We start from the raw sequence: 144,179 nt of genomic DNA, 5'->3' as shown, positions 1-144,179 counted from the left end.
TCCTTTTGAGGAGGTGACAAACCTAGTCAGTCGCACCGAAGGCACCATCAGCGACATCATACCATTTGTTTTCTTCCTGGAGCGTGCATTGCGAAGAGTGCTGAATCGGGCCGTAGATGAGCGTGAAGAAGAAGAGGAAGAGTTGTGGTCACCATCACCAACAGAAACAGCCTTATCAGCATCGCTTGCTGTACCTGCGGCAACGCTGGAAAAGGATTGTGAGGAAGAGGAGTCAGAGGAGGAATGTGGCTTTGAGGAGGAGGAGGAAGACCAACCACAAAAGGCATCCCAGGGTGCTCGTTGTCACCTATCTGGTACCCATGGTGTTGTACGTGGCTGGGGGGAAGAACATACCTTCAGTGAGATCACTGAGGACGAGGAACGGGACATGAGTAGCTCGGCATCCAACCTTGTGCAAATGGGGTCTTTCATGCTGTCATGCCTGTTGAGGGACCCTCGTATAAAAAGGCTGAAGGAGAACGACCTGTACGGGGTGTCCACGCTACTAGACCCCCGGTATAAGCAGAAAGTGCCTGAAATGTTACCGAATTGCCGCAAGTCGGAAAGGATGCAGCAGTTCCAAAATAAATTAAAAAGTATGCTTTACACAGCGTATAAGGGTGACGTCACAGCACAACGGGAATCTAAGAGGGGAAGAGGTGAAAGTAATCCTCCTCCTCCCACGACCATGCCGGCAAGGACAGGACGCTTTACAGACGTGTTGTTGATGGAGGACATGCGGAGCTTTTTAAGTTCTACGCATCGCCACAGCCCTTCGGGGTCCACCCTCAGAGAACGACTCGACCGACAGGTAGCAGACTACCTCGCCTTAACTGCAGATTTCGACACTCTGAGGAGCGATGAACCCCTTGACTACTGGGTATGCAGGCTTGACCTGTGGCCTGAGCTATCCCAATTTGCGATAGTACTTCTGGCCTGCCCTGCTTCAAGTGTCCTGTCAGAAAGGACCTTCAGTGCAGCAGGAGGTATTGTCACTGAGAAGAGAAGTCGCCTAGGTCAAAAAAGTCTAGATTACCTCACCTTTATTAAGATGAATGAGGGATGGATCCCGAAGGGACTGACAGTGGGCGATACATTCGACTAAAAAAGGCCTGATGAGATGAGCTGCCTTGGGCTAAAAATGGTGACCCTATGTAGGAGGAACAGTCCCTATTCTGCTCTGTGTCAGTGTGTATCAGGGTCCCTGAGGACAGGTGTCAATCCATATCTGCCAAGTGACCCTATGTAGGGTGAACAGTCCCTATTCTGCTCTGTGTCAGTGTGTATCATGGTCTCTGAGGACAGGTGTCAATCCATATCTGTCAAATGACCCTATGTAGGAGGAACAGTCCCTATTCTGCTCTGTGTCAGTGTGAATCAGGGTCTCTGAGGACAGGTGTCAATCCATATCTGCCAAGTGACCCTATGTAGGGGGAACAGTCCCTATTCTGCTCTGTGTCAGTGTGTATCAGGGTCCCTGAGGACAGGTGTCAATCCATATCTGCCAAGTGACCCTATGTAGGGGGAACATCCCCTATTCTGCTCTGTGTCAGTGTGTATCAGTGTCTCTGAGGACAGGTGTCAATCCATATCTGCCAAGTGACCTTATGTAGGGGGAACAGTGCCTATTCTGCTCTGTGTCAGTGTGTATCAGGGTCTCTGAGGACAGGTGTCAATCCATATCTGCCAAGTGACCCTATGTAGGGGGAACAGTCCCTATTCTGATCTGTGTCAGTGTGTATCAGGGTCCCTGAGGACAGGTGTCAATCCATATCTACCAAGTGACCCTATGTAGAGGGAACAGTCCATATTCTACTCTGTGTCAGTGTGTATCAGGGTCTCTGAGGACAGGTGTCAAGGTGTCAATATGTCATATGTCAGGCGTCAATCCATATTCATTGTGATTTAGGAAAGTTAGGTGATTTATGCCCTTTATGGATTAAAACCAGACTCTGCATCAACTGTGTAATTTTCCATGGGAGTTTTTCCATGGATCCCCCTCTGACATGCCACAGTCCAGGTGTTAGTCCCCTTGAAACAACTTTTCCATCACTATTGTGGTCAGAAAGAGTCCCTGTGGGTTTTAAAATTCGCCTGACCATTGAAGTCTATGGTGGTTCGCCCGGTTTGCAGGTTATTATTATTTTTATTATTATTATATTATTTATAGAGCGCCGTCAAATTCCGCAGCGCTTTACAATGGGTGGACGAACAGACATGTAGTTGTGTAGTTGTAACCAGACAAGTTGGACACACAGGAACAGAGGGGTTGAGGGCCCTGCTCAATGAGCTTACATGCAGATTTCGACACTCTGAGGAGCGATGAACCCCTTGACTACTGGGTATGCAGGCTTGAACTGTGGCCTGAGCTATCCCAATTTGCGATAGAACTTCTGGCCTGCCCTGCTTCAAGTGTCCTGTCAGAAAGGACCTTCAGTGCAGCAGGAGGTATTGTCACTGAGAAGAGAAGTCGCCTAGGTCAAAAAAGTCTAGATTACCTCACCTTTATTAAGATGAATGAGGGATGGATCCCGAAGGGACTGACAGTGGGCGATACATTCGACTAAAAAAGGCCTGATGAGATGAGCTGCCTTGGGCTAAAAATGGTGACCCTATGTAGGAGGAACAGTCCCTATTCTGCTCTGTGTCAGTGTGTATCAGGGTCCCTGAGGACAGGTGTCAATCCATATCAGCCAAGTGACCCTATGTAGGAGGAACAGTCCCTATTCTGCTCTGTGTCAGTGTGTATCAGGGTCCCTGAGGACAGGTGTCAATCCATATCAGCCAAGTGACCCTATGTAGGAGGAACAGTCCCTATTCTGCTCTGTGTCAGTGTGTATCATGGTCTCTGAGGACAGGTGTCAATCCATATCTGTCAAATGACCCTATGTAGGAGGAACAGTCCCTATTCTGCTTTGTGTTAGTGTGTATCAGGGTCTCTGAGGACAGGTGTCAATCCATATCTGCCAAGTGACCTTATGTAGGGGGAACAGTGCCTATTCTGCTCTGTGTCAGTGTGTTTCAGGGTCTCTGAGGACAGGTGTCAATCCATATCTACCAAGTGACCCTATGTAGAGGGAACAGTCCATATTCTACTCTGTGTCAGTGTGTATCAGGGTCTCTGAGGACAGGTGTCAAGGTGTCAATATGTCATATGTCAGGTGTCAATCCATATTCATTGTTATTTAGGAATGTTAGGTGATTTATGCCCTTTATGGATTAAAACCAGACTCTGCATCAACTGTGTAATTTTCCATGGGAGTTTTTCCATGGATCCCCCTCTGACATGCCACAGTCCAGGTGTTAGTCCCCTTGAAACAACTTTTCCATCACTATTGTGGTCAGAAAGAGTCCCTGTGGGTTTTAAAATTCGCCTGACCATTGAAGTCTATGGTGGTTCGCCCGGTTTGCAGGTTATTATTATTATTATTATTATTATTATTATTATATTATTTATAGAGCACCGTCAAATTCCGCAGCGCTTTACAATGGGTGGACGAACAGACATGTAGTTGTGTAGTTGTAACCAGACAAGTTGGACACACAGGAACAGAGGGGTTGAGGGCCCTGCTCAATGAGCTTACATGCTAGAGGGAGTGGGGTAAAATGACACAAAAGGTAAGGATAGTATTAGACTAGTGACAGTTGCAGAAGAGGAATCAGTTGGGAGCTATTAAGAGTTTAATTGATACACTTTTATGAAGAAGTGGGTTTTTAATGATTTTTTGAAGGAGTGGAGACTGGGTGAGCATCTAACGGAGGAGGGAAGCGAGTTCCACAGGACCGGTGCAGCCCTCGAGAAGTCTTGAAGGCGAGCATCAGAGCTGGGAGTACGGACAGAAGATAGACGTAAGTCTTCAGCAGATCGTAAGGGCCTAGATGGGACATACTTGTGTATAAGGGAGGATAGATAGGTGGGAGCAGCATTATGTAGCCATTTGAAAGCAAGAACCAGAATTTTAAATTGAGCTCTATATTTTATAGGAAGCCAATGTAGGGACTGACAGAAGGGTGAGGCATTGGAGGTGCGGGCGGACAGGAAGGTGAGCCTCGCCGCCGCATTCATTATGGACTGTAACGGCGCAAGTTGGGAGCACGTAAGACCACTGAGAAGCGGATTACAGTAGTCAAGGCGAGAAAGTACAGTGGAATGGACCAACACCTTAGTCGCTTCTGGCGTTAAGTAGGGTCGGATGCGCCCAATGTTTTTGAGATGGAAATGACAGGATTTGGCAATAGAGTGAACATGAGGCTTGAAGGAGAGGTCGGAATCAAAGAGAACACCTGGGCAGCGAGCCTGCATGGTGAAGCTGATGGTAGCACCATTGACTTGGAGGGAGACAGACACAGGAGTAACAACACTTGAGGGAGGAAAGACCAGAATTTCAGTTTTGGTCAAGTTTAGTTTAAGGAAGTGGGCAGCCATCCAGTTAGAAACAGCAGAGAGGCAATCAGAGACACTAGTCAAGAGGGACGGGGAGAGATCAGGAGAGGACAGGTAGATTTGTGTGTCATCTGCATAGAAATGATATTGGAAGCCAAAGGAGCTAATGAGTTTACCAAGGGAGGCAGTATAGATGGAGAACAGTAGGGGACCAAGGACTGAACCTTGAGGGACACCAACAGAGAGGAGTTGGGGAGAAGAAGCAGAGCCAGAGAAAGAAACACTGAAAGAGCGCTGGGAGAGGTAGGAGGAGCACCAGGAGAGAGCAATATCTTGTAGACCGATATTGCTAAGGATGAGAAGAAGCTGTTGATGATCAACAGTGTCAAAAGCCGCAGAAAGGTCAAGGAGAATTAGGATAGAGTAGTGACCATGAGATTTTGCAGCGAGTAGATCATTGGATACTTTGGTCAGTGCCGTTTCCACAGAGTGCTTAGCGCGGAAACCAGACTGAAGTGGGTCTAGCAGAGAGTTTGATTCGAGGAAGTCTGTCAATCTCGCATACACAATTATTTCAAGGATCTTGGATGCAAAAGGCAGTAGCGAGATAGGACGATAGTTGGATGGGGAGTTAGGGTCAAGATTGGGCTTCTTTAGAATTGGGGTTACAGTTGCATGTTTGAAGGGCGATGGAAATATACCAGAGGAGAGAGAGAGATTGAGAATTTAAGTGAGAGGTGGAGAAAGAGAAGAAGACAGAGTACGGATGAGATGCGAGGGAATTGGCTAGGGAGCAGGTGGTGGGGCGGGAGGACTGGAGCAGAGCAGAAACCTCTTCCAGTGTAGCGGGTGCGAATGAACATAGTACAGCAGAGGGAGTGAAGTTAGGGGAAGTATTGCAAGGGGGAGGAGAAAGATGAGAGATCTGATTGTAGAGATCTTGTCAGTGAAGTGTTTGCGGAAGTTCGCGTTCGCCGTTCGTGAACCGAAAATTTTATGTTCGCGACATCACTACTGCCTAACTTAGGTGCTTTATGAAAAACTTAGAGCTTAAAAAGCTAATTCTTGCCCAGAAATTGGTCTATTCTGATGCCTATTAATCAATTTAATATAATTATCGTATTTGAATATTTGATTATGTTTTGCTCTTGGGTTTAATCCCCCTTCTCCATTTCGAGTTGGAGCAATAAAAAAATGTTCTTCAGATGGGATATTTATTTGTTTCCATCGTCTAGCAATAAGAACTTTGACTGCCATGAAACAATGTATCGCTAAAGAAACATCCAATTTATGGAATTGATGCCAATTGAGAAGTAAAAGTGCCACTTCTGATTTTCTATCCAAAATTATACCTGTCACTTAAATTAAATCAAAAGCATACTTCCAGAAATCTACAATCCTGGGGCAACTCCAACAAACATGTTCCATGTTGCCTTCTGATTCAATACATCTCCAACATAAGATGGTATTAGTCTGGGAAATCTTAACTAATTTAGTCGGCACTAAATACCATCTATATAAGATTTTAATCTGTGTTTCTAAGATATTTAAGCAATTAACTGATTTCTTTAATTTCATAAAAGCAGATGCCCAATCTATAAACTGAGCATTTATACGACAATCATGTTTCCATTTTTTAAAAGGAGTTGGGGGTTCTTCATAACTGTCTCGTTTTAACTAGCTGTTTTGCTTTCGCATAGATCCCTTTAATTACGTTTCCCTTAAATATATTTCTAAGTATATTACCTATTTCATTCTCCATATTTAATATATAATCATTCAAAAAACTATGTATTCACATATAATTAAACAGTTCCTTATTTGGTAAAGCTAACTTTATTTTCAGCTCTTCAAAGGGGAGTAAACAGGATCCCTGATACAAATCTTTTACTACTAAGGAATTCTGTCTGTCTCAGTTCCTTAAATTAATATCAGGAATAACTAATTTGAGGTTTCTAATATTAGCACCTTCATAAATTTTGTTCGAAACCTTTAAAGTTTTTATTTTATACCATTCGATCATAGTTTGTTGTATGACCAAAGAATTATTCTCGGATGATACATATTTTGATTTACCTATATCACACCATATAAAAGATGCTACATTTTTTTATTATCTCTGCTCTTTTAGATTGTATAACATACCATAGCTGATTCTATATTTATATGTGCAATCATATTCGCTTGATATGTCACTTTTATTAAGGGGTAACCAATCCCCACATGATATCCCTCCTTCCAGAGCCTTTCTATTCATCTTTTTTCCCTCTCCATATAAAGTTTGTAAAAGTTGACTGAACAAAACCCAGCCAATTATTCAACACTGCAAGCAGGACCATCCTAAATAAATATGTCCATTTTGGAAGAATATAAGCTTTGATTGTAATTGTGATATCCACTTTAAGATGTATTGTTCATTTATTATATATTTACATTTTTTGCACATCATTTACTTAGTATTTATCATTTTGACCAATTTATTCACTTCAACTGGTTTATATACCTTTAACTTATTTTAATATATGTAAGAAATTGAATGTGTCAGGATAAATGTTGGCTTTTCTATCTCATTGGTTCTTTTCTCCTCTTTACTTAGTATTTTATATAAGAGGATCTCATTTAGCTCTAAATAAAGATGCTATTATGGCTTTTATCCTTGAGTGCCTAGATAAATATAAATTGTCTTTATTTTTCTATATTTCAAAGTAAGACCTTGACGTCCTCAGGTCCGGAGCACACTGGAAGCCTGAAGAGTGCGGTATCCATTATCTTTCCTATACCAATGTATGACATAGATACTATTTTGTGAAGTTACAGTGCTGTAAAAGAGAAGTGACAAATTCAGATTTTTGACATTTCATAGATGGTTTTGATGGGTCCGTGTTCCATAATGGAGCATTGTGACAAGACCAATCTCGCCACATTGCATTGGAGAAGCCTGGTTGCCCCTGCAAAAACATGAAAGCCGGGTCCTTCAGGACTTGCCCTATTTGAATAGTGATACCCTAGATAGCTATGCCATGGAGCCCATTCGTATAATGAAAGACTATGTGAAAGACTTTGGCTCCATGGCAATTGAACTGTATGTATGAGATCTGAGCGCCATTCAGTAATAATGTACGCTCAGATCTAAGTTATCTGGGGATATGTTGAATGTACCTGATTTATGCAATGGCTGCAGTTATATATTTTTTATGTATTTTATTGTCTTTTGCTGCCATGTGTTCAATGGAGTTTTGCCTCTGTCCTTGGAGATAATTGGATTACTTCCCAATTATCTCCAGGATAGAAGACTCTGTGGAACTGGTTTTGGGCAGAAAAGCCATGCTTCATTTGGTCACAAAGGACTACAATCTATCTTTTGAACCACTGGACCAATTTGTATGATTTTGACGTATGTTTATATTTGGAGTATGCTGATTCTGAAAATGTAATGTGATGCATACTTTTAAAGTTATGAATAATGTGGAAAAACTGTATTTCTCTGCTTGTGATAATTACATTACCCATTGTGTAAGGTAATTGTATCACAGACAGAGGGGAGGATTTTGTGTGGGAGTGTCTGAGTGTATTGTACGTGTTTATTGGTTGTTTTCCAAAACCCTGTGGGTGGTACTAATGTGTATACAAGAACAATAAACCCACAGCTCTGCCTGTTCACTGCTTGACCCACGACACGGAGCTTTGTCTCATTCTTGGGGGGATTTACTGTATGCTGTATGCTGTTCCAGTTTGACTGCTAGGAGTGTTAACCTATTTGTGTGTTTTTTCCTATTCGGCTGTTTACAGCATTCGTATGGTTCCGGTTCAGCAGTTTACGGCATTCTTATGCTTCTCCAGTTCAGTGGATTGGTGTCTACAGTAGCTGTGCCTGTGTCTCTGGAAGGGAAGATCTACTAAACAACTGTTAACCTCTTTTATGCCTAGGGGTGCCGTTACAAGCATTATAGCAGGTTGCTTATTCCAACAACCCCACAAAGGCATACCAAAGAAGACACCCCTAGGTATTTCAAAAGGCATATGTTGAACCTTAACATGGAATAATGGTTCTGCTAACTTGTACAAAGTGTAGTAGTAATAAGCATTTCTTCTGCCTTTTTGACACACAGTGAGCATGTATTTTAAATTTTGCAAACCTTGTGTCCTACAGCTGTATAATACTTCATATGTTTCTCAGCTATGACACATGAGTACAGCATTACCCACGTATGTACCTTTGCCAGGTATACCGTATTTATTCGTGTATAACGCGCACCCCTAATTTTCGATTAAAAATCGGTATAAAATTTTGTACCGATTTTTAATTGAAAATTAGGGGTGCTCATTATACTCAAATAAATATTAGCCCAGCAGAAGAGGGAGGGAGTGGGTGCTCCGATGGCAGTGTGTGGCTTGAAACCACCTCTGATGTTACAGCACCCATGAAAATGCCTGAATTCTTACACAGCACACACTGACTCACTTCAAGTAACTTTCTCATCCAACAAATTCACTTATTGTGGAGTTCTGAGCACTCTCCTGCAGAATGTCAAGTAACCTGTTATAATTCATAGGTGGATCTACAGCAAATAAAAAGCCATGGGGCTTATTAACTAACCAGTGACTTTTTTTAAGTGAATCAAACTAACTAGCGGTCCTGGGGGGGGCGGGCGGGCAGCAAGCGTTTACTCACCTCCCAGCAGCTCCTCCAGCTCCCCAGTGTAAATCTCGTGAGACCCGCAGCCGTCAGAGCTGGCCGCGGGTCTCGCGAGATTTACACTGGGGAGCTGGAGGAGCTGCAGGGAGGTGAGTAAACGCTTGCTGCCCGCCCCCCCAGGACCGCCGGGCTTGTAATGAGCCCGGCGGTCCTGGGAGGTATAATCGGAGCACCCTCTCCCTCCCTCTTCTGCTATTTATTCGAGTATAACGCGCACCCCTAATTTTCTATTAAAAATCGGTACAAAATTTTGCGCATTATACTCGAATAAATACGGTATGTGGACTTTGAAGGGGCACATTTGAGACAGTCATGACAGTTTTTTTTCAAAACTTTGAGTTTTTACGCTGGGTCCATGTCCCATTTTGGAGTATTTTAGCAAGTTGCTTATTCCAACGTATTCCAAGGCATATTTTAAACCTTAAAATGGTTAACTCCTAATTTGGCTAACAGCATGTCCTCCAATTTCCCCACTAATTTCTACCCACTGTAGTAAAATAAATAAATCATTTAAAAATATTTAAGTCACTAATTAAATAAATTTAACCCCTCAGTTTAAAATAAAGTTAATTGGGTAGACAGAGAGGGAGAGTAGCCCCAACAAGGGGGAGACTCAATGCTTATATGTATACATAAATAGAATAGAAAAATACTAAATAGCTAAATAGCTTCCTTCCGGGATAATTCTGATGTATTGGAGGTCTAATGTCCCACAGCTCAAATACTGCCACATGTATCAAAAGACTAATAACTTTATTACATTCATTTCCAATAAGGTACAATTTGGTCTATCGCTGGGTAGCAAAAAAATAATAAAATAAAAAGCCACTTCACACTCTATCTCTGTCAAGTGGTCTAAAGTAGCAGTAGAAAGTATGTGGTTGGTGTTCAACCTATTAATTGCTGCTGAGACCAAATACTAGGGAGAAATATATATATATAGAGTAGGGAAAAAAATCACTAAACCGTGAAAAATATGTCCTCCTATGCAGTGGTGTATCCTGGTTTTGTGCTGCCCTAGGCAGGACAAAACTCAGGCGCCCCCCTCTCCCCCCGCGCCACCCCCACCCAACCTTTCCCCCGCCCCGCATTCTAAATACACACACACACTCGCTAACAGAAACACACACACACTAACAGACACACTCACACTCACTAACAGACAAACACACTCACTAACAAACACACACACTCACTCACTAGCAGACACAAACTAGCAGACACACACACTCACTGACATACACACACACTCACAGGCAAACAGACACACACAGTCACACACTAACAGACACACACACACTAACAGACACAGACACACACACTAACAGACACAGACACACACACACTAACAGACACACACTAACAGACACACACTAACAGACACACACTAACAGACACACACTAACAGACACACACTAACAGACACACACACACACACACACTAACAGACACACACACTAACAGACACACACACACACACTAACAGACACAAACACTAACAGACACACACTGACACACACACACACTAACAGACATACACACACACACACTAACAGACACAAACACTGACACACACACTGACACACACACACTAACAGACACAGACACACACTAACAGACACAGACACACACTAACAGACACACACTAACAGACACACACACTAACAGACACAGACACACACACTAACAGACAGACACACACTCACCCACCCACATTAACACATTTTTTTAAAATTTATTTTTAACACATTTTTTTTAAATTTTTTTAACACATTTTTTTAAATTTATTTTTAACAAATTTTTTTTATTTTTTTTTAACACTTTTTTTAAATTTATTTGTAACACATTTTTTTTAAATTTATTTTTAACACATTTTTTTTTTTTTATTTAACACCTCCCCCCCAGCCTCCTTACCTTTGGGAATGCTGGGGGGGGGGTCTCTTCCTCCCTGGTGGTCCAGTGGCTGCCGGGCGATCGGGCGGGCAGGCGGGCGGCCGGCCGGTGAGGGAGCACTTCCCCTGAGCTGTCTGCTCAGCTCCCTCGCGCGCCTCAGAGTGAGGCTGGGAGCCGGAATATGACGTCATATTCCGGCTCCGCCTCCCAGCCTCACTCTGCGGCTGGCGAGGGAGCTGAGCAGACAGCTCAGGGGAAGTGCTCCCTCGCCGGCCGCCCGCCAGGCAGTGCCGCCCGATCGCCCAGCAGCCCGCCGGCATGTCTGTTAGCCGCAAGGCTAACAAGACATTTGCCTTGGGCATTTGGGGGCGGCTTTTTTTGCCGCCCCCTGGAAAATGCCGCCCAAGGCAAATGCCTTGTTTGCCTCGCGGCTAATACGCCCCTGCTCCTATGGCTGGATACAACAAGAGAGTAGCATAAAAGTAGAGATAATGAATAATAATAAATCTGTATTGTTATGGTAATCACTCCTATCCCTCTAGGCAAAAACAGCAATAGTTCACACCTTTAGGTTGAATTTCAGCAAACGCACTCCCTCTTAAGTCTAAAGTTGCAAACAGTGAAGGAGAAAGGAAAAGAGGGGCAAGCTTGCATTCATACAATTCAATTGAATACTGACTACTACTGCTAATCCCTAAGTCTCCTACAAAACACTTTCATGGGTGTTCTATGCTGATGCTCAATCTAGTGTCTGCGTACTCTCAGTATGCATAGCCATCCCATATAGGAACTCTCAGGAAGGAAAAGAAAAAAAAAAGTAATAATACTAATAAGGGGTAGTAAATACCCAGAAAGTGCATAGTGTATAGTGCTCCATAAAGTGAATATTAAAAACAAGGTAGATAACCCGATGCACATTTTGTGTAATGACCTACACCTTCGCCAGGGGCTGACCTTACCTCCAGCTGGACCCGGGTTTGATGTGCATGTGGACCAATCTGCTCTGATCGTCATGCATCATGTGGTACGTTCATTAATTGCCATTCACATTAGGTATGGGGAGGGGGTGGAGCAGTGGGGTATGACGTCGTCTGATCGACAGATTGATCCCTCCTGTGCTCCATGTAGCTTTAAAGCTTCCCCTTCTCCTATCCTGGCTTCTATGGGCGTGCCTAACCTCATCATAACTCCTCCCACTCTCATGAATCCATCCTAATACATCACAAAGTGATCAGATTTTGTTGAGAGAGAGTGGGTCCCTATGGAGACTATTAAAGGTGATAATCTATAAATATCAGCTGCCTATTTGACCTGCCAATCCAATGTTATTAAATGATACAACATTTATCATTTAGGTCCCTCTCACAGATCCGTATCAATACTACTAAGTTAAGCAGATCTAGACCATTTATGGGAGATATATTGTTTCATTATATGGATGAGGCTATGCTCTTTTAGAAGGCATTTGCATTGTCTGTCATTTAGGCAGTGTCTATGAGGCTACATTAATGGCGGCATTAATTTCATAAATGTGAATCCTCTATCCAGCATTCTTGGAAATTTTGGAGGTAGTTAAAGAATAGTTGATAAAAAATAAATACAAAATTGAAAAGAATTATAATAAATCTATACAGTGTTGTCTTTCATAGGCTATAAACTGTTGTAGTATTTGCATTCTCTATATAAATTATCTGAGATCATTAACCCCTTAGTGACCAGGCCATTTTTCAATTGTATTACCGTTAAGGACCAGGGCTCTTTTTACATTTCTGCAGTGGTTGTGTTTAGATGTAATTTGCCTCTTACACATTTACTGTACCCATACATATTATATACCATTTTTCTGGCTATTAAATGTTCATTCTAAAGATACCATCATTTTCATCATATCATATAATGTACTAGAATAAAAAAAGTAAAATATGATAAAAAAACAAACAAAAAAAAACACAGCTGGCCATCATGCACCCATGTCCCAGTTGGAACATGTCTGAAGCCGACCAATGTAATTCACCTCAGTCAAACTGTATGTTTTTGAAAAGTACACACCCTAGGGCATTTCACATGGTGGCATTTGAACACTTTACATGCACTAATTCTACCACCAGTCTCTGTCAAACGTTTTTGTGGTGTTATTTTTCACTCACACATTCTACTTTGTGCATAGATTCTAAGCTCCTGTTAGGTGTTACTGCCAAAGGACACCACAATATGTACTTGGCATCATCTCCCGAGTACAGCGATAACACTCATGCATACGTTTGTCGGGTTCACTGGGGGGTGCAAAGCAAAATGTCTGATATGCGTTTTTCAAATTGTATATATCTTGTTTGCCTATCTTGTTTTGAGGGCCTTATCAGATATCCCAATGTATTTTCTTGCCATGAGCGTGCATATATTTGAAAAGTTTACACCCCACAGTAGTTGAAGAACGTGTGTGGAGGTAACTGTTCAATCCTCAATTTTACACACGCACACCGCTATGTGACTGTGATTTAGGAGAGCCCGCTGTTGGTTATTGCAAGAACACACCCTGGGTTGTTTTCTGCGAGGCCTCCTAAGGACACCCATGCCCCCCCCCCCCCCCCATGCATAGGTCTGCCAGGATTTGGGGAAGGTACGGTAACAATTGAATGACTTGCCATTTGAGTTGAAATTGAGAGTATGTCTTCTGATAGGCCTATCTTTAGCTTGGGGCTTATCACATACCCCAGTTTTATATATCGCCACAAAAGGGTACATACTTGAAACGTAGACACCCGAGGTATTGCATGTATGTGGAGTGCTTTGATGCAACTTTTTTTTAGCCAGAAAAAAGATAAAACAAGTTGAAGAACGTGTGTGGAGGTAACTGTTCAATCCTCAATTTTACACACGCACACCGCTATGTGACTGTGATTTAGGAGAGCCCGCTGTTGGTTATTGCAAGAACACACCCCGGGTTGTTTTCTGCGAGGCCTCCTAAGGACACCCATGCCCCCCCCCCCCCATGCATAGGTCTGCCAGGATTTGGGGAAGGTACGGTAACAATTGAATGACTTGCCATTTGAGTTGAAATTGAGAGTATGTCTTCTGATAGGCCTATCTTTAGCTTGGGGCTTAACACATACCCCAGTTTTATATATCGCCACAAAAGGGTACATACTTGAAACGTAGACACCCCGAGGTATTGCATGTATGTGGAGTGCTTTGATGCAACTTTTTTTTAGCCAGAAAAAAGATAAAACAAGTTGAAGAACGTGTGTGGAGGTAACTGTTCAATCCTCAATTTTACACACGCACACCGCTATGTGACTGTGATTTAGGAGAGCCCGCTGTTGGTTATTGCAAGAACACACCCCGGGTTGTTTTCTGCGAGGCCTCCTAAGGACACCCATGCCCCTCCCCCCCCCATGCATAGGTCTGCCAGGATTTGGGGAAGGTACGGTAACAATTGAATGACTTGCCATTTGAGTTGAAATTGAGAGTATGTCTTCTGATAGGCCTATCTTTAGCTTGGGGCTTAACACATACCCCAGTTTTATATATCGCCACAAAAGGGTACATACTTGAAACGTAGACACCCCGAGGTATTGCATGTATGTGGAGTGCTTTGATGCAACTTTTTTTTAGCCAGAAAAAAGATAAAACAAGTTGAAGAACGTGTGTGGAGGTAACTGTTCAATCCTCAATTTTACACACGCACACCGCTATGTGACTGTGATTTAGGAGAGCCCGCTGTTGGTTATTGCAAGAACACACCCCGGGTTGTTTTCTGCGAGGCCTCCTAAGGACACCCATGCCCCCCCCCCCCCCCATGCATAGGTCTGCCAGGATTTGGGGAAGGTACGGTAACAATTGAATGACTTGCCATTTGAGTTGAAATTGAGAGTATGTCTTCTGATAGGCCTATCTTTAGCTTGGGGCTTAACACATACCCCAGTTTTATATATCGCCACAAAAGGGTACATACTTGAAACGTAGACACCCCGAGGTATTGCATGTATGTGGAGTGCTTTGATGCAACTTTTTTTTAGCCAGAAAAAAGATAAAACAAGTTGAAGAACGTGTGTGGAGGTAACTGTTCAATCCTCAATTTTACACACGCACACCGCTATGTGACTGTGATTTAGGAGAGCCCGCTGTTGGTTATTGCAAGAACACACCCCGGGTTGTTTTCTGCGAGGCCTCCTAAGGACACCCATGCCCCCCCCCCCCATGCATAGGTCTGCCAGGATTTGGGGAAGGTACGGTAACAATTGAATGACTTGCCATTTGAGTTGAAATTGAGAGTATGTCTTCTGATAGGCCTATCTTTAGCTTGGGGCTTAACACATACCCCAGTTTTATATATCGCCACAAAAGGGTACATACTTGAAACGTAGACACGCACACCGCTTTTTGACTGTGGAACACACCCCGGGTTTATCACGATTCCGGGAACCCAACACGCTAACAGACACACACACACACACACACACACACACACACACAGAAAAGGTGCCGTACCGGACCTTAGAGTGGCCGGGCTAAGCACACACAGAATAGTCAGGAGACAAGCCGAGTCAGGGGAACCAGAAAACAGAATAACGAGAAACAAGCCGAGGTCAAAGGGTAGGAGAAAGTCACAAAGTCAGCTTAACAAGCCAGAGAGTACGTAACCACAAATCACAAGTTCAGAATCAATACTATACAGCAAAGACCACAACAGGGCAGGGAGGAACAGGAAAGGTGAGTATAAATACCCTAGGTTAAATTCTGATTGGATAACTTCCAATCAGAATTAACAATCACATGTGGGAGATATCTAAGCCTCCCACTGTGATTGTGGTACTGTTGCTTTAACGCCGGGTCACTCACGTGACCCCGGCGTTTGCATAAATCAACGACCTTTCAGCGTGCAGCGTTATACATGCTGCCGCTGGGAGGCGTGACGGATGCGAGCGGCGGAGAGGAGACGCCGCTCGCCGACAGGTAGGAGGAGGGGAGACCGCGGGCGGCGATGGACTGAGGGTGAGTGCTGCGAGTTGCGAGCAGCCTCCCCTACTAGCCGCCCGCGGACCCCTTACAGGGTTGTTTTCTGCGAGGCCTCCTAAGGACACCCATGCCCCCCATGCACGGGGTAAATGTAACAACCCCCCCAAAGAAAAAGACACCAAAAAAAAATAACTGAACGGCAAAAAATAAATTAAAAATGGGCCAGCGTGTGGTATCGTTTGAAACAGTCTCCAATGCAGAGTCCAGGCTGCCCAGGGCAATCAGGACAGTAATATACACTGTCTTTTCTCTGCCCCCTCTTAGAACAGACCCTGCATCTTTTTTGGGGACTCTGTTTTGCCGCAGTAGGGGGGATTTTAAAAATAAAATGTGTAGCCCCAACTCTGCTCTCTCCCATCACCGCCCGGGGAGCAGGTGCATCACGGTACAAAATCCCCGAAATGATCTGGAGCTGAAACTGTAAAAATCTCAGTTGCGTCCCGGGGTTTGCTTTTTTGAACAACAAGAAAGCGTTGTGGGTTGCAATCTGCATTAGGTAGATTGCAACCTTTTTGTACCAGGCCCTTGTCTTTCGTATAACTAGATAGGGCTGCAGCAGCTGATCTGCCAGATCAACCCCACCCATATGACGGTTATAGGCCTTGATGCACACTGGCTTCCTCGTTCTCTCAGCTCTGCCACGTACAGGGACCTCCACAGTCCCCTCAGTGTGGATGGTGGTAAGAAGGTACACATCCTTCTTGTCTCTGTACTTAACTGCCAACAGCTCCTCTTGGCGCAGAGCTGAGGTCTCCCCCCTCCGTAGCCGGGTGCGTGCAAGTTGCCCTGGGAAACCTGTGCTGTTCTTTTTAATTGTGCCGCAAGCTACTGTATCAAAACAGTACAGTAGCTTGAACAAAGGGACACTTGTATAAAAATTGTCAGTATACAAGTGGTACCCTTTGTTCATCAGGGGGAATATCAGGTCCCAGACAATCTTGCCACTGGTTCCCATATGTTCTGGGCAACCTGGAGGGTCAAGGTGGCTATCCTTTCCCTCGTACACCCGGAAGGCCTGAGTATACCCAGTCTCGCTATCACAGAGCTTATACATCTTTACACCATACCTAGAGCGCTTGGAAGGAACATACTGCTTGAATCCCAGCCTTCCCTTATACTTCATCAGGGATTCATCCACGCATATATTCCTTCCAGGTGTATAAGCCTCTGCAAACCTGGCAGCAAAGTGGGTAATCAGGGGGCGGATTTTATACAGCCTGTCAAACTGGGGATGCTCCCTAGGGGGACACAGGCTGTTGTCGCTGAAGTGCATGAAATGCAGAATCATTTCATACCTCTTCCTCGACATACATTGGGAGTAAATGGGGGTAGAGCAGATGGGGCTACTGCTCCAGTAGGAGCGGATGGAGGGCTTCTTTATGATGCCCATCAGCATAGTCAATGCCCAGAATCTTTTAAATTCTGGCACATCGATGGGGGCCCATTGCTGCTTTGCCAAAAAAGAGTCCGTTTTTTTAGCTCGGAATTGATGGGCATATAAATTAGTTTGGGCGACAATGTTCCCCAATACATCATCGCCCAGAAACACCTCCATAAACTGCTGAGGGCTAAATCCTGTGACATCCAAATTAATGCCAGGATTTGCAGTAAAGGATGGGATGTCTGGCCTCTGGTTATGAGGCACTACCCACTCCTCAGCAGTTCTGCCAGCTGGAGCAGCACGTCTCCTTCTGGCAGGGGGACTAGCAGGCACAGATACAACATCACCAGATACATCACTAGCAGTAGACACTGTATCGAGTGATGATGTATCTGAGCACCTGGCAGGGTCAAAATCAGGGTCAGAGTCTGACATAGACGCGTCAGACTCTAGCGCAAGGGTGGCATATGACTGCTCAGCGCGGGTTGTCTTCCGTGACCCGTGTGCCATGATCACAATTGCTTTACTTAGTGACCTGTCACAAAAAAAATAAATAAATAACCCCTGAAAAAATGAACAGACAGCAAAATAAGTGATGCTGTGCAAGAGCCTGTGATCTGTATAGTGATCACTGGCAGGGCAGGGGTTAATCGTTCTGAAAAGAGCTTTTGGGTCTCAAAAAAGATCACAAAAAAATGAACCCCTAAAAAAAGGCACAAACAGCAGAAAAGATCTGCTGTGCAAGAGCCAGTGATTATAGTGATCACTGGCAAGACAGGGGTTAATGGCTCTGAAAAGAGCCTTTGGGTCTCAAGATTTTACAAATCCCTACCTATAAATACCTAAATCTCTCTAGCTAAACCACAGATCTCTCTCTCTCTCACACACTAAAACACAAGTGAAGAGAGGGAGGCAGATCCACACTAATCAGAGAAATGGGGAACACACTTGGGATGAAATTGCTAATGGGGCAAGCTGTGATTGTATGACTCCAGCCTGCCCCTTATGATGCGGCATGCTAGGGACGCCCCCAGAAGCCCCATGATTCACTGCCTTTCGAAAAAAAAAGGGGGGGGGGAGTTAATATTGATCATTTTCTTTATTTTATATTTATTTTTTTATATATATTATTTTATATGCACGGAGTGCCAGGACCCCTCAAGGCACTCATCACATGCAGTACATCACTGCTATACTATCAGAGCTTCCAGAGCTCAAAATAGGTGCAGACGTACCAGGTACGTCCAAGGTCATTATGGACTGTTTTCTGCCAGACGTACCTGATACGTCCGCAGTCGGGAAGGGGTTAATGAAAGGGGAATATGAAAATTCCTCATTTAACCCATGTGGAGATAGAGTTTTTAGACAGTAAATCCAGTAGCATTCTCCTTTTCTCAGATGTTGGTCCAAGTTGCCCTTCCTCTGATCCAGCTTATCTAGCTCGATGCCTTGGAATTTTAATACTGGGGGGGGGGGGCATGATGGACAATCTTTACGTGTCTAGAGACTGGGGTCTCAATGTTTCTCACAGTTTTCACAGAATTAATGTGTTCTAAGATACGTCTCTTAAAGGGACGAAACGTCTTACCAACATATAGCATATGGCTTTGGCATGTGATAAGGTATGTAGGAAAAAGTGTGTATAGTGGAGCGCTAATTGAATAGAAATAAATGAGAGTAGGGTAAATAGATAGGAAACCTAACAACCTATATAATAAAAGGCAAGTGCATAAATAAAATAAACCCTTCTCTCCTAATAGATCATGGAATTGACCTTACTCATACACTCAAATTGAGTAAAAATTAATTTATTCATAAAATGCAGACAAATATAAAAATATAAAAAAGAAACAGTAACTCTTGCATATAATACTATGTCTATAACGAAAAACTAGAAAACAGCCATATAAAAAATAGAGTCCAGACCTTATTTGAATGCTCGGCGTCCCGAGTCAGCAAAGATGCATAATGCTGAAAAAATGTATGTCAAATAACAGTCCTCTTTGTAATCCGGGTGATGGCTGATATTAGTGGGAGTCAGACCTCTCCAGACGCATTTCTCCGCTTCTGCGGCTTTTTCAATGGATGAGGTCTGTGTCTTTGTGTTCGCTTATATAGCAGTTTGCCGGCATTCATTTGAACACGGCAAATCCATAACACAAATGAGTGTTGCAAAACTAGCTTCTATGTAACCAGATAGTTTCTTTGTATCGATGCTTCACAGCTAAAAAAGTTATTACTTATTTTGATCGATATGTTACATTACTCTTCTTTATTTACTTTTGTTGCCATAGTAACACCCGCCTAGGCAGGTTTAAATGTAACTGCCGTTTTTCATATTGTTATACAGAAAGCGAGAAATATAAAAGAAAATAGAATAGCAAAGGATTTTATAATTAAAACAGAAAATAGGTGTTGTATATGTAACTCCTCCATAGTCAAATGGTTGAAATGTATCAAAACTTGATAACTCGAGAATTTGTGCTATTAGTTTTAATCGGCACATTAAATTACTCTACTTTATTTACTTTCGTTATCATAGTAACGCTTGCCTGAGTAAATTTGAGTATAACTGCCGTTATCATCTTGCAAAGGGTTTTTAAATTAAAACAGAAAATGGATGTAGTTAATCCTACATAATCAATTGCTTAAAAAGTATCAAGACTTGATAACTCGAAAATTGTACTATTGATTTTAATCGGCATATTAAATTACTCTACTTTATTTACTTTCGTTACCATAGTAACAATTGCCTGAGTAAGTTTAAGTATATCTGCCGTTATCAACTTATTTGACAGAGAATGACAAATAGAAAAGAGATAAATTATAAAAGATGTTCCTATTAGAATATGGATCTCTCCTTATATCTACTCCTTTGTTCATTTAAATAAAAGTAATTGCTATATTGCAACTTGGACCGATGTTTAGAATTTATCAAAACAATCTCAAAAACCTGATGATGACACTTATACTAACCCTGCTTGATATAAATTCATTTGAGATTCTAGATCTCAAATAGCATTAGCCATATATAGAAAGGGATCCTAATGCATTATTCTTTAAGGACCTTTCCTAAGTGTTAAAAAAAAAAAAAAAAAAAAAAAGGGGGAAAAAAAGGGGGAAAAAAACCTTAAAGGGGAAATTCATCCCAAAAAATGGCATAGCTCAAATTTGGCATTTAATCCCTTAGGCTGCATCGTATCTAGTTGATATATCCATTTCATCTCAGTGATGCCCAGTTGTTTAATATGGTCTCCTCCTCTCCAGTTTTTCAAAACAAGTAATAACTTTTTTAGCTGTGAAGTATCGATACAAAGAAACTATCTGGTTACATAGAAGCTAGTTTTGCAACACTCATTTGTGTTATGGATTTGCCGTGTTCAAATGAATGCCGGCAAACTGCTATATAAGCGAACACAAAGACACAGACCTCATCCATTGAAAAAGCCGCAGAAGCGGAGAAACGCGTCTGGAGAGGTCTGACTCCCACTAATATCAGCCATCACCCGGATTACAAAGAGGACTGTTATTTGACATACATTTTTTCAGCATTATGCATCTTTGCTGACTCGGGACGCCGAGCATTCAAATAAGGTCTGGACTCTATTTTTTATATAGCTGTTTTCTAGTTTTTCGTTATAGACATAGTATTATATGCAAGAGTTACTGTTTCTTTTTTATATTTTTATATTTGTCTGCATTTTATGAATAAATTAATTTTTACTCAATTTGAGTGTATGAGTAAGGTCAGTTCCATGATCTATTAGGAGAGAAGGGTTTATTTTATTTATGCACATGTGATAAGGTATACCACCCCTTTAGAGTTGCAGTTAAAAAAGGAATGGGATTGGAACTTTTCGGTAAGTGAACTGTTATTAAAACTTTTTGAGTTCTTGCAGATTTAATTGCATGCCTTGCAAAGGCCACATTTGTAGGTTCCTGTCAATTTGTTTGTTAAAAGTGACTAATGTACTAATGAGTCTTTGAGGTTTTTACCCCTTCTTGCCACTAGGCATGCATTTGATGGAATAACATCCTTTAGTTAAATCATATTACTATTGCCAGATACTATGGGTCTCCTGTTAGTGTAGCATGTTGTTTATGTATTTTTGGTAAGCTATAAAAAGTGGAGATGCATGGATTAGTATTCAGCATGAATTCATATTCATTCTTATTGATTAATTTATCAGCTAGTCCTGTTTATAAGATATTTTTACATTTTTCCAAAATGCCTTTGTAGGGTCTGATTTTAGGATCTTATATGTGGTGTTATCAGTCAGATTTTTTTTAGTCGTCTCCACATATTGCGTGGTGTCCAGAATTACAATATTCCCCCTTTATCCGAGGGTTTGATTGTTATCTTTTTCTTTTCTTTTAGATCCTCTAGGGCCTTATATTCCTTTATTGTTAGGTTGGAATTTGGTTTGAGATTTAAATCAGGCATAGAGATCTTGTCTATTTCATTACATACTAATTCAACCTCTGTCTCCAATCCAACAAGTTTGGATATAGAGACAAAATATCCTTTTGTTTTTTTATAAAAATAAAGTTAACCCTCAGGGTTTAAAAAAAAAAATCAGATCACAGTGAAATGCTGTAAACTGTATTTTGATCACACCAGGCAATGATCAAAGGGCAATGATCAGGTTATATTTAATTTGGAAAGGGGTGAGTGAGGGATTTTCCAACTTTTTTTTTTTTTACAGGGAGATGCAGATCAGCACTGTAACGGCTACCCAGATAGAGAGAGGGTTTCTGCCGTTGGGGACGTCCTTTTTCCCTGCAAGCTGCTGTGGAGAAGTAGGCTGATGTAATCCCATCCGCGATATCCAGAGCGAAAATCAGGTTCAGCTGCAACAGGAACAGAATAACCTTCCCAAACAATCCCCTTTCAAGAACGAGACGAGGCTACGTTATGAAGGGTCAAGATGAACTGAGGACTGGGACACCCAGCCTGCTTTTTATTAGAAAAGGGTACACACAGGACACTCCCAGGGGGAGGATGAAAACAACCAATTATGCACAGGGTAACACCCCCACGTCTCCTCCCCTCAGATAACCACATAATACAATTAGAACATACAATATTTTGCCCCAGTTCTGGATGTACCCCAAAAACAGGGGGTACACCTTTAAATCCGGCACCGCTTGAGAGATCTTCGTTAGGGGAACACTCTGTCCAAAAATCAGCCCGATTGGATGAACGGTTCGGGAGTTACAGAGTTTCAAAGTTTTGACCGACCGCACAGACCAACTAGCCGAAAATAGTTCCATGAGTTTTGGCCTTGCGGTCGGTCTCTGTTCGCACGGTAAAACGGTATGAAAATCTTGTCATCCATCCGAATCGCGGGGTTCGCTGAAATCCCCATAGGTGACTGAGTGTAACTACCGAATGGTGGGGTGTTCGGTAGTTTCTGTGCGAACTTATGGAGGTCTGGAGGACTCAGCGGTGTTCGCCTGTTTGCGTATCCGTTTTTAGTTCCATGCGGTTACAGGCAAACACCGCTGTTCGCACACAAGATGGCCGCGAACACGTGTAAAGTCCTGAAATGGCGGCCACCTATATTTCACATACGGACTTCGCACGAAATCAGGCGAACAGAGGCATGAACCGAACAAAAGAAAAGACTAAGTTGGAAGGATCTGTTACACTGCTCCCCTTTTGTGGAACACTCCGGCAGACCCGGATTGATCCTTTTCGGGTCAACTTGGGGCTGTCCGGTCCCTTGTTAGGGTAATAGTTCTGTTTGTCTGGACAGACCATCGGCATTCCCGTTAAACCTGCCCGGGCGGTATTGAATGGAAAAGTTGTAGGGTTGCAGTGCTAGGCTCCATCTCAACAAGCGTCCATTATCTCCAGCTACTCTGTTTAACCACACCAGGGGGTTATGGTCGGTGATTAGTGTAAATTCCTGTCCGTACAAATATGGGGTGAGTTTCTTTAATGCCCAGACCAGGGCTAAGCATTCCTTTTCCACTGCCGCGTAGCTCACTTCTCTAGGTAACAGTTTCCTACTGAGATACGCGACAGGGTGCTCGCCTCCATCTTCTCCGACCTGGCTTAGAACTGCCCCCAGTCCATACATGGATGCATCTGTATGAACGACAAATCTTTTGTTAGGGACGGGGGCAGACAGGACAGGTGCATGAATCAGAGCATTCTTTAGGGCCTGAAAGGCTGTTTCACAGGCGGGAGACCACAGGACTATCCTAGGCAAGTTCTTTTTGGTTAGGTCTGTTAATGGTTTTGCGATGGTACTATAGTCAGGGACAAACCTCCTATAATATCCTGCGGTCCCCAAAAATGCTAATACTTGAGTTTTGGTGTGGGGTGTGGGCCAGTTAGCTACAGCTTCAATTTTAGCGGGTTCTGGGCGCTGCTTCCCACATCCCACTCGATGTCCCAGGTACTGGACTTCTGCCATGCCGAAGTTACACTTTTCTGGTTTCAGAGTCAACCCTGCGGCCCGAATCTGATCCAGTACGGCCTCTACATGCCTTAAGTGCTCTCCCCAGGTTTCGCTATAAATCGCAATGTCATCCAGGTACGCGCAGGCGAAATCCTGGAAGCCATCAAGGAGGCGGTCCACTAAGCGCTGAAATGTAGCCGGGGCGTTTTTCATCCCAAATGGCATGACCTTAAATTGGTACAAGCCAAATGGGGTGACAAAGGCCGACTTAGGGATAGCCTCCTTGGCCAGGGGAATCTGCCAATACCCTTTACACAAATCGATGGTGGTCAGATAACGTCCCCTGGCAATACGATCTAATAGCTCGTCTACTCGGGGCATGGGATATGCGTCTGTCAGGGTTTTGTCATTGAGACGTCGATAATCGACACAGAACCGGGTAGTCCCATCCTTTTTGGGGACTAGGACCACCGGTGAGGCCCACGGGCTGTCAGATGGCTCTATCACTCCTAGTCTTAGCATCTCCTGGATTTCCTTCCTCATCTCATCTTTTACTGCCTCAGGGATCCTATAGGGAGTTTGCCGGAGAGGGGGTTGACCTGGGGTCTCTACATAGTGAGTTGCTAAGGGGGTGTATCCGGGCTCTTGGGAAAATGTCAACCTCTTTTCAGTCAGCAGTTGTCGGATCTGTCCCTTTTCAGCGGGGGTTAGTCGCTCCCCTAGCTGTATGGTATTGAGCAGGGTCTTAGGTTCCGAGTTAGCTAAAAGGTCGGGTATGGGTAAGCTGTCAGGGTCTTCAGTGGCTGGTATACATATGGCTGCTATATCCTCGGGCCTTTCTTGATATTCTTTTAATAAATTTACGTGAAAGGACTTCTGGATCCTTTCATCTTTGCTGCTGGCAATTACATAGGTGGTGTCACATACCTGTGCTACCACTTTGTAAGGGCCCTGCCAGGAGGTCTGGAGCTTATTCCCTTTGACAGGTCTAAGCACCAGCACCTTCTGGCCTACTTGGAACGTTCGCTGGCGGGCGCCCTGATCGTACCAACGTTTCTGCCGGCCCTGGGCCGCATGGAGATGGTCCCGTGCCATCCGGGCTAACTGTTCCATGCGGTCCCGCATTTCTAGTACATATGGCACGATGGGGACACCCTCATGTTCTGTCTCTCCCTCCCAGTGCTCTCGGATGAGGTCGAGAGGGCCTCGTACTCTCCGGCCATAGAGCAGTTCAAAGGGAGAGAACCCTGTGGATTCCTGTGGCACCTCCCGATAAGCGAACAGGAGGTGCGGCAAGAATCGTTCCCAATCTTTGTATTCCGCTGTAAAGGTCCGTAGCAATTGCTTTAGGGTACCGTTAAAACGTTCACAGAGACCGTTAGTCTGAGGGTGGTACGGGGAACTAAGTAGGGGTTTAATACTACAAACCTTCCATAGCTGCTGGGTTAGGTCTGCGGTAAACTGGGTCCCTCTATCGGACAAGATTTCCTGAGGAAATCCCACTCGGGTGAATATCCCGACTAGAGCACTGGCGACAGTGTCAGCCTGGATATTCGTCAGAGCGACAGCTTCCGGGTAGCGAGTAGCATAGTCCACTACGGTAAGGATGTATTTCTTACCAGAGGGACTGGGGTTAGGTAGGGGTCCCACTAGGTCGACTGCCACCCTGCTAAATGGTTCCTCGATCACAGGCATAGGTAACAGTCGAGCTTTAGGGTGATCTCCTCTCTTCCCTACCCGTTGGCATACGTCACAAGTGCTGCAGTAACGTCGTACATCTTTTGAGATCCCCGGCCAAAAGAAGGTCTGGGTGATCCGGAAGGTGGTACGGTTACCCCCTAGATGCCCTGCCAACGGAATGTCGTGGCCGATTCGGAGAAGCTCCAACCGGTACTTTCTGGGTACCACTAGTTGGCGCTTCTGCGAAGGGGGACAGCCTCTCTTTTTCCCTTCCGTCAGTCTGTACAACCTGTCCCCATCCCATAGGAAACGTTCCTGTTTGCCCTCCCTACTGTCTGCTAATTCTCGATACTTTTGGAGGGTGGGGTCCTCTCTAGTTTCCCTCCCAAACTCCTCTGGGGTGTCCCAAGCTATGGGCCTGCTTGTTGTAGTGGGGTTACATGTGGGTGCTTGGCTTACCTGGGTCTCCCGGCCTGTATTAGGGTCATCTGTGACACGGGCCTGTGAGCGGGTGGTTACGGGACAAGCGGCAGCAGGTGTGGGCAAATATGCTGAGGTCAAGGGGCCAATGTCATTTCCCAAGACGACCTCGGCAGGCAAGTTGTCCATGATGCCAACTGTGGTTTTCCCCGATCCGACTCCCCAGTCTAAGTGTACTCGGGCAGTGGGCAAGCGAAAAACAGCGCCCCCTGCGACCCGAACAGCAACAGTGCGGGTAGACACATTCTCTGGCTTTACTAGGTGTTTTTGGATCAACGTGATGGTAGCCCCGGTGTCTCTTAGGCCTTGTGCTGTTTGTCCATTCACCCGAACTTCCTGCCGATGATGCTGTCGGTTATCTGGCGAAGCAGCTTGTATGGGATCTGCTTCATACAAAATCCCCAGGCATTCCTCAGGGCCCATTTCAGCTTCCACACAGTGAGCTGCAGAGGGTCGTGATGCAGGGGCCTCTGCGTTGGGAGTTGTGCGTCTCCAATTGTTACTAGTGGATCTTAGGGGACAATATCGAGCAATATGTCCGAGGTTGCCGCAGTGATGGCACGTCACTTTCGACAAATCTCGGGGGTAGTTGGTAGGTCCCTGAGGACGGGGTGGTCCTGGTGGGACTGGAGCTCGAAACTCTGGGCGTGAGACAGCGGCTGGGGTACGTGGCTCTATCTTATGAGCTGGTCGTGGAGTACCCTGGCTTACTCTCCTTGTCTCGGCGTATTCATCGGCCAGCCGAGCCGCCTCATTTAAATTAGCGGGGCGCCGGTCTCGTACCCAGTCTTGTAGGTCCGCAGCCAAATTTTGAAAGAAATGTTCCATTAAGAACAATTGTAATATCTCCTCTCCGGTGTTGGCCTTACACCCTTGGACCCAATGTGATGCCACTCTTTGCAGTCGGTTGGCCCATTCCATGTGGGAGTCCACAGCTTTCCTTTTTGGACTCCCGGAAGCGGCGACGGTAGGCTTCTGGGGTTACCGCATACCTGGTGAGCAGTGCCTCTTTTACTGTTTGGTACTGCGTGATCTCCTCTGTAGTGAGCGCTCGAAAAGCCTCACTAGCTTTTCCTGATAGTTTTCCCGCCAGGATAGTGACCCATTGCCCTGGCGGTATTTGATGTAGCGAGCACTGTCTTTCAAAGTCCGCCAAATACCCATCAATTTCCTCTTCATTTTCTGCAAAGGTTTTAAATGCATTGAAGGGAATTTTCTTTACTGTAGTAGTGGGTAGCGGGGTAGGAACTGTCTGTGTAGCGAGCTGTCTGGCTCTTACCAGTTCCATTTCTTGATCCCTCTTGGTTTGGATCTCTTCCCTTGTTTCCCGGAGTAGTTGGGTTATTAGCTCTGTAGATGTGACTGGATACAACGCTAATCTCCGCTGCACAATTGCCGTAATCACATCGTCCTCACTGATGGGTGCCCTGGGTTCCGTTACCTCCATGGACCTATCCATCTCGTCCAGCTCCAGCAGGTCAGCTATCAGCTCCCTCCGTGGTCTGTTGCTGGCACTCCTACCACGATTCTCCAATAAATCCTTTAGTGTGGGTCTTTTCAGCTTGGCATACTGAGACTCCATTCAGCACTTGCTCCTTGGATAAAAGGACCATCCCACCGCTTGCCACCAATGTAACGGCTACCCAGATAGAGAGAGGGTTTCTGCCGTTGGGGACGTCCTTTTTCCCTGCAAGCTGCTGTGGAGAAGTAGGCTGATGTAATCCCATCCGCGATATCCAGAGCGAAAATCAGGTTCAGCTGCAACAGGAACAGAATAACCTTCCCAAACAATCCCCTTTCAAGAACGAGACGAGGCTACGTTATGAAGGGTCAAGATGAACTGAGGACTGGGACACCCAGCCTGCTTTTTATTAGAAAAGGGTACACACAGGACACTCCCAGGGGGAGGATGAAAACAACCAATTATGCACAGGGTAACACCCCCACGTCTCCTCCCCTCAGATAACCACATAATACAATTAGAACATACAATATTTTGCCCCAGTTCTGGATGTACCCCAAAAACAGGGGGTACACCTTTAAATCCGGCACCGCTTGAGAGATCTTCGTTAGGGGAACACTCTGTCCAAAAATCAGCCCGATTGGATGAACGGTTCGGGAGTTACAGAGTTTCAAAGTTTTGACCGACCGCACAGACCAACTAGCCGAAAATAGTTCCATGAGTTTTGGCCTTGCGGTCGGTCTCTGTTCGCACGGTAAAACGGTATGAAAATCTTGTCATCCATCCGAATCGCGGGGTTCGCTGAAATCCCCATAGGTGACTGAGTGTAACTACCGAATGGTGGGGTGTTCGGTAGTTTCTGTGCGAACTTATGGAGGTCTGGAGGACTCAGCGGTGTTCGCCTGTTTGCGTATCCGTTTTTAGTTCCATGCGGTTACAGGCAAACACCGCTGTTCGCACACAAGATGGCCGCGAACACGTGTAAAGTCCTGAAATGGCGGCCACCTATATTTCACATACGGACTTCGCACGAAATCAGGCGAACAGAGGCATGAACCGAACAAAAGAAAAGACTAAGTTGGAAGGATCTGTTACAAGCACTAAACTATCTCCCTGCACTTTACAGATTACAAAGAGGTGCAGGAAGGCATATCAAATTTCACTGCAGTCCATGTGATTGCTCTGACTTCCTGTCAGAGCTATCACATGGGCTGGGAGAGTGAGACTACCTGCTGACTACCTTGGACACCAAAGCAGACTGCAGCAGCATTAACCCCACGATTGCAGTGATTGTGGCAATATGGGGTTAATTTTGGTAGAGAACGGAAATATTCCGTCCTGTGTCCTTAAGGGAAGGACTGCAATGATGCAAAATTTCTGTCTTGCATCACAAAGCGGTTAATAAATATAGATTATTTCTTCATAAATGCTGGAATAAACCTCCATTTCCCTTCACCTCTTGCTTTTTACATATAGTCCCCCATCTAGATTAATGTTGGATATCTGCTACCTCTACAAGTCATACTGTAATGTTTAATCCTAATAATCACTAGGGTGTTGATAATGGAAACATTTTCACAAAAAGGGCAGAATTGTTGACATGTCCTGTATAGAGTTGAGCGAACCCGAACTGTAAAGTTCGGGTTCGTACCGAACATTACGATTTATTGTCCCCAAACCCGAACTCATACATTTCAGTAACAGTTCGGGTTCAAATTCGTTGTTCGGCAATTTAATGGCGCGTTTTGAAAAGCTGCAGGGCAGCCAATCAACAAGCATTTGACTCATGTGCAGACCTGTCGCGACAAGGCAAGCAAACCAAGCAATTGCTTGGGGTCCCGAGCTGGCCTTGGGCCCCAAGACAACAACTGGTTAAGAATAAAAGGCAATGACAAACTGTGTGAGTGCCTCTTTGATAGTCAATGCAGTAAAGTGCAAATAGCTTTCCTCCCTGTTCCCACGGTACCTCCTGTCAGTATTGCCGAACGTCCTGTCACTTAGACAGAACGCCGGCAAAACTGCCAAATTGCATCCTAACAGAATGAGAACAGTTTCTCCATTCATGTTAGAACGCAATTCGGGACTTTGTTCATATCACAATTTCATTCGAATGAATGAAACTCCGATCCTATTCATTAACTCCCTAATTCCCACGGTACTAGGGAGCTATCTACCAAAAGGCTGAAAGACCTAAACTGGTCTTTCAGCCACATTTACTAATACTAATTAAAGATGACTTAGTATTAGTAAATTCAGCCCCTACTTGCTATACTGCGAGTAGGGGCATGTCTAGTTAACAGTGAGCAGCCATTTAAAAAAAAAATGAAAACCTATTAGCCCCCACCCCTGAGCGGTGGGTGGGGGCCCTAAATAACAATGAGAGGGGACCTACTGTACTCCCCCCGGCCCCCACCCCTGAGCAGTGGGTGGGGGCCCTAAATAAGAATGATGGGGGGACCTACTGTCCTCCCCCTAGCCCCTACCCCTGCGCGGCTGGTGGGGGCCCTACATAACAATGAGGGGGGGACCTACTGTCCTCCAACCCCGGCCCCCACCGCTGAGCGCTGGGGCCCTAAATAAGAATGAGGGGGTACAAAAAATATATAAAATTGGTGAGAGCACTCAAAATAAAACAACTTTACCCAAACTTTGTCAGTCAATCTAAAATGTTAAAACAAAAAAAGAAAGACATAGGGTAATATTGTTAACATTAAATTATAATGCAGTAAGTAATGGTCTCACTCACATATCCAGAGCCACTTAAAAGTTGGCTCAAACTTCAGGCTTGTAAGCAGTGGAAATCAGGACTTAGCATAGGAACCTCCGAGAATTATGTAGCTGGTACCCTAAATTTAATTTAGAACGCCAGAATTAAAGTGGTAACAAAAACAAATTTATTTATATAAATAAAATAGAACAGAAAAAACTCGGTAAATAAATTCGCATAAAAGTAAAAAGTCCTGTCTCTCAACGCGTTTCGGCTTTCGCCTTCATCCGGAGTATATCCACTGTTGTAAGTCCTTCGTTTATATACAAGAATGATTGGCGCTCTTTTTCAAACTTCAAATGACGCTCTTCCGCTTTGTCGTTACGTCCCGAGCGTCATGACGTCAACCGGCATCCTCACGTCACGACGTCATCTACTTCCGGATTATTTCGTCTTTCTCCGGAAAAAAGACGTTGTTTGGTTTAGGTTGACGTCAGAAGAAATAGAAACTTTGATACTTTAAAGTGACGGATATTTCACTTACTCAATATACATATATTCCACTAAAATAATATAAACGAGCATAACTCTAAAAAGTCTTGGTCAGGGATAGTATATATATATAGCAAACTTGAGAGGAATTTTTTACAGATTAGTAAAGGTTTTTATAATTGTGGCAACTGTAGGGGCTGTAGTTTTAGGTCAAATAACAAAAAGAAAATTGAAAAATTCACCAGTTTCGCTACAAAAAAAGAATACCCTATACGCCCGTTTATTACATGCCAAATGAAAGACAAGAATAAGGGAACACATTTATAATATTCAGAGGAAATTTATAAATCATAGCGTATCGAAACATTTTTTAGAAGTTCACAATGGGGATCCTCAGGGAATTGAATTTATGGGGATTGACAAAATTAATATCCACTGGAGAGGTGGAGACAAGGATCGCCTATTAAGTAGAACTGAAATTAAGTGGATTTTTGAGTTGGACACATTAGCCCCAAAGGGACTAAATGCTGATTTCGAAATTAATTCATTTATTTAATAATGTTTCTCTTTTCCTTTCTTTGTCTCTTTTAGAAATCTTAAAAGAAAGCTGTATTTTATATTTATCCAATCTCTTTTTCCCCTTTTTCCCCCTTTCCCCCCCCCTTTATTTTATTAGATTTATTGAGTTTAATATGAATTGATAGCCCGTATTTGTTAGACTGTATTTTAACCATCAAGGGTTAAATGATATTCTATATTATATTTATATATTTTTATCTCTAAATATCCACATAAGAATTGTTAATTCTCTGTTTATACATTGTTTAAATTATATTTTTACTGATGTCTTTTTAATTGATGTTAAAATGTCAAGGATAATAATTAGATATACTATCCCTGACCAAGACTTTTTAGAGTTATGCTCGTTTATTTTATTTTAGTGGACTATATGTATATTGAGTAAGTGAAATATCCATAATTTTAAAGTATCAAAGCTTCTATTTCTTCTGACGTCAACCTAAACCGAACGACATCTTTTTTCCGGAGAAAGACGAAATAATCCGGAAGTAGATGACTTCGTGACGTAAGGACGCCGGTTGACATCATGACGCTCGGGACATAACGACAAAGCAGAAGAGCGTCATTTGAAGTTTGAAAAAGAGCGCCAATCATTCCTGTATATAAACGAAGGACTTGCAACAGTGGATATACTCCGGATGAAGGTGAAAGCCGAAACGCGTTGAGAGACAGGACTTTTTACTTTTATGGGACTTTATTTACCGAGTTTTTTCTGTTCTATTTTATTTATATAAATAAATTTGTTTTTGTTACCACTTTCATTCTGGCGTTCTAAATGAAATTGAGGGTACCAGCTACATAATTAACGGAGGTTCCTATGCTAAGTCCTGATTTCCACTGCTTACAAGCCTGAAGTTTGAGCCAACTTTTAAGTGGCTCTGGATATGTGAGTGAGACCATTACTTACTGCATTATAATTTAATGTTAACAATATTACTCTATGTCTTTCTTTTTTTTGTTTTAACATTTTAGATTGACTGACAAAGTTTGGGTAAAGTTGTTTAATTTTGAGTGCTCTCACCAATTTTATATATATTTTTGTATCACTTGTTGTTTTTGTGGCGGTGTGGCCCACAGAGGTGATTGTAGCACCATTCTATTTTAGGGATTTTTTACTCATCTTTTATTGTTTAAGAATTAGGTGGTACCTACTGTTCTCCAACCCAGCCCCCACCCCTGCACGGTGGGTGGGGCCCTACATAACAATGAAGGGGACCTACTGTCCTCCCCCCCAGCCCCCACCTCTGAGCGGTGGGTGGGGGCCCTAAATGAAAATCCCCCCGCTTCCAAGGTTACTAGGGGTCCCCAAGCCCCTAGTCACCCCACCACCCAAATAAAAGTGATACCCTACCTACCCCCTTCACCGTAAAAATAGTGAGGGGGGAATAAAATAACTAACCTGTAAATTAAAATAAAACTTACCATTTTATGTCTTCTTTCTTCTAAAATCTTCATTTTTAGCCCCAAAAAAGGCCAAATAAAAAACCATAATACCTGTCGAATTTAAAATAAAAAAAAAATCAGAGCACAAAAAAAAACCCCGTAAAAAAAGGAAAAAACCGGACGCTAAAAAAATAATCCATCTTCACCCATGGAGGGCTCCGCACAGACTGAGCTCTGCAGAGCGGGGGAAAGGCTTATAAAGCCTTGCCCCGCCCTGCAATTAGACTTTAAGGTTTAAGCCAATCAGAGTGCTCTTTGTCATTTTACGAAGGTGGGAAAGTTCTTTGGAATTTTCCCACGCTGTGCAATTTGACTCATAACACTCTGATCAGTGTGCTTGAAATCCATCCAACCAGAGTGCTCTGTGTCATTTTACACAGCATGGGAAAGTTTCAAAGAACAGTCTGCACGGAGCCCTCCATGGGTGAAGAGGGATTATTTTTTTTAGCAACAAGTTTTTTCCTTTTTCTGCAGATTTTTTATTTTATTTTAAGTTCGACGGGTATTATGGTTTTTTATTTGGCCTTTTTTGGGGCTGAAAATTAAGATTTTAGAAGAAAGAAGACATCAAATGGTAAGTTTCTTTATTTTATTTACAGGTTAGTTATTTTATTCCCCCCTCACTATTTTAAAGGTTAAGAGGGGGGTAGGTAGGGGATAACTTTTATTTGGATGGGGGGGGGTGACTAGGGGCTTGGGGACCCCTAGTCATCTTGGAAGGGGGGGATTTTCATTTAGGGCCCCCACCTGCCACTCATGGGTGGGGGCCGTGGGAGGACAGTAGGTCCCCCCACTCATTGTTATGTAGGGCCCCACCCACCGCTCAGGGGTGGGGGCCGGGGAGGAGGACAGTAGACCCCCCTCATTCTTATTTACGGCCCCCACCCACCACTCAGGGATGGGGGATGGGGAGGAGGACAGTAGGTCCCCCCTCATTGTTATGTAGGGCCCCCACCCACCACACAGGGTTGGGGGCCGGGGGGAGGACAGTAGGTCCCACCCCTCATTTTTATTTACTGCCCCTACCTACCGCGCAGGGGTGGGGGACCTCCATGTCCATTTTACTTGGGGCCCCAAATTCCTTCAAACGGCCCTGCTCGTGTGCCCTTAGAAGCCATCTCAGCCATGCCTACTAATGTTATACTCAAGTGCACTTATTCTTTTTTTTTCTTTTTTTATATGTCCCAATATTTTGGAGCTACCCCAATAAAAAAAAAAAACAGTGTTGGTTACCTCCTCCTCCTCCACCGCCGCTTCCACCTACACCGCCACGGTCACCGCCTCCTCAACCTCCTACTCCACATCCACCTCCTCCTAGTTCAAGATTATTATTTTTAATTTGTATGTATTTTATGTTATTTTAAGTTATTTCCCTATCCACATTTGTTTGCAGGGCACTTGTCCTACTCTTACCCCCATTTTACTTCCTTTTGCAGCCCTTTAGCCCTTTCCAGGACTTTTTTAGAGCCATTTTAGTGCCCAAAAGTTCGGGTCCCCATTGACTTCAATGGGGTTCGGGTTCGGGGTCAAGTTCAGGTCCCGAACTCAAACTTTTTGCCGAAGTTCGGCCGAACTTGGCGAACCAGAACATACAGGTGTCCACTCAACTCTAGTCCTGTATGTTTCTACTGTTACACTATATCTAATAATGATGATTATGATTTTGCATACTTGGAAAAAAATAATATTCAATATTGTCATTTTTCAACTGTAGGATAATAGCTCCTTGATCCAAGGACACATTTGACTGCCACCCTGGGGTTAAGAAGGGATTTCTTTGCAAAATTGGTGCTTAAATCTGTTTATTTTTTATTTTTCTGCCTTATTTTGGATCAACAGCAAAAAAACAGATGTATGGAAAGCTGAACATGGACATAGACACATGTCTCTTTTCAGATTATGTAACTAACTATGTAACTATGATATGTCTTTACCTGATAATGTTGTTATCTCTGCACTACAAAAATAAAGATTGTAAAAAAATAATTAAACATATTATATATTTTATCTAGATAATAATTAATCCATTATCTTAAAGGTGCATTAACACAAAATGCCATTTAGACATTAGTGTATTTGATTATTTGAAGCGGCCTATATTATCCTCTCCTCTTTTCATTTTATCTCCCTTTACAATCTACATAAACCATTAATGGAATTTAAACAGGTTTCTAAAAAAAAAAAAAAATCAACCAGTGTAAGTCTCAAGTTTTAAGAATTAATTGAATGCATGTTGGTAGATTCAACTTGGATTAAGCTTTAAATTTAATTGGAAAGACTTATTAATCATCCCGGCATTTATATTAACAAGTCTGGAATCCTATAAAGGCAGAAGCAGGATCTTAAAGTGCAGATATCAAAGGGTAGACGAGCAGCAAATAAACTGATAACTGGCTTGCACCAATTGGGTGTTGACAAACAGGGTGTTACCAACATATTGAGTGAAAACTCAATTGAAAAGGTTAAAAATATTAGCTTTATTTCATATGTTAGACTAGACAGAGAAAATCCATGAAAAAACGTGCAAACAAACTGTGCTAGTGATTTAAAAAAGAGAGGAAAAAATATAAATACAATCTATGATAGCCTCAAGTATATATCTATTAGTAGAGAGTAGCTTTTATAAACTGACACACTGTATGAGGTGTCAGTATTAAAAAAAAGTAGCTACTAATGTTTTATTTTTGGTTTTGTTGCAAAAGAGTTAAACACCCAGACTTGCAGACTCAATTAGAACAGCTTAAAAATTAAAATGGATAGGAGTAAATATTAATATAGTGTTTGGAATTGCCACAGGTAACTCTTTATAATTATTGGAGTGTAGGATGCATTGAGAGGGTTAACTATTATGTAAGGGAGAAAAAATATATATTTTTCTGTAACATTAGTAGCCCTGGTCATCCGCTTCACAGAGATGTACTTATATAGTGGATTGGTAATATTTATATATATATATATATATATATATATATATATATATATATATATATATATATATGTATATACTCTAAAATCCATCAAAAAAGTACAAACAAACTGTGCTAGTGATTTTAAAAAGAAAGGTAACTCTTTATAATTAATGGAGTGTAGGATGCATTGAAAAGGGTGAAAAAACTACCCTTTAAGTTAGCCTTCAATATTGTTGTAATATGAGTATATAATTCAAGATAGAGGAGAGGGGACAAAAAATCCCTTGTTGTAAATTCAGAATTTAAACTAAAGGTATAGATGGTAAAAGTCATTTGAGGTCATCCTCTAATAAGTAGAAACTCATATAAAAACAGTATCTAGGGTGTTTAGCAGCATATTACTAAGGTGGATACTTCCCATCAAGGTCAGGGCATGCTAAATCCCAGTTAAGATAAATAACTGGGATTTAAAATAAATAATAATAATAATAATAATAAAGTTATATCTAGGTCATATACTCTAGTTTGAATACTAAGTAAAGTTATGTCTAGATAGTGCACTCTATATAAAAAAGTTTAACCCCTTAAGGACCAAACTTCTGGAATAAAAGGGAATCATGACATGTCACACATGTCATGTGTCCTTAAGGGGTTAAATAGATACAACGGTCTGCCCCATTTCCCAGATCCCCCTGGGTATCTAGTATCTCAACTCTCTATAATCCAAATAGCTAGTTGCTTAGAGTATGCAATCACATAGGTTGAAATATGGCTATCATAGTTGCCCTTTCCAAGGTTAAAAAAGAATAGGCCGATGACAGCGTCTACTCGACGCGCGTTTCGGCGCTAAGATGCGTCTTTCTCAAGAGTGTGAATTGTTATGGAGCCCGCCGGTTATTTTAAAGGGGGAAGGACCGCCCCTCTGATTACGTCAGATGGCCAATCGCGTGCCACAACATCATAGTGGGCAGGGATAATGAGTTACTTGTGTTCTCGAAACACATGTGGAAGTGTCGGCGAGTATATCATATGCCTGACAGGCAAATATATGGCCACGTTAACCCATTAGGGTAGAGAGTATATTCAATGAAGCCATCTGATTTTCAGGCTTCAGTTAACCCCTGTGGGTTTGGAAATGTTCTGTCCTTATCCATAGATATAAATGGAGCTCCCATAACACAATAGATGCCGTGGATTCTATGAAATAGTTCAATGCTATCTAATTTTTATGTGGTAAAAGTATATTCATTGTTTAATAGAGTAAATAGATATACATTACATCCAGACAATATTGTGACTAATATTGCGAAATGTTTTGAAAGATATAATCTCTCTACAGTATGCATTAGTCTATAGAAAGCCCCATATTGTGGGTATCTATTCAGGCAAGCAAAATTGAGAAATTGCCAAGTTGGAAAATTGAACAAAACCTTAGATGGAGATATTAAAATGCGGGGTACCCTAATGATCTTTATTAAAATAGAGATACCTCAGTAGGTTAGTTCAATTAATATGTACTATTTACCCTAGATTGCATTGGAAAAATCCTATATTAAAAATATATGGAATTATCTTTATGTTGAGTTGTATATAAAAAAAATAAAAAAATATATATATATGTATTAAGGCCGTTTGGCCTGTATTTGTGGGAGGGGCTTAAATTAATTCACTCCCCTATATAAGGGACACTCCTTACCTGACTCATATCGCTTGAGGTCAGCATCAGAATGATTTCCACTTCCGGGTCATCCAGACGCCATTTTACCTGATTACTCCATGAGGTTTTCTAAGCAGAGCTGTGTCAGGAATCCAGCCACAGGCTTTTCCGGCCTACCACCTTCTTTCTTCAATCCATCGCCGTGGATGGTGCCCAAGTGACTCACAAACCATAAGTCGACCTACCCGTTACGCCAGGCATCAGTCCCACGGCACCATTCACGGGTCAGGTCCTCACTTTATGGCTGAATTTTGTCTAAGTCTGTTCTAAAACTATTGCATGTTCATGCATATCATTTGTTTAAACCCCCTACCAGTCTTTGGGTGTACTACAGGCTTCTTAGACATAATCACATTTCATGTACAAACCAACGAACCACTGCATTTTCGCCTACACACTGACCCCTACCGGTCATTCAGTGTACTACAGGCTTCTTAGACATTATCGCATTTCATGTACAAACCAACGAACTACTGGATTTTCGCCTACACACTGACCCCTACCAGCCATTCGGTGTACTACAGGCTTCTCAGACATTATTGCATTTCATGTACAAACCATCAAACCACTGCATTTTCGTCTGCACACTGACCCCTACCGGTCATTCAGTGTACTACAGGCTTCTCAGACATTATTGCATTTCATGTAAAAAACAACCAACCACCGCATTTTTCACCTACACACTGCCCCCTATCGGTCATTCAGTGTACTACAGGCTTCTTAGACATTATCGCATTTCATGTACAAACCAACGAACCACTGCATTTTCGTCTGCACACTGACCCCTACCGGTCATTCAGTGTACTACAGGCTTCTCAGACATTATTGCATTTCATGTAAAAACCAACCAACCACCGCATTTTTCACCTACACACTGACCCCTATCGGTCATTCGATGTACTACAGGCGTCTTAGACGTTTTTTGCATTTTCATATACAAACCAATAAACCACTGCATTTTCACCTACACACTGACCCCTACCGGTTTTTGGTGTACTACAGGCTTCTTAGATATTATCGCATTTCATGTACAAATCAACAAACTCTTTTTTCGCCTACACACTGACCCCTACTGGTCTTTTGGTGTACTACAGGCTTCTCAGACATTATTGCATTTCATGTACAAACCAACAAAACACTGCATTTTCACCTACACACTGACCCCTATCAGTCATTCGGTGTACTACAGGCTTCTTAGACGTTTTTGCTTTTCATGTACAAAACAATAAACCACTGCATTTTCACCTACACACTGACCCCTACCAGTCATTCAGTGTACTACAGGCTTCTCAGACATTATTGCATTTCATGTACGAACCACTGCATTTGCGCCTACACACTGACCCCTACCAGTCATTCAGTGTACTACAGGCTTCTCAGACATTATTGCACTTCATGTACAAACCAACTAACCACAGCATTTTCGCCTACATGCTGACCCCTACCGGTTAATCGGTATACTATAGGCTTCTCAGACTTTATTTCACTTCATAAGCAAACAAACTAACTACAGCATTTTCGCTTTTATACTGACTCCTATCTGTCAAACGGTAGGATTAACCCCTTAAGGACACATGATATGTGTGACATGTAATGATCCCCTTGTATTCCAGAAGTTTGGTCCTTAAGGGGTTAAAGGGTATTTTAACATACAATCAGCATTTCTGACCCCTACTGGTCAACGGCAAAACAGTCTTCACATGTCATATACAATTTACCAGACAATATAAATTACACATAAGATTGTTTTAAACATAACCATAAACCATAAATTAAACTCCAGCACGGGCTCAACTTCAGGTTTAATTCACAATAATTTACATTTCACACCAAGACCAACAGTGGTTCTATCAACACTGCCACCTACAGGTCTGTCAAGTACATTGACAATTTTCATGGGGTTTTACAAACACCAAAACACTGACACCTATAGGTCAACAGACAAACAACATTTCACATACCAATCAGTATCCAACTACACTTCCACCTATAGGGCACTCGGCAGATCTCCAGTGCACTTGCATTTTGCAACACCATGTTCACTGACCCCTACCATTCAATAAGACATCCAACAATTCACATAGCAAGCACTATATCAACATCTGGTATAAATACATATATTATTACACAATAGCAGACGCATCTGTATATACGTAACTGGTAATATAGTTCACATACATTTTTCACAGCATGCTGCTCACGCAACAGACTTTCCCCTAGCAAGGGAACATACAACATACAAGGTGGAGACAGACCACATTTTCACTTGTACATACGGCACTTAATGGGTTAAGATTGATACATATTTAACCAGTATGGCTACGATGTTTAATATTTACACATCACAGCACTTTACTTTTCACATATACTGTACGTATTAAGATAAGCTTGGTCTATGCCATATTTCCTTATGCCATACAGTTTTATCCATTCAGGTTACAGTTACTACTAAAAAACCTATAGGGATTGTCAGGTTCAATACCATACTACCAAGTACATACACCTGCTCACGTAGTTATTCATCTCTAACCTTCCCTGGAATAGTAATAGTATACTGGCAATTAGGGTTCTAGGGCCCAATAGGTATTACCCCCTTTTTTCTCTGCATTATGCTTTGGTTAGTGGTCCCGCGAGGCCAACACCCCGCCTCACACTCGGAGGCATACACCCCTCGGGCCACTCGTGAGCTAGCCGCCTCGCATTGTATCATAGAAAGGGCCTCACCTGTCACTCCCCTTCCTATTTTCTGGTTACTGTCACCGAGAGGCCAACATCCTGCCACAACGTTCGGTGGCCACTCAAAATCCCCTCGCGCCAAGCATAGATAGAGCCTCTCAAGCCACTTGGCAACTAGCAGGGCCTCACCAGTCACCAAAAAACACCAAGCCTAATCGTTTCGCCTTACGGCTTAGCTAGCAAGCCAGTGCAAGAACCTTGGGTACAAATAATAATTGCAGTCTTTATTGTTATTTAAGTATTTCTCACAAAGATGGTGAAGAATCAACTCTTCCTAGCACCCCGGCTAGAATTGATACACCTTCAAGCAGAGGAGATGTTGCTAGTCCAGCAGCAATCAGATCCTGGACGATCCCACACATTACCACCGACCTAAGGAGGTGACAAATCCCCTACCCTGCTACAGCAAGGAAAGCAGAGTTATTCAAACTCCTCCATACATCAACGGACAACACGGAGGCAGGGGAAGGCCCAGCTACATCAACTCAGGTGACACCCAGGCTATACTAGCCTCACTCATAAACTCATGAGCCAAAAAATTTATGACAGACTGGCAATCTCGAGTTGGTCACCACAGCCCTCACAAGGCTGGGCATCACGCTACTGTACAACCAGCACCAACCAAAACTTGGTTACCTGGTACAATCAATTCTTATGACACATAAGACGTTAACCCTGCACGTATGATGTCAGCACATTGGGGAAGCAAGGCATATATATATATGTATGATGATGTATCTGTGGTGGTCAGATCCAGGGATTCCAGGTAAATCGGGAACTGACCATCCCTTGGTTGGGTTGGCAATTGGAATATGTAGAGATGTTTATTTTTGCAGGTACCCATACAGAAGGGATTTTGTCCCAAACAAATGGACGAGCGCTCTCAGGCTCCAGGTACCAGCACCTCTGAACTACCAGAGACCATTGATATGAGTAGTTGCATTGCATATAGACTGTTGCATATATGTTCAAATGGTTCAGGGCACATGACAAACCATGTGTCCCAATACAACTTACAAATAACGTACTCACCATCTGTACACACCAATGCATTTTCAACACTACTGACTCATCACCCTTACAGACTTGTAGTAGATTTACTAAAGCTCTGGAGCTTCAAAGGGCTCCCATACAGGTATCATAAACACACCTTCAAGGAATATAGCATGCCCTCACTTACAGTCAGCACAACAAAACCATTGGCTGTAAACACACTCATAGCCAAGATTTGCAGAGGGGTCTTCCAATCTCCACCATTTACAGCAGGGCACCAAACACAAACACATTGGTATTGTCACAAGGAATCTTCCCTTAAACAAAGACTAACCATAGACCTATTTGCACCACACACCTCCGCTACCCCAAGTCTCAACTCCCTCATACCCTCCGAGGAGTTTTCTTACTATACAACACCATTGATCTACCTTTACAGCTATCACTCAAGCATGGGTTGAAGCTTGGTTAAGTAAGACCAATATCATCAACGCAGTAAACGGCTACCATCTACCCTACACACTGGCACTTACATGGCATAAATTGGGCAATCCTTTCCCTGCTCAACTTTCGAGCTACAGATTAGCCTACTATCGATATTCGCAGATACTCTGTGCTGGTTATGATAACATATCCAGAGGTCTTAGTCATACACTATCTAGAAGACTTCTTGTTGATCAAAGATAACATATTTTTCACTAGAAGCCTCATGGCAGCTTAGTCTGGTTGACCACTTGGGCGTCCCAGTACCCCATAAGAAACAGAAGGCCCAGACACTATCATCACATTACTGGGCATATGACTTGAGTCGGCATCCATACACGCAAGTTACCACAAGACAAATAGGGAACATTCTCATCTACATCAATCACTACCTCCTGCTTAGTACTTACAACTGCAAATAACTACAATCCCTACCAGGTTCCTTAATTTTGCCATGCCAATCATACCACAAGACCATGCTTTCACATCCAGAGTACTTTCCCCTTTTTTCCACACTTCCAACATGATGATCAGAGGATGTCCCTAGACACCTCAGCAACAGCATACCTGCACATGGGGGGGAATTTCTTAACCACTTGGCATGGTAAAAGCATGTTGCTTCCAGGATTGTCTGACACTTCTCCAACCAGATGGTCAGACGCGGCGTCTACCACGGGTTTGGCAGCGATCTACCGGGAACGATTGCTTTGGAGCTGTTGGCCATGGCATCCAGGTTTGGAAATTTTTCCACCACCTCAGCCCCTTTGGAAGATCTACCCCATTGTAGCAGCTGCTGTGGCATAGGGTAAATCATGGTCAGGGTCATCAATCCGTTGTTACTCTGACAACTAGGCACATGTCATATCATCAACAATCGCCACTACTCATCCATAAGGTCATGATATTTTTGGGGAACTCACTATATATATGTATACATCCCTGCCGATAATTGTCTCATTTATATTCCAGGCATGTTCATCATACGCTTCCTACAGCCGCCCATACAGTCATGGCCACGCTTTCGTTCCAGAGACAAAATCATGGATTAGACATACTCATTCAGCATAGCATGCACTATCCCACCTAGCACTTTCGTCCCATACTTGTAGAACACATAACACAGCTTTTCACCTGGCTTAAAGAATCTCATTGGAACACGACATAGCTCAACCTGTGTCATAACATTTCTCCTAGGGTTTGCTTCTTTTTGCCACCTTAAACTTAAACTATCTCACACACCATTAATTATATAGTTTACAGAACTACCATAACTTCATGCTATCATACCAGACAAGAATATACTCAGAGGTTTTCAGGAATCCATTCTCCCACGTTCCTCTCAGAGATTACCAATAGCCATCCAACTTTTCATCCTTATCGGACCTATTAGATCTACAACCATTCAATTATACTACCAAGTCGGCCATTGCCAGCCATGCACATTGCCTTTTATGCCTTTCTCAGGCCAGAGAATTCACTACCATCACCACCACTCAGACAGATCATTGTCTTCAACGATCCCACGTACGTAAACACATATTTCATTACCTATTGGCTCTACCACATTCCGAAACGAGTCAACACGGACCAACAGTAGAGATAACATAATATCCTACCCACAACAAATGGTGTTCACTTTCGGTCCTAGATTCCTACCTTCAAAATTCTTCCAGGAATTAAATACTGTAATGCATTTAAGGAAATGTCTGGTTAATTTGTATACATTTGTTGACTGTATTAAATCTTTGATTATTCATTTTTGCCCTCTTTATTTACAGGCCTACCGTATCGTCGGTCTCGGCACACCACAACCGACTTGCTCACTTTATACTATCCTACGCTTATGCTGGATCCTTACTCCATATACGGCTATTGCCCCTTACACAAGTATTAAGGCCGTTTGGCCTGTATTTGTGGGAGGGGCTTAAATTAATTCACTCCCCTATATAAGGGACACTCCTTACCTGACTCATATCGCTTGAGGTCAGCATCAGAATGACCCTCCCACCCACTCCTCATTTCAACACTTTCTCTTTTCTTTCCATTTACTTTAATTTCTTACTCCTTGGTGGGCCCTCTTTATTTACAGGCCTACCGTATCGTCGGTCTTGGCACACCACAACCGACTTGCTCACTTTATACTATCCTACGCTTATGCTGGATCCTTACTCCATATACGGCTATTGCCCCTTACACAAATATATATATATATATATATATATATATATATATATATATATATATATATATATATATATATATATAATGTGTTTTTTTTTTATTACCAATCCACTATATAAGTACATCTCTATGAAGCAGATGATCAGGGCTACTAATGTTACACAAAATATATATATTTTTTCTCCCTTACATAATAGTTAACCCTCTCAATGCATCCTACACTCCAATAATTATAAAGAGTTACCTGTGGCAATTCCAAACACTATATTAATGTCTACTCCTATATCTAGTCTAACATATGAAATAAAGCTAATATTTTTAACCTTTTCAAATGAGTTTTCACTCAATATGTTGGTAACACCATGTTTGTCTGTTTGATATGGTATCCGTGTGATTGAACACCCGGTACACTTGTGTATACACTCAGGGTATTCTCATTTTCCTCTAAATTATCTTTATTATGCCCATATTACCCGCTTAGTCCTCGCCTGACCTCAGGGCCAGATATTCTGCTCTTTGGGTCTTCCTTTCTTTTTTTGCTTCATATTCAACTTAGGATTGTGTGCCTACAGGCACCTAACGTTTAAAGCCAGTCCTGGCTGGCTATACCATTATTTCATGCCTGCATGATATTTTTTCAGCATTATATTTTGCATTGGTTTGCATTGAATAACCAGCACTTTTTATGTAAAAGCCACATAGTTGCATATTTGTTTAGTTACATAGTAATCTAACTTGAAAAAAACTCAAATCTATGAAGATCAACTGTTAAACTCATTTTTTATGCTGTTATTCCAAAAGAATATCATTCTTGTCTGTATAATAACAATGTGTGTGGATCAACAATCTGTTCTCATACATATTAACCCCTTAAGACCGCAGGACGTACTATGCCGTCCTTATTTTGGTGGCTCTAAAATCCGCAGGGCGGCATAGTACGTCCTGCGATCTTATGTACTTACCCGGTCGCCGGCGATCCCACGCCGGCGATCGCGGTATGGGGGACTTACCTGGGAGCCCAGGGAGTCCCCCTGCGTCCTCTTCAGCCGCCCAGGGCCATGTGATCGCGAGGTCCTTGCGAGGACCCCGCGATCACATGGACGGCATAGCCGTCCAAGGCATTGCCAGCAGGGGGAGTGCCTGTAATGACAGGTACTCCCCCTGCTGTCTGAAATTCAAATAAAATCAGTTAACAGTTGAGGATTTCTTCTCACGCAGCTGTTTTTAACTAAATTAGGTAATTTTTCAACTCCTTAAAATTTACTTTTTCAACTCCTCAGAAATTACTGGCAGATTACAGGCAGATTCTGGTCATATATTTGGTATTTATTTATTAAAAAAGAAGTAGCAAATTCATTGTGGAATGAGCTAAACTGAACAGTCACCTAATTTTAAATTATTTTTCATCATGCTTACATAGATTTGTTGTTTAAATAAGAGATCTAATGTATGCACTGTTTTCCTTTCTTTCTTATTTGTGTAAGAAGAGAAAACTGAAAAGGATTGCAGTCTGCGAGGATAGTTAAACAAGCCATATTTTTGTAATGCTGCAATCTTTAGATTCATGTACATAATTTACTTTGTCAGAACGGGACAGTTACATTACACCCAAATGACTCATTTTCGAATTGATGTGCTTCTTGCTGGTCGGCTAATCCTTATTTGTTGTCCTCTTCTATTCAAAATGTGCTTGGCTGCTGCCAGTTAATTTGTTTTATTTAGTTTTGCAATGGAACTCATTTACATTACTCGTGATTGTGCTATGTAGGTATCAATTTGCCAACAGGTCTTTAGCATTTTTAAATAAAAGACAGCAGGTTTGATAACAATCGAAAACATTCATACCGTGGTAAGTTGTGAGAAATATGAAAAATATTTACACTAATATAAAATAAAACAAATTTCTACAGCACACATCAGTATTGCATGCAATGTTTTAAAGGGGCTTCACAGTCACAGAAGCTACAGCTTAATGTGGTTGTTCTGGTGTCTACTGCCTGTCCGTGCAGGCTTTTTAATGTAAACACTGTCTTTTCAGAGACAAGGTATTGTTTACATTGCCTTGTCTAGTGACTGTCACTTAGACTCTCTGCATTCAATGCATCTATATGAGGAGATACTGATTGGCGCAGCGCCGCGTTTTGCCATGCATTGACAATAACCCAATCCAATGCGTTTTCATAAATCTATGAAAAAGCACTGGATTGGCCAAACAAGGTGGAGGCAGGCTTAGCTGTGGTGAGACCCACGCACGGCTGTAAATAAAGTGATAAAATTAATCTTTTTCTCATTTAACAGGAGGCCAGAAGAACTAAAGATCACATCAAACTCTTCAACTTAAAAGGTTATTCACTAAACACCAGATTGTATCTGAATGGACAAACTTCTGTGAAACCTGACGAAATCTGAATGGTCTGTCAATTCTCTGATTTACTAAAGCCAACTCTAGTTAGAAATTGATCAACCTGACCAAAACTGCACTAATTGGCTGGATGCATTTTATGTCTGGTTTAATATCCATGTTTGTTGCATCCAAAAAGCACAGATATTAAACCAGATATTGAATGCATACAAAATATAGGATCTGGAATATTTATCATGCACCAACTTTAAACTAAATTAGGACTGGATTCATCCAACAGAATGCATGTTCACAGACTATCATTAATTTGCCTTTTGGAAGCAAACAATAATTTACAGTACATAGCAAGGGTTAACAAAAAATTAAAAAGCCCATGGAGTTCATCTGAACCTCTAATTTGGTATGAGAGAAGTTTAAAGTCCAATAATTGGAAGTATATCATTTCATAATTGGATATCATACTTACCCTCAGACGTCATCTTTCTTCTAAAAGGAACCCTCTACTGCCCAAATTAAAAGGATATGATATAACCTGGACCCATCATCAGTACAAGGCGCACATGTAAGCTGTGCAGGAAGAACATAGAGATCCCTGGAATGATCTACTGCTCACCAGGGAGAGGATCCACTCCAGCCCTCCCAGTCAGGGAGTACCTCTAAAAAATAAATAAAAATCATAATCATGTGTATGTATGCGATTCTATGTGTGTGTCTGTGATTGGGTGTGTATCTATATATGTAAATATGTATGTCTGTAACTATGTGTTTGTATGTCTGTGATTATATGTGGATGTGATTATATGTATGTGTATGTGAAAACAAAAGTTTTTGAACTTTCAGCTGTTTAGTAGATAACTCCCTAAATCAGTACTCTTATGTGGGATTGCTGTATTTATGGATAGAAAATTGGGTAAGAGAGATGGAAAAGAGACATGGGGATGAGGGAATGGAAAAGAAACACATTTAAGGATGAGGAGACATAAAAATAGACATTAAAGGGACACTCCAGGCACCCAGACCACTTCTGCCCATTGGAGTGGTCTGGGTGCCAAATCCCACCACCCTTAACCCTGCAAGCGTAATTATTGCAGTTTTTATAAAATGCAATAATTACCTTGCAGGGTTAAGTCCTCCTCTAGTGGCTGTCTAGAGGGACTTCCGTGTTCTTGGAACACGAAAAGTGTTTTAAGTGACGCTAGACATCCTCACATTATGTGAGGACCTCCATTGTTGTCAAAATCCCCATAGGAGAGTTTTGAATAATGATTTCCTATGGGGAGGTTTAATGCGCGTGTGCGGCCATTGCCGCAAATGCGCATTAGGTCTCCCCAGCCGGCTGACGTCGGCGGGGGAGGAAAGTAGGCAGAGCCTGCCCCAGTTTCAGTAACTTGGGATGGGGGATGGGAGAGACAGGGGCACAGCAGGGTCCTGCATTGCAAGGAAAACCAATGTGTTCCTGGCACTGGAGAGCCCCTTTAATAGGAGTGAGGAGATGGACATAAATGAGGATGAAATGGTAAATAAGAGACAAATACAGTAAGAAGGGAGTTAAATAAATGAATGGATTCTTCTGATTGTCTCAGTACTAAAGTTAATTAAAAGTATTTTTAAAGTGAATTTAAAAGTGGATTGGTTTAATATGTATTACAGTTATCAGATTTATATGTTTAATTCTATATTTTGGGGGATAAAATTACCTAAATTGATAGGCCACAGGGATTTGCATAATATGTGTAAATGTAGCTTTTCTACAGGGTGTCTCTTGTAGCTGTGCCCTTCCCCCCCCCCCCAAAAAAAAAAAAACAAACAAAAAAAAACTGTGTTAGATGATTAGTTTTGCACATATGGGGGGTGGTATATCAAAGCAACACATGTTGACAAGCATTTGTATTTTTTTTTACCATGGTGATTACTCATTATTTAGAACTTTGCCTTAGAATAAACACCTGCTTTGCCTTGATAAATCTCCCCTGTAATATTTTGTTGCAGCAATCACATGTCTAGAAATACTGTATATGAGTGTTATGATATATGGTAAGCAATAACACAACATGTATGAAGTCCAGTAGAGTTGCTTTAGCAAAAACTATAAAATATATCCAGTGATGGGAATTGCACTGTCTATGACCTACACAGCAGAGCTCTTTGTAGCTCTATAAGAAGTGAGTTTGTTTTTTCTATAGCACTCTACTTCACTGTGTTAAAGACATACTGCACTAATATTGTCTATTTTTTTCCTTTTTCTTTGAGATACCATGCACTGTATAACAGTCAAAGACTTCATAGACTTTTAACAAAAGTATGTACATATGATTTATATTTGACTTCACTTTTGTGCATTACAGTGTTCTAAGGCGCGGTTATCTATTTTTTGTATTTGTCTACAATTCCATTTTATTCCTGGCAAGTCACTGGTCTTTAGACAACTTGGAATACAGACATGAATTTATTATAAAATAATATTCTATTTACACTCCATTCTTATCAGGTGGAATATTTGCCCACAGAGACAATTCTGTATTAAAGATAATGGATTTGGTACTGTAGATAAATTGATAAATATATATGGTATAATGCTTTTGACATGACATTCCGATATAATCAAGAATGATGATAGAGATGATATCATTTTAATCTGCTAGTGAACTCTAAATAACCCAATAGCAATTGAATAACTGTCACGAAACAAATCACTATGTATGTATTCACTAATTATTAATAAATCATTAAGTAGTTCTTGAATGGTCTTAAACTCATTCTAGCATGAAATTGGTAATGCATAATCTGCAAAAGTTTAGTAGATTGTCATAGAATCACATTATCATGATTCATTCTATACTTCATATATGCTTATTTTAAAATGTCATATAATGAGATAATGGATGGATAGATAGATAATCCTAAAACCATGAGTTGTGGGAAAAATAACACTATATATATCTGTCTTTGGTAAACTAATTCGGTTTTAGAAAAAGTGAGTGCCCTTAAAAAACAACTTGTATTAATAATAGTAAAATTAGGGTCTAAATGTCCTAAATAGAAATAATATTAATAAATAAAAGAAGAAAAGAGTGCAGAGATATTTACAATCTATTAAAAATATATTATAAACCAATGTATTGGTAATCTCTTATAGATGACCTATTTATGAAGAAATGAGTAGATATTGGACCACTATAAAAGTAATGGTCAAATTCCCAGGTTAAAAATAGGTCATAGTAGAAATCTAAATAAATAAATAAACTGAAGTATATACAAAAATGTAGGAAGTGAACATAATTACTGAGCGTGTATAATCGTAATGAGGTTCTGTTCAAAACTCCCCTCTGATGAGTTGTGGGCGAAACGCGTGCGTCAGGGGAACTCGGTGGCCTTGAGGCTTCACCCTTATCTAATACTCCATGAATATCGGACACCATTCCTGCTTCATGACCCCGAGTTGGTTTAACCACTTATGCTTCAGGCAACATTATAATACTGCATCTATGGAGGATCAGATTCTCTGTCCTCTTTTCTGACTGTTTAGGATACCAATTATTTCCTTAGAATTACGGCCTGAGCGGTTTAATATTTATTCACATGTGCTAGTTACTTAGTTTAAAACCATTTCAGTAGCGATCGAATATTTAGTACACTAACTATCGTAGTATCCGTGCAGCGCCCCATATCGCTTGGCACATACGATTATAGTTTACTACAATTATAGTTTAGTTAGTATATCCCTTCACCTTGCATGCTGCAGCGAGGATATCTTGCATTTAGACAAACATACCGGCTACAATACAGAGTTAATACCATATATAGTCCATGCAAAGTGATAACTTCACATGGCACAAGGCTTGTTACTTGCCTAGCTCTATTTTGAGAATTGTTACAAGATTTTTACCTTGTTATGCTGCAGCTATGTTACTTTGTATCTAGACAACAAACTTGCTACAATGCAGTGATTTCAATATACATAGCTCATGTATAGTGATGTCCCGAATGGTTCGCTGGCGAATAGCATCGGTCCGCCCCCTATTTTTTTTTTTTGTGACCAAATGTACTAATACTAAGTAAAAATTACTTAGTATTAGTAAATTGTGCCCCTACTCTCAATACCGCGAGTAGGGGCATGTCTATGGGGCATGTCTATTAAATAGGGGCATGTCTATTAAACAGTGAGCAGCCTGTGGCTGCTCACTGTTAAAAAAAAAAAAAAAAAAAAAGGGTCCACCCTCCCTGAGCGGGTGGGGGCCCTAAAGTAAAAAAAGGGGGAGGACCTATTTTTATTGTTTTACCTATTTAAAGTGTATCGAATAAAAGCAAGTTTTTACTTTCCATCCTGGTGACCGGTGACTCTTTGCATCTTAGGGAGTGTAGTCCCTTACTACACACTACAAGACTGCAGAGCCATAGGGGCTCTAGGTTTGTAAGTATAATTCTTACATACCTCTCCACCATACTTTGGATACATACTGTGCTACCCTATTGCGGTCTCCTTTTTGTCTCCATTTCCTTAGGACCACACCAAACATTTCAATATAGGTGTGGGTCGCCTAAACGGACCCGAAGCCATCCACACCAGAGCTAGGTTTATAGCTCTATGTTTGTGAGTGTTCCTATGTTTACTTTTATATCAATTTTATATTAGTACGATTTTACACTATGTGGATATCTTTTACATTGTTACAGAACCCGATTCCATTTGACTCATTACACGCATAAGTCTGTATTTTGGGTGTAGACTACCATCTACCTTTTAGGTAACTACTACTTTTATTGTATATATATATAGAAATGCTACACTATCTGTTTTTTTGAAAAAAAATATATCCTAACGCTAAAAATATAATCCATCTTTACCTATGGAGGGCACGGCACAGAATGAGCTCTGCAGGGCAAATAAAGGTTTATAAAGCCCACCCACGCCCTGCAATTAGGCTCAGAGCACTCAGATTGGTTGGTTTAAGTCAACCAATCAACGGGCTCTGACCGGTAAATGAAGAGACTGACAGGTAAGTCTCTACATTTACCTGTCACAGCACTCTGGTTGGCTTGAAATCCAACCAATCAGAGTGCTTTGTGTCATTTTACACAGCGTGGGAAAGTTTTCTGGGATTTTACCATGCTGTATAATTTGACTCATCACCCTCTGATTGGTTGCTTTCAAAATCATATTCATACGAAAACAAATGCACACGTCTACTGTTACGTACCACATGCTTCTGAAGATAGTTACTATTTATAATCTGGAGAGATTTTGTTTAAAATGTAATCTTTGGATGCATATAACATGTGGGTTATACAGCCATTAGAGTGTCAAGTTCAATCTTAGTAAATGCTCTCCAGGTGCGGCATAACACACCTGAACTCTGGGGTTCTTCAATGTAAGAATTAACAAAAGAAATGAAGAATTTTTCATGAATTTTATAAAAGATAAATAAATAAAAAATATCTATCTATTTATTGTATCAATAATCTTAACAGTGTAAGCAACATAAGAAGTATAGGCAAATGTTTATACACACACGCACACACACACACACACACACACACACATATATATACACATATATATACACACACACACACACATATATATATATATATAGCTATATCTTTAGAAACAGAAACTTGGAGAAAAAAAATATTACTTTTCAAGTTCTGAAGCACTGTAATAACATTGCTAATCAGAGCATGACATGTAACACATTGAGGTTAGAGCTGTGTAAGTGGGAGGAATCAGAAAGAGTAATAGAATTGCAATTATTGTTTTAATGGTTGCAGTCTGTCATTGTTCCCATTAGAGTCCTAACGCTAACGGAATTACAGTACCTGAAGCAAAATGCAAGCATAAGATAGTGTTACTCAATTGTTCTACTCTGTGTAACACATATCCCAAAAATAATTTGCTACAAAAGCATTTGGACTAATATGTTTTCAGGCAAACATATTAGTAGTATATTTCATTCACATTTTATTTTAATGTAACAAATAGATAGCTTCAATCATATTTTTAAGAATAGTTTTCTAGTCCAAGACACTGGCTTTTCATTTTAAATAAACATGCCTATACTTGAAAGTGCATTATATTACTCAGCAACATCCTTGTGTTTATTTCATGGATTAAACAGTTAAAACAACTCTTACTGCATTAACTCTAGCATATGATTGACTAGTAAATAATATTTACGCTAGGCTATAACTTTATTAGAAAGTTTTACTGGTATTGCTTTACCTGGTCACATATAGAACCTGCTTCATTCCTACATTCACAATAGAATACTAAAAGAGATAACTTAATGGAGCACTATAGTAACAGGAATACAAACATGTATTCCTGTCACTATAGCTATAATATAACTATGTAGCCCCTCTGCCCCCCTGCCTCTAATTTAAAAGGTTAGTTTGCGCACCTTTATTCCAGTGCCGCACGGGTCTGCCGGTGCTGACTCTTCCCCGGATCTGCCTCCTTGGCTGAGATCATCAGAATTGATCATCTCAGCCAATACAATGCTTTCCTATGGGAAATCATTAGATTGGCTGAGATCGTCAATTCTGATGACATCTCAGCAAAGTAGGCAGGGCGGAGCCAGATGCCACTCTAGCCATTCAGCATCTCCTCACAGAGATGCATTGATTTAATGAATGTCAGGTCCCCACTCCTCTGCTTACTTGCCTCATGCTGCGTCTCTCTCTCTCTCTACAATGAGATGTCATGCTGGAGCACTACCTTCTGTGCAGTGCAGCCAGCCAATCCATCGATGCTAGCCGCTTGCAGTCCTCCAGGGACAGGCGATTTCGCTTCCCAGACGCAGCTATGCAGAAGGGGAACAGTCTTCTCCATTCTCTTATGTCAGAGTGGCAGAGCTTCTGGATAATCTTATGGAGCGTGCACCGAAGCAAGGCCTCTTAAAGAGAAACAGGGTACAAATCAGAAAAGGGGGCTACATAAAGGCAGAGCTGCAGTAAGTGGACATGCCTCCTCTCCCCATTTAAACTCCACTTGGCTCTTTGCTCCGTTATACTGTTCTCCTGTTGTGTTCAGCCTGTTCTATTTGCTTCCTGGTATTTGATTCCTGCATGACTCCTGATTATAATCCTGTACCACATCTTCTGACCTTTGGCTTTCCTGACCATTTGTACTGCATTCCTGTGCTTATGGCCTTTTATGAATCTTGGGCTTTATCTATTAAACACAGGGCCGGCGCTACCTGTAAGGCGACCTAGGCAGCCGCCTATGGCGCAACTTAGCAGGGGGCGCCGGATCCCTGTGCCCGGTGTCGCTCCTCATGCTGCACTGCCTGAGCGCTTTTACAAGCCTCAGGCGGCGCAGCACTGCTGCATGGAGGGCGGCCGGGTTTGAGTGACCGGCAGGAGGGAAGCACAGAGCGCTCCCTCCTACCGGTCTCTTTATGTAGCGTGGCCGGGCGGCGCGGAACGCGGGACAGGAACCTCTGTTTCCTGTACCCGGCCGCCGGTGGAATGACAGGAAGTGCTCACTCAGTGCAGAGCATATGGGCAGGGCATTGTGATGTCACATGGTGGGCAGGACATATGGGGGGGCGGCAACATTTTTTTTGCCTAGGGCGGCAAAAATCCTTGCACCGGCCCTGATTAAACAGCATCCTAACAATGCATCTTATAGGGAAATTTCAGTGTATTCATACAGAGCATGGAGACGCCAAGCGTCCCCAGGAAGCACCACTAGTGCCTGTCTGAATGAGTGCCACTACAGGTGTCCCCAGGCAGCAAGGTAAACACTGCCTTTTCTCTGGAAAAAAAAAGCCTTCAGGGACATGCTATACTCACCACAACAGCTATATTAAGATGCTCTTGTTCTGGTGATTACAGTGTCCCTTTAAGTATGCTACAATTTTAAATTTGAATGCTACATTCCTAAAGCATAAACATGTCTGACATGATTCGGTCAAAACTTTGAACTTCTTGATGAAGGGGACAAATTATAATAAGTGTGGAAGTATCACTTTTTCCCTTTGGGCAACTCCTAAATCTGGAGAACTCCTTACACCCTCTCCCTGGCTATAGTCAAACATAAAACCAATGAGCCTCTGGTGTGCTAATTCATAATTTCCTTAAGTTATTGTTTAACCACCTACCTGCACATCCCACCCCCACTCTTCCCCATATGTCTGAAAATTCCCTGTATACACCACCCACAGGGCCAGATTTACATATCAAGAGTTTTTAGACACAAAATTCTAAGGCGCCCCCTCCAGGGGCGTATTAGCCGCGAGGCAAACAAGGCATTTGCCTTGGGCGGCATTTTCCAGGGGGCGGCAAAAAAAGCCGCCCCCCAAATGCCCAAGGCAAATGTCTTGTTAGCCTTGCGGCTAACAGACATGCTGGGCGGTCGGGCGGCGCTGCTGGGTGGGCGGCGAGGGAGCACTCCCCCTGAGCTGTCTGCTCAGCTCCCTCGCGTGCCAAAGAGTGAGGCTGGGAGCCGGAATATGACGTCATATTCCGGCTCCGCCTCCCAGCCTCACTGTGCGGCGCGCGAGGGAGCTGAGCAGACAGCTCAGGGGGAGTGCTCCCTCGCCGCCCGCCCAGCAGCGCCGCCCGACCGCCCGACCGCCCAGCAGCCACTGGACCACCAGGGAGAAAGATGACCCCCCCCCCCAGCATTCCCAAAGGTAAGGAGACTGGGGGGGTTAAAGTAAAAAAAAAAAAAAGAAAAGTGTTAATGTGAGTGAGTGTGTGTGTGTGTCTGTTAGTGAGTGTGTGTGTCTGTTAGTGAGTGTGTGTGTGTGTGTGTCTGTTAGTGAGTGTGTGTGTGTGTGTGTCTGTTAGTGAGTGTGTGTGTGTCTGTTAGTGAGTGTGTGTCTGTTAGTGTGTGTGTCTGTTAGTGAGTGTGTGTCTTAGTGAGTGTGTGTCTTAGTGAGTGTGTGTCTTAGTGAGTGTGTGTCTTAGTGAGTGTGTGTCTTAGTGAGTGTGTGTCTTAGTGAGTGTGTGGGTCTTAGTGAGTGTGTGTGTGTCTTAGTGAGTGTGTGTGTCTTAGTGAGTGTGTGTGTCTTAGTGTGTGTGTGTGTCTTAGACTGTGTGTGTCTTAGTGTGTGTGTGTCTGTTAGTGTGTGTGTGTGTGTGTGTCTGTTAGTGTGTGTGTGTGTGGGTGTCTGTGAGTGTGTGTGTGTCTGCTAGTTTGTGTCTGCTAGTGTGTCTGTTAGTGTGTGTGTCTGTTAGTGTGTGTGTCTGTTAGTGTGTGTGTCTGTTAGTGTGTGTGTCTGTTAGTGTGTGTGTCTGTTAGTGTGTGTGTCTGTTAGCGAGTGTTTCTGTTAGCGAGTGTGTGTTTTTGTTAGTTAGTGTATGCGTATGTGTCAGTGAATGTGTGTGTGTGTGTGTGTGTGTGTATTTAGAATGCGGGGCGGGGTAAAGGTTGGGTGGGGGTGGCGCGCTGGGGGGGGGGGGGGCGCCTGAGTTTTGTGCTGGGGCAGCACAAAACCAGGATACACCACTGGCCCCCTCCTATCCAACCACAAAGTAAGGCAGATAAAGCAAGCATAATTAATTTATTAACTGGACATTGCAGGACTAAAACATATTAAAGCATATTTGACAACTGCATATGTACAATTGTATTCTTGTGCATATTTCTGTTTGTAATTATTTATTGGATTTGGATCTATGAGTATAGTAAGTGTATGTAGTTGTGTAAATGCTTGCAGTGTTAAATATAATGTTAGAAGTGGTTAGGTTTCAGGGAGGTTCATTTACATAGTTAGATTACATAGTGTTTAAAAGATTGAAAAAAACTGCTTGAGAGTGCTTGCAGTTGTAGTATAAAGGCTTTATAGGATTATTGGGTTTATAGTTAGAGTATGGTTAAATATATAGTGTTGGGGTGCATCAGATAGTTTTTAAAACGAGTTAAACATGAGTAAATGGTTTATTTTCATGTTCAGACTTTCAGTGCTGGCGTTTGAATGTTTATTTACAAAGTTCTCACTTCTATGCAGACATCTCAAGTCTCCCGGTAGGTCAGGGAGACTTTCGCTTATTTAGTGCAGCTCCCTGACACCCACACGCCATGTATAATATCGCGGAAATCACACATAATCAGACATACAATCAGACATACAGTGTGATTTCCAGGATATTACACATGGTAAAATGCCCTACTGATTACTCATATGCTGGGTGTTATTTCTGGGGTTTTCTGCCAGCTGGGAGGAAAGTAATTTCCTCTCAGCTAAAATTACAGCTACGGGGGAGGGAGGTGGAGGCTGGAGGCAGCAACACCAGGCAGCATTGAGAGGCTGGAGTGAGCAGCTAAAGTGAGGAAAAAAATATTTGATCCCTTGCTGATTTTGAACATTTGCTCACTGACAAAGAAATGATCAGTCTATGACAGTGATGGCGAACCTATGGCACGCGTGCCACAGGTGGCACGCCGTGCCCTCTCTGTGGGCACGCGGCCACAGGTCCGCCATCACTGCAGAGTAGGCACCTGCCTGCCCGAAACGGCAGGCGCCTACTCTGCTTCCATGTCGGGAGGCAGGGGGAGGGATCTGTGAAGCAGCTCCCCTGTCCGCCCGCGCGATGCTGTGTGGAGCGTTGCCGAGTGTTACCATGGCAACGCTCCACACAGCATCGCGCGGGAGGACAGGGGAGCTGCTTCACAGATCCCTCCCCCTGCCTCCCAACACGGAAGCACTGCCTGCCACCACCGGACCACCAGGGATGGCTGTGCCCCCCCCCACTTCATTAAAGGTAAGAAGGAGGGGGGGGAGGGATACTGACACACAGCACCCCTACCCCCCCCAGAAGTACCCTTACCCGCCCAGAACCACCCCTACCCCCCCCAGCACCACCCCTACCCCCCCAGCACCACCCCACCCCCCCAGCAGCACCCTACCCCCCCCCAGCAGCACCCTACCCCCCCAGAAGTACCCCTACCACCCCAGCAGTACCCCTACTCCCCCACAACAGTACCCCTACCCCCCCAGCAGTACCCCTACCCCCCCAAGCAGTACCCCTACCACCCCAGCAGTACTCCTACTCCCCCACAACAGTACCCCTACTCCCCCACAACAGTACCCCTACTCCCCCCCAGCACCCTTACCCCCCAGCACCCGTACCCCCAGCACACCTACCATCCCCCCAGCAGTACCCCTACCATCCCCCAGCAGTACCCCTACCCCCCAGCAGTACCCTACCCCCCCAGCAGTACCCCTACCACCCCAGCAGTACCCCTACTCCCCCCCAGCAGTACCCCTACTCCCCCACAACAGTACCCCTACTCCCCCACAACAGTACCCCTAAGCACCCTTACCCACCAGTACCCCTACCCCCCAGCAGTACCCCTACCACCCCCAGAAGTACCCCTACCACCCCCAGAAGTACCCCTACCACCCCCAGCAGTACCCCTACCCCCCCACACAGCACCCCTACCCCCCCACAGCACCCCTACCCCCCACACACAGTATCCCTACCCCCCACAGCAGTACCCATACCCCGCCAGCAGTATCCCTACCCCCCACACAGTACCCCTACCCCCCAGCAGTACCCCTACCCCCCCAGCAGTACCCCTACCCCTCCCACAGCACCCCTCTCACACACACATACAGAACCCCTACCCCACGCACAGCACCCGTCTCACACACATACAACCCCCACACACACACACACACCCCCCCCCACACACACACGCAATTGCCGCGTTGGCACTTTAAGGAAAAAAAAGTTGGCATGTATTGCGGTTTGGGCACTCGGGCTCAAAAAGGTTCGCCATCACTGGTCTATGAATTTAAATGGTAGATGTAGTTTAACAGTGAGAGACAGAATAACCAAAAAAAATAAAAAAATCCAGAAAAACGCATGTCAAAGTTATTAAGAAAAACGTATCCATACTTACCGTAATTTTCTTTTCCTGGCTATTATTCATGGCAGCTTTTAACCTATGGGTTAGCTCCTCCCTCTAGCCGATAGGACAGGAAAAACTTCAAATAAACAATCAAGCTAGACTGATTTTCCTCTCTAGTTGGTCCTCTCACACCTCACCCCTCTGCCAGTCCTTACATTGGCTCCCTGTATCCTATAGGAGTCAATTCAAAGTGTTAACCCATACATTTAAAGCACTGAACAATTCTAGCCCCTCTTATATCTCTTCACTGATCCATAGGTAAGCCCCTCCTCGTTCCCTCCGCTCTGCCCGTGGCCACCTCCTGACTGCTGCTCGCACCCATACAGCCAACTCGCGCTTGCAGGACCTCTCGCGGGTGGCTCCTTTCCTATGGAATAGCCTGCCTACTGTCATCAGACTCTCCCCTAGTCTTCAATCATTTAAGAAGGGCCTTAAAACCCATCTATTCAGCAAGCTTATGGCCTCCCAGAGTAACCTCTACCTTACATACCTGTCTCTTGCTCTCTCCTATCGGGCAGTGCTTTACTCTCTCCTCCAGCTCTGCTTCACTCCCACCCTATTTGATTGATATTTCCTGTCCTAATGTGTTTTATACCCCACCTTCTATAGACTGTAAGCTCATTTGAGCAGGGTCCTCTTCAACCTATTGTTCCTGTAAATTTTCTTGTTATTGTCCTATTTATAGTTACATCCCCCCTCTCATAATATTGTAAAGCACTACAGAATATGTTGGCACTATATAAATGGCAATAATAATAATAATAAAAAGAGGACAGGTATATCAGGATCTCTGTCAGCCCAGTTCCTAAGTCCAGTAACAAGCATGTTCTCCACAGTGGGAGGGACCGTTAAATGCTGCCATGAATAATAGCCAGGAAAAGAAAATTACGGTAAGTATTGATACATTTTCCTTATTCCTGGCTAATCATGGCAGCATTTAACCTATAGGAATACCCAAGCAGTAAAAACTCTGATGAAGATGATTCTTGTACCTCCTCTGGAATCTCCAATGTTCTCCTGACCAAGGAGATTAGATTATCCACGGCTCTTGAGTCCAAGGGGCATTGACTGTTGGAGGCTTCCTCTTCACTGGAGGAAATCTGTTCTTCCTCTGATGATTCTGACCCCATCTGGGAAGGATCTTGTCTAGGCCTTTTGCCTCTAGTAGATTTGGCCATTCCTTCTGCCTCTGCCTGTTTTATCCAAGTGGCAGTATCTTGTGCAGAGATTTAGGCCTGGGGTGCCTGATGTTGTTCAGATTCACCCGCAAGTAGGGCTAAGCACTTTCAGAAAAGCCTGCAATTCTCCAAGGGCTTTGCACCACATCCTGGGCAGGCCGCCAGCTTCTCCCTTCTCTGTGATGGAGATCTAGGGCCCGACCGGTCTTGAAGGCTGTTAAGACAAAAGTCATTTTTCCAATAAATAAAACAATAAAAAAAATTAGTATTGCTCACCTATCACCTATTGCAGATGACTTGGCAGAGATAGAAGAATGGCCCATATTGATCTATGGGCTAAGGATGAAAGGTTGCTTTAAATCCATAATGTATGCAATATAAATTATTTCTTTATGGGAAACAAATTCCCTCTCTTACCTACAGCAGGCTAAGAATTTGGAATTGAGAGCAAAAAAACTGCATTCAAATCCGATCTTGCTGTGCAGAGAAAGGCTGCAAACTTTAAAAGCTTTTGAAAACCTAATTTTTTAATTTTGCGCTCCGCGCCTTTAAATCTATACGTATGCGCACCCATGATACACATGAATGGTTTGAGCCTGCGAGATTAAAATACTACCGGAAACCGGAAAAACAACATTTTCCAGACTTCTGTATTTTGCCAAACGCATATCCGGCCAAGCCTAGAAGAATGGTTGCAGCTGAGGCAGATCCAAGATGCACTGCAGAGGGACTAATCTCTGCAGTCTCCAGGGGTTTCCATCTACACAGAGGTGGGCTACATGTTAATCTGGAGATTCCTGGGCAGGGGGGCTAACCTGTTCAGGGTGAAGACTACATAAATAGTCAGGTGAGCAATTTTTTTTTTTTTTTTAATAGTTTAAACTGTCTATCCCTGGCTAAGAGGACAGGAAAAAAAGACTGAGGAATTGGGCTGACATACCTGTCCTCTTGATTGTTGTAAAGAAACGAAGTGTATTTAAACCTCCTTCGGTAGTTTCCTCCCGAACCGCCAGAGCCTAGTGTACCTAGCTCTCCGTTCGGTAGTTGAAATAGAAAATTTTTAATTAAATTAGATTACATTAATTAAATGAAACCAGTATATTTACTAGTTAAAGAGATGTTCTCATCGGATGTTCTCAGGTAGCTAAGTGTCAAGGAATGTTTCATGGGTCTCTTTCTCTGCTCTTCTTTCTTAGCCTGCTTCCGACTGCCTTGCCCCCGACTGCTCACTCTCTTGCTTTCTCTGCATTCCTTCTCTGCATACTTTCTCTTCCCTTTGTCTTAACTTTTAAAGGAAAAGTTCACTAGGTGATAGACCAATAGAAACACTAGAGGTGTGATTACCTTCCAGGTAGCAATTTAAGTATTTGGTCTATAGAGGGCATTCTCGTCCCACTAAACATTCCTATCCAGGAAAGAGTTAACTTTTCCTGGTGGCTATTTTGACGTCGTTTACCTTATCTTTATGGTTGTCTATAATTTACGTTTACTGTCAGATCAAATTTACGTTTACTGTCAGATTTCTTTGGGCTTTCTTCAGACTATGTGTCTGGCAAATTCGGCTATAATTTCTAATATGACAGTTATAATACTAAATATGACCCTTAAATTACAATGGGATTCTTATACACTATCGAAAGTAAAATTAAATGATTTCATCTTCTCTGTCACAAATGTCTGGGTTTTAGAATTAATTATATTCCATTGGCATTTAGCTAACAGTCTGTCCATCCCCCGTTCTCATTTCTTATCACTCGATTTGTATATACAAGCATTCCTTAGCTCTGGCAAAGTGGTTAGTTACAGAAAGGATAGAAATTTTGTGTCTCTTTGTTAGCTTGAAAATAACAAAATGGAGTCTGTTCTGTTCAGAGTGACTCAGAATATACACTTTTAATTTCTATCATAGCACAAAATGTCTGCCGATATAAATACCCTGACAACACACCGGCTTTTATGCAAGTCACCATGCAAGGGGACATCCCACAAGGAGGGACAAAATATAACCAATCACATACAGTAAAAGCATAAAACACACCCAGCACAAACATACAATTCCCTCCCCTAGCCCTGGAGATAATCAAGTCTGATAAAGTAATAACTTGATTATCTCCAGGCAGAAAAATCACTATTTTCCCCAATATCTGGAACACCCCTTTATACATGAGGTATCCCCACAAATAATATGTCCCCTGATAGCCCAATCTGGCTGACCAACATATTCAAATTTCACCCAGATCGGTTCAGGGGTTCTCAAAAACTATGGAAGTCCTCTGTGACCGGTTCACCGTGGGTGGGCTGCCCAAAATAGTTCCACAAGTTTTGGTGGTTTTGCCGGTCAATTCAGTAAAGGGAGAAAAATTAATAAAAGTACTGAATGGATTCCCCTGGCTCCTAGCAGCGTTTGTTCCCCTCATTCGTATGCACAACCTTACCGAATAGCGCTCTTCTAGCTAATCGGTACATATAGATCCAGCGTTTATGTGTTTGTGTGTTCGGGAAGTCGAGTGTCCGATTTTAGTTCCAAACACTCGCGGACCAAGTCCCGCTGCCTTTGTTCGTCTGAAAAAAGATGGCCGCGGTTTTCTCAGCCACGTGGTGTTCGGTAATACGAACGCTGGCCGCACACGTAGAGGGTTTAATTGACGCAGGCTTTGAATTTAAATGAGCCAGGGGGTGGTCTATGTAAGGTAGTTCCATCTACCGAAGGGAAAATGCAGAAATAACAAATAAAAAGGGTAATTTCTTCACAATTGTTTAATTGAGAGCCTGATATACCTGTCCTCTTGATTGTTTAATTGAAGTTTTTCCTGTCCTATTGGCTGTTTTTCCTGTCCTATTGGCTAGAGGGAGGAGCAAACCCATAGGTTAAATGCTGCTATGATTGGCCAGGAAAAATTGATTTGCATGTCAATGAGTGAAATAAGTATTTGACCCCTTCGACTTAGTACTTGTTGGCAAAACCCTTGTTGGCAACCACAAAGTTCAGATGTTTCTTGTAGTTGGCCAGCTGGTTTGCACACATCTCAGGAGGGATTTTGTTCCACTCCTCTTGCAGATCCTCTCCAAGTCATTAAGGTTTCGAGGCTGATGTTTTGCAACTCAAACCTTCAGCTCCCTCCACAGATTTTCTATGTGATTAAGGTCTGGAGACTGGCTAGGCCACTCCAGGACCTTAATGTGCTTCTTATTGAGCCACTTCTTTGTTGCCTTGGCTGGTATGTTTTAGGTCATTATCATGCTGGAATACCCATCCATGACACATTTTAAATGCCCTGACTCGGGGAAGTAGCTTCTCACCCACGATTTAACGGTACATGGCCCCGTCCATTGCCCCTTTGATGCAGTGCAGTTGTCCTGTCCCATTAGCCCCCACAGCATAATGTTTCCACCTCCATGTTTGAAGGTGGGAATGGTGTTCTTGGGGTCATAGGCAGCATTTCTCCTCCTCCAAACACGATGAGTTAAGTTGATGCCAGAAAGCTTGATTTTGGTGTCATCTGACCACACCACTTTCCCCCAGTTCTCCTCTAAATCATTCAGATGCTCATTGACAAACTTCAGATTGGCCTGTACATGTGCTTTCTTGAGCAGGGGGACTTTGCAGGCGCTGCAGGATTTCAGTCCTTCACTGCGTAGTGTGTTACCAATTGTTTTCTTGGTGACTATGGTCCCAACTGCTTTGAGATCCTCCTGCGTAGTTCTAGGCTGATTCCTCACTGTTCTCATGGTCATTAAAATCCCATGATCTTGCCTGGAGCACCAGACCGAGGGAGACTGACAGTTATTTTCTGTTTCTTTTTTTTATTGTGTTTCTACTTGCACCAACTTTTGTCACCTTCTCACCAAGCTGCTTGGTGATGGTCTTGTAGCCCATTCCAGCCTTGTGTAGGTCTACAATCTTGTCCCTGACAATCTTGGACAGCTCTTTGGTCTTGGCCATGGTAGAGAGTTTGGAATCTGATTGATTGCTTCTGTGAACCTTTAAGAGAGTGCATCTAATCTCAGCTTGTTACCTGTATAAAAGACACCTGGGATCCAGAAATCACCCTGATTGATCAAATACTTATTTCTCATTGAATAAATACTCATTGACATGCAAATCAATTTAGAATTTTGTAGACATGCGTTTTTCTGGATATTTATTTTTTTTTTTTGCTTTTCAGTCTCACTGTTGAAATAGACCTACCATAAAAATTATAGACTGACATTTCTTTGTAAGTGGGCAAATGTTTAGAATCAGCAGAGGATCAAATACTTTTTCCCTCACTGTATGTGCCAATGTGGGCATATGTGTGTATGTGCCAGTGTTTTTATCTGTGTGTATATGCTGGTGTGTGTAGCTGCGTGTATGTGCCAGTGTGTGTATGAGTGTGTGTATTTGTGTTTATGTGCCAGTGTTGGTATCTGTGTGTGTGTATGGATTAACAAATCCTTGGTGTCTGGATACTTACCCAAACTTTGGAAGACTGCAAGAGTAGTGCCTATCAATAAAAGTGGTGACACTACTTTGGTTTCCAACTATCGCCCTATATTATTGCTCCCGGTATTGTCAAAAATCTTAGAAAAATGTGTCCATACGCAACTATGTGAGTATTACCAACAATCAAACTATCTGACCCCTGATCAATCGGGCTTTCGCCAGAATCACTCCACTACAACTGCCCTCTTAATAGTTTGCAATGACATCCAAACTGGCATGGAACAAGGAGACCTAACTGGAGCTATTTTCCTTGATTTTGCTAAGGCCTTTGACACAGTAGACCACGACATTCTACTGCACAAACTCAAAAACTCAGGTATTGGTGATCATTCGCTAAACTGGTTTCGATCGTATGTATCGGATCGCTCGCAATATGTGTCCATTTCTGACAGCGACTCCCTCCCTCTCCCAGTCACGTGTGGTGTTCCCCAAGGTTCCATTCTTGGCCCCCTACTATTTTCATTATTTATAAATGATCTGCCTAATGTCTGCTAATCCTCAAATGTACACATGTACGCAGATGACACGGTAATCTATGCGAGCAATTCCTATCTACCGCAGCTTGAGGCTGTGCTCCAAGACCAGTTTACAGAGGTAGAAAAGTGGATCGCAAAAAACAAACTGTTCCTGAACACTGACAAAACTGTCACAATGATCTTTGGAACAGTACCTAAATTACACAAATTACACAATTCCCACCTATCCATCAAAACAATTTCAAATGGCACACTGACTGCAGTCCACTCTTTCAAATACTTGGGTATGATGTTAGACCCCAATCTATCTTTTGGCCTGCACATAGAAAAGCTTGCATCTAAACTTTATCCAAAACTAGGTGCCCTGTACAGAAACAAATCCTGGCTAAGCCCTTCAGTAAAGGAAACGATTGTACAGCAAATGCTGATGCCAATCATTGATTATGGGGATGTAGTATATGCATCTGCATAGCAATCCCACATTAATAAACTCAACACATTGTATAACTCGTTCTGACGATTTGTGCTACAATGTAATTACAGGACCCACCATTGTGACATGCTAAAAGAACTAAACTGGCTGTCACTGGAATCCAGACGCACCCTTCATCTTTTCAGCCTTGTGTTTAAGAGCTTTTCTGGGAAACTCCCACCCTACCTGAACGCAATGCTTTCCCCGGCTGTTCCCATTTCCTATAACCTCCGATCCAGTACCAACACTTTACTTAGTCTACCTCAACAAAAAGAAAGCAGCCCGATCCTCCTTCTCCTACAGAGCACCGCATTTGTGGAGCGACCTCCCGCACAAATTAAAATCTTCCCTAAGCTTAAAGTCCTTTAAGAGATCCCTCTCTACATACCTCAAAACAGAATGCACCTGTCATGGTTGATTATATATTTCCTACCTGTTCTATGTTAAATTTTGTATATATTGTATATTAATATTGTTTTTGTATTTTATTGTACACTAACTGTAACAATGCAATGATTTGTGGACCCAGGACATACTTGAAAACGAGAGAAATCTCAATGTATCTTTCCTGGTAAAACAGTTTATAAATAAATAAATAAATGTGCCAGTGTGTGTATCTGTGTGTAAGGGTGTTTCTGTGTGTTACTAGTGTATGTAAATAGTCATAATATGTTGTGTGTGACTATATGTAGGAACATGGGGGGGGGTGGTTGCACTCACCTGAACATGCTTAAATGGGGTGCTGCTGGGGGCCATATTATACAATAAACAATACACAAGATCCAGCGCACTCTCCTATCGACTAAACCGCAACTTCAATGTTGACAGATTTTATTAGTTTTTAAAAGGTTTTATTTAAAAACACCTTATCTAGGCAAAAAATAATGGGGATTTAGTTACATTATATGATCATACATTGCATAAGCCTGCCACAACGTCAATGTACCCCATCTTTGGCAGGTCCTACTCTCACAGTCTAATGTCTGCTCTTATGAGATTAACCCACTTACTTGGGGAAAAAAATTCCATCTGAGGCTCTCTGCAGTACAAGGCTAAATAGGGACCTGAGATGAGGCACCTGTGACAGGGAGGGGTGCAAAACCAAGGAGTTGGCTAGACTCCCAAATATATATGGAACATGGGGGGGGTGGTTGCACTCACCTGAACATGCTTAAATGGGGTGCTGCTGGGGGCCATATTATACAATAAACAATACACAAGATCCAGCGCACTCTCCTATCGACTAAACAGCAACTTCAATGTTGACAGATTTTATTAGTTTTTAAAAGGTTTTATTTAAAAACACCTTATCTAGGCAAAAAATAATGGGGATTTAGTTACATTATATGATCATACATTGCATAAGCCTGCCACAACGTCAATGTACCCCATCTTTGGCAGGTCCTACTCTCACAGTCTAATGTCTGCTCTTATGAGATTAACCCACTTACTTGGGGAAAAAAATTCCATCTGAGGCTCTCTGCAGTACAAGGCTAAATAGGGACCTGAGATGAGGCACCTGTGACAGGGAGGGGTGCAAAACCAAGGAGTTGGCTAGACTCCCAAATATATATATATGGAACATGGGGGGGGTGGTTGCACTCACCTGAACATGCTTAAATGGGGTGCTGCTGGGGGCCATATTATACAATAAACAATACACAAGATCCAGCGCACTCTCCTATCGACTAAACAGCAACTTCAATGTTGACAGATTTTATTAGTTTTTAAAAGGTTTTATTTAAAAACACCTTATCTAGGCAAAAAATAATGGGGATTTAGTTACATTATATGATCATACATTGCATAAGCCTGCCACAACGTCAATGTACCCCATCTTTGGCAGGTCCTACTCTCACAGTCTAATGTCTGCTCTTATGAGATTAACCCACTTACTTGGGGAAAAAAATTCCATCTGAGGCTCTCTGCAGTACAAGGCTAAATAGGGACCTGAGATGAGGCACCTGTGACAGGGAGGGGTGCAAAACCAAGGAGTTGGCTAGACTCCCAAATATATATATATGGAACATGGGGGGGGGTGGTTGCACTCACCTGAACATGCTTAAATGGGGTGCTGCTGGGGGCCATATTATACAATAAACAATACACAAGATCCAGCGCACTCTCCTATCGACTAAACAGCAACTTCAATGTTGACAGATTTTATTAGTTTTTAAAAGGTTTTATTTAAAAACACCTTATCTAGGCAAAAAATAATGGGGATTTAGTTACATTATATGATCATACATTGCATAAGCCTGCCACAACGTCAATGTACCCCATCTTTGGCAGGTCCTACTCTCACAGTCTAATGTCTGCTCTTATGAGATTAACCCACTTACTTGGGGAAAAAAATTCCATCTGAGGCTCTCTGCAGTACAAGGCTAAATAGGGACCTGAGATGAGGCACCTGTGACAGGGAGGGGTGCAAAACCAAGGAGTTGGCTAGACTCCCAAATATATATATATGGAACATGGGGGGGTGGTTGCACTCACCTGAACATGCTTAAATGGGGTGCTGCTGGGGGCCATATTATACAATAAACAATACACAAGATCCAGCGCACTCTCCTATCGACTAAACAGCAACTTCAATGTTGACAGATTTTATTAGTTTTTAAAAGGTTTTATTTAAAAACACCTTATCTAGGCAAAAAATAATGGGGATTTAGTTACATTATATGATCATACATTGCATAAGCCTGCCACAACGTCAATGTACCCCATCTTTGGCAGGTCCTACTCTCACAGTCTAATGTCTGCTCTTATGAGATTAACCCACTTACTTGGGGAAAAAAATTCCATCTGAGGCTCTCTGCAGTACAAGGCTAAATAGGGACCTGAGATGAGGCACCTGTGACAGGGAGGGGTGCAAAACCAAGGAGTTGGCTAGACTCCCAAATATATATATATGGAACATGGGGGGGGTGGTTGCACTCACCTGAACATGCTTAAATGGGGTGCTGCTGGGGGCCATATTATACAATAAACAATACACAAGATCCAGCGCACTCTCCTATCGACTAAACAGCAACTTCAATGTTGACAGATTTTATTAGTTTTTAAAAGGTTTTATTTAAAAACACCTTATCTAGGCAAAAAATAATGGGGATTTAGTTACATTATATGATCATACATTGCATAAGCCTGCCACAACGTCAATGTACCCCATCTTTGGCAGGTCCTACTCTCACAGTCTAATGTCTGCTCTTATGAGATTAACCCACTTACTTGGGGAAAAAAATTCCATCTGAGGCTCTCTGCAGTACAAGGCTAAATAGGGACCTGAGATGAGGCACCTGTGACAGGGAGGGGTGCAAAACCAAGGAGTTGGCTAGACTCCCAAATATATATATATGGAACATGGGGGGGGTGGTTGCACTCACCTGAACATGCTTAAATGGGGTGCTGCTGGGGGCCATATTATACAATAAACAATACACAAGATCCAGCGCACTCTCCTATCGACTAAACAGCAACTTCAATGTTGACAGATTTTATTAGTTTTTAAAAGGTTTTATTTAAAAACACCTTATCTAGGCAAAAAATAATGGGGATTTAGTTACATTATATGATCATACATTGCATAAGCCTGCCACAACGTCAATGTACCCCATCTTTGGCAGGTCCTACTCTCACAGTCTAATGTCTGCTCTTATGAGATTAACCCACTTACTTGGGGAAAAAAATTCCATCTGAGGCTCTCTGCAGTACAAGGCTAAATAGGGACCTGGGATGAGGCACCTGTGACAGGGAGGGGTGCAAAACCAAGGAGTTGGCTAGACTCCCAAATATATATATATGGAACATGGGGGGGTGGCTATATGTAGGAACCCGCATGGAGGGTGGGCATGTGGGGGAATGCATGAGGGGGGGGAGGTGTCAGCCACCTACCTGAAATGAGTTTCTGCATGTTGGGATGTCTGCAGACCAGTCAGTTTGATGATGTTAGAGCTGAAGGAGCGATTATACAGTGAGTATCACTAAAAGCTTCCTGTGGTTCTCACGGCAAGCAATTCCTGTGTGAGATGTTAGTGGGTAGATGGGAAGTGATAACTTCATCTTCCTGTCCAGCATCACACACAAACACTGGAAACGTTGGGACACCATTGCGTATTACTGTTCCTGCAACTCTGCTATAAAGGCTGATTGGATTACAGAAGACACTGGATAAGGTATTTGTCTCTCTCTCTGGGAGCCTATTTAAGTTCAAAAAGGCACATTGTAAGTGCTAAAACAGGTGCCCCATGTGGCCAGGTGCCTCTAGGCAGGTACTTGCTCTGCCTAATGGAAAATCAGGCCTTGCCCACCCATCCCCGAAAGGGTGGTATTTAATGTACCAGATTAATGAGCTAAACTTCACACATTGGTAATGACTGTATGTAACAGGGTGCATGTATGGGTAAATAACAGTGTATATGACTGATATATGGGTTAATACAATTGTGAATGTATGTGTAAATTACAGTATATGTGACTGTGTGCATGTATTGGGTTAATAGCAGTGTATGTGGTAGTGTGAAGAGTGAAGGCATGGGTAAACAACAGTGTATATGACTGTGTGTATGTATGGGCAAACAGTGTGAACAAATGGGTAAATGACAGTATATGTGACAGAATGGGCAGAGATTAATGTCAGTGTATATGACTGCATGTATGGGCAAATCCCAATGTGTGAACACATTTGGTTAATGACAGTGTATGTAGCATTGTGCATGTGTGGTTTGATGACAGTGTATGTGACAATGTACATGCATAGATAAATGACAGTGTACACACAGTGAGTGTGTATGAGCAAATAACAGTGAGGATGTAAGGGTAGATGACACTATATGTGATTGTGTGTGCACATAAGTAAATTACAATGCTTATATGACCGTGTATGTGAGGGAAAATCACAGGGTGAACATATAGGTTAATATATATGTAAATGACTATATGACTGTGCTCACATGCGTTAATTAAAATGAAACTAAAAAGTGTGCATGTATAGATCAATGGCCATGTGTATGAATGTGTCTATTTATGAGTAAATGAAAGTGTATGTGAAAGGTTTACTACTAAATTTGGAATCCTTAAATAGGGCAATCACACATAATGGTACCAAATTATTAAGTAATCTACTATAGAGCTGAATTATTTCCTAATTTGGTACACTTTATTATGGCAATCCCATTTAAGGATAGGGTATTAATTAGGGATCTAACTACTTTACAGCTGATAGATCAAAATTAAGAAAAAAAGCTATTTTTCTTAAAAATATTGATACCGGAGAAACTGACGGAAGCCAAGCACAGAGAGATGGACACAGGTTTCTTCAGGAAGGAAGAGATTCTTTATTGGATCACCGATCGGGACTCAGAGGGACTAATGTCACCAAAATACAGCAAGTTCTGAGCCCCGGACAATAGTGCAGGCTCCTTATATAGGCACATAACTCCTCCCATATTAAGCTCCACCCGCACATTCTCTTGACCAATCAATACAAATAAGAATTAACTTCCTGCTTGACCGCATGGCTTGTCCAGCACAATGGAGGAGGGGAATACTATATTCTGTATTCTTGCACATGCTCCGTACACTACTGATCGTATCTTGCCTCGTGCAACCAACTGATCGATACGTCAGCATATGCACGTACACATACCACGTGGTAATCTCGGCCTACTAAATTTATTTTTACCGAGATTCCACCACATTCCCCCCTTTGATGCCTCTTGATATTTCACAATTACTTGAGGCATCACTTAACCTTAGTTTGCATACACCGCAAGTTACCTTGAACCAGACCAGACTTATCTTATGATGTGAACCTTCAACACTCATCTTCCTGCATTGGTTCTCCCTGATCTAGAGCCTTATATTTATAAATTGCCATTATCTGTGCAGCAGCCTTCCTCTCTGCTATATTTTCTATCAGGCTTTGCACAGACCTAACTACTAAGGGTATAAGACACGGCAGGAGTAGACACAACATTAAAATCAGTAGGACTCCACCTACCACTGCCTTAAGCCCTCCAAACCACTCATACCAGCTACCAAACCAACTACTTGGATTATACCCTTTCCATACCTGAGTAGGCACATGCGCTAGTTTAACCATATGGCTAGTAAGCTCAGCTATTGCTTGCCCTTCGTCATCTATTTGAAGACAGCAATTGCTCAGGTTAAACTTCCCACATACACCTCCCTCTACTGCCAAAAGGTAATCCAAGGCTAATCTATTTTGGTATACTGCTGTCCTCATCCTGGTATTATGCTTCGCTAGAAGATTGAGCGCTTGTGATGTCTCGTTAGTAATAATCTCAACCACCGCCTGTAATCGTATAATACGGTTGAGCATATAAATAGGGGTTCTATAACCAAAGGTACCATCCTCTGCCCACCTGGCCCATAGTAATCTATAATACGCTGAGGAGGCCATTCATTATCTTCCCAGGCGCCTATCTCTATGGGTCCCCTTTTCTTCCTATGATTCACATCATACACTTTAACACCTAAAGTCTCACCTGTTTCAATAGGTAACAAGAAGAAGGATGGTTTGAGCATACCCAACACACATGCCCCTTCCCAGTCCTGTGGCAACTCCGAATAGGCTTTCTTACCACAGATCCAGTACAAATTTGCTGGGGCTCTCCAGGTAGATGTGATGGATAGGTCAAACCACACATCCTTTAAATTGGCGTATCTAGCAAACGGGTTAGATGGTTCTGAGACATTTGAAGCCGACCACCAAGTTGTATTCTTTGTATCATCATCATAAGCTTTTTGCCCTAGACAAGTTAATTCTCCTACAGAAGTATTATACATCATTCCTTTCCTTGCTATGCAAACATAACCTATGATGGAGGTCTTTAATCTCCACTCAGATTTACCTCTAACACTCATATGATAATCGGCTTGTGTAGATATTAATTGGTCAACTGCCTCAGAACCGGACATTACCTCCTTTGCTTCCCAAGGCCATTGGTCTCCCATGTTAGTACCTCCACACACATAGCAGTTGGTAACATTAAGACTACCGGCAATACTCTCGGCTAAATCAATAAACAGGTTTTTAGCATTATGGGGGATCTTATTATCTATGCTCATCTCTTCATAAAAGGAATGGTATACTTGATGAGTTTGGGAGGATACCGTATCAGTCTCTATTCCTATAAACAATACTGTCCCAGGATCTAAACCCGTACCATATATTTGAAACCCAAATAAATTACCATATTTATCTAAGAACTTGTCGGGGTTATTTATAAGTATATGGACTGGATTGCATTCCATAGACTTACAATATGGGCTGGTAGGCAACTTAGTCACAATCATGTCCTTGTCTACTGTCTGTCCCCAAGTTTGGGTTTGGGAAATATGGTTACCTGTTCTTGTAGTCTTAATGCATACCTCACAGCTAGGAGTGTCGGTACCTCTACCTTCCTGAATATAAAAATACACATAAATAAACATTATCAAGAACACATCTTTCGTCGTCATCCTCAGTCTTCGTCCGTGCGAAGGCACCTCAGCTTCCAGGATGTAAGGGCTGCAGGGAATGGAGTTCTGCTCGTCTTCACAGGGGTCCCTTCGAGACTTTTCCTGGCTTATATACTATACGTCGGTGAGCGGACAGGCTTTATTATGGCCCTCTCACTCACTTACCAAATCTCTGAAACAATAAAATTTGTAATCCACAAGGTTCCTCGTCACTCCGACTGAGTCGTGCGCTTTAACCGGATCTTGCAGGGATTCTCTGGATCTGCTGTAACTTGCCAAGAATCGACTGCTGCTGGTTTAACCCTGGAGTGATGTATCCACAGAGTCACTTCGGCTACTTTTATCGCTGTAGGGGTAGACAAAAGAACAACATAAGGACCTCTCCACTTGGGCCCTAACGGTACATTATTCCACTCTTTAATCCACACTTGGTCTCCTGGGTGGTAACTATGAACTGGGGGATAAATATTCACAGGTAATCTATCTTGTACCCATTTCTGTACCTCCTCCATAGTCTTACCCAACTCTACAACCTGCTGCCGGGTAATTCCTTCTCCCAACTGACTCAAATCCCCCCTTAAGTTACCAAGTACGGGAGGTGGTCGCCCATACATGATTTCAAAAGGAGAGAGGCCCATCCTTCTGGTAGGTGTACTGCGGATTCGCAATAGAGCTATGGGTAAGAGAACGTTCCACTTAAGTTGGGTTTCCTGACACATTTTAGCCAACTGATTCTTAATAGTTCTATTCATTCTCTCTACCTTACCAGAACTCTGGGGTCTATATGCCGTATGAAGCCTCCACTTTATACCAAGCATATGAGTCAGTTGTTGTAGGCACTGATGAACAAAAGCTGGACCATTGTCCGATCCTATAGAGCAGGGTAGTCCATATCGGGGTATTATTTCTCGTAACAGGAATCTCACAACTTCTCCTGCTTTCTCTGTACGAGTAGGACATGCTTCTACCCAGCCTGAATAGGTACACACAATTACCAGCAGGTAACGATGTCCACCCGATTTAGGCATCACTGTATAGTCAATTTGTAAATCGGACATGGGGAGTCCCCCCATAAACTGGACTCCTGGTGACTTTACTGGTCCTTGCCTTGTATTATTCTTAGCACACGTTACACATCTTCGTACAATGGCCTGAGTCAAGTTGGACAATCTTGGTATGTAGAAATGTTTTCTGAGAGATTCTTCTGTGCTGTCTCTCCCAGAATGTGTCCCGTTGTGATAGTTTTGGACAATTTCTACCGCTAGTGATGCTGGAATGACTATTCTTCCATCTTCTAGCTGATACCATTTGTTCTCCAAATACTTTCCAGGTTCAGTCTTTAACCACTCCTCTTCTTGAGCTGTATAAACTGGAGTCCATTGAGACAGTGGAGTTGGTATAAGAGCAGCTATATGCCCCACATACTCCTGTCTTCCTGATTCAGCGGCACGCTTAGCTGCACTATCTGCCATCCGATTTCCTTTGGTTACATCACCATCTCCTCTCAGATGCACTCGACAATGTATAATACCGACTTCTCTCGGCTCCCACACTGCTTCCAATAGTTGTAGGATTTCAGCTGCATACTTGATTTCTTTGCCTTCTGAATTCAATAGTCCTCTTTCTTTATACAAAGCTCCGTGGGCATGAGTGGTTAAAAACGCATACTTGGAGTCCGTGTAGATGTTCACTCTTAAACCTTCAGCCAATTGTAACGCTCGTGTCAGTGCTATCAATTCTGCCTTTTGTGCTGATGTTCCTTTTGCCAGTGACCGAGCTTCTATCACCTTGTCTATTGTTGTTACTGCATATCCTGCATAGCGGATCCCTTCTTTCACATAACTACTGCCGTCGGTGTAATATTGAACATCGGGGTTCTGGATGGGAAAATCACGAAGATCTGGTCTACTTGAAAATACTTCATCCATTACTTCCAAACAATCATGTTGACTTTCAGTAGGTTGTGGCAAAAGGGTAGCTGGATTTAAGGTGTTTACAGTCTCTAAATGCACTCTTGGGTTTTCACACAACATTGCTTGATACTTGGTCATACGGCTATTACTAAACCAATGATTTCCTTTGTAATCCAACAACGTCTGTACTGCATGTGGGACTCGTACATAAAGTTCTTGACCCAGAGTGAGTTTATCGGCTTCAGCTACTAGCAGGGCGGCTGCAGCTACGGCTCTTAGACAAGGTGGAAGTCCGCTGACCACTGCATCCAGTTGCTTAGACATGTAGGCAACAGGTCTTTGCCATGATCCCAAGTACTGTGTCAATACTCCCACAGCCATTCTTCTTTGCTCATGTACATACAGGTAGAATGGCCGTGTGTGATCAGGTAGACCTAATGCTGGGGCACTCATCAAAGCCTTCTTCACATCTTCAAATGCCGTTTGCTGTTCTTGAGTCCATAAGAAGGGGTCGTGCTCTGTACCTTTGATAGCTGCATACAGAGGTTTTGCCAGTATCGCGTAGCTGGGAATCCATATCCTACAGAAGCCTGCTGCCCCCAAGAATTCTCGCACTTGTCTTCTATTCTTGGGTATCGTTATTTGGCACACAGCTTCTTTTCTCTCTGGCCCCATAATTCTTTGACCTTCAGAGATATGGAATCCCAGATATTTGACAGTTGGCAAACACAACTGAGCCTTCTTTCTAGACACCTTGTATCCTGCCTTCCAGAGAATGTGTAGTAGATCGTGCGTTGCTTGCTGACAGATTTCCTTTGTAACTGCTGCTATCAACAAGTCATCTACATATTGTAACAATACACACTCTCCTGGGATGGACTCGAAATCCAATAAATCTTGACTTAGAGCTGAACCAAATAGGGTAGGTGAATTTTTAAACCCTTGGGGCAGTCTTGTCCAGGTCATTTGGCGTTTTGAGCCCGTTACAGCGTTTTCCCATTGGAAAGCGAAGATACATTGACTTTCTGCGGCAATTCGGAGGCAAAAGAAGGCATCTTTGAGGTCTAGGACTGTAAAGTAAGTAGCCCCGCCCGGAATTAAAGCAAGCAGGTTATATGGATTGGGCACAACTGGATGTATACTAACAACCGCATCATTGACTGCTCTCAAGTCCTGCACAGGTCGATACTCATCTGTACCGGGCTTTTGAACAGGCAGCAATGGGGTGTTCCAGGGGGAAGTACAGAATTTTAGGATACCATACCGTATGAACTTATCCAGATAAGATTGGATGTTCTTCTTAGCCTTCTGCGGGATGTGGTATTGTCTTAGGCTCACTGGATAAACCCCAAGTTTTAGTTCGATTTTAATAGGTGGAATATTGCGGGCCAGTCCTGGTGGGTTGTTCTCTGCCTGGTATGTTGAATAAGGACTCATCACTCCTAGGGTTTTGGCTAGTCAACGCTGTATAAAGTCGCCACTCTTCTTCCTTTGGTACGGATAATGTCATAATACCTGAAGGTCCATTAAACTTTAAGGATGTTGTTCCATTTGGTAGGAACGTAATCTGCGCTTGTAACTTAGATAGCATATCACGTCCCAGCAATTGGACTGGACATTCAGGCATATAAAGGAATTGATGTTTTACTACGTGGCCTCCCAATATACAGAGTCGACTTTTAAGAACCGGTTTTGCAGCACTTCTTCCAGTTGCTCCTATTACAGTAATAGTTCTTCCAGATGGAGGAGCAACTAGGTCAGTCACCACCGAATGTTCAGCACCAGTGTCGATCATGAACGCACTCCTTTTTCCCCCTATTGATACATCGACCATAGGCTCCGCTCGACCAAGGGGGATGGAGCCCGGTCGGTATCAATAGTCCTCCATGACCGTGTCAGCCAATCCTACAAAGTCCCTACCTTCTCTATCGCGGGACCTTTGCGCTGCTGGGTAGTACCTATCTTCCCTAACACTTCCTCTGTTCCCATTGCTCCCTCTATTACCATTGCTCCCTCCGGGGCCTCCTCTACCTCTCGCTCTGCCTCTAAAGTTTCCATAACCTGTCCTAGGTCTGTCTCTCTCATACTGTTGTCTTCGCGGACACTCATTTCTCCAATGCCCTTCTTCCCTACAGTATGCGCACTGATTTCTACTCAGAGGTTCCTCATTCCACTTACTATCGCCTCTATCTGGGCCCCGTCTATCTACGCCTGCGATCGCTACCGCTAGCATATCTGCCTTTCTACGCATCTTGCGCTCTTCCTCTTTCTTAGTCTCAGTTTCCCTGTTCATATACACTTTATTCGCTACCTCCATTAGTTGGGTGATAGACATACCTGCAAACCCTTCTAACTTCTGTAGCTTGCGCTTAATATCTCCGTAAGCTTGGCTGACAAAGGCGGAGTTCACCATTCGGGAATTATCTGCGTCTTCCGGATTAAAGGGGGTATACAAGCGGTATGCCTCCAATAATCGGTCATAAAAGACACTGGGCGCTTCATCACTTTTCTGAATCACCTCAACTGTCTTCGACATGTTAATGGCTTTCTTCCCTCCGGCTTTCATGCCAGCAATTATAGCGTCTCTATAGGCTCTGAGTTGAACCATATCTGCGCCATTTACATTCCAATCAGGATCGGTGTTAGGATAATGTGTTGCGGCCCATGCTGCTGGATTGGCTTGATTGAAAGCACGGGCTCTATCCTCTAGCGCTTTAATGGCCGCTTGATTAATCCTTGTCCTTTCCTCATTATTAAACAAAGTCATTAATAACTGCTGGCAATCAGCCCATGTCGGATTATGTGTCTGAACTATCGAGGTGAACAGATCGGTCATAGCTTGTGGTTTCTCAGTGTACGAGGAATTGTGGGTCTTCCAATTCAAGAGATCGGTAGTCGTGAACGGGACATATACGAAGACTGGGTCAGCATGTGCCATTTGACCTGCGGCATCGATATAGGCTGACCCGGGATTCAGACGAAGAGGCATCTGATAATGTTTTAATTGTTGGGAACCGGTCAGTTGTCGGGTTAGTATGGGGCTACGTGGAGGGGCGTCAGTTATGGGTTCCAGTCGGGGGGGAAATAGGGCATGAGGATGTAGGAGCTTGATTTTGGGAAAAGTTAGTAAATAGAATACTCCCAGCCGAGCTAGAAGAAGCTTGACCGGAAGTTTGAAGTGGCGCCAAATCAGGATATTTAGATCTAACGGGGGTTGGTTCTGGTTCCGGAAGGGGAGGTTTAATACGAGGGGGGGTGGATTCTGTACTAGAGGAGGAAGCGGAAGTGGATGAGGGCAATGAGGGGAGGGGTATAGAACTTCCTGCATTCGCGTTACCTCTTCCTGTAGGGAAGTAAGGGGGCGGCAAAGGGATCTCGGACTCAGGGGGCGTGTCCAAAATGGGCCTAACCACCGTCCTAGTGGACAAACAAGTCCTGGCCACCATGAGGCGACATTGCTCCTCGTGGCATATCTGAATCCATTTTGGCGAGTCGTTTACGGCCTGTCTCCAACAATCAATATATGGAAACTGCCCGTAAAGTTCAGGCCTACCCGACACAGCCACGTGTACACGCTGTATCAGGGTTGGATCCAAACTACCACGTGGCGGCCATGCCGCAACCAAAGTAGGCCACTCCCTAGTGCACAAAGTAACCAAACGTACAGGAGACATTTTAACCCCCAAATCACATGTTTTGAATCCCTTTTTAAAATTCTTTACCATACAACCTAAGGGATCCAGAATCGTTGACTCCGATGCGCCCATACTTATCAATGGAACGTCGTTGACAACGAATACTATGCACACGTACTTTTCAACAGTCACACCCGTTTCCTCTGGCAACAGCACCACGTGGTACGGTTACCAAGTGAAACGTACACAATAACACAATAAACACTCAGGGAATTCCCGTACACACACAGCTGTTACACCAGTCACTAGATAATCAATATTATGCCCTTTGGCGAAAATATACAGTCACCCACGCTATAATTCTCTATATATGAATTACCCGTCTATAACACACCCCAGTAACATCGTCTTTTACAAATAGCGGTTACAGTACGGTTAGCATAGGTCAAAGCACAATTTAAGGTCACAATACAATTATTAGTGGTTATGGTGTTAAACATGCAATAGACGACAATGATTAGTACTTATATACAGTGTCAGTAAATATACAGGGTTATGGTACCGTGCACTATGATACAGCAACACACTATTAACACTCTCGCTAGACGGCTGAGCTCGCGCTATCTAACAAGATATACACTTTACTAAACAATCTTTAACACATTTACAATTCCCAACTAAACTATTGGCCAGTACCTTGAATGGACTACCTAAAACTATCTACATCCGTTTTGGTTAGCCATACTGCCCAAGCACCACATATTGCGAGCTAGAGGACCGAATTTACACAGACGCCTCTTAGTCGATTACTATCAAAAATCTAGTGGGTTCCAAATTTACACGCCTTCCCACTTAGCCAAGATAGGTTGAGAGCTAGCGAACCGAATTTACACAGACGCCGCTTAGTCTCCCGGTCCCTCCGACCTAGCGAACAAAATATGCACCCTAGAACGCTAGTCTAGACAAGACACCGGTGTCCGGCTAGGGCTATTTACACCAGAACCCCGCCTGACTAACCAAATCAAACGGTCTGACTAAAGAGCGTTCGATTGAGCGGTGCGCCTTCGCTCCTTCCCTCCGACAGAGGGGGCAGATTCCATACACAATTCAAACCCCTTATGGGCCTACCGCACAATCGGTATACCCCTAGTGGGTCTGCCGTCTAAAACAGCAGTTGTCTTACCTCCTCGTTCCTGAACCTGAGTTCACACTCATCGACGGGGACACCCCAGCACTTCTTACGTAGAGGCCGATGATCTCCTGGACAACAGACCAGTGGCGTCGAGACGAAGGGAGGTCCACGCAGAAGTTCAGGGGTGCAGCCGTAGAGAACGTGGGCAAAGATAGACCGTCTCACGCCTCTGCCTCTCAGCTACCGTTGAACGATGAGCTTCCCGGCCAATGCACCAAATGATACCGGAGAAACTGACGGAAGCCAAGCACAGAGAGATGGACACAGGTTTCTTCAGGAAGGAAGAGATTCTTTATTGGATCACCGATCGGGACTCAGAGGGACTAATGTCACCAAAATACAGCAAGTTCTGAGCCCCGGACAATAGTGCAGGCTCCTTATATAGGCACATAACTCCTCCCATATTAAGCTCCACCCGCACATTCTCTTGACCAATCAATACAAATAAGAATTAACTTCCTGCTTGACCGCATGGCTTGTCCAGCACAATGGAGGAGGGGAATACTATATCCTGTATTCTTGCACATGCTCCGTACACTACTGATCGTATCTTGCCTCGTGCAACCAACTGATCGATACGTCAGCATATGCACGTACACATGCCACGTGGTAATCTCGGCCTACTAAATTTATTTTTACCAAGATTCCACCACAATATTACTGTTTCTGTGGCTTAATAGATAATTTGATTCAATTATTTCCAAAGCTGTTCACTTTAAACATATGTATTAAGTGGTGATTGAATACTAACCACTGTCAATTCACAGATGTAACCTGCTTTCAGAGTTATTCCATACAATGAAAGTTTACTTTAAAAGCACTCTAAGCAAGAATTTCACTACAGATTAGTTTAGTTATAAAGTCGAGGCCCAGAAGTGGCCTCACCTTTTTCTCCACTCTATGAGCTTCAGGATGGAAAGGTAATAAAAAAGTAATAACTAATAAATAGGATGGTCAGTAGATGCCTAGATACCTGTCCCCCCAATAGGTTTGTCTTAAAAGAGTCTTAATCCCTTTGTTAACCATTTTGGGGCAGGAGTTAAGAGAGACAATCTCAAGATCCTAAAATCCAAAATGGAGCTGGGAGATGCCCAATTTTATGTGTGCTAATATGCCAGGTAAATCCACCAGCAAAATTGAGGCCCGTTTACTGCCAATAAAATGCTGACTCACCCAGGCTATGCTAACTTGCATTACTCCAAGGGGTTAACCCCTTCATAAATCATGAGGGGGCAAGGGATTCTCAGTCTTCAGGCCTCATAAATACTGGTGAAGTCGATTGTTGCCTTGTCTCCTGGCTCCAAATGGTCTCAAGGGTATCCCTGTATTAACCTAATGAAGCAGTTTTGGTGTATAGAACATGCCCCTGCAGCCTCACTGCTCAATCCTCTGCCATTTAGGAGTTAAATCTCTTTGTTTATGAACCCTAGTCACACCTCACTGCATGTGACTTGCACAGCCTTCCATAAACACTTCCTGTAAAGAGAGCCCTATTTAGGCTTTCTTTATTGCAAGTTCTGTTTAATTAAGATTTCCTTACCCCCTGCTATGTTAATAGCTTGCTAGACCCTGCAAGAGCCTCCTGTATGTGATTAAAGTTCAATTTAGAGATTGAGGTATAATTATTTAAGGTTAATTACATCTGTTTGAAAGTGAAACCAGTTTTTTTTTTTTTTTTCATGCAGTCTCTGTCAATCATAGCCAGGGGAGGTGTGGCTAGGGCTGCATAAACACAAAGTGATTTAACTCCTAAATGACAGTGAATTGAGCAGTGAAATTGCAGGGGAATGATCTATACACTAAAACTGCTTTATTTAGCTAAAGTAATTTAGGTGACTATAGTGTTCCTTTAAAGAGTGCATGGAGATGCTCATTCTCCTGATCCCAATAGGGTTACCCAATCAGGGGTTAAACCATAAAATGTCAATACCCCAGGTTGTAGAGACCCAATAAATTAAACCTCTTCCAACAACTAATTCCTAAAAAAGTTAGATTTTTTTTCCTGCTACTTGCATTTAAAACCTAAACCATCTTTAACAGAGGCTATAAGTTAAACAAAAAAAAACAAAAAAACCTTTAAGTCTCCAAGTGTCACAGCATACAGGAATACAGTGAATTAATTAATGTTATATAATGAGTAAAGTTTTAAATTAAGGCTACACGCTACAGAGCAGAGTAGGAACATAATAAATTAGACACAGTGTTGCATGTGTTGAAAACAAGGCTTAGTTAGATTAAAATGCATTTGTTCATTTATCTCTGTATGCAGAACACTACATGTAATTAACATTAGAGTCACAGTTAACAACACAAAATGGATTAAAAAGGTCAGTAACCAACATGGTTACAATAATTGCATAAATTATTCAATTTCTTAAATGTGATTTAATGAACAATGTTGCTCTATAGCAGGGCTATTTTACAGTAAAGTATTCATGCAATTAATTTCTTTCCCTGCATTTCTTTACTAATCGTTTCACTCAATATTGCTCTGTTAAAAAAAGAAGAAAAAAAAAAACTTAACAAAAACATTTACAGCAGACGGCATCCCATTGTGGTGGTACTTAAGATACCAGGTGGCATTAGGTTTTGCCACATGCAGTGCTTTAAGTTACTTAACCCCTTAACGCCGTTACGGCGTTCTATGCCGTCCCGCTTTAAGTGGGCTTTAAAGCCGTTGCGGCGGCATAGAACGCCGTAACGGCTTTGAGCCTTGGAGCGCCCGGTATATTTACCCTACCGGCGCTCTGCTTCGGGAGGACTGCCTCACAGCCCAGGCAGCCCCCCCACGGCAAATCAGGCCCCCGGGGGCCATGTGATCGCTCTCAAAGATGGCCCCCTATAGCTGGCTGTGGATCTGCCAGCAGGGAGGCTGTCTAAAATATCAGACAGTCCCCCTGCTGGTGGGATCTGTAAAAAAAAAAATATTAAACATGTTTAAAAATAAAATAAATATATTTATATATATATATAATATATATATATATATATATATATTATATATATAATATATATGTATATTATATATATTTAACGTCATACATAGTGTATTTTAATACTAATATAAGTACATATATTAGTATTAAAATACACTTAGAATGACGTTACATATATATAATATACATATATTATATATATAATAGATATATACACATATATTATATATATATATATATATATATATATATATATATATATATATATATATAATAATTACAATAATAAATAAATAAAATAATAAAATTAATAAATAAAATATTGAAACAAAATTTAATATAAATTATATATACATATGTAATTTCATTCTAACTGTATTTTGTTATTAATATATATATATATATATTGGTAACAAAATACACTTAGAATGACATTCTATATATATATATCTATCTATATATAAAATGCAAATAACCGCAAATATATATATATATAGATAAATACATATAATTACATAAAAGATTACATTAGTATACACGTAGAATTTAAATACGTATACATGCATATATCTTAAAATTCTACGTGTATATTTAAGTAATCTTTTAACATAATTAGGTGATTTGATTAATTAACATTTGATTGACATACCTGACAACACAGGGAGAAAGTGCAGAGAATTTAATTTGCAAGCACTATATTTGACTCTGTAATTCTCCAAGACAACATAAAACCTGCACATGGGGGGGTACTGTTTTACTCGGGAGACTTCGCTGAACTCAAATATTAGTGTTTCAAATTGGTAAATTGTATTACAACAATGATATGTTAAATAAAAGTGAAGTTTTTGCATTTTTTACAAACAAACGGCACTTTTATGGACTATATTATTGTTGTAATATGTTTTACTGTTTTAAAACACTAATATTTGTGTTTAGTGAAGTCTCCCAAGAATAACAGTACCCCCCATGTACAGGTTTCATGGTGTTTTGGAAAGTTAGAGAGTCACATATAAGGCTTGCATTTCATTTTTTTGACATTGAAATTTGCCAGATTGGTTATGTTGCCTTTGAGAGCGTATGGTAGCCCAGGAATGAGAATTACCCCCATGATGGCATACCATTTGCAAAAGTAGACAACCCAAGGTATTGCAAGTGGGGTATGTCCAGTCTTTCTTAGTAGCCACTTAGTCACAAACACTGGCCAAATATTTGTTTTTTGCTTTTTTAACACAAAAACAAATATGAACGCTAACTTTGGCCAGTGTTTGTGACTAAGTGGCTACTAAAAAAGACGAAACATACCCTACTTTCAATACCGTTGGATGTCTACTTTTTCAAATGGTATGCCATTATGGGGGTAATTCTCATTGCTGGGCTACCACACATTGTCAAAATGTATAGACTTGAATGAACAAATCAAACAAAAGCAATCGAAATAGCTCGACGCGATGAATGTTTCAAGCGGTTTCCCCAAATTTAACAGAAAATTCACCTTATACTTCTCCATTCTCAAAATTATTCAACTCTTTGAATAGATTCCCTCACAACAGCACAAATATGCAAAACAGGTGTTAGAAATATAGAAACATAGAATGTGACGGCAGATAAGAACCATTCGGCCCATCTAGTCTGCCCAATTTTCTAAATACTTTCATTAGTCCCTGGCCTTATCTTATAGTTAGGATGGCCTTATGCCTATCCCAGGCATGCTTAAAGGGACACTCCAGGCACCCAGACCATTTCTGCCCATTGGAGTTGTATGGGTGCCAACTCACACTACTCTTAACCCTGCAAGTGTAATTATTGCAGTTTTTTATAAACTGCAATAATTACCTTGCAGGGTTAACTGCACCTCTAGTGGCTGTCTACTAGACTCATAGATTATCTGTGCTAGAGCATCGCTGGACGTCCTCACGCTGTGTGAGGACCTCCAGCGTCCCTCATTTCCTCATAGGAAAGCATTGAAAATCTTTTTTAATGCTTTCCTATGGGGAGACCTACTGCGCATGTGCATTAGGTCTCCACGGCCGGTGGGTGGGATCAGTCTCGCCCACCGGCCGACGGAGTCAGTAGGAGAAGTGGCGCGGAGGAGGCAGCGACGAGGGACATCGTCGCTGCCTCAGGTAAGTGACTGAAGTGGTTTTCCCCCCTTCAGCAACTGGGGATTGGGGGGTGGGAGGGAGAGGGAACCTGCACGGATTGTTTTCCTGGCACTGGAGTTTTCCTTTAAACTCCTCTACTGTGTTAACCTCTACTACTTCAGCTGGAAGGCTATTGCATGCATCCACTACCCTCTCAGTAAAGTAATACTTCCTGATATTTTTTTTAAACCTTTGCCCCTCTAATTTAAGTCTATGTCCTCTTGTTATGGTAGTTTTTCTTCTTTTAAATTTAGTCTCCTCCTTTACTGTGTTGATTCCCTTTATGTATTTAAATTCGTCTGTCCTCTAAGCTATACATGTTAAGTTCCTTTAACCTTTCCTTGTAAGTTTTTTTATCCTGCAATCCATGAACCAGTTTAGTAGCCCTTCTCTGAACTCTCTCTAAAGTATCAATATCCTTCTGAAGATACGGTCTCCAGTACTGCGTACAATACTCCAAGTGAGGTCTCACCAGTGTTCTGTACAATGGCAGGAACACTTCCCTCTTTCTACTGTTAATACTCTCCCTATACAATCAAGCATTCTGCTAGCATTTCCTGCTGCTCTACTACATTGTCTGCCTACCTTTAAGTCATCAGCAATAATCACCCCTAAATCCCTTTCCTCAGATGTTGAGGTTAGGACTCTATCAAATATTCTGTACTCTGCCCTTGGGTTTTTACATCCAAGATGCATTATCTTGCACTTATCCACATTAAATGTCAGTTGCCACAACTCATTTTTCTAGTTTAAATCATTTGCCATTTGGCTTATCCCTCCTGGAACATCAACCCTGTTACATATCTTAGTATCATCAGCAAAAAGACATACCTTACCATCAAGACCTTCTGCAATATCACTAATACAATATTAAAGATAATGGGTCCAAGTACAGATCCCTGAGGTACCCCACTGGTGACAAGCCCAAGCTTCGTATATACTCCATTGACTTCAACCCTCTGTTGCCTGCCACTCAGCCACAATATTGGAATCCAAACTTAAAGATTTCAATTTATTGATAAGCCTTCTATGTGCAACAGTGTCAAAAGCCTTACTGAAATCTAGGTATACAATGCCTACTGCACCACCCTGATCTATTATTTTAGTTACCCAATAAAAAAATCAATAAGATTAATTTGGCATGATCTCCCTGAAGTAAACCTTGTTGTCTCTGATCTTGAATTCCTCTTCTGCAATGTCTGTTTGTCCACCCATTGTAAAGCGCTGCGGAATTTGACGTCGCTCTATTGCTAGTGTTAGTGCTAGTGTTAGTGCTAGTGCTAGTACACCACTAAGCTCTTTTAATAACTTTGGGTGTATATATATATATATATATATATATATATATATAAATATATATATATATATATATATGCTCGATCCTAGCCGCACGTTATGCTTTGTTTCCATAGCTAACCCATTGGATGCCCCGTTGCCACGGCAACACGGGTCGTCATCACGTCATGTGGGGGTGGGGCTTACTCCACGCATGCGCACAGATCACTGGGGAACGCTGGTGCACCACTTCCATCACTGGTGGTTAGTTAATTTTCTCTTATTTCTACCCTTATAAAATGTACTGTTTTACTGCTTAATTCATGCCTGATCCTGATGAAAGTACCAGTGGAAATGTCGATCGTATTTTAATGGACATTGAATAAACCTCCAACTTTTATTTTAACAGACCGTGAGTGGTGATCACTTCATGAGAATAATAATTAAGTAATTTTATTCATTACGGTTTGAGGGACCTGCCTGACAACCCAAGCAGGATGTCCACAAAATTTGGTTTGAAGGACGTGTATTTAACCCTGAAACATTCCAAGACACCATAAAACCTATACATGGGGAGTACTGTTTTACTCAGAAACTTCAATGAACACAAATAATAGTGTTTTGAAAACAGTAAAACGTATCACAATGATGATGTTGTCAGGAAAAGTGCCATTTTTTGCATTTTTCACACACAAACTGCACTTTTACTGATGATATTGTTGTGATATGTTTTACTGTTTTGAAACACTAATATTTGTGTTCAGCGAAGTCTCCCGAGTATAACAGTATCCTCCGTGTACAGGTTTTATGGTATTTTTTAAAAGTTACAGAGTCAAATATAAGGCTTGCATTTTAGTTTTTTCACATTGAAGTTTACCAGATTGATTTTGTTGCCTTTGCCCAGGAATGAGAAATACCCCCATGATGGCATACCATTCACAAAATTAGGCAACCCAAGGTATTGCAAATGGGGTGTGTCCAGTCTTTTTTAGTAGTCACTTAGTCACCAACACTGGCCAAAATTAGCGTTAGAATTAGATTTTTACATTTTTCACACAAACAAATATGAACACTGTGACGGAACCAATCTCGCCACATTGTTTTGGAGGAGCCTGGTTGCCCGCCTGCTGCCTTTGGACTATGGCCCTGGGAGATTGGGCCCTTTAAAAACAGTATTCGGCCATACCAGAGTGTATGTCACTCATTCTGGCCCTTTAAATACAGTGGGGTCATTTGGTACTTGCCCTGTGTGAGCTGTGGTAACCCAGATAGCTATGCCATGGAGCCTATTCGTGTGATTAAAGACTTTGGCTCTATGGCGATTAAACTGTATTCGGTTGGTCTGAGTGCCATTCACCTAATAATGTGCACTCAGACCTGAGCTATCTGGGGATATGTGAAATGTCTGTGTGTTATGTGTAAAATGTGACTTCATGTATTTTAAAGTGTTTTATGTCGTTTTGCAACCATGTGGTTAATGGAGTCTGCCTCTAGTCCTGGATAATTGGATTACTTCTCCAATTATCTCCAGGGCAGAAGGGAGGAAACTGGGATGCATTGTGGGGATGTTTTTCTGCCAGCCAGGGGGAACAAAAGATACTTTTACTAACTTTTGAACCCCTGGTCTGATTCATGCCATTTTTTAATATGTTGTTCCCCTGAATGGATTGATTGAGGATATGTATTTTTATGTGAATGTGATGTATGGTTTTAAAGTTACGAAAGTTGGGTAAAAGTATATTTTGAACTGTATGCATAATGGGATTATGTGTCACACTAAGGCGAGGGGATGTGTGGGATGTAACATCTATGTCATTGGTTATTTTATGCCTCCCCCTGGGTGTGGCCTGTATGTGTACTCATGTAATAAAAACCAGGCTGGGTGCCCCAGCACCTCAGACCACTGCTTGACCTTCAACACGGAGCCTTGTCTCGTTCTTGGGGGGATTCACTGTATGCTGTTGGAGATTGACTGCTAGGAGTGTAAGCTGATGTCTGCTTTTCCTATTCATCTGCTAGCAGCTATTCGTGAGGTTCCAGCTTGGAGTGCTATCTTATTCCCTGGTATGCAGTTCGGGAGTTTGATGCATTCACCTATATCCAATTTGTGAGTTTTTGATGTTCTGCAGTAGCTGTGCCTTTCTGAGAAAAGGGGATTATCGCCTAAACGGATTTTAACCCCTCATATGCTGAAACGGTCCGTTACAATTGGTGGCAAGCGGCGGGATCGTTCCTACAGCCAGAAGGACAGCTACAGAACACCATTTCTTTGGATTTACAATTTGAGGGCAATGCATGTCTGAGTACAGCGACCCTGACAGCACCAGGATGGAACCAGCAGTGGAGTACAATGAGGGTGACATGGATGACCGGGATGCATTAAGGAAAGGCATCTGGTACCAGGCCCTGGATAACGTACAGTACCAGCGGGGCAAGAGTCTCCCCAGTGAAGAGCAGCGATGGCAGACACGACTGGCACTGCGGATACCCTTCCTGGGAGAACAGCCCCTGAAGGGATGGGTGAAGGAACTAGAGCACCGGGTATGGCAGGAGCTATGGCTGGAGGATGCCTACCAGGCGCTCTGGTGGTATATGGCACAGTATATACCCTGGACAGCCGAACATGACAAGCCAGAGGGAGAGGAGTTTGATGGTCCTGGCTTGTTATGGGAGTCCTTTGCAGAGCCTGGCTTCAAGAGCCCTGCGCAAACCAGATTGCAGGACATTTTCTATGAGAGGGAGGCTAGGCATGAGTGGGATGACCCCCATGAGGTAGAGCAAGACCTGGCTCACCTAGCAACCCTGGAGTGGGAACTGGAGCAAAACTACCGAGATCTCTTCCACTTCATTGGGAAGGCTCAGCAGGACAGTAAGGTGACAGGCCCAGATCCAGACCCCTTCCGCTGGGAAGATATTGTAGAGATTTACTGGGAAGAACCCCAGGTGGCCGGTAGAGATGGGACCGAGGTCTCTCTACCGGTCCTGCAGGAAATTGGGAGCCCAGTCTCCATTCCCCAGCGGCAGGCTGAGTTACAGGGGGCAGAGGTAGTTGGTCCTACCCCCCAGCAGCAGAGTGATATGCCAGGAAGGCAGTGTGAAGTGCAGGGAGAGGAGAGCAGTGTCCTCCCTCCCCAGCAGCAGGCTGAGTTACAGGGGGCAGAGGTAGTTGGTCCTACCCCCCAGCACAGCGTGATTTATTGGGAATTGGGAGCCCAGTCTCCATTCCCCAGTGGCAGGCTGAGTTACAGGGGGCAGAGGTAGTTGGTCCTACCCCCCAGCAGCAGCGTGATTTTGCCCCAGCGGCAGAGTGTCCAGCAGGGAATAGAGAGCCCAGTCTCCTTTCCCCAGCAGCAGGACACTGTATTGGGAGGAGAGACAGTCGGTCTCCCTCCACAGATGATGGACGTATGTATGGGAGAGGAGCTTGCTACCACCTCTCCCCAGCGGCGGATCATTGATGTGCAGGGAATAGAGAGCCCAGTCTCCTTTCCCCAGCGGCAGGACACTGTATTGGGAGGAGAGACAGTCGGTCTCCCTCCACAAAGGCGGAAAGTATGTATGGGAGAGGAGCTTGCTACCACCTCTCCCCAGCGGCGTATCCGTAATGTGCAGGGAATAGAGAGCCCAGTCTCCTTTCCCCAGCGGCAGAGTGTCCAGCAGGGAATAGAGAGCCCAGTCTCCTTTCCCCAACAGCAGGACACTGTATTGGGAGAAGAGACAGTCGGTCTCCCTCCACAGATGATGGAAGTATGTATGGGAGAGGAGCTTGCTACCACCTCTCCCCAGCGGCGGATCATTGATGTGCAGGGAATAGAGAGCCCAGTCTCCTTTCCCCAGCGGCAGAGTGTCCAGCAGGGAATAGAGAGCCCAGTCTCCTTTCCCCAGCGGCAGAGTGTTTTATTGGGAGAGGAGCCTGTTACCCCCTCTCCCCAGCGACAGCTTAATGTACCAGGGGGAGACGGTAAGCCCCACAGCTGTACAGATGGGACTGTGGTCTCTGCACTTACCACACAGGGGCTAGGGATGGTCGATCCTACCCCCCCACGACAGAGCTGTGTATCCAAGGGGGAGACAGTCCGTCTCCAGCAACCAGGCTCCAACCAGACTACTCCGGTGGTAGTGCTGGCACCAGGACAGAGTACCGCTGGTCTCTGCCCACTCAGCAACCCACCAAGGCAGCCTACCAGTCCCCTACACAGCCGTGGTGAGGCACCTGGACATGGACCAACTTCTCCTCTACCCAGGTGTAGTAACCATTTATTGTGGGTGGGCTGTACTGTTTTTTCTGCTTTGTGGGTGGGTTGCTGGACTAACCAGGGCACTGACCGGCAGGAGGTCAGGTACCCTGTTAGTCTTTTTGGAAAGGGGGAGAGATGTGACGGAACCAATCTCGCCACATTGTTTTGGAGGAGCCTGGTTGCCCGCCTGCTGCCTTTGGACTATGGCCCTGGGAGATTGGGCCCTTTAAAAACAAACGTTACAAACACTAACTTTGACCAGTGTCTTTGGTCTCAAAGGCAAGATAACCAGTCTGGCAAATCTCAATGTGTATAAACTGAAAAATGTAACATGCTATTTTTGACCGTATAACTTTCCAAAACACCATAAAACCTATACATGGTGGGTACTATTTTACTCGTGAGACAATGCTGAATACAAATATGTGTAATTTATTGCAGTAACATGCAAAACTAAAAAAAATAACAACATTTCTTAATTTATTTTAAATTTTATTCAGATTAAATTACGTTTCATTCAGAACTATTTGATATGAAATGAAAGCCCTGTTTCTCCTTAAAAAAAATGTATATAATAAGTGTGGGTGCATTTAATATAAAAGAGTTGAATTCTGGTTGAACAGACATATAGCGCAAATTCAAAGTTTTGTTTACGTTTTGTTTTGATCACAACTTGTACAACTGTCTCAGTCCTTAAGGAGTTAAATAAAATCTGTGTACTTTGTATTTTTAAATAAAATATGTGTACTATGGTGTGTCTTAAAGTAAAGTATTATAACAACAACTAAAGTGCCATTGCAGCTCTGTGGAATTAAATCACAACTTTCAAAATGATATACAGTACTATGAAAATGAACATTAACTGTGATCAATTGTATAAGGTTATGCACAGTTGTATTTATTGTTCTCCGGAGACAGAGCAGAATAGTGTGTTGCTTACATAGGCATCTGTGCAAAAACACTGTAAACTAGGAATAAACATATCCATTTTTTACCATATACTAATCTGGATACATAGTTTTTTTTAACATATTTTCTAAACTCATCATTTAATCTGGATACATATCCCAATTACTTCAAGACCTATGCAATAAAACTGCCAAAAACTCTTATATATAAAGATACATTTTATGACAAACACACACTTAGGCATGCATTTTACTTTAGTATTGCTGTATTTGTTAGCCAGTTAATTGATTTACCTGTTACCTAATAACATGTCTATTAACATCTGTGACAAACTGAACCTCATCACGGGTGCATGGAGGGGCCTGCTGGCCAGCCTCTTACCAAAAGACTATGGGCCCTTTAAAAAACCTATGTGAACAGACTTGGTTCGTGGGAGTTTATATTTGGTTCGGGAACCGAACAGCCGCACGAACCGGAGACCACCCTGGAGCTTGTTAAGCTTAATTGCTACTTTGTAGCAATTGCCACTGCAGTGTGCTAAGTGTTCGTCTGGGTGGCCGTATTTCCTATGGATGACCACGAGGTGGCAGCCACCTTGTTCTCATGAAAACAGGCAGCGGTGTTTGGTTGTCGAGTTCATGGAACTGATTTCGGACACTGAAACTCCCGAACACCGCTGGACTTTCATGATCGCCTGTGTTCAGTTTTATAGCACTTAGGAAGACACTGTTCAGTGGAAACATTGCCAGGAACAAGCTCCAGGGTAAGACTATTGACTAGGTTCGGTAGTTTGTTCATTTTTAAACTACCGAACTAGACCGACCGCAAGCCCTTATTCTCTGGAACTGTTTTGGGCATGGGACCATGTGTGCGGTCGGTCAAACAAATTACTTCCAGGAAATTCCTGAACCCCTGAACTGATCTGGGTGATTTATGGTCACCCAGATCAGCACTATCAGGGGATGTAACTTTTGTGGGGTTTCTATGTATTTTTAGGGTACTTTTGGGGTGTTTGGAAAAAAGTATGTTTTTTTTCTGTGCTTGGAGATTAGTACAGTTCCTGACCCAATTATCTCGCAGGCACAGAGGAGGGATTATCTGATTATGTATGGGAGTGTCCTGGATCTGAGAGCCAATGTAATTGTGTATTTGTATTTTAGTCAAAACTAATTTTATTTCAAACCACTTCCAGACATAGGAATATTAAAACGGAGAGGGAGGGGAAATCGGAGGCAGATACATATTAGTACTCACAATCCAGAATTTCCCAAAGCTAGGAATAAACCCAAAGATAAGTAACTAATAAAACATAACCTTTAATAAATATAATATAAATAGATTGTTGGAGTATACAACTCGTAATTGATCATAAAATGCTAGCCAACACCAGGCTAAAAAAAAACATCCAGTAATGTGAAAAGAAAACTGGAAGATAAATAGAAACCAAATAAGTCAAATTAAATAGAAATAAATAAAATAAAATAAAGGACCAAGCAAGCCGAAGCCGAAAATAACAGTATACTGCTCCAATAGGCAAATTGAAATAAACAAAAAAGAGGCAATAACAACTAGTGGAAACAAATGTAACAGAAATAAAAATAAATAAGTATCTATAAGAGTAAACTCCTAAGAAATAGAGCACATCGAGGAAAGAAAGGTAAATTGTGATTAAGGGAAGGGATAACCTGTAGCTCCAAGTAGTTCCCTAATGTACCTTCGTGGGCACCCCCTAAAAAAATCTAAACCCTACCCATTCCCCCCACAACCACATAGTAGTCTAATAGTAAAATAAAATGAAAGTAAATTATATAAAGGTGTGATAAAACAATAGAGTGGTAGCTTATCTATAAAGTCATAATAAGCTGCAGCATCATCCCTAATCTATCCGCCAACCACTACACTAAACAGTCCCGACATGCGATTCGCCTGGAAGAGCTATTATATGGCGAAACGCGCATCATATATGTTTAATCGTCATATATAGCATAACCTGAGTGATGTAATCCATCAACATAAAATCTTGTTCCTCCACATACAAAGAAGAAATCCCTTGTATTGCTTGTTTCTCAAAAGGAGATCTGGATTCTGTTTCCAGTTCCTTTTTTTTTTTTTTTTTTATTATTCTTTATTTTTGAAAGTGCAAATATAAATACAAGTTTCAGTATTGCAAGATAGAGTGCACTTTGTTTTTGTTGATTAGAGATTTGAAAGGTAAACATGTATTTGCATAACAAGACATAAGGAACAATCAGGTTTCATGCATGAACTGTAACAATGGTGCTTGAGGTCTTAGCATTATATTTAAACATGTGTTGCTAACTGTCTACATAGTTACAAAAGCTAGGGTCTTTGTGGGTTAACTCTGAGGGAGCCGTAAATGGCTGAAATCAAACAGTGGGTCCAGGGTAAACTTATGGATCTGTATACTGTGTATGTGTTTTGTGCCTCGGCTTCTGCGTGTTAGACTCTCCGCATGTAGAGGAGGCAATGCAAGGAGCCGAACGGGTCAAGCCCATTTGGTATGCAGACAAGAGCTGAGGTGTATCCTGCAGCGAATGCAGGCGGTCACATCGAGTGGGCGCTGTTTCTCATGGGCTGTTGGTTACCCGGGCAACGTCACACTATCATGGGACTTTCAAAAATGAGTCGGTGTGTTAGGATTGTCAGGTATTGTCGTTGTCGTGTGATTGCCTCTGGGTCCCCTCCCCATCGACCAAGGGAGGGCTCTTAGTGTGCCCATAGATAGGGTCATTTAATAAGGCGTGGTCAGCGCCTGTTAAGTGGTTTGTTACGTGCAGCTAGTTGTCTGCAGTTTTAAGTGGGGGGTAAGTACTGTTCTCAACTGGTATAGTGAGTCCGTCTGGGCTACGATGTGATTGCCGGCTTAAGCCCGGCTATGGGCAGCGGGCTTGATAACTTGTGCCTTGGTATGCTATTTGGGGGGTATGGGGGTTTCCTGATGTTGTGTTGCTGTATGTCCTTTCCCTCCCTGTGCATCTGCATGACTAACAGCGTAAATATTACCATATATACATAAATGAGATTAAAACAGAGGAATGAAAGATGAAACTAGTCACCACTGACAAGAGCATTCGACAAGTGAGGAACAATATGTTAAAATGGTAGAACGGTAGAGGGGCAGCGATGAGTTGCTTTTATAGCTAGTCTGTCTCTGTGCAAAGTTTACGTTAACAGATGAGTCATCAAGGGTAAGGGTAGCGGACAAATAAAGTCAGGTCCCAGTGGGCCACAAGGTAGGCACTGGAGGTCTCATGCTGTCCGTGCAGTACCTTGGCGGGATGCGGGGCTACCCACTTATTCACGGGGGTTGTTCTCCTTCTGTCGGACCATTCTGTGGAGTGTTGCGGGCTCTGACTCGGGTCACCCCTCTTGGTGTCGGGGTCAAGTCGTTAGCAGTTTCAGCTGCTCCTTGTGTTGGCAGCGCCATGGGAGGTAGCTGCAGCATGCTGAGGAGCTTCGCAGGGTCCTCTCCTGCAGACAGGATCAGCACTGATTCTCCGTGGGGCACCACCAAGGTTCCAGACGCTCCCCACCTGTATCTGACATTATGGTCTCGCAGTGTTCTGGTGACCGGTTGGAACCTGCGTCGTTCTGCCAATACTGCAAAAGGTAAGTCTTCAAATATTTTTATCTGGCAGTTGTCTACGGTCACTGACGCTTGGCTTCTGGATCGGGTAAGGATGGCCGTCTTGACCGCGATGTCTCTTGTCACCACTATTGTGTCTCGTGGTGCGTCAGCTGGAGTGGTAGGAGCCCTCCGGACCCTGAATGCCGTTATCAGAGGAGGTGCCCTGTCATTCCCCCGTATGCCGAGAGCCTTGGCAACCTTATTAGTGAAGTCCATTAGGTCCTCTGGGTTCACAGTCTCCGGTATCCCTCGCATCCGCACATTTCTCTTGCGGTGCCTTGTCTCGAGAGCGGTGACTGCTCTGGTCAGGTTCCGAACCTGTTGGGCCATAGTTTCCAGCTGTGCTTGGGCCCCAAGTTGCCGGTTGTCTCTCTCTCCTTCTCTGGTTTCTACGTCGTCTATACGGCGACCCAGTGCGCCGACCTCTGCCTGCACTCCGGTTAGGTCTGTTTTCCACGCTGCTCGGAGGTCCAGGAGCAGCCTCTTAATGTCCCCTTTAGTGGCTGGGGATGTGTCGGCGTCCGAGTCTGCCCTGTGGTGCACTCCGCTAGTCGCCTGTGAGGCCACGGATCCGTCTTGCCCCTCGGAGTCCTCCGAAATACTGGAGTATCGTGGTCTGCTGGGGGCCATCTTGGATTGGGCCTGAGGCCTCGGCCCGTCGAAGGATCTTCGGATGTCAGGTTGGTAAAGGCTTTCTGAGTAGGCAGATTTGCGATTTTTGCGCCCCATCTCGATTGTGGAGGTATTAGGCACAGTTCGGTTCCTGTTTTTGGCTGTTTTCGTGGCTTTTTATCTGTAATTAAAGTCTATGGAGCCGGAGCTCTGCATAAGCGCATCTGGTCGGTTGCTCCGCTGGCCACGCCCCCTTTCCAGTTCCTTTTGACAATCGTGTGGTGTTACCTGTATTTCCATCAAATCAGGAATAACAGATCTTTTACTGGTTTCTCCCCTGAGTGGTTTATCTTGTAACTTGAATATCCAATGAGCTACCCTCTGGCTATGTACTCCTAAATATGAACAATTTTGTAACAGTTTTAAAAGGTATGTATTTTTTATATAAATTATCTGTCCAAATCCTACAATGTATTGTGCTGCTTCTAAAGCCCAACATACAGCCATTAACTGTTTTACACAGGAAAACATTCCCCTTTCCCTGGCGAGATCATTTTAGAAAAATATCACAATATTCGTAAAAAGTGCCAGGTTACCTTTGCATCAATACTGCTATTACTGAAGAAACACATGTGTAACATTGAACAAGCAGCTAGTACAGGTGCTTGTGTGAGAGCATCTTTTAACAGATTTCAACTCTATTCAACTCCTCTGTCCATATGAACGTATTTTTTTTACCTTTTAGCATTTTGCATAAGGGTTTTGTTATCCAAGCCATATTATATATGAATTATCTTTTAGGATCTTATATATATCTGTGGGATAAGATACTTTACAAGCTCATTATTTTGTTGTATAAAAGATGACACTTTACTCTGTTTTACAGCCATAATATGACTATTCCATCTTAAATCATTAGGTTTAACGACTCAACCTGTTTCTCTCTCACCTAGAGCTTGCCATAAAACCAAATTTAATACATCCACATATAACCTTTTTTCCATTGATAACATTTATTCTCATAATAGTGTAAGAAGGGGTGCATCCATAAATCACAATAGATTTTTTTTCTCCTTCAAACTCAATGTCATTATCAGTGGATAGAGTTGCATGTGCATGTGTTCCCCAACCTTCTTGAAAAAGACTTAAACTACTAAAAATAAAGAATTTACAAAAAAAAATAAAAAATACTTAAGAGGGTTTTGTTGGTGCATCAATTTTTTAATGAACGTGTGTGTTATTAAGAGACATTGCTGCTCCTGTCTAATACAATTCTGGTGTATTTCCTCTAGTCTTCCATAAAACTATGGTTGCCTATCTTCACTCAGTTATATATGCAAGCTAGACAGGATAATAACTAGGGGTTACACATCCCTATTTATTGGTGGGGTAGGTAGATTTCACTTGTGGAATTGTGACTGCTTCCACCTTCCTTTCAATGACATGTGACATCCGTATACACTCTTTATATGGGTTTGATATGTAAGGGGGGTTGAAGGTGTATCCTCGTTTCTACAGCTGCCACTCTCTGTAGATTCTTATGGTCTGAGAAAATGTAATTTTCTTTCCCTTTCACTGGGTAAGGGTTATCTTCATATTTAGGACAATATCTCCTAACATGACCTTCTTGGTTGCAATTATAGCATACAATAGGATTACTCTGATTAACCCTGTAATATCTATCTTGGGAGGGGGCCGAATAGTTTTTAGTACCCTGGTAATTTTGTTAATTTTGTGGTCTATCCATAGACCTCCCTCTAAAATTACCATTTCTATTATTAACCTCATATCTCCCTCTACCTTCTTTACTAGACACATAGTTAATAGGGGCCAGTCCTGCTGATGTATCCCTAGAGAAAAGTGTGTCTGCAAAATGTTAGTTGTTACTGTGTTTTTCCTTTTCAATCATTGCAAAGACTTCATAATTTCCATTGCAGCAAAAATCTACTCTTGGTGCATCAAAAGCTCTTAATTTATCTCATTTGGTAAACCTGATTATCTAGAGACAAATTTACTAACACTCTGCTTATGTTATTCTTTAGACATAGCAGACGGTTCTGTGCCAGGAATCAAATTCCATGCCTCATTCCATAAATTTGCACAAACACGTGTATCATAGAAACATAGAAACCTAGAATGTGACTGCAGATAAGAACCATTTGGCTCATCTAGTCTGCCCAATATTTCAAAACACTTTTAATTAGTCCCTGGCCTTATCTTAAGTCTAGGATAGCCTTATGCCTATCCCACGCATCCTTAAACTCCCTCACTGTGTTAACCTCTACCAGTGGCGTACACACAACACATTGGGCCCCGGTGCGAAAACTGATCCATGCTTCCCCCCCCACGCGCGCTTACTCTGCGTGGGCCGGGCACCTGGTCGCATACACTTAACCCCTGAAGGACACAGCTTCAGAAGCTTGTCTTACGCTTAATGACACAAGCAATTTTTGCATTTTCTTGCTGATTGCGTTCAACTGCAATTTGCATCTCTCTGGTTTATTGCACCGACACATATTATATACTGTTTTTTAAAGGACAGAAAGGGCTTTAATTTGATGTAACATATATATATATATATATATATATATATATATATATATATATATATATATATATATATATAAATGCTTATTTATTATCAAACAAATACAGAAAAATGCAAAAAAAAACAATAGTTTTTTTACAGTTTTTGCAATAATAATGTGTGCATAATTAGTGCAGGTTAAAGAAAGCAATTAAAATAAATTAATTTAGTTGTTCTGATTTACAGAATATATAATGTGTCTGGGATTTTAAGTTTTTTTTGGTAGTTACAGGTCACAAAGCACAAGGAGTAAAATAAACTTTTAATGTGGAGCAATTTTAGAATTTGGTATGTTTGTCTTGTAAGCTTAATAGCCATAAAAGAAAACAAAATTGCCACACAAAAGTATATATTTATATAAAGTAGACATCACAGGCTATTTACCTAAGGCTGTTTTGACACTTTCTACGTAGTCATTTCACCGCCAACCTCTGCTAAATATTGGAGAAAAATTGTGTTTTTTTTTGGTTTTTGGCACACAAACTTATAACAAAGTTTTATTTTGTATTCAGTTACACCTGCTGAGTAAAATGACACCCCCTTTGTATGTATTTGGCACTATTTCGTGAAGCTACAGTGCCATATATGAGACCTGTCCTTTTCAGTATTCACAGTAGAATTTTGAGAGACGGATTTAATGAGCCAATGCTTCCATTTGGGGTATTATAACAGTTTGACTGTTCAGAAAACCCCCCAAAAGGCCTACCATTTGTAAAAGTAGACACTCCAGGGTATCACATATGGTGCATATTGTGCCTTAACATGCCCCCATATTTTCACCAATATATGCCAAAGTATGTGGTAAAAAATTATTTTGGGCATTTTTTACATACGGATTACATTTTTGCTGGACCTTTTGTATATTTCATATGTGCCACTAAATTCAAACCTCCCAAATTATGCTCAACTAAGTCTTCTGAGTAAAATGACACCCCCATTGTATGTCTTTGGCAATATTTTGTGAAGTTACAGTGCTGTAAAAGAGACGTGACAAGTTTACGTTTTTAAGTGTGAATTTTCATGGAGGGTTTTGATGTGTCAGTGTTCCACTTTGGATCACTTGAGCAGGCTACATATTACAACTACACCATAAATGCAAAACAAACAGAATATAGGCGCTCACTATAGTGTAACAGGTGATATTAAATGGGCAGCAGTGATCAGCACAAGGATTCCCCACCTTATGAGAGAACAATAGTGAACAACAATAAAAGAAAACCGCGCCCTTATTATGATACGGACATACGTACTCAAGTCCTTTTGGCCTTACAATTTCAACGGTATACCTCAAAAAAAAAAAAAGAGAAATATACAAAATAATAGTGTAACCCTGTGGGTAATCTGAGAGTGAAAAAGAAATATATGGTTATACACTCACATTTGGCAGAGCTAAATACAGAGCTCTGCTGTTTTAGCGCGTAGACGGAATAATCCCCGTCCTAGGATATATGGGAAGTAGTCAGCGTCTTGATGGTCTCAAATAGAAAAAACAGACAGGAATATCCACATAGTGTAGTAAGTACCAATATTAGTATGGGTGATAAGTGAATAAAAGGTATCGTACTCACATTTACCAGAGCGTACCTCGCTCTAGTTAGTAGCGCATAGGTGGTATGATCCCCGACAAGGAATATAGACGAAAACCAGGAACAAAATATAATATGGAGATCTCAGAGTAATAAAAAGTAATAAAAAGTATATTAAAACTATTTATTAACATATATATAGATAAAAAGCAAGATGCATAAAATACTCTGTGAGAAAGTCCATATAAAATCCACTTTACGCGTTTCACCTATGGAGGCTTCTTCAGAAGTGTGGATAGAGTCCTGGTAATGTCCAAATATATAGTAGATGTAATAAAAACAATTGGTGACATGTGGTAGGAAAATTAGTTTACTTACTGTGTCCTAATTTCGCGCGCGCTGTCAAACCGGAAGTGACGCGGCGCCATAATTCCCAGTGGTTTCAAGGAAGTGAGTTTACTCTAACCACCGGTGGAACGCACGCGTCATACCGGAAATGACGCGGCGTAACCGGCCGGTGGTATTCTGTGCGTTCCAGCGTGGAACGCATATCGGAGACGGGCCAATCAGGGGCTGTAGCTGGCCACTGTAGATAATGCCAGGTTAATGTCCATGGGCAAATAGAGTATGAATGTTCAAGTCTGGCAGGCACAATACAAAGTGAAAGAACAATAACATAGACCTTATCGATAAGAGGTATATGTGCATTAACAACTATAACAATGTGAGTTTATATACAAATAATGGGTACATAAAATTGCACATCAAATATGGGTAAAATCAAAGTGGGTGACTCCACTCCATAAATGGGGTGTCTGCATGTATACACAAACATAGATATCCATATTAGTAAGTAATATATATTGTATTTATGAGCCACATAAATAATAAGAGAGGCTTTGACCTTAGGGACACCATAGATCTTTTAAAAAAACTCAAAAAGATTACTTGGCAAGAGGACTTTTTATTCATTACTTGCGATGTTCAGTCACTGTACACCATCATACAGCATGAAAAAGGGTGTAATGCAGTTAAGACTATCTTAGAGAAAGCAAATTTTATGGAACAAGAACAAATTGACTTTTTAATCGAAGGTATTAATCTGATTCTTAACAATAATTACTTTTGGTTTAAAGATTCTTTTTATTTACAGAACAGAGGAACAGCTATGGGTACTAGATTCGAGCCCAGCTATGCCAACCTCTTCATGGCCGAGTGGGAAGACAGATTTATTTGGAGTGGGCATGGCTGGACGTCGAATCTAGTATCCTACTCTAGATACATAGATGATCTTATTTTTATTTGGAAGGGTACTCTAAAGGAAGCACATGATTTTATCAATTTTTTAAATTCGAATCAAGAGGGTATCATTTTAACTTCAGAAATTAATGGTAAGGAGATCACATATTTGGATCTTAACATTTATATTAAAGATGGCGCTATTCACACTAAAACTCATTTTAAAGATGTGCACGTTAACAATTATATTAATACAAAAAGCTGCCATAATAAAGTTTGGCTCAATAGCATCCCAAAGAGCCAAATTACTAAACTCAGGAGAAATTGTTCGGATAATAAAGTGTTTTTAGAACAGGCAAATAAGATTAAAAATTGCTTAACAAATAAAGGCTATAATAAAGAACAAATAGAGTCCACCATACAGCAAACATTGGAGATTAATCAAAAAGAGCTTATACATAAAATAAAACCTAACCAAAAAAATCAAGTTAATCTACCGATAGTATTAGACTATAATGATAAAAACAAACATTTAAAAAGGATAATGAACAAACAATGGCACCTTTTAAAAGAAGACCCCATTCTAAAAGACATAATTCCAAATAAACCACGTATTGTTTTTAGAGGTGCCCCAAATTTAAAAATGCATTTGACGAACAATTATACCAAAGATCAAGTAGTAAGCAAACACACAAAGAACTCTTTACCCCTCGCCAATGGTTTCTTTAAATGCAATAGCTGCATAGCTTGCAAAAAAACTAAACCAACAGAGAAAAGAAGGTCGACTTTCAAATCAAACAACAACAATAAGATCTATAATATCAAAGAAACTATTACTTGTGAAAGCAAGAATGTTATTTACTTGCTAGAGTGCCCGTGCGGCCTCCAATATATTGGTCGTACCATTAGACCTTTAAAAATACGTATAGCAGAACACTGTAGAAACATTGAAAAGAAATATGAGAAACATTCAGTGTCTGCCCACTTCTGTAAACACAATAGTGACCCCAAATTTCTCACATTCACAGGAATTGCCACAATAAAAAACCATTGGAGAGGAGGTGATTTTATTAAAAAAATAGGTCAAAAGGAGATGGAATGGGTGTTCAAAATTGATACGTTGCATCCGAATGGCTTAAATATAGATTTTGATCTCTTTAATTTTTTATAAAAATTTTTTTTTTATAATTTTCTATAATATTGACCTATGTTTGCTCTATATATTTTTCTTTTTCTTTTTGAATATTCATTGCCATTCTTCCTGTATTTATTCTATTTTATTTTAAAAATAAACTTTTTAGTCCCATTCTCCCCCCTTTTTCTCCTCCTTTTTTAATATTTCCCCTTTTTTATATATTTTTATATATATATATATATATATATATATATATATATTGATACTGTATACACATGTATATATAAACATAGAGTCTGTATACACCCACTCATATTAATTACACCAATTATACTCCCTTCTTTTTTACCCTTGATGTATATCTTATTAAATGTTAAATATTTATCCATGTTTTACCAGTAATTAATTTTAGCTATTTTGTTTTCTTATACCTATCACATTGCATTTTGATCAAAGCCTCTCTTATTATTTATGTGGCTCATAAATACAATATATATTACTTACTAATATGGATATCTATGTTTGTGTATACATGCAGACACCCCATTTATGGAGTGGAGTCACCCACTTTGATTTTACCCATATTTGATGTGCAATTTTATGTACCGTATATACTCGTGTATAAGTCGATCTCATGTATAAGTCGAGGGCAGTTTTGTGACCAACAATTGTGAAATATGCTATGCCTCGTGGATAAGTCGAGGGTAAAACTTGGGGCTATGAAATTCTGTGATTTTTAGAATTATATACACACTCATACAAACACACTCTGCATTATACACACACACACACTCATACAAACAATCTGCATTCTACACACACACTTATACAAACACACACACTCTGCATTATATACGCACACACTGTGTGTATATAATGCAGTGTGTGTGTGTTTGTATGAGTGTGTGTAGAATGCAGATTGTTTGTATGAGTGTGTGTGTGTGTATAATGCAGAGTGTGTGTTTGTATGAGTGTGTGTGTATATAATGCAGAGTGTGTGTTTGTATGAGTGTGTGTAGAATGCAGATTGTTTGTATGAGTGTGTGTGTATATAATGCAGAGTGTGTGTGTTTGTACGAGTGTGTGTGTATATAATGCAGAGTGTGTGTGTTTGTATAAGTGTGTGTGTAGAATGCAGATTGTTTGTATGAGTGTGTGTGTGTATATAATGCAGAGTGTGTGTTTGTATGAGTGTGTGTAGAATGCAGATTGTTTGTATGAGTGTGTGTGTATATAATGCAGAGTGTGTGTTTGTATGAGTGTGTGTAGAATGCAGATTGTGTGTGTGTGTGTGTGTGAGAGGGAGGAGGGCATTTTTATTATACATTTTTTATTTTAATATTTTAAGTTTTTTATTTTATTTTAATATATATATTTTTTTTTTGTATTTTTTTTTTTTTTTAATGTTTGATTTAATTTTCGTCCCCCCTCCCTGCTTGTTAGCTTGCCAGGGAGGGGGGCTCTCACTCCCTGGTGGTCCAGTGTATGGGCTGTGTAGGAGGGGGGGCTGGCAGAGAGCATTAACTTACCTTCCTGCAGCTCCTGTCAGCTCCCTTCTCCTCCGTGCAGCTCCTCTGTCAGCTCCCACTGTAAGTCTCGCGAGAGCCGCGGACCCCGCGGCTCTCGCGAGACTTACAGTGGGAGCTGACAGAGGAGCTGCACGGAGGAGAAGGGAGCTGACAGGAGCTGCAGGAAGGTAAGTTAATGCTCTCTGCCAGCCCCCCAACAGGACCGCCGGGCTTGTAATGAGCCCGGCGGTCCTTGTCTGTATTATGGCAATGTAAGTTGCCATAATACAGACATTAACTCGAGTATAAGTCGAGTGAGGGTTTTTCAGCACAAAAAATGTGCTGAAAAACTCGACTTATACTCAAGTATATACGGTACCCTTTATTTGTATATAAACTCACATTATTATAGTTGTTAATGCACATATACCTCTTATCGATAAGGTCTATGATATTGTTCTTTCACTTTGTATTGTGCCTGTATATTGGTATAATGCCTGCCAGACTTGAACATTCATACTCTATTTGCCCATGGACATTAACCTGGCATTATCTACAGTGGCCAGCTACAGCCCCTGATTGGCCCGTCTCCGATATGCGTTCCACGCTGGAACGCACAGAATACCACCGGCCGGTTACGCCGCGTCATTTCCGGTATGACGCGTGCGTTCCACCGGTGGTTAGAGTAAACTCACTTCCTTGAAACCACTGGGAATTATGGCGCCGCGTCACTTCCGGTTTGACAGCGCGCGCGAAATTAGGACACAGTAAGTAAACTAATTTTCCTACCACATGTCACCAATTGTTTTTATTACATCTACTATATATTTGGACATTACCAGGACTCTATCCACACTTCTGAAGAAGCCTCCATAGGTGAAACGCGTAAAGTGGATTTTATATGGACTTTCTCACAGAGTATTTTATGCATCTTGCTTTTTATCTATATATATGTTAATAAATAGTTTTAATATACTTTTTATTACTTTTTATTACTCTGAGATCTCCATATTATATTTTGTTCCTGGTTTTCGTCTATATTCCTTGTCGGGGATCATACCACCTATGCGCTACTAACTAGAGCGAGGTACGCTCTGGTAAATGTGAGTACGATACCTTTTATTCACTTATCACCCATACTAATATTGGTACTTACTACACTATGTGGATATTCCTGTCTGTTTTTTCTATTTGAGACCATCAAGACGCTGACTACTTCCCATATATCCTAGGACGGGGATTATTCCGTCTACGCGCTAAAACAGCAGAGCTCTGTATTTAGCTCTGCCAAATGTGAGTGTATAACCATATATTTCTTTTTCACTCTCAGATTACCCACAGGGTTACACTATTATTTTGTATATTTCTCTTTTTTTTTTTTTGAGGTATACCGTTGAAATTGTAAGGCCAAAAGGACTTGAGTACGTATGTCCGTATCATAATAAGGGCGCGGTTTTCTTTTATTGTTGTTCACCATAAATGCATACCATTTCTTAAAGAACACATCCCAGGGTATTTCAAAAGGCATATTTTGAACCTTAGCGTGGGATCATTTTTCTGCTAGCTTGTACCAAGTGTAGTGGTAAGCGTTTTTTATGCCTTTTTGACACACAAAGTGAGTTTGCACAGTATATTTTGCAAACCTTATGTGTGCTACGACTGTAAAATACTTTGTATGTTGCTCAGCTATGTTGGCTGAGTACAGCAATACCCTCGTATGTACCTTTGCCAGGTATATGTGGACATTGGAGGGGCACATTTGGGACATAGCCATTCCAGTTTTTTTCAAACTTTGAATTTTTGCGATGTGCCCATGTCCCATTTTAGAGTATTTTACCAGGCTATATAAACCAAATACCCCATAAAGCTATACCATTTCTTAAAGATGACATCCCAGGGTATTTCAAAAGGCATATTTTGAACCTTAACATGGGATCATTTTTACGCTAGCTTGTACAAAGTGTAGTGGTAATAAGCATTTTTTTCTGCCTTTTTGACACCCAAAGTGAGTTTGTGCAGTATATTTTGCAAACCTTATGTGTGCTATGGCTGTATAATATTTCATATGTTGCTCAGCTATGTCATCTGAGTACAGCAATACCCCCAGTATGTACCTTTGCCAGGTATATGTGAATGTTGAAGGGGCACATTTGAGACGCAGCCATTCAGTTTTCTTCTAACTTTGAAGTTTTACGCTGTGTCCATGTTCCATTTTGGAGTAGTTTAGATGGTTGGTTATTGAAACTTCCCCCCCAAACACATACTATTTATTAAAGAAAACACCCTGCGGTAATTCAAAAGCCATATTTTGAACCTTAGCATGGGATCATTTTTTCTCTAGTTTGTTCCAGGTGTAGTGGTAATGAGTATTTTTAATGTATTTTTTTACTTTTTTAAACTTTTTAAACTTTTTAAAACTAGTTTGTAAACTTTTGTTTTGCTTATTATTTTTTTTAAACTTTCTAAACTTTCTTAAAACTTTTTTTTTACAGATTTAACATTTTTATAAGCTTTTTTTTACCGTTAACCCCTACCAGCAGTAAGCAGCACTAACCGTAAATTCCCCATTTGCCCATAACTCCCACCCACCCCAGCTAGCAAAATATAATTATAAAATACTTAAATTAATGTATTAATTAATTAAATAAATTGAACCCCTGAGAGTTAATAAATAAATAAAAGTTAATCCTCAGGGGTTAAAACAAATTAGATCACAGTATAATACTGTGATCTGTATTTTGATCACTGTAGGCAGTGATCGACTGGCAGGGAAGGGGTTAATTTTTATTTGGACTGGGTAAAGGCGGGTGTCTTTTTTATTTTTTACTTAAACGTTATTAAAACTTTTTTTTTAAAAGAAATTTTTAACTTTTTAAAGCTTATTTTAAAACTTTTTTTAACGTTAACCCCTAGTTAGCCTAACTCAAAATCCCCAAATTCCCCACTAACTTCCACCCACCCCAGTTAGCTAAATATATAATTTTAAAATATTTAAATTAATTAATAAAATAAATTTAACCCCTGAGGGTTAAAAAAAATAATAATTAACCCTCAAGGGTTAAAAAATAAAATCAGATGACAGTAAAATGTAATCCCTGCCAATTGATCACTGTAGTCAGTGATCAATTGGCAGGGAAGGGGTTAATTTTTTATTAAAATGGGTAAAGGGGGTGGGATTTTATTAAAACTTTTTTTACACAGGGGGCAGGATCAGCACTGATCCGTCTCCCTGCACTTCACAGTGAACCCGGAAGTGTAGGGAGGCGGAAGGTGAGTATACACAGCACATGTGCTCGCTCTGACATGCTGTGCTGGGACAGCCCGATCCGGTGCTCCTGATCTGCCTCTAATAGAGAGGCAGACCGGAGCACCATTAACCCCGCGATCGACGCGATCGCGGCGATCTGGGGTTAATTTTACCGCGTGACAGACGAGGTCCGTCACCCGTCGTTAAGGGTATCCCCAGGATGACGGACCTCGTCCGTCACCCGTCCTGAAGGGGTTAAAGGACCACTACATGCACCCAGATCACATCAGCTCAATGAAGTGGTCTTGGTGCCAGGTCCCTCTAGTTTTAACCCTGTAGCTGAAAACATAGCAGTTTCAGAGAAACTGCTATGTTTCACTGAGGATTAATCCAGCCTCTAGTGGCTGTCTCATTGACAGCCGCTAGAGGAGCTTTCGCAATTCTCACTGTGAAAACCACAGTGAGAAGACGCTGTACGTCCAAAGGAAGGCATTGAATAATGCTTTCCTATGGGCAGGTTGAATGCGCGAGAGGCGGATCGGGGTAGAGGGAGAAATGTAAGCGCTGAAGACACACACACACACTCTCACGAACAGACGCGTACACACTAGCTAACACACACATTTACTGAAAGACACACACTCAGTGACAGACATACATACACACTCACTGACAGACACATACACACTCACTTACAAAACACACACTCACTAACAGACACCAAACAGACTCACTAACAGACACACACAAACTAACACACTCAGTAACACACACACACACACTAACACACTCACTGACACACACACACACAGACACACTGACACAAAAACTAACACTAACACACACTCTAACACTAACACACACCCACTCTAACACTAAAACACACACACACACACTAACACACACACTAACACACAGTCTGACACACACATACACTGACACACACACACACAAACACACACACACTTTTTTTTAAATTGTTATCCCCCAGCCTCCTTACCTTTGGGAGTACTCATATCCGCCCTGTCTCGCCTTTCCTCCAAGTTGTAAATGTTAAGCTCCTTTAACCTTTCCTGGTAAGTTTAATCCTGCAATCCATGAACCAGTTTAGTAGCCCTTCTCTGAACTCTCTCTAAAGTATCAATATCCTTCTGAAGATACGGTCTCCAGTACTGCGTACAATACTCCAAGTGAGGTCTCACCAGTGTTCTGTACAATGGCATCAGCACTTCCCTCTTTCTACTGCTAATACCTCTCCCTATACAACCAAGCATTCTGCTAGTATTTCCAGCTGCTCTATTACATTGTCTTCCTACCTTTAGTCACCTGAAATAATTACTCCTAAATCCTTTTCCTCAGATGTTGAGGTTAGTAGGGTAGCAAATATCCTATACTCTGCCCTTGGGTTTTTACGTTTTTAAGTTTTATCTCGCACTTATTCACATTAAATGACAGTTGCCAAAGCTCTGACCATTTTAAAATTTTTTCTAAATTATTTGCCATTTGACTTATCACTCCTGGAATATCAACCCTGTTGCAAATTTTAGTATCATCAGCAAAAAGACATACCTTACCATCAAGACCTTCTGCAATATCACTAATAAAATATTAAAGAGAATGGGTCCAAGTACAGATCCCTAAGTACCCCACTGGTAACTAGACCTTGCTTTGAATATACTCCATTGACTGCAACCCTCTGTTGCCTGTCATTTAGCCACTGCCTAACCCATTCAACAATATTGGAATTCAAACGTAAAGATTGCAGTTTATTGACGAGCCTTCTATGTGAAAAAGTGTAAAAAACCCTTACTGAAATCTAGGTAAGCAATGTCTAATGCACCACCCTGATCTATTATTTTAGTTACCCAATCAAAAAAATCAATTAGATTAGTTTGGCATGATCTCCCTGAAGTAAACCCATGTTGTCTCTGATCTTGAAATCCGTGTGATTTTAGATGTTCAACAATCCTATCTTTTAACATGGTTTGCATCACTTTCACCACTACTGAAGTAAGGCTTACTGGCCTATAGTTGCCCGACTCCTCCCTACTACCTTTCTTGTGAATGGGTACAACATTCACTAATTTCCAATCTTTTGGGACTACTCCTGTTATCAATGATTGTTTAAATAAATCTATTTATGGTTTCGCTAGTAGGCCACTAAGTTATTTTAATAACTTTGGTTGTATCCCATCAGGCCACATCGACTTATTTGTCTTTACTTTTGACAGTTAAAATAGAACCTCTTCCTCTGTAAACTCACATGTACCAAAGACCCCTAACAATGTAACACCTGAGTGGGCCTGTGCTTATTTGCGAACAATAGCAAACACCTAACTAATTAATTCAAATGCCTTACCAATTATCAACAGGAAAGCAAACCTTGTTAAATCTAAAACCTTTTCCTAGATGACTCTTACCTCTAAAAATAAAAATAAAAATCTTAGAAAAATCTTAGACAGTTGAAGAATCAAATAAAACTCTCCAGGATATCTCCAAATACACTTTGTAGCAGCACTTTGAAGCAGCTGCCAAGTAGAAAATGTAAAATCATCCACACCAATTGCAACTGTACCACCATTAGCAATCTTTGTGTATTATTTGTAAACAATTCATCCAACTCAACTAAGGACTTTTCACTTGCCTTATCCTCCAACACATCAATGAGTTAATTTTGAACCCATTAACTTTATGAGGTTGGCAGCCAGATCAAAAGACCTCCGGTGGCTACCAAATCACCACATTTTCTTTTATTCATTTCACCTTCAAAAACACTCATATGGTAAAAAGGTCCTCTATTCTCATCACATTTAGTCAAATCTTTAATCAATTTGCCTAATTTGAGATTATTAATATAGAACTTCCTTTGTGTAAATATTATTTACCGCCCAGATATAACGTATGGCTTTAATCATAGATTGGACAAAATGGCTAAGCCCCCTTTTTCTATGATAGCCACTTATTTTAAAGTATCAGGAAACCTTACGGGTACTCCTTCTTAGTAACTGAAATCAGACATATAAAAATGATTGCAGTTAGAATTTCTATACCAATACTTTTAACATAAGAAATGGAAACTCTCTTTCGAAGTGCTTATTACACATTACTGCATTGGTCGAGATGTGTGCAGGGACTTTATGTTATTCGGATGGTGTGTGTGTTTGAATAAATATACATTTTTGGCTGCAAGACAATCTGATTTGATTATTGGAACTCTGGTATGAGAAACAAAAATCTCAAGAACAAATAATTTCCTTCAGTGATATATACATCATAATTCTGTCAGCACATTGTAGTGTATTCTGTACTGCATTACATTATGATAGTGTTTTTCTTGTAGATCTACAGTATGACAGCCAATTGAGGAGCTTCCACTGCAATGACTGCAAAACTCAGTCATGTGTCATTGAAGCCCCCACAGGAAAGCATTGCTCGGTTAATGGGAAACTATAGTGTTAGGAAAACACAGTTGTTTTCCTAGCACTATGGTGACCTACAATGCCACCCTCCCTCACGCCACTGTCCTTACCCCCCTTCCACACCCCAATGGTGCTTGAAGGGTTAAAAAAGCCTTCTGTCACTATCCGGATACCAGCAACAATGCCCCTCAGCTCTGGGCCAAGGTTAACTGGCAGGAGAGACCTAATGAGAATGTGTGGCGAGTGCTAGGCTCGTATTAGAAAGTTCTAGTTATCAATAACTGCAATAATTACAATTGAAGGATTAAGGGGTCTGTGACAGTGCACATTTCAATGAGCTGAAGTGAGCTGGGTGGTCTTTAACAACAACTCTAGTGGCTGCCAGCATGACAGTCACTAAAGGTGTTTCTACTGCACTGACTGAGGAAAAACTCAGTCATATGATTCTGAAGCATGCACATTAGGACCCTCTATATGAGGAGCATTGGACTGAACTAATTCAGGGCAATCCATGGCATGGAAGGCAGAGAGGTAAGCAGTAACAAGCAAGTCACAGTGCTGAAAAAAGGCAACTAGACAATTTATTTTCCAAATTTGTATTGTAAACAATGGGGCCTGGGACAATATAGCGTTAGGAATACAAGTTTGTTATCCTAACGCTAAAGTGCTCCCTCACTTAATCATATAATTATCAGCATATGTAACTTGTATTTTTACGGTCATACCTTTGTCATTGGTAAATAATTGCTTAGTTTTCATTTTTGTTACATTTGCTTCTGATTCTAGGAGTTCTCAAACTTACATGTATTGGTCAGCTACACACAAAAATGTGTAGGTAACACACTTATCTTCACATTATTCGCTTTTTTAATTAGTTGTACGGTCTCTTAGTTTCAATAAATAACTTTGGATTTAATTTAAATTATCCATGTGAGATTTAGCCTAGTTGTTTTACTCTGTGCTTCATTGATCTGAGGTCACACACTCAGTTTCAGTAAATAGCTTTACATTAACCCCTTAAAGTGGCACTGTCATGCCGAATACCATTTTTTTTTTTTAACCCCCCTCCCGCCTCCACTACATCCAATTTACCCCTTAGTCACCGCCAAATGCCCCTAAACCCCCCAGATTACCTATTTATGAATCTGTATTTTCTGCCCCGATCTACATTTAGGGCGTCGCCATCTTTGTGTGGGTAGATGAAGTCCCTGTGGGACACGTCATCTGCCCACACTAGATAGCACTGAGATTCCCACACATGCCCAGTGAAACACCTGGACATGCGAACGGGAATTTCATCTATTCATTCATTCATCAGACAGACGAATGAATGAATAGAAAAATCAGACGAACAAACTAACACTGTGTATCAGTGTTCGTTTGTTCGTTCAGTTTATTACAAGGAGAGAGCTACCGGCACGCAGCTCCCTCCTTGTAATATGTAAAGATAGAAGCGGCAGGGAGCAGTGCTCCCCGCCACGTCATAAGCCCCCCAGGTCATAATAGAATAAAGGAGAATAAAATCTCCCCAATGCCCCTACTCGCTATACCGCGAGGAGGGGCATGTCAACTAAACAGTGAGCAGCCAGTGGCTGCTCACTGTAAAATAAAATCCCTACTATCCAGCCCCAACCCTTGCGCAGCGGGTGGGGGCCATAAATTACAATGGGGGGATGGGGACCTACTGTCCTCCCCCCCTGGCCCCCACCCTTGAGCGGCGGGTGAGGGCCATAATGATAATGAGGGGGAGACCTACTGTCCTCCCCCCCGGTCCCACCCCTGGGCGGCGCCCATAATGATAATGAGGGGGGGTAACCTACTGTCCTACCCCACCAGGCCCCCACCCCTGTGCGGCAGGTGGGGGCGATAATGATAATGAGGGGGAGGGGAACCTACTGTCCTCCCCCCCGGCCCCCACCCCTGGGCAGCGCCCATAATGATAATGAGGGGGGGAACCTACTGTCCTCACCCACCAGGCCCCCACCCCTGTGCGGCGGGTGGGGGCCATAATGATAATGAAGGGGGAGAACTACTGTCCTCCGACCCCGGCCCCCACCCATGGGCGGCGGGTGGGGGCCATAATGATAATGGGGGGACCTACTGTCCTACCCCCCCGGACCCCACCCCTGGGCGGTGGGTGGGGGCCATAATGATAATGGGGGGACCTACTGTCCTCCCCTTCCCGGCCCCCAACCCCGGGCGGCGGTTGGGGGCCATAATGATAATGAAGGGGGGGACCTACTGTCCTCCCCCCTGGCCCCCACCCCTGGGCGGCGGGTGGGGGCCATAAAAATAACGAGGGGGGGACCTACTGTCCTCCCCCTCTCCGGTCCCAACCCCTGGGCGGCTGGTGGGGGCCATAAAGATAACGAGGGAGGGACCTACTGTCCTCCCCCTCTCTGTCCCCCACCCCTGGGCGGCGGGTGCGGGCCATAATGATAATGGGGGGGAAACACCTACTGTCCTCCCCCCCGCCCCCCACCCCTGGGTGGTGGGGGGGGGCCTAAATCAAATAACCCCCTCCATCAAAGGTGACTAGGGGTCCCCTAATCACTAACCCCCCACCCAAATAAAAAAGCCCCTACCTACCCCCCTCACCCTAAAAAATAGTGAGGGGGAAATAAAATTACTACCCTGTAAAGTAAAATTAAACTTACCATTCGACGTCTTCTTTTTTCTAAAATCTTCATTTTTCAGCCCCAAAAAAGGCCAAATAAAAATCCATTATACCCGTCGAACTTAAAATAAAATAAAAAACCAGAGCGCAAAAAAAAAAACAGACGAAAAAGAAAAAACCTGAGCGCAAAAAAAAAAAAATCCATCTTCACCCATGGATGGCTCCGCGACTGAGCTCCGCAGGGCAGGGGAAGGCTTATAAAGCCTTGCCCCACCCTGCAATTAGGCTAAGAACACTCTGATTGGTGGGGTTAAGCCAATCAGAGTGCTCTTTGTCATTTTACACAGCGTGAGAAAATTCCAAAGAACTTTCCCACACTGTGTAAAATGACACAGAGTACTATGATTGGATGGATTTCAAGCCATCCAATCACAGTGCTCTGTGTCATTTTACACAGCGTGGGAAAGTTCTTTGGAATTTCCCCACGCTGTGTAAAATGACACAGAGCACTGTGATTGGATGGATTTCAAGCCATCCAATCACAGTGCTCTGTGTCATTTTACACAGCGTGGGGAAGTTCTTTGGAATTTTCCCACGCTGTGTAAAATGACACAGAGCACTGTGATTGGATGGATTTCAAGCCATCCAATCACAGTGCTCTGTGTCATTTTACACAGCGTGGGGAAGTTCTTTGGAATTTTCCCACGCTGTGTAAAATGACACAGAGCACTGTAATTGGATGGATTGCAAGCCATCCAATGACAGTGCTCTGTGTCATTTTACACAGCGTGGGAAAGTTCTTTGGAATTTCCCCACGCTGTGTAAAATGACACAGAGCACTGTGATTAGATGGCTTGAAATCTATCCAATCACAGTGCTCTGTGTCATTTTACACAGCGTGGGAAAGTTCTTTAGAATTTTCCCACGCTGTGTAAAATGACACAGAGCACTGTGATTGGATGGATTTCAAGCCATCCAATAACAGTGCTCTGTGTCATTTTACACAGCATGGGAAAGTTCTTTGGAATTTTCCCACGCTGTGTAAAATGACAAAGAGCACTCTGATTGGCTTAACCCACCAATCAGAGAGTTCTTAGCCTAATTGCAGGGTGGGGCAAGGCTTTATAAGCCTTCCCCCGCCCTGCGGAGCTCAGTCTGCGCGGAGCCCTCCATGGGTGAAGATGGATTTTTTTTTTTTGCGCTCAGGTTTTTTCTTTTTCATCACTTTTTTGGGGGCGCTCAGGTTTTTTATTTTATTTTAACTTCGACGGGTATAATGGATTTTTATTTGGCCTTTTTTGGGGCTGAAAAATGAAGATTTCAGAAAAAAGAAGACGTTGAATGGTAAGTTTAATTTTACTTTACAGGGCAGTAATTTTATTCCCTCCTAACAATTTTTTAGTGTGAGGGGTTAGGTAGGGGCTTTTTTATTTGGGTGGGGGGTGGGTGATTAGGGGCTTGGGGACCCCTAGTCACTTTTGATGGGGGGGTTATTTGATTTAGGGCCCCCACCCACCGCCCAGGGGCGGGGGCCGGGGGGTGGGAGGACAATAGGTGTCCCCCCCTCATTATCATTATGGCCCCCACCCGCCGCCCATGGGTGGGGGATGGAGAGTGGAAGGACAGTAGGCCCCCCTCATTATCTTTATGTCCCCCACCTACAGCCCAGGGATGGGGGACGGAGAGGGGGAGGACAGTAGGTAGCCCCCTCGTTATCTTTATGGCCCCCACCCGCCGCCCAGGGGTGGGGGCCGGGGGGAGGACAATAGGTCCCCCCCTATTATCATTATGCCCCCCCCTGCCGCCGAAGGGTGGGGGCCGGGGGGAGGACAGTAGGTCCCCCCATTGTAATTTATGGCCCCCACCCACTGCGCATTGGTGGGAAGACAGTAGGTCCCCCCCATTATCATTATGGTCCCCACCCAACACACAGGGGTGGGGTCGGGGGGAGGACAGTAGGTCCCCCTCATTGAAATTTATTGCCCCCACCCACCGCGCAGGGGTGGGAGCCAGGGGGGAAAGACAGTAGGTCCCCCCTTAATTACTGTTATGGCCCCCACCCGCCAATTAGGGGTGGGGGCCGGGTGGGGGAGGAGCTCAGTAGGCCCCCCCTCATTATCATTATGGCCCCCACCCTCCGCCCAGGCGTGGGGGCCAGAGAGGGGGAGGACAGTAGGTCCCCCTCGTTATCTTTATGGCCCCCACCCACCACGCAGGGGTGGGGGCCAGGGGGAGACAGTAGGTCCCCCCCTTCATTACCGTTATGGCCCCCACCCGCCACCCAGGGGTGGGGGCGGGGGGGAGAAGAGTAGCTCCCCCCCTCATTATCATTATGGCCCCCACCCAACGCGCAGGGGTGGGGGCCGGGGGGAGGACAGTAAGTTCCCCCCCTCATTATCTTTATGGCCCCCACCCACCGCTCAAGGATGGGGGCCGGGCAGGGGGGGGGCAATAGGTTTTTATTTTTTTTACAGTGAGCAGCCACAGGCTGCTCACTGTTTACTAGACGTGCCCCTACTCGCGGTATAGCGAGTAGGGGCATAATTTACTAATACTAAGTAATCTTTACTTAGTATTAGTAAATGTGTCTGAAAGACCAATTTAGGTCTTTCAGCCTTTTAGTAGATAGCAAAGTGCCGAATTGCATTCTAAAACAAACGAACATACTGTTCTCATTCAGTTAGAATGCAATTCGGCAGTTTCAGCTAAAATGACAGGAAGCATCGCGGGAACACAGAGGAAAGGTAAGAATTATGGGAAAATTGATCTGACCAGCGGAAATGAAGCACACTTTGCTCCTACGCTGGTCAGAGCTAGTCAAGCGGAGGAATCCTCCATAAGGCAAAGAGTCCCTACTTTGTCTTATGATTTTTGAAAACTATAGCAGTCAGGAAGAAAAGAAGAACAGATCCTGAGAGAGGGGGATAAGAGGAAGATATTGAGGAAAGGTAAGTTCGGCATGACAGTGCCACTTTAAGGCGGGCGTTCTATGCCGCCCTTAAGGAACCGGCTCTAAACGCTGTAGAGCGGCATAGAACGCCCAAACCATCCTTTCTACTTACCCGGTCGCCGGCGATCGCAGTATGGGGACTCCTCCATCCTCTTCGGCCCTCCTGGGTCATGTGATCGCGAGGACCTCACGATCACATGAACAGCATAGCCGTCCAAGGCATTGCCAGCAGGGCGAGTGCCTGTAATGATAGGTACTCCCCCTGCTGTCTAAAAAAATAATTTAAGTTTAAAACAGTGTAAATATGGTCTCAAAGGCAACGTAACCAATCTGGCGAATTTTAATGTGAAAAAAATGAAAAATATAATGTGACAAAACCAATCTCGCCACATTGTATTGGAGGAGCCTGGTTGCCCGCCTGCTGCCTTTGGATTATGGACCGGCAGCTAAAGGGTTAATTTTACTGTGCAGAAGGATTTATTTCTCCCTTTCTGCACAGCAGTTCGGTAGATTTCATCTACCGAAAAAACAGCCGTTCACCAACCTCCCCAGAGCCGTGGGAAGCCGGCCGGCGTTGTTAATTGGCCACCCAGAAGCTGGAGTGTGCCTCCTATTTACCTCCCTGAAGCTGCGGTTAACCGCAGCTTAATTGCTTGTTAACTGGGTGGCCGCTGTTACACTTAGCGGCCGCTAGGTGGCGGTGTTCTGGAGCTCCCCGGGCAGCCAGCGATTTGCTGCACGGCTTTCATGCACCCAAAATCTGACACTTTTACGTGCAGGCACCGCTGAACCTCCAGCCCCTGGTTCTCATTCGTATGGATTTGGTGAATGCAGGGAAATTCTGTATTTTATGTTTTATGTGAATCCTTTAACCCATATAGCAATGCCATGGAGCCTGTTCATATAATTAAAGACTTTAGCTCCATGGCACTTAAACTGTATTCAGGTGGTCTGCGTGCCATTCACCTAATAATGTGCACCCAGACCTGAGCTATCTGGGGATATGTTACATGTCTGTGTTTTATGTATAAAATGTGTCTTTATGTATTTTAAAGTGTTTTATGTCGTTTTGCAACCATGTGGTTAATGGAGTCTGCCTCTAGTCCTGGATAATTGGATTACTTCTCCAATTATCTCTGTTTCTGTGTCACCACGTGTATAATGGAGTCTTGCCTTTGTCCTAGGAGATAATTGAATTACTTCATTAATTATCTCCAGGACAGAGAGGAGGAAACCAGGATGCATTGTGGGAAAGTATTGTGGCTGTGTGTACGAAAGTGATACATGTCTGTCTGCTGTTTCAGTCTTCCATTTGGTCCCCTAGGGGAGTGTCCACCAGGTGGGAGACCTGCATAAATACTGGGCAGGTAGCCCTCAATAAACAGACCACTGCTTGACCCTCAACACGGAGCCTTGTCTCGTCCTTGGGGGGATTCACTGTATGCTGCTGGAGATTGATTGCTAGGAGTGTAAGCTGATGTCTGCTTTTCCTGTTCGTCTGCTAGCAGCTGTTCGTGAGGTTCCAGTTGGAGTGCTACCTTATTCCCTTGTATGCAGTTCGGGAGCTTGGTGCATTCATTTATATCCGAATTCGTGAGTTTTGGTGCTTTTACAGTAGCTGTGCCTGTCTTTGAAAAGGGGATTATCGCCTAAACGGATTTTAACCCCTTGTCTGCTGAAACGGTCCGTTACATATACCATGCTATATTTGACCCTGTAACTTCCCAAAACACCATAACACCTGCACATAGGGGTACTGTTTTACACGTGAGACATCGCTGAATACAAATATGTGTATTTTATTGCAGTAACATTAAACACTATTATGGCATTCACAGTTAGAATGTCACATAAAACTAAACATTTTTTTTAAATTCTTATTTTCTCCCATTTTTTATATTTTATTCATATTAAATTATGTTGTATACCTAAATATTTGATGTTAAATGAAAGCTCTGTTTCCCCTGAATAAAATGATATATAATAAGTGTGGGTGCACATAATATGAAAGAGGTGAATTACGCCTGAACAGACATATAACGCAATTTCAAGTTTTTCTTTACGTTTTGTTTTTATCACAACGTGTATATTTGGCTCAGTCCTTAAGGGGTTAAAGAACCACAATTACATACCTGCATTCCTAGTGCTATTGTGTCCCCCTCTGCATTTAGTTTAAATCTAAATAAAAAAATTGAGAAAGGGTTTTACTCACTTTTTCCACTGCAGAGATCCACTCCCTGCAGCCGCTTGATCCACCAATGCTTCTGCTTCAGCCAGTTCAATTTTCCTTATAGAGAAGCATTGGGGACAAAAAGTGCAAGCACAGTGCTGGCTGTGCTCCTCCTATGAAATGGATCCTCTATTGCCTCTGGTGGCTGTTAGAAAGTCAGCTGCTAGAGGTGTATTTAACCCCTTAAGACCGGAGGGTGTACAATAACGCCCTATTTTGAGCGGCTCTAAACGCCGACGGGCGTAATTGTACGCCCTCCGGTCTTTTCTTACTTACCCGGTCGCCGGCGATCCCACGCCAGCGATCGCGGTTGGGGGGACTCCCAGGGAGCCCCCGCGGCACATCCGTCCTCTTCAGCTCCCCGGGCCATGTGAGAGTGAGGTCCTTACGAGGACCTCACAATCACATGGCCGGGATAGCTGGCTCAGGCATTGCCAGCAGGGGGACTTACTGTTATGACAGTTGGTCCCCCTGCTGGCTGGAAATGAAATAAAATTGTATTAAATAAGTGTAAAAAACTATATATATATATATATATATATATATATATATATATATATATATATATATATATATATATATATATATATATATATATATATATATATACTTAGATCATATATATATGATCTAAGTATATATATATACACAAATACATACACACACATACACTGTCTAGGTGTGTTTTACTATTAATATATATATATATATATATAATTTTATATATATATATATACCGTATATACTCGAGTATAAGCCGACCCGAATATAAGCCGAGGCCCCTAATTTTACCCCAAAAAACTGGGAAAACGTATTGACTCGAGTATAAGACTAGGGTGGGAAATGCAGCAGCTGCTGGTAAATGTCTAAATAAAATTAGATCCTTAAAAAATTATATTAATTGAATATTTATTTACAGTGTGTGTATGAGAATGCAGTGTGTGTGTATGAGAATACAGTGTGTATATGAATGCAGTGTGTGTATATGAATGCAGTGTGTGTATGAGAATGCTGTGTATGAGTGCAGTGTGTGTATGAGTGCAGTGTGTGTATGAATGCAGTGTGTGTGTATGAATGCTGTGTGTGTGTATGAATGCTGTGTGTGTGTATGAATGCTGTGTGTGTGTATGAATGCAGTGTGTGTGTATGAGAATGCAGTGTGTGTGTATGAATGCTGTGTGTGTGTATGAATGCTGTGTGTGTGTATGAATGCAGTGTGTGTGTATGAGAATGCAGTGTGTGTGTATGAATGCTGTGTGTGTGTATGAATGCTGTGTGTGTGTATGAATGCAGTGTGTGTGTATGAATGCAGTGTGTGTGTATGAGTGCAGTGTGTGTGTATGAATGCAGTGTGTGTGTATGAATGCAGTGTGTGTGTATGAATGCAGTGTGTGTATGAATGCAGTGTGTGTATGAATGCTGTGTGTATGAGTGCAGTGTGTGTGTATGAGAATGCTGTGTGTGAGTGCAGTGTGTGTGTGTATGAGTGCAGTGTGTGTGTGTATGAGTGCAGTGTGTGTGTATGAGTGGTGTGTGTGTGTGTATGAGTGCAGTGTGTGTGTATGAATGCTGTGTGTGTGTATGAATGTTGTGTGTGTGTATGAGAATGCTGTGTGTATGAGTGCTGTGTGTGTATGAATGCAGTGTGTGTGTAGGAATGCAGTGTGTGTGTGTGTATGAGTGCAGTGTGTGTGTATGAATGCAGTGTGTGCATGTGTGTGTGTAATGCAGAGTGTGATGCAGAGCCTTTGTGGGGGGTGGGCATTTTTATTTTTTAATTATTATTTTAATTTCTTTTTGTTTCATTACATGTTTTTATTATTATTATTTTTTAATTTTATTATTATTTTTTATTTTATTATTATTTTATTATTTTTTATTATTATTATTATTATTAATATTTATACATTTTTTCGTCCCCCCTCCCTGCTTGCTAGCTGGCCAGGGAGGGGGGCTCTCCTTCCCTGGTGGTCCAGTGGATGGGCACTGTGCATTGCCATAATACAGACTGGGGGCTGTGGGGGCTGCAGAGAGATGTTACTTACCTTTCCTGCAGCTCCTGTCAGCTCTCTCCTCCTCCGCCGGTCCGTTCAGCACCTCGGTCAGCTCCCAGTGTAAATCTCGCGAGAGCCGCGGCTCTCGCGAGATTTACACTGTGAGCTGACAGAAGAGCTGAACGGACCGGCGGAGGAAGAGAGAGCTGACAGGAGCTGCAGGAAAGGTAAGTAACATCTCTTTGCAGCCCCCACAGCCCCCAGTCTGTATTATGGCAATGCAAATTGCCATAATACAGACTCTGACTCGAGCATAAGCCGAGTTGGGGTTTTTCAGCACAAAAAATGTGCTGAAAAACTCGGCTTATACTCGAGTATATACGGTATATATATATATATATATATATATATATATATATATACCGTATTTATTCGAGTTTAACGCGCAAAATTTTGTACCGATTTTTAATTTAAAATTAGGGGTGCGCGTTATACTCGAATAAATATTCAAGTGGGTGCTCCGATTATACCTCCCAGGACCGCCGGGTTCATTACAAGCCCGGCGGTCCTGGGGGGGCGGGCAGCAAGCGTTTACTCACCTCCGTGCAGCTCCTCCAGCTTCCCAGTGTAAATCTCGCGAGACCCGCGGCCAGCTCTGACGTCAGAGCTGGCCGCGGGTCTCGCGAGATTTACACTGGGAAGCTGGAGGAGCTGCACGGAGGTGAGTAAACGCTTGCTGCCCGCCCCCCCAGGACCGCTGGGCTTGTAATGAGCCCGGCGTTCGGAATTATCGGAGCACCCACTCGAATATTTATTCGAGTATAACAAGCACCCTAATTTTATACACGTGTGCGCGTTATACTCGAATAAATACGGTATATATTAATATCAAATTACACGTAGACTGATACTGATTAAATATATATATATATATAATTATTGTTATATATATATATATTTATATATAATATAACAAAAATTAAAAACGTAAAAAAATAATTAAAATTAAATAATTAAAAAATATATAGATGTGTGTTATTTCGTTCTAACTGTATTGTGATATTAATATATATATATATATATATATATATATATATTTATATCAAAATACACGTAGAACGAAATAATATATATATATATATCTATATACATAAATATATATGTAGATATCACTATATATATACCTACAGGGAGTGCAGAATTATTAGGCAAGTTGTATTTTTGAGGATTAATTTTATTATTGAACAACAACCATGTTCTCAATGAACCCAAAAAACTAATTAATATCAAAGCTGAATATTTTTGGAAGTAGTTTTTAGTTTGTTTTTAGTTATAGCTATTTTAGGGGGATATCTGTGTGTGCAGGTGACTATTACTGTGCATAATTATTAGGCAACTTAACAAAAAACAAATATATACCCATTTCAATTATTTATTTTTACCAGTGAAACCAATATAACATCTCAACATTCACAAATATACATTTCTGACATTCAAAAACATAACAAAAACAAATCAGTGACCAATATAGCCACCTTTCTTAGTTAATGAAGACCAAGAAAAGGCAGGAATTCTAAATAACTATTTCTCCTCCGTATATATTAAAGAAGAACCCATGGCAATAGATGTGCAAATGATTGCTACTAAAAACTTGCAGAATAATTGTAATTGGTTAACTCAAGACAATGTGCTGCAGCAACTAAAGAAAGTTAATATAAACAAAGCTCCAGGGCCTGACGGTATCACTCCACGTGTACTTAAGGAACTAAGTGTAGAAATAAGTGAACCTCTGTTTTTAATCTTTCAAGATTCTTTTCTTTCAGGAAGTGTTCCAGAGGATTGGAGGAAGGCAGATGTGGTTCCTATATTCAAAAAGGGTTAAAAATCCTTGCCTGGAAATTATAGACCTGTGAGCTTAACTTCTGTGGCTGGTAAAATATTTGAAAGGTTATTAAGGGATAATATTCAAGAATTCCTTGAGAAGAATATGGTTATCAGCAAAAATCAGCACGGTTTTATGAAGCACAGGTCATGTCAAACTAACTTGATTGCGTTCTACGAAGAAGTAAGTAGAAGTATAGATCAGGGTGTTGCAGTGGATGTGATCTATTTGGATTTTGCCAAGGCATTTGATACAGTTCCACACAAAAGATTAGTGTTCAAACTCAAGGAAATCGGTCTCGATGAAAATGCTTGTTCTTGGGTAGAACATTGGCTTAAAAACAGAATACAAAGAGTTGTCGTTAATGGTAAATTTTCAAGCTGGACAGAGGTGGCAAGTGGTGTCCCTCAGGGGTCTGTTCTGGGACCCCTTCTATTTAACATTTTTATAAATGATCTTGAAGACAGCATTGAAAGTCATGTTTCAGTGTTTGCAGATGACACAAAACTTTGTAAAATAATACAATTTGAGCAAGATATTACTTTGCTGCAGAAGGATTTAGATAGACTGGAGGACTGGGCACTCAAATGGCAGATGAAATGTAATGTTGAAAAATGCAAAGTTATGCACTTCGGCGTAAAGAATACACAAGCAACGTATACCCTTAATGGAAGTGAATTAGGGATAACAACACACGAAAAGGACTTGGGAATTGTTATAGACAACAAACTATGCAACAATGTGCAATGTCAATGAGCAGTGGCCAAGGCCAGTAAGGTATTGTCATGCATGAAAAAGGGCATTCATTCTCGGGACAAGAATATAATTTTGCCTCCCTATAAATCACTGGTAAGACCACATATTGAATATGCTGTGCAATTTTGGGCACCTGTTCTAAAGAAGGATATCATGGCACTAGAAAAAGTGCAGAGGCGGGCTACAAAATTAATAAAAGGAATGGAACATATCAGCTATGAAGAAAGGTTAACAAATTTAAACCTATTTAGTTTAGAAAAACGTCGCCTGAGAGGGGATATGATAACATTATACAAATATATTCGGGGCCAATACAAACCATTGTGTGGAAAGCTATTCACAAACCGGACTTTACATAGGACACGAGGCCATGCGTTTAGACTGGAAGAAAGAAGATTTCGTCTAAGGCAAAGGAAAGGTTTTTTTACTGTAAGAACAATCAGGATGTGGAATTCTCTGCTTGAAGAAGTGGTTTTATCAGAGTCCATACAGATGTTCAAACAGCTACTAGATGCATACTTGCAAAGACAGAATATTCAAGGATATAATCTTTCAATGTAGGGTAATAACTGCTTGATTCAAGGATAAATCTGACTGCCATTCTGGGGTCAAGAAGGAATTTTTTGTCCTAGCTTGTTGCAAAATTGTGCTTCAAACTGGGTTTTTTTTTTTCTTTGCCTTTTGGATCAACAGCAAAAAACAGGTGTGAGGAAGGCTGAACTTGATGGACGCAAGTCTCTTTTCAGCTATCTAACTATGTAACTATGTAACTATGTAAAAGCCTGCCATCCATGGATTCTGTCAGTGTTTTGATCTGTTCACCATCAACATTGCGTGCAGCAGCAACCACAGCCTCCCAGACACTGTTCAGAGAGGTGTACTGTTTTCCCTCCTTGTAAATCTCACATTTGACGATGGACCACAGGTTCTCAATGGGGTTCAGATCAGGTGAACAAGGAGGCCATGTCATTAGATTTTCTTCTTTTATACCCTTTCTTGCCAGCCACGCTGTGGAGTACTTGGACGCGTGTGATGGAGCATTGTCCTGCATGAAAATCATGTTTTTCTTGAAGGATGCAGACTTCTTCCTGTACCACTGCTTGAAGAAGGTGTCTTCCAGAAACTGGCAGTAGGACTGGGAGTTGAGCTTGACTCCATCCTCAACCCGAAAAGGCCCCACAAGCTCATCTTTGATGATACCAGCCCAAACCAGTACTCCACCTCCACCTTGCTGGCGTCTGAGTCGGACTGGAGCTCTCTGCCATTTACCAATCCATCCATCTGGCCCATCAAGACTCACTCTCATTTCATCAGTCAATAAAACCTTAGAAAAATCAGTCTTGAGATACAGGGAGTGCAGAATTATTAGGCAAATGAGTATTTTGACCACATCATCCTCTTTATGCATGTTGTCTTACTCCAAGCTGTATAGGCTTGAAAGCCTACTACCAATTAAGCATATTAGGTGATGTGCATCTCTGTAATGAGAAGGGGTGTGGTCTAATGACATCAACACCCTATATCAGGTGTGCATAATTATTAGGCAACTTCCTTTCCTTTGGCAAAATGGGTCAAAAGAAGGACTTGACAGGCTCAGAAAAGTAAAAAATAGTGAGATATCTTGCAGAGGGATGCAGCACTCTTAAAATTGCAAAGCTTCTGAAGCGTGATCATCGAACAATCAAGCGTTTCATTCAAAATAGTCAACAGGGTCGCAAGAAGCGTGTGGAGAAACCAAGGCGCAAAATAACTGCCCATGAACTGAGAAAAGTCAAGCGTGCAGCTGCCAAGATGCAACTTGCCACCAGTTTGGCCATATTTCAGAGCTGCAACATCACTGGAGTGCCCAAAAGCACAAGGTGTGCAATACTCAGAGACATGGCCAAGGTAAGAAAGGCTGAAAGACGACCACCACTGAACAAGACACACAAGCTGAAACGTCAAGACTGGGCCAAGAAATATCTCAAGACTGATTTTTCTAAGGTTTTATGGACTGTTGAAATGAGAGTGAGTCTTGATGGGCCAGAGGGATGGGCCCGTGGCTAGATTGGTAAAGGGCAGAGAGCTCCAGTCCGACTCAGACGCCAGCAAGGTGGAGGTGGAGTACTGGTTTGGGCTGGTATCATCAAAGATGAGCTTGTGGGGCCTTTTTGGGTTGAGGATGGAGTCAAACTCAACTCCCAGTCCTACTGCCAGTTTCTGGAAGACACCTTCTTCAAGCAGTGGTACAGGAAGAAGTCTGCATCCTTCAAGAAAAACATGATTTTCATGCAGGACAATGCTCCATCACACGCGTCCAAGTACTCCACAGCGTGGCTGGCAAGAAAGGGTATAAAAGAAGAAAATCTAATGACATGGCCTCCTTGTTCACCTGATCTGAACCCCATTGAGAACCTGTGGTCCATCATCAAATGTGAGATTTACAAGGAGGGAAAACAGTACACCTCTCTGAACAGTGTCTGGGAGGCTGTGGTTGCTGCTGCACGCAATGTTGATGGTGAACAGATCAATACACTGACAGAATCCATGGATGGCAGGCTTTTGAGTGTCCTTGCAAAGAAAGGTGGCTATATTGGTCACTGATTTGTTTTTGTTATGTTTTTGAATGTCAGAAATGTATATTTGTGAATGTTGAGATGTTATATTGGTTTCACTGGTAAAAATAAATAATTGAAATGGGTATATATTTTTTTTTGTTAAGTTGCCTAATAATTATGCACAGTAATAGTCACCTGCACACACAGATATCCCCCTAAAATAGCTATAACTAAAAACAAACTAAAAACTACTTCCAAAAATATTCAGCTTTGATATTAATGAGTTTTTTGGCTTCATTGAGAACATGGTTGTTGTTCAATAATAAAATTAATCCTCAAAAATACAACTTTCCTAATAATTCTGCACTCCCTGTATTTCTTGGCCCAGTCTTGACGTTTCAGCTTGTGTGTCTTGTTCAGTGGTGGTCGTCTTTCAGCCTTTCTTACCTTGGCCATGAGTATTGCACACCTTGTGCTTTTGGGCACTCCAGTGATGTTGCAGCTCTGAAATATGGCCAAACTGGTGGCAAGTGGCATCTTGGCAGCTGCACGCTTGACTTTTCTCAGTTCATGGGCAGTTATTTTGCGCCTTGGTTTCTCCACACGCTTCTTGCGACCCTGTTGACTATTTTGAATGCAACGCTTGATTGTTCGATGATCACGCTTCAGAAGCTTTGCAATTTTAAGAGTGCTGCATCCCTTTGCAAGATATCTCACTATTTTTGACTTTTCTGAGCCCGTCAAGTCCTTCTTTTGACCCATTTTGCCAAAGGAAAGGAAGTTGCCTAATAATTATGCACACCTGATATAGGGTGTTGATGTCATTAGACCACACCCCTTCTCATTACATAGATGCACATCACCTAATATGCTTAATTGGTAGTAGGCTTTCGAGCCTATACAGCTTGGAGTAAGACAACATGCATAAAGAGGATGATGTGGTCAAAATACTCATTTGCCTAATAATTCTGCACTCCCTGTATATATAAATAAAAATATTTTAAAAAAAATTATATATATATATACATATATATACACGTATGTGTATATATATATATATATATATATATATATATACATATATTAATTCTACACATATATTTATGTAATATTTTTACATAATTAGGTATCCTAATTAATTACAATTAGCAAGACCTGCCTGACAACCCATGCCGAAAGTGTAGGGAATTTAATTTGCTAGCACTATATTTAACCCTATAACTTTCCAAGACACCATAAAACCTGTACATAGGGGGTACTGTTTTACTCGGGAGACTTCGCTGAACACAAATATTAGTGTTTCAAAAACAGTAAAGTGTTTTACAACGATGATATCGCCAGTAAAAGTGACGTTTTTTTGCATTTTTCACGCACAAACAGCAATTACACGGACAATATTATTGCTGCAATACTTTTTACTGTTTTGAAAAACAAATATTTGTGTTCAGCGAAGTCTCCCGAGTACAACAGTACCCCTCATGTACAGGTTTTATGGTATTTTCAAAAGTTACAGCGTCAAATATAAGGCTTGTGTTTCATTTTTTTCACATTAAAATTCGCCAGATTGCTTACGTTGCCTTTGTGACCCTATGGTAGCCCGAGAATGAAAATTACCCCTATTATGGCATACCATTTGCAATAGTAGACAACCCAAGGTATTGCAAATGGGGTATGTCCAGTATTTTTTAGTAGCCACTTAGTCACAAACACTGGCCACAATTGGCGTTTTTTGCATTTTTCACACACAAACAAATACTAACCCTAACTTTGGCCAGTGTTTGTGACCAAATGGCTACTAAAAAAGACTGGACATACCCCATTTGCAATACCTTGGGTTGTCTTCTATTGCAAATGGTATGCTATTATGGGTGTAAATTTAATTCCTGGGCTACTATACAGTCTCAAAGGCAACTTAACCAATCTGGCAAATTTCAATTTCAAATGTAACACGCTATATTTGACCCTGAAACTTCCCAAAACACCATAAAACCTGTACATAGGGGGTGCTGTTTTACACGTGAGACTTTTCTGAATACAAATATGTGTATTTTATTGCAGTAAAAGCAAACAGTATTATGACATTGACAATTAAAATGTCATGTAGAACAAATAAAATAACAACATTTCTTATTTTCTCCCTTTTTTTCATATTAAATTATGTTTCATAGCCAAATATTTGATGTTAAATGAAAGCCCTGTTTCCCCTGAATAAAATGATATATATTAAGGGGGGGTGCATTTAATATGAAAGAGGTGAATTACGGTTGGACAGACATATAGCGCAAATTCCAGGTTTGGTTTACGTTTTGTTCTGTTCACAACTTGTACATTTGGCTCAGTCCTTAAGGGGTTAATCATCTAATGTAAGCATTGCCATATCTACTAAATACCAATGTTTTTCATTGCAAGGATAAATGGCCACTGCATCCAGAATTATTTTTGAGATAAAGTGGTTTGGGTGCTTTCTATGGTCCTTTAGCCCACTCAATGTTTCATTTTAATTATAAAGCGTGAAAATGTTCAAGTGATATTCAGCCAAATTATACTTTAACAGAAGGACAGACTCTTAACTCTTTTTGGCTTCATTCCACTTAGCAACAATATAATTCAAATATAAAAGCGCTAAATATATGGCTCTATGAGCACAAATGAGGTGAAAAGGAAAAAATATGCAAAGTCCCTAAAACACCTCAAAAAATGTATACTTCCAATATACAATTAAGTCTCCAAAAGCTGCTGCACACCTGTGTGTACCCAAATCCCACACCAACACTCAAACAAAATACTTATAAAGGTGGAGCGCAAAATCAGATCCACATTCCCATAGGGTCCTTTAAGTGGCTTCAGCTCAGATGAGTATATGGAAAAAATAAAGTGCATATAATAGTGAAGCACAGTTACATTAAATTACAAGTATTTATTAATAGTTTACTAGACATAAAACACTCCTAGCAATGAAGAGAATTGATCAAAGTCAATCTTAAGTAAAATACATAAATCAGACAATACAGATAAAAATGAAAAAAATAAACTAAACCATAAGCCTCTTACAAGATAAAAATAGGTGAGTATATCCAGTCCCAGCTGCTACTCACAAACGCTGTATAATTGCCTGAGCCCAGGCGCGATGTTAAATGGCAGTCGGCTTCTCCTTTTTCCTCCACGGATATAGCAGGGAAAGCAGGCCGCTAGATAATCCTGGGCATCAGTTAGGGTTCTCCGAGCTTCCCGGGTGCTCCGCCCCTTTTGCATCACTACGTAACAGGCGTGCCTCATAAGTTCCTGTATTGGTTATGGGCAATGATAAATGTTCTATTATTGTGTTCCCATTCATGTGCAATAACTTATGATACCTATAGGGGGTGTAGTGAGTACTGTGACGTCGAGTCAATAAAGATGGCTGCCGCATAGTCAATGAGACATGTGCTTTAGGGAGGAAGTGACCTATAGGTGGCCTAGTGAGCACTGTGACGTCGAGTGAATAAAGATGGCTGCCGCATAGTCAATGAGACATGTGCTTTAGGAAGGTATTGAGAATTCTTAAGTCACTTCCTTTCACAAATGACCACATGTAGTATCCGCCTCCTAGAGATGATCATTAGGTATTGGTTATGTTACCTCTGTGGGCGGATACTAGATGGGAGGTTATTCAAGGGGTTACCAGAAACCTGAGAGCAGTTTCATGACTGGGTCGGAAGAAGCCAGGTGTCTTTAGAGGTGCCCATGTAAATCCATTTAACATGTGGCAAGGAACTCACCTCATTGTTCTGTGTGTTATGCTGATTCAATTATCCTGTGTAAGCTGCTGAATCTCCATGAATAGAGCTAAGTAGATTTCTTACCTGAATGTATTGTTTATAGCAGTGTGTGTTTTTTTAAAGTATTTGTTTTTTGTGTGCTTGATAATTGTATTTCCAGTAAAGTTTTGTTTATACTTTCATCAAAACTTTGCCTCTTGTCTGTTCATTCAAGATATTCACTAATATTTATGTGATTGACCAGTATACCTTTTATTATTTTATTTGTGGTATTATTTCATATTTATGAAATTCAGAACTTCATAAATATAAAGAAATTACTTAATTTACCATTACAACTGGCGCTGTGAACAGGATACTGCACAATCACTAAATATAGAATATTTGAATGTGTGTATAGATTGAATAAGCCTATAGCACAGTCACGTTGCACAGTGAAAAGAGATATAGTTAACAAGCATTGTCTTTGATTGGTATATTTGCATTTTTGTGTTCCCCCTGAGAGTAAAGATGCTTACTCTGTTTAAAAAAAGTAATAGAGCAGGAGGGAAGGAGGCGTCTAAGTATGGGACAATTCCATTGTGGGCCAGTTTAGAAAACTGGAAACCCATTGCTGAGGAGCTGATCAAGTATGCAGCTCCTGTCTATCCTGATGCTGGTACTGAACTTGGTGCTCAAGCATTACGGTTAGACCTGGGAGTATACTCCAAAAAAGTGCGGAAAGCCGCTGCCACCACAGGGTGGATAGTTGTGCAGGCCCTTAGTCGCGAGGTGCAAAGAAATAAAGCGCTCGAGAAAGAGTTGCAGGATGTAAAAGATTTATTAGTTATGACTAAAGAATGTATGCGTAGTAATGCATGCCAGGTGGCTGCCCTAGAAGAAAAGTGTACTACTTTAGTGGTAAGCAAGATTAACCGCAGGAGGTCACAGAAAGGAAAAAAGCCAGTGCCTGTAAGTAAAGTGCGAGCAATGGTTGCAAACCCCATATGGGATCCTGAAGCACCGCTACAGTCATCTGATGAGGAGTATGTATCCTTTTCTGATGATGATAATGATGTGGACAGGCGACAAGCCCGTCCTATCATTACACAGCAGTGGAAAAGGAGACTACAAGATAGAGCACATGGTTTGAGAAATGGTGTACATGAAGAGATGAATGAAGTGGTAAAAAGTTACACACAAACAGCGCTCATGGAGCTGGCAAAGGTGTATAAGCATGAAGTTGGTGAAAATGTGGGAGAATGGTTATTGCGCATGTGGGATGGAGGAGCTGACAGTGTGCAGTTGAATGCAAGGGAAGCATTATGTATGGGGCAGCTGACGCTGCATCCACAGCTCATGCAGGTATTACGGAGGGTGAGGGAGATTGGAGGTAATTTTTCATTATTTGATATGGTGCGGCATGCCATAATTGTGGCCTTCCCATCTAGCAATGACATTGAGCCCATTTTACCCTGGTCAAAACCGAGGGATGCTATTACCCGCATTAGAGTTATGGGTTGTGTGGTGGGATTAAACAAGGATAAGTGGGAAGGTCCAGACATAGAGGAATTCACAGCCAGCATGCGGTCTCGGTTTTTAAAAAGTGCACCCCAGGAAATGAAGGCATCTTTATTGTCTTTGCTGGGCAGTTTGGGGAATAATGTAAAGGTACATCAGCTCACCACTTATTTAGCTGAAATTGGGGAATTAGAGTCAGAATCTAAACCTAGGAAAGGTGTTTTTGCCGCTAACAGGACAAGGGAGGAGATGGTGGAACCAATAGAGGGAAAAAATCAGGGAAAGTTTAGGAATAAAACAAGGCTGAGAGTTAATCGTTTTCAAATGTGGAATGTGGATTTGATTGAGGCTGGTGTACCTAGAGAACAAATTAATGGAATTTCAACACCTGCCATGTTTGAAAAATGGTTAGAACTAAAAAAAGGGTCTAATAAAAAGGTACAGGTGCATTTGGCATGCAAGGATCAGGCAGACAATACCATGCCCTCTGCCCCATTTGTCCCAAAGTCTCCTCCCCCTAGTTATTTAAAAAACACTCCTCTCATGCCTACAGACACACCTCCTCTGTCCATACCTCTATTCCAACATTGTGCTCCTTATGCTGTGCCCCCACCTTCACTTCAAGCCCAAGATAACACCCCCCCACATTCATACCCACATATGTCCTCACTGTTTCCAACAGAATATCATGCTAGGACTTACTCTCATACTACACCTAGTGAGAAACAAGCACTGCCAGAGAGTGATGGTAAAGTCAGATCCTTGTATCCTGTAAAAGATCTGATGACACATGATTTGATGGATTGGGACAGTGCTGTAGTACAATGACAGAATGGTGGGCCTCCGGCGGTACATGTGTCCCCTTTAACTGCTGGGGACCGACGCCCTTATGTACCTTTGACTGTGTGGTGGGGGACAAGACCAGGACCAACAAAGATTTTAGCTTTAGTTGACACAGGAGCAGAAGTCACAGTACTGCATGGTAATCCATCAAGGCTATCAGGACCCTGTGTGAGAATAGAAGGTTTAGGAGGTAGAATTACCAAAGCAGTACAAACTGTTGTGGCTATGTCAATTAACAAAGGACCAAGATTCAGTGCTAAAGTTTTGATTTCAGAATTGCCAGACAATATCTTGGGAATAGATGTGTTACTAGGGCAGAGTATTGAGACACAGTGGGGGGTGTTCACGTTTGGATTCCCTCATAAGCCATACTATCTCAGACCAGTAAAAGACATTGTGCGAGGGAATGCAAATTGGACACCTGTCATTGTTCCTCCTCCATGCAACCCGGTAAGACTGAAGCAATACCGTTTGCCTGGAGGATGTCAAGAAATTAGTGAGACTATCGACAAGCTTTTACAGTCAGGTGTAATTCGTCCAGCTGTCAGTCCGTTCAATGCTCCAGTATTCCCTGTAAAGAAGATGGATGGTTCATGGCGAATGACGGTGGATTACCGGGGACTCAACAAGGTAGCACCACCATTGAGTGCTGCTGTCCCTGATATTATCACCATTGTGGGAAACATTGCCAAACAGGCCGGGGAGTGGCATGCGGTAATAGATTTAGCTAATGCGTTCTTTTCAATTCCTATTGCACCTGAGTCGCAAGATCAATTTGCTTTCACTTGGGAAGGACGCCAATATACCTTCCAAGTTGTGCCCCAGGGATATATACACTCACCTACGATTTGCCATGGACTAGTTGCACGGGATTTAAGCCACCTCACTCTACATCTTCCAGTATTTCACTACATTGATGACATCATGATCTCTGGATCTAAAGAGGAAGTGAAAGAAGCATTACCTGTTCTAGTGAATTACATGACTGGACGGGGATGGGCAATAAATAAAGACAAAATTCAAGGTCCAACCCAAGAAGTTAAATTCCTAGGAATGATGTGGTCTGGGCCTGTTCAGAAGATACCTCAGCCTGTGCTGGATACAATCCAGAATTCTCCAGAACCTAAGACGTTAACAGAAGCCCAAAAGTTTTTAGGTGCAGTTGGTTACTGGAGAGCATTTATACCGCATCTAGGATTGCTGCTACGCCCCATATACAATGTTACCAGAAAGAAATCAGCATTTGTATGGGGAATTGATCAAGCTACAGCATTCCAAGCAGCAAAGGAAGCAGTATTACAGCATCAGGGCTTGGGCCCGATTCAAATTGGAGCTCCGTTCATATTGGATGTGATGGTGAACGACAACGTAGCATCATGGGGACTATGGCAACCGAGCGAAGACAAAGGCAAGCGGGCAGTACCAATTGGGTTTTGGTCCAAGCAATTGACTGGGGCTCAGCAAAGGTACACACCTTTGGAGAAGAATCTTCTGGCAGCATACCTCGCACTGCAGCATGTGGAGACAATGACTGAGAAAAGCATAGTATCAGTGAAAACAGATTTACCAATAGCAGGATGGGTACGAGATGAAGAATTATCTGCAAAGACAACAGTGGCACAAAGTCAGACATTATTAAAATGGAAGTGGTACCTGCAGGAAAGAGGAGGGATCCAAGCAGGTGAAGTGAAGGAACTGACCAAACTCCTTACTGGGTTAATGACATATGATACACTTTCACATCCCAATGTACAAGAAGTCCCAATTTTACAGCCCTCACCCATCAAGACAGCTCCTTCATTTGGAGAACTGGGTGAAGAACAAAAGAAAAACGCATGGTTCACAGATGGGTCTGCAATCATGACCCACAAAGGACGACATTGGACTGCAGTAGCTTACAACCCTCAGCAACAAATTGTGATTCAAGAGAAGGGAATAGGAGGATCTAGTAAATATGCTGAATTGACTGCCATAGTCATACTGATGGAAGAAACCACAGATCCAGAGCTCTACATCTATACAGATAGCTGGGCTGTGTACAAGGCTTGTGTTACATGGATGCCTACATGGAGAAACAACAGGTGGCAAATACATGGCAAGACAGTATGGGGAGGAGAAGATTTATGGGAAAATATATGGAAAACAGCCCAATCAAGATTAATACACCTCGGACATGTTAATGCCCATGTGAAAGACAGTACTGGAGAAGAGAACGTGAATAAGATAGCCGATGAATTGACCCGAATACGAGAAGCAAAAATAACACCAGAACCTGTTGATCCAGTATTACTTAGGATGGCAGACTGGGCCCATGAGACCGCGGGTCATAGAGGAAAAGCAGCTACGCTAGAGTGGGCGCGAGCCCGAGGACTACCAATAACTCTCCAGATGATTGTCCAAGCTCAAGAAGTATGCGAGACCTGCAACGAGGTGATGAAATGGCCCCTCACGAAGCAAGCCCGTGGACATTTAAATAAAGGAACAATAGCAGGACAGATCTGGCAGATGGACTACATTGGTCCCATGCCTAAAGGAAGAGGGGGGCTGATGTATTGTTGTACTGCTGTAGACACCTTTTCCGGAATTCTGAAAGTATTACCCTGCAAACAAGCAAACCAGGCCAAACACTTCAGATGCTACAGACTCTTGTGATTGCTTATGGACTGCCATCTGAGATTCAGACAGACAATGGAACCCACTTCACTGGACAGCTCGTACAGCAGTGGGCAAATGACTCAGGGATTAAGTGGATCTTCCACATCCCCTATCATCCTCAAGCTTCGGGGTTGATTGAAAGGTGCAATGGGCTTTTAAAAGAACAGATTCGGAAGCTATCCCCAAGTAGGACATTGAGGGGGTGGGACCGGGTGATCACGCAGGCAGTAATGATACTAAATAGTAGACCAATAGGACAGTTTTCACCATATGAAAGATTGACTGGACAGGTAGGGACACCAACTGTGTCAGTTCGATTAAGGTTCAAGGGATCTTTCCCCCAACAGGTGGGGAAGAACAAATTTAAAGTGGTCAGCCAGAACCTAGTTGAGATTGTACAGGGTGATGAATGGATGACATACATCCTTCCCATGGGTGGGATATTACCAGAAGGGACTGAAGTGACCTTCGCCCTAACAGAGGAGCTAAGAGATGATAAATGGTTGACCACAGGGATGGTAAATGTGTTATCAGATTTGTGGGAAATCCCATTGACCAGGGGGTGTCCAGGCCAGATTTTCTCACACACTGTATTAGGCGTGGTATCCATTTGGATCCCACGGAAAGTATTAGTGACATGAGAGGAAAGCAATACCTTACAGACAGGTTCCAAAGTATGGGTGCTACCACGAGCAGGTGAGCAGGTCAAACAGAAGGGAGAAATACTGTCCAATGGACCTGGTGACACAAAAGTTGTATTACTAAGTGGAGGTACTCACCCTATTTTCTTTCCTTCCAACAGATTGGTGCCTATATAGACAAGTCGGATCCCTGGTCCTCCAACTCATACCTGAATCTATTTGCAAGTTATTCGAGAGTGTCAAACAGCACGGATTGCTGGATTTGTGGGGCCATATCATTCAGCGAGGAGAGCAGTTACCTATATGTTGGTGTTCCATGGACATTGGAGGAGTTAAAACAATATAATAATACAGGATTCGGCTGGTACCGAGAAGAAGGAAAGCCACAATCATTGGACAGATTGCATATTATAAACCGCCCCCAGGAAGGTGCTATTTGTATCAGTTCACATAACAACGGAGGCAATGCCACTAAAATGGGATATTCTAACTGTACATCTGCCTGGGTAAAGGGCTATGGTAATGAACAACATTGGGCAATGACTGTCAAAGACTCCAGCCCAGTGGTGAGAGTAATAAGTATGACCTCTCATGGTGCAATAAAAAGACTGAGCTTTCCCTTTATTTCTATACTCCTGGACACTTGTTTTAGTGGGGCCCCAGATAATAGTTACAGTGTCCTTCCCAGAGGTGTGTATTTTCTGTGTGGTAATTGGGCCTATAGATGGTTACCTAGTCAATGGGAAGGAGAATGTTACATTGGATCAATCATCCCCGCCATAAGGCATAGAAATAGCTTTCCAGAAGGCATGATTAGAAATAAACGGTGGAGTTCATTTATCGGAGAACATGAAGCTAATTCTGGAAATGTATTTCCCGGCTGGGGAGTATATTGGTCATTAACTCGAATAGAAGTTTTAAAAAAGCTAGTGGATGAAGCTTTAGATGCAACCGTGGATGCTATTAACAAACTATCCCAAGAGCAGGTACAAATGAGAGCAGTGGTGTTGCAAAATAGACTGGCATTAGATTATGTCTTGGCCGCCAAAGGAGGCGTTTGTGCATTGGTAGGGACAGAGTGCTGCTCATATATTGTCAATAACTCTGGCGCAATAACACATGCTATTTCAAAGATAAATGATACCAGGAAGAAGCTCCAGAATCCACCGGATAGTGGACCTTTTGGGTGGTTGGGTAATTTAGGGTTTAAAGTAATGCAATGGGTAGTAGTGGGTGTTGTTTTATGTATAATATTGTATTTTTTTGTAAATGTGATTATATGTGTGGGAAAGCAAGCTATGAAGAAAGTAAGACCTATCCGGGAAATATATGAGTTATAGTTATTACTCATGTAATGGGATCAACAGGTGGATTGTATTGGTTATGGGCAATGATAAATGTTCTATTATTGTGTTCCAATTCATGTGCAATAACTTATGATACCTATAGGGGTTTAGTGAGCACTGTGACGTCGAGTCAATAAAGATGGCTGCCGCATAGTCAATGAGACATGTGCTTTAGGGAGGAAGTGACCTATAGGTGGCCTAGTGAGCACTGTGACGTCGAGTGAATAAAGATGGCTGCCGCATAGTCAATGAGACATGTGCTTTAGGAAGGTATTGAGAATTCTTAAGTCACTTCCTTTCACAAATGACCACATGTAGTATCCGCCTCCTAGAGATGACCATTAGGTATTGGTTATGTTACCTCTGTGGGCGGATACTAGATGGGAGGTTATTCAAAGCAGAGCAGTTTCATGACTGGGTCGGAAGAAGCCAGGTGTCTTTAGAGGTGCCCATGTAAATCCATTTAACATGTGGCAAGGAACTCACCTCATTGTTCTGTGTGTTATGCTGATTCAATTATCCTGTGTAAGCTGCTGAATCTCCATGAATAGAGCTAAGTAGATTTCTTACCTGAATGTATTGTTTATAGCAGTGTGTGTTTTTGTAAAGTATTTGTTTTTTTGTGTGCTTGATAATTGTATTCCCAGTAAAGTTTTGTTTATACTTTCATCAAAACTTTGCCTCTTGTCTGTTCATTCAAGATATTCACTAATATTTATGTGATTGACCAGTATACCTTTTATTATTTTATTTGTGGTATTATTTCATATTTATGAAATTCAGAACTTCATAAATATAAAGAAATTACTTAATTTACCATTACAGTTCCTAAAACACTATAGGGTTTTAAGAAGTAATCCTACATATGATTTTAAAGGGAAGTTACGTGACATTCTGAATGAAGTTTTTGATAAGGGTATCATAGATAAGGATGAATTTAACTACTTGTTCATTCCTTCCCCTAAAACAGCTGTCTTTTATTACCTGCCAAAGGTACACAAATGCCTTGTTTCTGCACCAGGAAGGCCCATTATTAGCGGGATTGGCTCGCTAACTAGTAGTATTTCTCAATATATTTACTTCTTTCTCCAAATATACGTGACACAAGCAAGGACATATGTAAAAGATTCCGCTCAGATCATTAGAGAATTAGAGGATTTTGATTGGAGAGATGAATATCTTTGGGTAACAGTGGACGTAACATATTTGTACACAGTTATAGACCACGAGAAGGGCATAGAAGCCATTCAAAGAGTTTTAAGTAAAGATCCTGAGATGAATGTGGAGCAAACTCATGTTATTCTTAGTCTTATAAGGTTCATCCTGTTCCACAACTTTTTTTGGTTTGAAGGGACTTTACCTTCAAACATGTGGAACAACGATGGGCACCAGGTTTGCACCGAGATATGCCAATATTTTTGTGGCAGATTGGGAATCTAAGAATAAATGGCAAAATAACCCATTTGGTGCGAACCTGGTGCAGTGGAGAAGTTATATAGATGACGTTTTAATAATTTGGAGGGGAGATAGAAGTGTTTTAGAAGAATTTTTATCTTTTATTAATTCTAATTTATATAGTCTTAAATTTATTGAGGAGATTCACGACACTCACATTAATTTTTTAGACCTGACTTTATTCATAAAAGAAGGAAGAGTCAGAAGTAAGACCTATTTTAAACCCACTGATGGGAATGGTTTTATAGAATTTTGTAGTTGCCACAATCGCAAATGGCTGACTAATATTCCAAAAGGACAACACATGAGGATTTTTACAAATTGCACCGACAAGGATGATTTTAAGCAACAGGTACAGGTTTTAAATAAAAAAAATTCACGATATAAATTATTCTGATGATCTTTTATCGAAAACTCAACAGAAAGTGGAGGGATTCCAAAGAAAGGATCTTTTATTAGACAAAAATAAAAATAAGAATAAGTATGAGTAAGAAGAGTTCTAATAATAATTTTGAGTTTGCCTTCCTTACAAAATATAATGGTAAGGCAAATCTAATAGAAAAATCCATTTGGAAAAACTGGCCTATTTTACTACAGGATCAGTTTTTAAAAAGGATCTTGCCATCGTAGCCTAAAATAATGTATAAGAAAACGAATAAATTGAAAAGTATTGGCCCCTAGCATACTCCCGAAAAAGGAGACAGAGAAAAAAAAATGTATCTCAAAAACCCAAAGGTTTTTTTTAAGTGTGGTGAATGTAGCACCTGTAAATTTCAGGTAAACAAGACTACAGAGTTCAGAAGTACAGTCACAAATGAGCTTTTATAAACATTTTATAAATTGACAGAGCAAATACATAATATACCAATTACAATGTAAGATTACTGGAACACTTTAATGGTATTAAAAACAAAAATATAAAACAAGTAATGCAGTGTTTTGGAACACTATGTAATAATTTTAATTGGAAAGAGTTGTTATGTATTGGCATTGACTTGATTGTACCACACCGGAGAGGGGGAGACACTGAAAAAATGCTAGCAATGAGGGAGACTCAATGGATATATAAAATGAAATCATCAGACCCCTCAGGTCTTAATACTGATCTTGATATACTTGCTTTTATGGACTAAAATGATATGTATTTGACTGTTTGACTTCATTAATCTATCTTGTTTTTTTTTTTTTTTTATTCTTTATTTTTGCAGTGCAAAGAAGAAACATAACAGTAGGCGTGTGGTGCCCCAATAGCATTCCTCACGCTTAGAATTAACATTTTTAACAATGGGGTTATCATAAATCCGTGCACATTTTTCAGTTATTGATATCAAGACTGTCCACATTCAAACTGTACACTGGGTATACAATTAAAATGAGATCACAGTTTAGCTGAGCAGATCTAGCAAGACCTTGGCGGCCTAGTGTGTTATATACCATATTAAGCATTCCATTTAGTCGCTGGCTTATCCAACTGGTCTAGGACATATGAAATGATGTAGCACCGCTAACCATCGTATGTAACAGTTAAAGAGCCCGCAGCCCTGTCTAGGCCCAGGAAAAGTACCAAAAAGTTGTCGACAACTGTACCTTAGTATAACCTGTAAATACAATTATAGGTGCTGTGTTATGTACGTACACTGTATAACTCCTTTTGGTCTCATGACAAAATCAATAAAAGTCTATATATTGAGAAATAAAAAAAAAAAAAAAAGTTGTTAACGACTGGCTAAGCATAGCATGTTTTAGCTAATATATATTCAGTAAGTTAAGGAGAGAAAATGCACACATTTCGGAAGTTACCTGGACAGGAGTGGGTACATGTTTGGTAACACTATTATAGATTTAGATCAGGACGTAGGTTTTCAGGGTACGTTACAGCAGTAGTACTCCACATGCTAGACAGATAGTTCTTTTTTTTTTTTTTTTTTTTTTTTTTAAGTTTTGTCGTGGGCCTAGAGTTTGAAAGTACAAGTTATGGATCATATGATCTGAATGGTAGCATGCTAACTAACTAACACAGCGAAAAATGGGTGTATTGTTGTAGGCACAGAAAGGTAAATGTAGTATCACATTTTATAGTGAAATAGCTAGGGCATAGTATAGTCGTGTATGTCCTATATATATAGCAATACAAGTTAAGCGGTCAGTGTGGGTTACTTAGTCGTGTGTGGTTGTACAAGAATGTTGAAACTTAAAGCATGAATAAGGAAAACATCTTATCAATTAGCGAAATATAGATAATAAATAACCTGTTAGCGCTTTCAGGTTTGGTTATATAAAACAATATCTATAAGCATAGACCGCGGGTGCTTAATAGGTGTGGTATTTGTCAAGCAATGTATGTTTCCTGGCTACTAAGGTTCATAGGTACGATTGCATGTATGTGACATCTTGTACCCTGTTCATGTGATGTAAGCTGTGAGAGTGTGCTCTAATGGCTCGTTTAAGCAATAGTGGGGACATGTTCGTCGGATTAGGTGGAGAAGCTAGATTAAACAGTAGTGGTTTGCAAGGCATTGCAGGGCCTTTGTGTGGAACTGTCCGTGTTTAAGATGTAAGTACAAGCGTGATTTTAGCCCTATTGTGATAGCAGTGAGACTGACATAACATGCTCATAAGTAACATCACATCAAGCTGTCTGTAACCCAAGGCTTAGTAACAGGTTTAAATAGCACCTATATTAGAACGGAGCAAGCGTAAAATGCAAAGGACATTCCCTGACTAACGACATTATACCCCTAGACCCTTCACGCCATCCCTGTGGTGTCAGATCCAACCACAGCCTTCATCAGCAGCGGAGATTCTCTGCCGCAGGTCTCCAACACAGTTCGAACGGGGGACCTCTCCAAACGAATTCCGCCGTCCAAACTTGCCGTGCATGCTAAATAGGTAATATTGGACTATGTCTCTTCCAATCCCAGGACCCAGGAGGTAATTTGTCACAGTTGGGGTCATTCCTATATCAGTCTACGTGCCGTAAGGAGTCGTGGGATCAGCCGATAATGCCAGTCAAGGCCCGTGTGGCCACGGTTGGTCCGGAGCAATAAAGTAGTTTCGCTGTGGCCGCATGTGACCGATATGCCTCTATCTATTAACAACTGTAGGCACAACAACTAGGTCAAAAGCTATTACTTGGGAGTCACTAGGCAATAAATTGTGAGAGTACCTTTTTTTTTCCCCCCATCGTTGGAGTCACATATGGCCAGCTCAACAAAGGGGTCAGTATGCAACCTTCACTTCTGTCCATTCAGTCGAGAAGCCTTAAGTGGTGATCGCCGCGTAGGAATTCGGCGTGCTGCCATGCGGTACGAATGGGGTAACCCTTGTCGGGTCCCAGGTGTGGGTTGGGGAGGTGGTGTTAGATGGCCCCTCTTGGGAGAGAGGTTCTTGCGACAGGCCCAAGGTCCGCAGTAAGGCTGGGGCGTCTTGAATGTCTTGGACGATGTGTGTGTTGGTCCCTTCGTTCACTGTCAGGGATCGGGAGGACCGCCAGCGATATTCAATCTTGTGCTGTTGCAGCATGGAGGTGAGAGGGCGCAGCGACCTCCGCCAGGCGAGGGTGCCGTTGGATAGGTCTGTAAAGAAGGCCAGGTCCATGGCCTCAAAGCGGAGAGGTGTTTTGCCCCGTAGGGCTGAGAGGACTGCCGCTTTGTCCCTGCCGTTGCGGAAGGTAATAATCACGTCTCTGGTGCTGGTGGTCGGGGCCCTCCGTGGCTTGGGGACCCTGAAGATCTCTTCTGGGGTGATTTGTTTGCCCTGTCTGTGTGGTAGTATCGCCGCTAGTATGCGCCCCGTTACCTTCGGCAGCTCAGCGTCCGGAACCTCTTCAGGGACCCCCCTAACCTTTAGGTTACGCCTGCGCCTGGAGTCCTCTTGAGCCGCCAGACGGCGTTCTTGTTGCAGGTTCTGCAATTGTAAGTCTTGCACAGTTCGTTGTAGCACTGCAATTTCCTGGGCTTGGGAGTGTGAGGTTCCCTCCAGTTTTGTGATGCGGCCTGTCAGGCCTCTCAGGTCCGTGCGTACCGCCATGACATCTTCGTGGATGTGTTTTTGTAGGTCTGCTAGCATTGCCTGTAGGGCTGCCGTGGTTACCGGCTCTGAGCCCACTCCTGTGCCGCTGGGTTTCACCCTTCGTACCGGTGCAGGAGTCGGCTGGTCCTCCTCCTCCATGTCATCAGATATGTCTTCTGAGAAGTCAGAGCAGCCGCCATGTAGTGCCGCCATTTTGGCTTCGTTGGCGCCTCGTGCCTGGCTCCACATCTCCCCGATCGTGAGCCCCGAGGCAGGCTTGTTTGGTGTTGTTTTTTTCCCTTTTCGCCCCATGTAGCGTTAAAATGCACTGCAGTCGTTTGGAGGGGGTGATAGGGTAAGACAGTAGTAAGTTTTCTCCGTTTGATGCTCGGAGCGACCTGTTCGTGCGACTGTTCTCTCCGGCGTTCCGGAAGCTCCCCCCAATCTATCTTGTTTTTATTTTATTATTTTATTATTATAATTATTATTTTTATATTTATTTTATTCTTATCCTTATCGGTGGAAATTTGGCAAAGGGCAGAATCCTTCATCCCCACTACATCGATTGGAGCCTGAGAAACCATTTGTTTCAATGATTATATAGGTCTTCTGTATTTTTAACATCTCCTGGTATTTATTTTTTAATTTTTTTTTAATTTTTTTTTGTATTTTTTAGGAGGTTTTTTTTTTAGAAGTTTTTAAGATTTTTAATGGTGATTCTGTTTCAATAAAGATACATGGTTTGAGATCTGAGTTTGGTCTATAATTATATTTACATTTATGTTTTTATATCTACATACCATGCCATGTTAGAATCTTTCGGGTTATGTATGTATATAGAAATTCTACTCTCCCTCTGTCAGGGTACCTGTAGTCTCTGCCTCAGAGGAGGTGAGAGACTTAGACGTTTATCCTCCCAGAGGGGTTGTTTCCTCCGTTCCTCGCGGTCCTCTCGTCCATTTACAAGCCGACTGCGAGGGATCCACTTCCATATATGACGCGACGCTCAGTAGTCGACGTCATGACGCCAACCCGGGCCGACCTGTCAGTCAAGTCCCGAGCACTAATCAGGACTTGTCGGGGGCGTGATTACCCTCTAGAATCAAGGTATAAAGTAAGGCTTTCGGCATCTGCTCATTGCCCTGTCGTGGTTCTAGCCTGTCTAGTCACTCAGCGCTCTTGTATTCTAGTTGTCTCTTTGGTTCTGACCCGGCTTGTTTGTACTACCCTGTTTATCTCTATTACCCTTTGACTCGGCTTGTCCCTCGCTTACCTGTCCTCTCGTTCCCTTGACCTCGGCTTGTCTCTGACTATTCTCTACTTACTCCTTACGTTAAGTCCGGCCATTCTAAGGTCCGGTATACGTACCTACCACCTGTTTGTACTCTGCGTGTTGGATCCCTGTCCCGATACTGACATTACGACAGGGCCAATGGATCCTGCAGGTACAAACACTCAGGTTGGTCCTTCTGACTCTAGGTTCGACGCCATGGATCACAGAATGGACCAGATGGCTCTAGCACTACATGCGTTACTATCTCGCTCTAGTAATCAACCAGAGGAGATGCGTAATACTTCTATCTCTCCTGTGAGTTCAGGTCTAGAGGTAGCCACTGTAGGTGCTTCTTCCCGTATCACTCCACCTGTACGTTATGGTTGTTCTCCAGAGAAGTGTCGTGGTTTCTTAAACCAAATAGGTATCCATTTCGAATTACAACCCCGCTCCTATCCTACAGATAGGGCGAAGGTTGGATTTATTATCACATTACTTGTCGAGAAAGCTTTGAGATGGGCCAATCCATTGTGGGAAAATGATAATCCGTTAGTATACAATTATAATGCCTTTGTAGCTGCTTTCAGAAGAACTTTTGACCCTCCAGGTAGAAAGGTCAATGCAGCTAGATTACTGTTGCGCCTTAGACAAGAAGACCGAACACTTGTGGATTATGCACTAGAGTTCAGGTCCTTGGCGGCAGAAGTTAAGTGGAATGAACAGGCTTATATAGATATATTTTTAAACGGGTTATCAGACATAATCCTTGACGAGGTTGCTACTAGAGAGCTTCCTGAAAATTTGGAGGATTTAATTTCTTTTATTTCTCGCATTGATGAACGTTTAAGAGAGAGGCAGAACACTCGAGAGAGAAACCGTAGACCTTTCTTTAAACTAGCTCCTTCATTTCAAAGTTCTGAATCCATAACCTCACCTCTTCCAGAACCTATGCAGATAGGCAATACTCGTCTCTCAGAAGAGGAGAGACAGTACAGGAGAAGGGAGGGGTTGTGTATGTACTGTGGAGTCAGAGGCCATTTACGCCTAAATTGTCCTAGTCGCTCGGGAAACGCTCGCACCTAAGTTTCTCTAGAGGACAGGCCTTGGGTGTTTCTATTTTGTCCTCTAATCATAATTATAAAGATCACAGGCTTCTGCTACCCGTTTCTTTAACTTGGGAGAAGGGAGTATTAGAAACTATGGCATTGATAGATTCCGGAGCTGCTGAGAACTTTATCGACCAAGTTTTTGTTACTAAACACACTATCCCATCCCAGTTAAGGGAGACACCCTTGGCCGTTGAGGCCATAGATGGTAGACCTTTAGTTGAGCCTGTGATTTTTCGTGAAACCATACCCGTTAAATTAACTGTTGGTATCTTACACGAGGAAGACATATCGTTATTGCTTATTTCGTCTCCATCTGTTCCCATAGTCCTGGGGTATCCTTGGTTAAAAAAACATAACCCTATTATTGATTGGGAATTAGGGGAGATAGTCTCATGGTGTCAGGGTTGTCAGGACAGGTGCTTACGGACAGTGTCACCACTTTGCGCAGTTAACACACCGATTAATTCTACCTACTCTACAGAGGTACAAATACCGCCTCTGTACCTGGATTTAAAGGCAGTATTTGACAAAAAGAATGCTGATACTTTACCTCCTCACAGGTCTTTTGATTGTAAGATTAATCTACTACCTGGTACTATGCCTCCCAGGGGTAATGTATATCCTTTGTCCACTAAAGAGAACTTAGTCTTAGAGGAGTACATTCGTGAGAACCTTGAAAAAGGATTCATTAGGAGATCCTCCTCCCCTGCCGGGGCTGGGTTTTTTTTTGTTAAGAAGAAGAATGGTACACTAAGACCATGCATTGATTATCGAGGTTTGAACAAAATAACCATTAGAAATGCCTACCCCATTCCTTTGATTACCGAGCTCTTTGATCGTCTAAAAGGCTCCAAGATTTTCACCAAGTTAGATCTCAGAGGGGCGTATAACTTGGTGAGAATTCAGCAGGGACACGAGTGGATGACGGCGTTCAATACCCGTTATGGGCACTATGAATACACAGTAATGCCTTTTGGTCTCTGTAATGCACCGGCAGTATTTCAGGACCTAATCAATGAAGTTCTTAGGGAATTTCAACATGACTGCGTTATTGTATATCTGGATGATATACTTATACACTCTAGAGAGATTGAGACTCACCACAGACAAGTCAGAAGGGTATTGCGCAAGCTTCTTCAACATGGCCTGTATTGCAAATTGGAGAAATGCAGCTTTGACCAATCCCAGATAAATTTTCTTGGTTATGTGATTTCTGGGGAAGGGTTTAAGATGGACCCGGATAAGCTCCAGTTCATTTTGGATTGGCCTTTACCCAGGGGTCTCAAGGCCATTCAGAGGTTTATTGGATTCTCCAACTATTATAGGCGCTTCATTAAAGGTTACTCTTCAATTATAGCTCCTATTACCAATATGACCAGACAGGGGGCTGACACTAAGAACTGGTCTACTGAAGCTCTTTTTGCTTTCAAAACACTCAAGGAACTGTTTGCTTCTGCACCAATTTTGGTTCACCCTGATACGACTCTGCCTTTCCTACTC

This window comes from Pelobates fuscus, chromosome 2, assembly GCF_036172605.1.
Source record: "Pelobates fuscus isolate aPelFus1 chromosome 2, aPelFus1.pri, whole genome shotgun sequence".
NCBI classification, from domain to species: domain Eukaryota; kingdom Metazoa; phylum Chordata; class Amphibia; order Anura; family Pelobatidae; genus Pelobates; species Pelobates fuscus.
This window is presented reverse-complemented; position numbering follows the sequence as displayed.